Here is a 144,179-nt window from a genome sequence, read left to right as displayed (position 1 = left end):
TCGGTAGCCGGTCTAGAGACAGGTCTGTCTCCTGACCCACACGCAGCCGAGGGGGCTAGTAGTGAGGCGGAGACCCTAATTGATGATGATGAGGCTGATCGCACTTGGCAGCCTCGTCGTCATCAGGCTATTGCTTCCGCATCATCAGGAGAAGAGGGTGCCAGCTTGGCAGCGAGCAAAACAGTCGGTGGGTTGCCCAGGAGGCAGCAGGGTCGCAGCAGTGTCAGTGGAGGCAAACGGCCACGGAGTAGAGCACCAGCTCCACTGCAGCCTACCACCACGGCCAGTAGTGGTGCCGGTGTGCACGGAGGAAGTAGCAGTCAGCCAGTGAGGAGTAGCGGGGGCAAAGTTTCCTACTCGGCGGTGTGGCAATTTTTCGTCAAGCCGCCTGAGGAAGTAAACGTAGCCGTATGTCGACTATGTGGCCAGAAAGTCAAGCGTGGCCAGGGGGCCCATGTTGGGACTACAGCGTTGCGTCAGCATATGCAGCGTCGCCATTCGGTGGCCTGGGAAAACCGTGATAAAGATACGGCGGTTCTGCCTGCCCCAGCCCCCGCTCCATCACCCGCTCCGTTACTTGCTCCGTCACCCGACGTCAATCGCCCTCTATCAGCCAGTCAAGGCTCCAACACCTCTGCTGAGGGGAGTTGTCGCTCGTTGGCATCTTCCGCTCGTTCAGATGCTCCTTCTCCTGCTACTCCTCTTCACGGATTCCGTCAGCAGTCTTTCTTGGAATCCGTTTCCAAGAGACAACAGTTTGCGAGCACGCACCCGACGGTGCAGAAGCTGAACGTCCTCCTGTCCAAGTTGCTGGTGCTGCAGTCCCTCCCTTTCCAAGTGGTGGACTCAGCACCTTTCCGAGAAATGATGGCTTGTGCCGCGCCGCGGTGGAGAGTGCCAAGCCGGCAATTCTTCGCCAAAAAGGCAGTGCCAGCCCTGCATTCACATGTAGAAGAGATGGTGGGCCAGTCTTTGAGCATGTCGGTCTCTGCCAAAGTGCACGGCAGCACCGACGTGTGGAGCTGTAACTACGGTCAGGGACAGTACATGTCATTTACGGCCCACTGGGTGAACGTGGTGCCGGCACAGCCGCACCAGCAACTTGGACAGGTCACGCCGCTTTTGCCTCCACGTTTGCACGTCCTTGGTCCAGCAAAGATGTCCGCCTCTACCACCTCTTCTTCCGCCGTGTCCTCAGCCGCCACCCCCGTGCCAAGTCCCATTACCTGACCGGCATATCACATGTGCAGGGCGCAAGGGTGTCACGCTGTGCTGCACCTGGTATGCCTTGGCGAACGTAGTCACACAGGGGAGGAACTTCTGAGTGTAATGAACAGAGAAATCGACAGATGGCTGTCTCTGCGCAAACTGAAAATCGGAACCATGTTGACCGACAACGGAAAGAACATGGTGTCTGCTCTGCGTCAAGGAAGGTTGTGCCATGCGCCATGCATGGCTCACGTGTTCAATCTGGTTGTCAAGCGGTTCCTAAAATCCACCATCCCACTGCAAGACATCCTTAAAATGTCACGTAAACTTTGCATGCATTTCAGCCATTCCTACACCGCAAAGCACACCCTCCTTGAGCTGCAGTGGCAGAACGGAATTCCACAGCATCGCCTGATCTGCGACGTTGCAACAAGGTGGAATTCAACCCTACATATGTTAGATCGCCTTTACAAACAGCGAAAGGCCATCACCGATTTCCTGATGTTACAAGCGGATAAAGGTACTCCCCTGTGTAACTTAGATGTCAGCCATTGGCAGCTCATGCGTGACACCTGCCGCTTGCTCAGGCCCTTTGAGGAGGCCACGCTATTCGTGAGTCGGCAGGACTATGGGATGAACGACGTCATTCCTCTGTTGCACGTCCTGGAACAAATGCTGTTAACGATGGCTGGTCAGGGTGCGGTAGACGTGGCGCACAGATCTCAACGCCACATGACCCCTGTGGGGGCAGGACAGGAAGAAGAGGAGGAGGTAGAGGAGGACATTGGTGCTCAGGAATTATTGAGTGAAATGGGTGGTTTTTCCACTCAGCGGACAGGAGTGGAGGAGCAGGAGCATCTGGTAGAGGAGGAGGAGGAGGAGACAGAGGACCCAGACGCACCGTGGCAGTATGCTGTGGAGATGGAGGCAGGGAGTCCCTCGCATTCCTTGGCACAAATGGCCCATAGCATGCTCGCTTGCTTGCGTAGCGACAGCCGAATAATAACCATCAGACAGAGGGATGAATTTTGGCTGTCCACCTTGTTGGACCCTCGCTACCGTTCAAAAATGGTGGCCTTTTTCACACCTGCTGAGAGGGAGGCCAAAATAAATTACTATAAAAACCACCTATGTAGTCAGTTGGTCTCTGCCTTTGTGCGCCAACGTCCATCCTCAGACACTGTGGGCCCTGTGCGCTCGCGTTCCGCTGCCATGGCAGCAGGGGAGGGGTGGGGTGGTAGGAGCAGTGGCAGCTCCACCAGCAGCGGCTGCCTCAGTCTGCAGTCGATGATGAGTAGCTTTCTTCACCAGCGCAGTGAGGAAACTACTAACCAGCCGCAGCAGCAGCAGCAGCATCAGGTGGACCTGGAGCAGGACCTCAAACAACAGGCTTGGGCCTACTTGGACAGCACCCTGCCAACCGAGGTAGACAATTCCCTTGACTACTGGGCAACGAAACTTGACCTTTGGCCCCAACTAGCTGAATTTGCCCTTGAAAGGCTGTCATGCCCGGCCAGTAGCGTGGCATCGGAGCGCGTGTTTAGTGCGGCAGGAGGTATTTTAACTCCGCGGAGGACACGACTGTCCACCCAAAGTGTGGAGAGACTCACGTTTGTGAAAATGAATCAGGCGTGGATTAGTCTGGATTTCAAACCACCAGTTCCTGACACAACTGACTAAATCCGCCATGAATCATGCCCCAAACATGTTATTATTTTTAACATAGGCCTCTGTATGGCCTTCAATTTAAGCTGCTTACGCTTCGCCACTCTGCCATGGGCCCCTGTACTGCCTCCTCTTGCTGCTGCCAGGTCCAGAGTGTGTCATGGGTCCCTGTACGGCCTCCCATTGCTGCTGTCTCCATCGCCACACTCTGCCATGTGCCACTTTCAGGTCTCCTCACACTGCTGGTGGGTTCCATTTTGTCATAGGGTGCTGGCAGATTACGGGCCTCCCATTGCTGCTGCCAGGCCCGTAATCTGCCATGGGCCCCCGTACCGACTCCTCATGCTGCTGCCAGGCCCGTAATCTGTCATGGGCCCCTGTACCGCCTCCTCATGCTGCTGCCAGGTCCAGAGTGTGTCATGGGTCCCTGTACGGCCTCCCATTGCTGCTGTCTCCATCGCCACACTCTGCCATGTGCCACTTTCAGGTCTCCTCACACTGCTGGTGGGTTCCATTTTGTCATAGGGTGCTGGCAGATTACGGGCCTCCCATTGCTGCTGCCAGGCCCGTAATCTGCAATGGGCCCCCGTACCGACTCCTCATGCTGCTGCCAGGCCCGTAATCTGTCATGGGCCCCTGTACCGCCTCCTCATGCTGCTGCCAGGTCCAGAGTGTGTCATGGGTATCTGTACGACCTCCCATTGCTGCTGTCTCCATCGCCACACTCTGCCATGTGCCACTTTCAGGTCTCCTCACACTGCTGGTGGGTTCCATTTTGTCATAGGGTGCTGGCAGATTACGGGCCTCCCATTGCTGCTGCCAGGCCCGTAATCTGCCATGGGCCCCCGTACCGACTCCTCATGCTGCTGCCAGGCCCGTAATCTGTCATGGGCCCCTGTACCGCCTCCTCATGCTGCTGCCAGGTCCAGAGTGTGTCATGGGTCCCTGTACGGCCTCCCATTGCTGCTGCCAGGCCCGTAATCTGCCATGGGCCCCCGTACCGACTCTTCATGCTGCTGCCAGGCCCGTAATCTGTCATGGGCCCCTGTACCGCCTCCTCATGCTGCTGCCAGGTCCAGAGTGTGTCATGGGTCCCTGTACAGCCTCCCATTGCTGCTGCCAGGCCCGTAATCTGCCATGGGCCCCCGTACCGACTCCTCATGCTACTGCCAGGCCCGTAATCTGTCATGTGCCCCTGTACCGCCTCCTCATGCTGCTGCCAGGTCCAGAGTGTGTCATGGGTCCCTGTACGGCCTCCCATTGCTGCTGTCTCCATCGCCACACTCTGCCATGTGCCACTTTCAGGTCTCCTCACACTGCTGGTGGGTTCCATTTTGTCATAGGGTGCTGTATGGCCTCCCATTGCTGCTGCCAGGCCCGTAATCTGCCATGGGCCCCCGTACTGACTCCTCATGCTGCTGCCAGGCCCGTAATCTGTCATGGGCCCCTGTACCGCCTCCTCATGCTGCTGCCAGGTCCAGAGTGTGTCATGGGTCCCTGTACGGCCTCCCATTGCTGCTGTCTCTATCGCCACACTCTGCCATGTGCCACTTTCAGGTCTCCTCACACTGCTGGTGGTTTCCATTTTTGTCATAGGGTGCTGTATGGCCTCCCATTGCTGCTGCCAGGCCCGTAATCTGCCATGGGCCCCCGTACCGACTCCTCATGCTACTGCCAGGCCCGTAATCTGTCATGTGCCCCTGTACCGCCTCCTCATGCTGCTGCCAGGTCCAGAGTGTGTCATGGGTCCCTGTACGGCCTCCCATTGCTGCTGTCTCCATCGCCACACTCTGCCATGTGCCACTTTCAGGTCTCCTCACACTGCTGGTGGGTTCCATTTTGTCATAGGGTGCTGTATGGCCTCCCATTGCTGCTGCCAGGCCCGTAATCTGCCATGGGCCCCCGTACTGACTCCTCATGCTGCTGCCAGGCCCGTAATCTGTCATGGGCCCCTGTACCGCCTCCTCATGCTGCTGCCAGGTCCAGAGTGTGTCATGGGTCCCTGTACGGCCTCCCATTGCTGCTGTCTCCATCGCCACACTCTGCCATGTGCCACTTTCAGGTCTCCTCACACTGCTGGTGGGTTCCATTTTGTCATAGGGTGCTGGCAGATTACGGGCCTCCCATTGCTGCTGCCAGGCCGGTAATCTGCCATGGGCCCCCGTACCGACTCCTCATGCTGCTGCCAGGCCCGTAATCTGTCATGGGCCCCTGTACCGCCTCCTCATGCTGCTGCCAGGTCCAGAGTGTGTCATGGGTCCCTGTACGGCCTCCCATTGCTGCTGTCTCCATTGCCACACTCTGCCATGTGCCACTTTCAGGTCTCCTCACACTGCTGGTGGGTTCCATTTTGTCATAGGGTGCTGTATGGCCTCCCATTGCTGCTGCCAGGCCCGTAATCTGCCATGGGCCCCCGTACCAACTCCTCATGCTACTGCCAGGCCCGTAATCTGTCATGGGCTCCTGTACCGCCTCCTCATGCTGCTGCCAGGTCCAGAGTGTGTCATGGGTCCCTGTACGGCCTCCCATTGCTGCTGTCTCCATCGCCACACTCTGCCATGTGCCACTTTCAGGTCTCCTCACACTGCTGGTGGGTTCCATTTTGTCATAGGGTGCTGTATGGCCTCCCATTGCTGCTGCCAGGCCCGTAATCTGCCATGGGCCCCCGTACCGACTCCTCATGCTGCTGCCAGGCCCGTAATCTGTCATGGGCCCCTGTACCGCCTCCTCATGCTGCTGCCAGGTCCAGAGTGTGTCATGGGTCCCTGTACGGCCTCCCATTGCTGCTGTCTCCATCGCCACACTCTGCCATGTGCCACTTTCAGGTCTCCTCACACTGCTGGTGGGTTCCATTTTGTCATAGGGTGCTGGCAGATTACGGGCCTCCCATTGCTGCTGCCACGCCCGTAATCTGCCATGGGCCCCCGTACCGACTCCTCATGCTGCTGCCAGGCCCGTAATCTGTCATGGGCCCCTGTACCGCCTCCTCATGCTGCTGCCAGGTCCAGAGTGTGTCATGGGTCCCTGTACGGCCTCCCATTGCTGCTGCCACGCCCGTAATCTGCCATGGGCCCCCGTACCGACTCCTCATGCTGCTGCCAGGCCCGTAATCTGTCATGGGCCCCTGTACCGCCTCCTCATGCTGCTGCCAGGTCCAGAGTGTGTCATGGGTCCCTGTACGGCCTCCCATTGCTGCTGCCAGGCCCGTAATCTGCCATGGGCCCCTGTACCGACTCCTCATGCTGCTGCCAGGCCCGAAATCTGTCATGCGCCCCTGTACTGCCTCCTCATGCTGCTGCCAGGTCCAGAGTGTGTCATGGGTCCCTGTACGGCCTCCCATTGCTGCTGCCAGGCCCGTAATCTGCCATGGGCCCCTGTACCGACTCCTCATGCTGCTGCCAGGCCCGAAATCTGTCATGCGCCCCTGTACTGCCTCCTCATGCTGCTGCCAGGTCCAGAGTGTGTCATGGGTCCCTGTACGGCCTCCCATTGCTGCTGTCTCCATCGCCACACTCTGCCATGTGCCACTTTCAGGTCTCCTCACACTGCTGGTGGGTTCCATTTTGTCATAGGGTGCTGTATGGCCTCCCATTGCTGCTGCCAGGCCCGTAATCTGCCATGGGCCCCCGTACCGACTCCTCATGCTGCTGCCAGGCCCGTAATCTGTCATGGGCCCCTGTACCGCCTCCTCATGCTGCTGCCAAGTCCAGAGTGTGTCATGGGTCCCTGTACGGCCTCCCATTGCTGCTGTCTCCATCGCCACACTCTGCCATGTGCCACTTTCAGGTCTCCTGACACTGCTGGTGGGTTCCATTTTGTCATAGGGTGCTGTATGGCCTCCCATTGCTGCTGCCTCCACCGCCACACTGTGGCTCCACACTCTGGTTTTGGCCCCGTGACTGCCCAAATGAGTGAAGTGTGCGGTGATTCTAAGATCGACGGCACTCATCTGCATGTCATACTGACTGACAGTATTATTTCTCTTCCCCAGCAGACTCCAAGGGCATTTAAATTAAAGGTACAGTGTTCTGCACTAATATAAAGGCTCTCTGAAGCCTAGAAACACCCTTTTTATAAGTTAAATTCGCAGCGAATATATTCGCCTCGAATCAAATTTATTCCGCGAATTCGCCGAATCAGCCGAATCGAATTTTTGAATACTTCGCTCATCTCTAGCCATAATCATCACAATTATGACAAATCACAGCTTCAACTATCTTGCTTTGCATGTAATGAGTCTATCTCATATATTAGTTTCACCTTTTAAGTTGCATTACTGAAATAAATGAACTTTTGCACGATATTCTAATTTTTCGAGTTTCACCTGTATGCACATAGACTTGTGCATTCCACAGGGAATCATATAATTTATGAATTCTAATTTATTGCACTCTACACTCTAAATCAAACAAACCTACATACAAATATTCACTCTAATAAAAAATTAGCAATCAGTGCCTTCCCAATTCAATCATCACTAGCATTATCTAGCAGATCATAAAATAAATATAATGTGCTTTGTGCTATTCAGAGGTATAGCCAGAGGCGCCCATTTGTCTGTCTCTCAAAAATTAATCAATACACAGTTTTCATAAACCAAATGTATTATTGGACTTAAGAAAGTGTACCATTCTGAATATGACATCAGGTTTCTGGATAATTTTTAACCTATAAAAAGATATTTTATTACAAAACTTTCCATTTTAAAATAAAAGTTAAAAAATGTAAAGGCCTGATCTAGAAAGACATACATGTTCTAATGTCACTTGCTACCATGTTATTAAGTATCAGGTTGGGAATTTGAAGTTAATCTCTTGCACACACTCATTGAATAAGCATATTTGGGCTGAGCTTGCCTTTAAAAAGACAGATTTGTTTTCTAGTGACTGGAGGGAGCTACTAAGAGATAATTATGATAGAAGCAGATAAACTGCTATGGTATGGTTTAAATCTGTATTTCTTTTTAAAAATGCTACAAGTGTACCTATTTAAGCATTTAGAGACAAGCCATAGAAATGTAAAATAGATCCACATCTATCGAAAAAGATTCTAATAAGGGAGATTTTCTGGAATGAATGTTCTGAAACTGAACACTTTAGGAGGAAAATAACAGCAAAAGACACTTTATAGTAAAATGTTGTGCTTGGGTTTAGATACTCTTTGGGGTTGATTTAGTAAAAGCAAATAGACTGTGTGCTTTGCAAGTGCAGTTGCACTCTGCAAGGAGATTTGCTCCAGAGCTTAGTAAATGAGGTGAAGCTTCACTTTGCAAAGAATACCCAATCGCATGCAAGGGCAATAAAAAACCGCATTTTTGCTTACACATGATTGGATGATGGAAGTCAGCAGAACTTCACCGTATTTACTAACCTCTAGAGCATGTTCCCTTGCAGAGTGCAACTGCCCTTGCAAAATGCATAGTCTGTTTACCTACAGGGGAAACTCAAAAAATTAGAATATCGTGCAAAAGTTCATTTATTTAAGTAATGCAACTTAAAAGGTGAAACTAATATATGAGATAGACTCATTACATGCAAAGCAAGATAGTTCAAGCCGTGATTTGTCATAAGTGTGATGATTATGGCTAGAGATGAGCGAATCGAACCTGGCGAAGTGGAATTCGTTTCGAATATTAGGAAAAATTCGATTCGTGCGGAATCCGAATATTAGCAAACTTCGGATGCACGAATCTAATTTTCCCCGATCCGCCGATTTTCATCCCTTCTACAGCCGGCAAAAAGTGTCCCTGCAGAGAGCTCCGCTATTTCTGACAGTTCTCTGACAGTTCCTTCACATTTACAGCGGTTGAAACATTGTATCTATTTGTTTCCATTTAGGATACAGATGTTTTTATTCGGAAACAAATAGATACAATGTTTCAACCGCTGTAAATGTGAAGGAACTGTCAGAGAACTGTCATAAATAGCGGAGCTCTCTGCAGATACACTTTTTGCTGGAATGGAATTCTTCTTCATCCTCATCCTACTTCTTCTTCTTCTTCTTCTTCATCCTCATCCTACTTCTTCTTCTTCTTCATCCTCATCCTTCTTCTTCTTCTTCTTCATCCTCATCCTACTTCTTCTTCTTCTTCATCCTCATTAGAGATGAGCGAAGTATTCAAAAATTCGATTCGACTGATTCGGCGAATTCGTGGAAAAATTTCGATTCGAGTCGAATATATTCGCTGTGAATTTAACTTAAAAAAGGGTGTTTCTAGGCTTCAGAGAGACTTAATATTAGTGCTGAACACTGTACCTTTAATTTAAATGCCCTTGGAGTCTGCTGGGGAAGAGAAATAATACTGTCAGGCAGTATGACATGCAGATGAGTGCCGTCGATCTTAGAATCACCGCACACTTCACTCATTTGGCCAGTCACGGGGCCAAAACCAGAGTGTGGAGCCACAGTGTGGCGGTGGAGGCAGCAGCAATGGGAGGCCATACAGCACCCTATGACAAAAATGGAAACCACCAGCAGTGTGAGGAGACCTGAAAGTGGCACATGGCAGAGTGTGGCGATAGAGACAGCAGCAATGGGAGGCCGTACAGGGACCCATGACACACTCTGGACCTGGCAGCAGCATGAGGAGGCGGTACAGGGGCCCATGGCAGATTACGGGCCTGGCAGCAGCATGAGGAGTCGGTACGGGGGCCCATGGCAGATTACAGGCCTGGCAGCAGCAATGGGAGGCCGTACAGGGACCCATGACACAATCTGGACCTGGCAGCAGCATGGGGAGGCGGTACAGGGGCCCATGACAGATTACGGGCCTGGCAGCAGCATTTGGAGTCGGTACGGGGGCCCATGACACACTCTGGACCTGGCAGCAGCATGAGGAGGCGGTACAGGGGCGCATGACAGATTACGAGCCTGGCAGCAGCAACTTGGACAGGAGGACGTTCAGTTTCTGCACCGTCTGGTGCGTGCTCGCAAACTGTTGTCTCTTGGAAACGGATTCCAAGAAAGACTGCTGACGGAATCCGTGAAGAGGAGTAGCAGGAGAAGGAGCATCTGAACGAGCGGAATATGCCAACAAGCGACAACAGGGGCCCATGACAGATTACGGGCCTGGCAGCAGCATGAGGAGTCGGTACGGGGGCCCATGGCAGATTAGGGGCCTGGCAGCAGCTATGGGAGGCCCGTAATCTGCCAGCACCCTATGACAAAAAATGGAACCCACCAGCAGTGTGAGGAGACCTGAAAGTGGCACATGGCAGAGTGTGGCGATGGAGACAGCAGCAATGGGAGGCCGTACAGGGACCCATGACAGACTCTGGACCTGGCAGCAGCATGAGGAGGCGGTATAGGGGCCCATGGCAGATTAGGGGCCTGGCAGCAGCTATGGGAGGCCCGTAATCTGCCAGCACCCTATGACAAAAAATGGAATACACCAGCAGTGTGAGGAGACCTGAAAGTGGCACATGGCAGAGTGTGGCGATGGAGACAGCAGCAATGGGAGGCCGTACAGGGACCCATGACAGACTCTGGACTTGGCAGCAGCATGAGGAGGCGGTATAGGGGCCCATGGCAGATTAGGGGCCTGGCAGCAGCTATGGGAGGCCCGTAATCTGCCAGCACCCTATGACAAAAAATGGAACACACCAGCAGTGTGAGGAGACCTGAAAGTGGCACATGTTTGGGGCATGATTCATGGCGGATTTAGTCAGTTGTGTCAGGAACTGGTGGTTTGAAATCCAGACTAATCCACGCCTGATTCATTTTCACAAACGTCAGTCTCTCCACACTTTGGGTGGACAGTCGTGTCCTCCGCGGAGTTGCAATACCTCCTGCCGCACTAAACACGCGCTCCGATGCCACGCTACTGGCCGGGCATGACAGCCTTTCAAGGGCAAATTCAGCTAGTTGGGGCCAAAGGTCAAGTTTCGTTACCCAGTAGTCAAGGGGATTGTCTACTTCGGTTGGCAGGGTGCTGTCCAAGTAGGCCTAAGCCTGTTGTTTGAGGTCCTGCTCCAGGTCCACCTGATGCTGCTGCTGCTGCTGCTGCTGCGGCTGGTTAGTAGTTTCCTCACTGCGCTGGTGAAGAAAGCTACTCATCATCGACTGCAGACTGAGGCAGCCGCTGCTGGTGGAGCTGCCACTGCTCCTACCACCCCACCCCTCCCCTGCTGCCATGGCAGCGGAACGCGAGCGCACAGGGCCCACAGTGTCTGACGATGGACGTTGGCGCAGACAGGCAGAGACCAGCTGACTACATAGGTGGTTTTTATAGTACGTTATTTTGGCCTCCCTCTCAGCAGGTGTGAAAAAGGCCACCATTTTGGAACGGTAGCGAGGGTCCAACAAGGTGGACAGCCAAAAGTCATCCCTCTGTCTGATGGTTATTATTCGGCTGTCGCTACGCAAGCAAGCGAGCATGCTATGGGCCATTTGTGCCAAGGAATGCGAGGGACTCCCTGCCTCCATCTCCACAGCATACTGCCACGGTGCGTCTGGGTCCTCTGTCTCCTCCTCCTCCTCTACCAGATGCTCCTGCTCCTCCACTCCTGTCCGCTGAGTGGAAAAACCACCCATTTCACTCAATAATTCCTGAGCACCAATGTCCTCCTCTACCTCCTCCTCTTCTTCCTGTCCTGCCCCCACAGGGGTCATGTGGCGTTGAGATCTGTGCGCCACGTCTACCGCACCCTGACCAGCCATTGTTAACAGCATTTGTTCCAGGACGTGCAACAGAGGAATGACGTCGTTCATCCCATAGTCCTGGCGACTCACGAATAGCGTGGCCTCCTCAAAGGGCCTGAGCAAGCGCAGGTGTCACGCATGAGCTGCCAATGGCTGACATCTAAGTTACACAGGGAGTACCTTTATCCGCTTTTAACATCAGGAAATCGGTGATGGCCTTTCGCTGTTCGTAAAGGCGGTCTAACATATGTAGGGTTGAATTCCACCTTGTTGCAACGTCACAGCATGAGGAGTCGGTACGGGGGCCCATGGCAGATTACGTGCCTGGCAGCAGCAATGGGAGGCCCGTAATCTGCCAGCACCCTATGTCAAAAAATTCTACACACCAGCAGTGTGAGGAGACCTGAAAGTGGCACATGGCAGAGTGTGGCGATGGAGACAGCAGCAATGGGAGGCCGTACAGGGAACCATGAGAGACTCTGGACCTGGCAGCAGCATGAGGAGGCGGTATATAGGGGCCTATGGCAGATTAGGGGCCTGGCAGCAGCTATGGGAGGCCCGTAATCTGCCAGCACCCTATGTCAAAAAATTCTACACACCAGCAGTGTGAGGAGACCTGAAAGTGGCACATGGCATGAGACACTGTGGACCTGGCAGCAGCATGAGGAGGCGGTATATAGGGGCCCATGGCAGATTAGGGGCCTGGCAGCAGCTATGGGAGGCCCGTAATCTGCCAGCACCCTATGTCAAAAAATTCTACACACCAGCAGTGTGAGGAGACCTGAAAGTGGCACATGGCAGAGTGTGGCGATGGAGACAGCAGCAATGGGAGGCCGTACAGGGACCCATGAGAGACTCTGGACCTGGCAGCAGCATGAGGAGGCGGTATATAGGGGCCTATGGCAGATTAGGGGCCTGGCAGCAGCTATAGGAGGCCCATAATCTGCCAGCACCCTATGTCAAAAAATTCAACACACCAGCAGTGTGAGGAGACCTGAAAGTGGCACATGGCATGAGACACTGTGGACCTGGCAGCAGCATGAGGAGGCGGTATATAGGGGCCCATGGCAGATTAGGGGCCTGGCAGCAGCTATGGGAGGCCCGTAATCTGCCAGCACCCTATGTCAAAAAATTCAACACACCAGCAGTGTGTGAGGAGACCTGAAAGTGGCACATGGCATGAGACACTGTGGACCTGGCAGCAGCATGAAGAGGCGGTATATAGGGGCCCATGGCAGATTAGGGGCCTGGCAGCAGCTATGGGAGGCCCGTAATCTGCCAGCACCCTATGTCAAAAAATTCTACACACCAGCAGTGTGTGAGGAGACCTGAAAGTGGCACATGGCAGAGTGTGGCGATGGAGACAGCAGCAATGGGAGGCCGTACAGGGAACCATGAGAGACTCTGGACCTGGCAGCAGCATGAGGAGGCGGTATATAGGGGCCTATGGCAGATTAGGGGCCTGGCAGCAGCTATGGGAGGCCCGTAATCTGCTAGCACCCTATGTCAAAAAATTCTACACACCAGCAGTGTGAGGAGACCTGAAAGTGGCACATGGCAGAGTGTGGCGATGGAGACAGCAGCAATGGGAGGCCGTACAGGGACCCATGAGAGACTCTGGACCTGGCAGCAGCATGAGGAGGCGGTATATAGGGGCCTATGGCAGATTAGGGGCCTGGCAGCAGCTATGGGAGGCCCGTAATCTGCCAGCACCCTATGTCAAAAAATTCTACACACCAGCAGTGTGTGAGGAGACCTGAAAGTGGCACATGGCAGAGTGTGGCGATGGAGACAGCAGCAATGGGAGGCCGTACAGGGAACCATGAGAGACTCTGGACCTGGCAGCAGCATGAGGAGGCGGTATATAGGGGCCTATGGCAGATTAGGGGCCTGGCAGCAGCTATGGGAGGCCCGTAATCTGCCAGCACCCTATGTCAAAAAATTCAACACACCAGCAGTGTGTGAGGAGACCTGAAAGTGGCACATGGCATGAGACACTGTGGACCTGGCAGCAGCATGAGGAGGCGGTATATAGGGGCCCATGGCAGATTAGGGGCCTGGCAGCAGCTATGGGAGGCCCGTAATCTGCCAGCACCCTATGTCAAAAAATTCTACACACCAGCAGTGTGTGAGGAGACCTGAAAGTGGCACATGGCAGAGTGTGGCGATGGAGACAGCAGCAATGGGAGGCCGTACAGGGACCCATGAGAGACTCTGGACCTGGCAGCAGCATGAGGAGGCGGTATATAGGGGCCCATGGCAGATTAGGGGCCTGGCAGCAGCAATGGGAGGCCCGTAATCTGCCAACACCCTATGTCAAAAAATTCTACACACCAGCAGTGTGTGAGGAGACCTGAAAGTGGCACATGGCAGAGTGTGGCGATGGAGACAGCAGCAATGGGAGGCCGTACAGGGACCCATGAGAGACTCTGGACCTGGCAGCAGCATGAGGAGGCGGTATATAGGGGCCTATGGCAGATTAGGGGCCTGGCAGCAGCTATGGGAGGCCCGTAATCTGCCAGCACCCTATGTCAAAAAATTCAACACACCAGCAGTGTGAGGAGACCTGAAAGTGGCACATGGCATGAGACACTGTGGACCTGGCAGCAGCATGAGGAGGCGGTATATAGGGGCCCATGGCAGATTAGGGGCCTGGCAGCAGCTATGGGAGGCCCGTAATCTGCCAGCACCCTATGTCAAAAAATTCTACACACCAGCAGTGTGTGAGGAGACCTGAAAGTGGCACATGGCAGAGTGTGGCGATGGAGACAGCAGCAATGGGAGGCCGTACAGGGACCCATGAGAGACTCTGGACCTGGCAGCAGCATGAGGAGGCGGTATATAGGGGCCCATGGCAGATTAGGGGCCTGGCAGCAGCAATGGGAGGCCCGTAATCTGCCAACACCCTATGTCAAAAAATTCTACACACCAGCAGTGTGTGAGGAGACCTGAAAGTGGCACATGGCAGAGTGTGGCGATGGAGACAGCAGCAATGGGAGGCCGTACAGGGACCCATGAGAGACTCTGGACCTGGCAGCAGCATGAGGAGGCGGTATATAGGGGCCTATGGCAGATTAGGGGCCTGGCAGCAGCTATGGGAGGCCCGTAATCTGCCAGCACCCTATGTCAAAAAATTCTACACACCAGCAGTGTGTGAGGAGACCTCAAAGTGGCACATGTTTGAGGCATGATTCATGGCGGATTTAGTCAGTTGTGTCAGGAACTGGTGGTTTGAAATCCAGACTAATCCACGCCTGATTCATTTTCACAAACGTGAGTCTCTCCACACTTTGGGTGGACAGTCGTGTCCTCCGCGGAGTTACAATACCTCCTGCCGCACTAAACACGCGCTCCGATGCCACGCTACTGGCCGGGCATGACAGCCTTTCAAGGGCAAATTCAGCTAGTTGGGGCCAAAGGTCAAGTTTCGTTGCCCAGTAGTCAAGGGGATTGTCTACCTCGGTTGGCAGGGTGCTGTCCAAGTAGGCCCAAGCCTGTTGTTTGAGGTCCTGCTCCAGGTCCACCTGATGCTGCTGCTGCTGCTGCGGCTGGTTAGTAGTTTCCTCACTGCGCTGGTGAAGAAAGCTACTCATCATCGACTGCAGACTGAGGCAGCCGCTGCTGGTGGAGCTGCCACTGCTCCTACCACCCCACCCCTCCCCTGCTGCCATGGCAGCGGAACGCGAGCGCACAGGGCCCACAGTGTCTGAGGATGGACGTTGGCGCACAAAGGCAGAGACCAACTGACTACATAGGTGGTTTTTATAGTACGTTATTTTGGCCTCCCTCTCAGCAGGTGTGAAAAAGGCCACCATTTTGGAACGGTAGCGAGGGTCCAACAAGGTGGACAGCCAAAAGTCATCCCTCTGTCTGATGGTTATTATTTGGCTGTCGCTACGCAAGCAACCGAGCATGCTATGGGCCATTTGTGCCAAGGAATGCGAGGGACTCCCTGCCTCCATCTCCACAGCATACTGCCACGGTGCGTCTGGGTCCTCTGTCTCCTCCTCCTCCTCCTCCTCTACCAGATGCTCCTGCTCCTCCACTCCTGTCCGCTGAGTGGAAAAACCACCCATTTCACTCAATAATTCCTGAGCACAAATGTCCTCCTCTACCTCCTCCTCTTCTTCCTGTCCTGCCCCCACAGGGGTCATGTGGCGTTGAGATCTGTGCGCCACGTCTACCGCACCCTGACCAGCCATTGTTAACAGCATTTGTTCAAGGACGTGCAACAGAGGAATGACGTCGTTCATCCCATAGTCCTGCCGACTCACGAATAGCGTGGCCTCCTCAAAGGGCCTGAGCAAGCGGCAGGTGTCACGCATGAGCTGCCAATGGCTGACATCGAAGTTACACAGGGGAGTACCTTTATCCGCTTGTAACATCAGGAAATCGGTGATGGCCTTTCGCTGTTCGTAAAGGCGGTCTAACATGTGTAGGGTTGAATTCCACCTTGTTGCAACGTCGCAGATCAGGCGATGCTGTGGAATTCCGTTCTGCCGCTGCAGCTCAAGGAGGGTGTGCTTTGCGGTGTAGGAATGGCTGAAATGCATGCAAAGTTTACGTGACATTTTAAGGATGTCTTGCAGTGGGATGGTGGATTTTAAGAACCGCTTGACAACCAGATTGAACACGTGAGCCATGCATGGCGCATGGCACAACCTTCCTTGACGCAGAGCAGACACCATGTTCTTTCCGTTGTCGGTCAACATGGTTCCGATTTTCAGTTTGCGCGGAGACAGCCATCTGTCGATTTCTCTGTTCATTACACTCAGAAGTTCCTCCCCTGTGTGACTACGTTCGCCAAGGCATACCAGGTGCAGAACAGCGTGACACCGTTGCGCCCTGCACATGTGATATGCCGGTCGGGTAATGGGACTTGGCACGGGGGTGGCGGCTGAGGACACGGCGGAAGAAGAGGTGGTAGAGGCGGACATCTTTGCCGGACCAAGGACGTGCAAACGTGGAGGCAAAAGCGGCGTGACCTGTCCAAGTTGCTGGTGCGGCTGTGACGGCACCACGTTCACCCAGTGGGCCGTAAATGACATGTACTGTCCCTGACCATAGTTACAGCTCCACACGTCGGCGCTGCCGTGCACTTTGGCAGAGAACGACATGCTCAAAGACTGGCCCACCATGTCTTCTACATGTGAATGCAGGGCTGGCACTGCCTTTTTGGCAAAGAAATGACGGCTTGGCACTCTCCACCGCGGCGCGGCACAAGCCATCATTTCTCTGAAAGGTGCTGAGTCCACCACTTGGAAAGGGAGGGACTGCAGCACCAGCAACTTGGACAGGAGGACGTTCAGCTTTTGCACCGTCGGGTGCGTGCTCGCAAACTGTTGTCTCTTGGAAACGGATTCCAAGAAAGACTGCTGACGGAATCCGTGAAGAGGAGTAGCAGGAGAAGGAGCATCTGAACGAGCGGAAGATGCCAACGAGCGACAACTCCCCTCAGCAGAGGTGTTGGAGCCTTGACTGGCTGATGGAGGGCGATTGACGTCGGGTGACGGAGCAAGTAACGGAGCGGGTGATGGAGCGGGGGCTGGGGTGGGCAGAACCGCCGTATCTTTATCACGGTTTTCCCAGGCCACCAAATGGCGACGCTGCATATGCTGCCGCAACGCTGTAGTCCCAACATGGGCCCCCTGGCCAAGCTTGACTTTCTGGCCACATAGTCGACATACGGCTACGTTTACTTCCTCGGGCGGCTTGACGAAAAATTGCCACACCGCCGAGTAGGAAACTTTGCCCCCGATACTCCTCACTGGCTGACTGCTGCTTCCTCCGTGCACACCGGCACCACTACTGGCCGTGGTGGTAGGCTGCAGTGGAGCTGGTGCTCTACTCCATGGCCGTTTGGCTCCACTGACACTGCTGCGACCCTGCTGCTGTCTCCTGGGCAACCCACCGACTGTTTTGCTCGCTGCCAAGCTGCCACCCTCTTCTCCTGATGATGCGGAAGAAATTGCCTGATGACGACGAGGCTGCCAAGTGCGATCAACCTCCTCATCATCAATTAGGGTCTCCGCCTCACTACTAGCCCCCTCGGCTGCGTCTGGGTCAGGAGACAGACCTGTCTCTAGACCGGCTACCGAGCCACTCTCCTCGCCACTACTTCTTCGCCTGGCTGCTGAAAAGGCGGATGTCTCCCCCCGTTCCTGACCGCCCTCTGTTAGCTCTTCCTCACTGTACAGTGGGGCTGAGCCCACAGCATGCGATACTTCGCTTGGTGAGGGAACACCAAAGGACAGGGGCAGGTAGAGGACACGTGATTTCAGTGGGCTTGGTCATGCCAACTAACGGTTGTGTCTGACGTACCCACCAACCGTTGGCTGTAGGTGTCAGAGGTGACCTGGGAAGAGGAAGACGACCGAGCCAACCAATCGACGACGGCAGGGTTGTCGGTGGAGACACGACCGCTGGATGACACCGGGAGCACTGGCCTCTGGCTGCGAATAGTGCTGCCTCGACCCCTTCCTCTGCTGCCACGTCTGCTCGCTCCTAAAACATTGCCTCCTCTGCCACTCCTCTGCATGTTGTCTGACATACTCTTTAATTAAATGATTATGTGTCCCTGAGTAACAATTCTGTGTCCCTGAGTAACAATTCTGTGTCTGTGCGAGTAACAATTCTGTGGCCCTAAGTAACAGTTCTGTGGCCCTCAGTAACAATTCTGTGTCCCTGATTAACGTTTCTGTGGCCCCAAGTAACAGTTCTGTGGCCCTCAGTAACAATTCTGTGTCTGTGCGAGTAACAATTCTGTGTCTGTGCGAGAAACAATTCTGTGGCCCTAAGTAACAGTTCTGTGGCCCTCAGTAACAGTTCTGTTTCCCTGAGTAACAATTCTGTGTCTGTGCGAGTAAGAATTCTGTGTCTGTGCGAGTAACAATTCTGTGGCCCTAAGTAACAGTTCTGTGGCCCTCAGTAACAGTTCTGTGGCCCTGAGTAACAATTCTGTGTCTGTGCGAGTAACAATTCTGTGTCTGTGCGAGTAACAATTCTGTCTGTGCGAGTAACAATTCTGTGGCCCTAAGTAACGGTTCTGTGGCCCTCAGTAACAGCTCTGTGTCCCTGTGTAACAATTCTGTGTCTGTGCGAGTAACAATTCTGTGGCCCTAAGTAACAGTTCTGTGGCCCTCAGTAACAATTCTGTGTCCCTGATTAACGTTTCTGTGGCCCCAAGTAACAGTTCTGTGGCCCTCAGTAACAATTCTGTGTCTGTGCGAGTAACAATTCTGTGTCTGTGCGAGTAACAATTCTGTGGCCCTAAGTAACGGTTCTGTGGCCCTCAGTAACAGTTCTGTGTCCCTGTGTAACAATTCTGTGTCTGTGCGAGTAACAATTCTGTGGCCCTAAGTAACAGTTCTGTGGCCCTCAGTAACAGTTCTGTGTCTGTGCGAGTAACAATTCTGTGTCTGTGCGAGTAACAATTCTGTGGCCCTAAGTAACAGTTCTGTGGCCTTCAGTAACAATTCTGTGTCTGTGCGAGTAACAATTCTGTGTCTGTGCGAGTAACAATTCTGTGGCCCTAAGTAAAGTTTCTGTGGCCCTAAGTAACAATTCTCTGGCACTCAGTAACAATTCTGTCTGTCCCTGAGTAACAATTCTCTGGCACTCAGTAACAATTCTGTCTGTCCCTGAGTAAAAATTCTGTGGCCCTAAGTAAAGTTTCTGGGGCCCTGAGTAACAATTATCTGGCACTCAGTAACAATTCTGTCTGTCCCTGAGTAACAATTCTCTGGCACTCAGTAACAATTCTGTCTGTCCCTGAGTAAAAATTCTCTGGCCCTAAGTAAAGTTTCTGTGGCCCTGAGTAACAATTCTCTGGCACTCCGTAACAATTCTGTCTGTCCCTGAGTAACAATTCTCTGGCACTCAGTAACAATTCTGTCTGTCCCTGAGTAACAATTCTCTGGCACTCCGTAACAATTCTGTCTGTCCCTGAGTAACAATTCTCTGGCACTCAGTAACAATTCTGTCTGTCCCTGAGTAAAAATTCTGTGGCCCTAAGTAAAGTTTCTGTGGCCCTGAGTAACAATTCTCTGGCACTCCGTAACAATTCTGTCTGTCCCTGAGTATGAATTCCGTGGCCCTAACTAGCGTTTCTTTGTCCCTAAGTAACAGTTCTGTGGCCCTGAGTAACAATTCTGTGTCTGTGCGAGTAACAATTCTGTGGCCCTAAGTAACAGTTCTGTGGCCCTCAGTAACAGTTCTGTGTCTGTGCGAGTAACAATTCTGTGTCTGTGCGAGTAACAATTCTGTGGCCCTAAGTAAAGTTTCTGTGGCCCTCAGTAACAGTTCTGTGTCTGTGCGAGTAACAATTCTGTGTCTGTGCGAGTAACAATTCTGTGGCCCTAAGTAAAGTTTCTGTGGCCCTAAGTAACAATTCTCTGGCACTCCGTAACAATTCTGTCTGTCCCTGAGTAACAATTCTCTGGCACTCAGTAACAATTCTGTCTGTCCCTGAGTAAAAATTCTGTGGCCCTAAGTAAAGTTTCTGTGGCCCTGAGTAACAATTCTCTGGCACTCCGTAACAATTCTGTCTGTCCCTGAGTATGAATTCCGTGGCCCTAACTAGCGTTTCTTTGTCCCTAAGTAACAGTTCTGTGGCCCTGAGTAACAATTCTGTGTCTGTGCGAGTAACAATTCTGTGGCCCTAAGTAACAGTTCTGTGGCCCTCAGTAACAGTTCTGTGTCTGTGCGAGTAACAATTCTGTGTCTGTGCGAGTAACAATTCTGTGGCCCTAAGTAACAGTTCTGTGGCCTTCAGTAACAATTCTGTGTCTGTGCGAGTAACAATTCTGTGTCTGTGCGAGTAACAATTCTGTGGCCCTAAGTAAAGTTTCTGTGGCCCTAAGTAACAATTCTCTGGCACTCAGTAACAATTCTGTCTGTCCCTGAGTAACAATTCTCTGGCACTCAGTAACAATTCTGTCTGTCCCTGAGTAAAAATTCTGTGGCCCTAAGTAAAGTTTCTGGGGCCCTGAGTAACAATTCTCTGGCACTCAGTAACAATTCTGTCTGTCCCTGAGTAACAATTCTCTGGCACTCAGTAACAATTCTGTCTGTCCCTGAGTAAAAATTCTGTGGCCCTAAGTAAAGTTTCTGTGGCCCTAAGTAACAATTCTCTGGCACTCAGTAACAATTCTGTCTGTCCCTGAGTAACAATTCTCTGGCACTCAGTAACAATTCTGTCTGTCCCTGAGTAAAAATTCTGTGGCCCTAATTAAAGTTTCTGTGGCCCTAAGTAACAATTCTCTGGCACTCAGTAACAATTCTGTCTGTCCCTGAGTAACAATTCTCTGGCACTCAGTAACAATTCTGTATGTCCCGAGTAACAATTCTGTGGCCCTAATAACGTTTCTGTGGCCCTAAGTAACAATTCTCTGGCACTGAGTAACAATTCTGTCTGTCCCTGATTATGAATTCTGTGGCCCTAACTAGCGTTTCTTTGTCCCTAAATAACGATTCTGTGGCCCTCATTAACAAGTCTGTGTCCCTGAGTAATGGTTCTCTGTCCCTAAGTAACTTTTCTCTGTCCCCAATTATCGTTTCTGTGGCCCTAACTCTGTCCCTGTCCCTAGTACAGAGCGGTCTGCCTCTGTTCAATAACTGCAGGCAAATGAAGAATTCCAAAATGGCCGCTATTTATAGCTCGACCATTACACAGTGCTGGCTGGCTGGCTGCTGATTGGCTGATGCGATCACATGTAGTTGAGGAATGCATTATGGGTCAGCGCGCCTTGTCTGCGCGCTTTCCCAGACATCCCCGCTCCGTCGCCGCACATGTCAGCCGCCATTTTCTGAAAAATTTCGATTCGCGCGTCCGAATTAGGCTATTTTTCGGATTCGGCACGAATCGAAATTTTTCCGATATTCGACTCGAATTCCACTTCGGATACTTCGATTCGCTCATCTCTAATCCTCATCCTACTTCTTCTTCTTCTTCATCCTCATCCTACTTCTTCTTCTTCTTCATCCTCATCCTACTTCTTCTTCTTCTTCTTCTTCTTCTGCTTCTTCATCCTCATCCTACTTCTTCTTCTTCTTCATCCTCATCCTTCTTCTTCTTCTTCTTCTTCTTCATCCTCATCCTACTTCTTCTTCTTCTTCTTCTTCATCCTCATCCTACTTCTTCTTCTTCTTCTTCATCCTCATCCTACTTCTTCTTCTTCTTCTTCTTCTTCATCCTCATCCTACTTCTTCTTCTTCATCCTCATCCTACTTCTTCTTCTTCTTCTTCTTCATCCTCATCCTACTTCTTCTTCTTCTTCTTCTTCTTCTTCCTCATCCTACTTCTTCTTCTTCTTCTTCATCCTCATCCATCCTTCTTCTTCTTCTTCTTCTTCTTCATCCTCATCCATCCTTCTTCTTCTTCTTCTTCTTCTTCATCCTCATCCTACTTCTTCTTCTTCTTCTTCTTCATCCTCATCCTACTTCTTCTTCTTCTTCTTCATCCTCATCCTACTTCTTCTTCTTCTTCTTCATCCTCATCCTACTTCTTCTTCTTCTTCTTCTTCATCCTCATCCTCATCCTACTTCTTCTTCTTCTTCATCCTCATCCTTCTTCTTCTTCTTCTTCTTCTTCTTCATCCTCATCCTACTTCTTCTTCTTCTTCCTCATCCTACTTCTTCTTCTTCTTCTTCTTCTTCATCCTCATCCTACTTCTTCTTCTTCTTCTTCTTCTTCATCCTCATCCTACTTCTTCTTCTACTTCTTCATCCTCATCCTACTTCTTCTTCTTCTTCTTCTTCTTCATCCTCATCCTACTTCTTCTTCTTCTTCTTCTTCCTCATCCTACTTCTTCTTCTTCTTCTTCATCCTCATCCTACTTCTTCTTCTTCTTCATCCTCATCCTACTTCTTCTTCTTCTTCATCCTCATCCTACTTCTTCTGCTTCTTCATCATCCTTATCCTACTTCTTCTTCTTCTTCTTCTTCTTCTTCATCCTCATCCTCATCTTCTTCTTCTTCTTCTTCTTGCCATGGGCCCCTGTACCGCCTCCTCATGCTGCTGCCAGGTCCAGAGTGTGTCATGGGTCCCTGTACGGCCTCCCATTGCTGCTGTCTCCATCGCCACACTCTGCCACGTGCCACTTTCAGGTCTCCTCACACTGCTGGTGGGTTCCATTTTGTCATAGGGTGCTGTATGGCCTCCCATTGCTGCTGCCTCCACCGCCACACTGTGGCTCCACACTCTGGTTTTGGCCCCGTGACTGCCCAAATGAGTGAAGTGTGCGGTGATTCTAAGATCGACGGCACTCATCTGCATGTCATACTGACTGACAGTATTATTTCTCTTCCCCAGCAGACTCCAAGGGCATTTAAATTAAAGGTACAGTGTTCTGCACTAATATAAAGGCTCTCTGAAGCCTAGAAACCCTTTTTATAAGTTAAATTCGCAGCGAATAAATTCGCATCGAATCGAATTTATTCCACAAATTCGGCGAATCAGCCGAATCGAATTTTTGAATAATTCGCTCATCTCTAATTATGGCTTACAGCTCATGAAAACCCCAAATCCACAAACCTCAGAAAATTAGAATATTGTGAAAAGGTGCAATATTCTAGGCTCAAAGTGTCCCACTCTAATCAGCTAATTAAGCCATAATACCAGCAAAGGGTTCCTGAGCCTTTAAATGGTCTCTCAGTCTGGTTCATTAGGAATCACAATCATGGGAAAGACTGCTGACCTGACAGTTGTGCAGAAAACCATCACTGACACCCTCCATAAGGAGGGAAAGCCTCAAAAGGTAATTGCAAAAGAAGTTGGATGTTCCCAAATTGCTGTATCAAAGCCCATTAATAGAAAGTTATGTGGAAGAGAAAAGTGTGGAAGTAAAAAGTGCACAAGCAGCAGGGATGACCACAGCCTGGAGAGGATTGGCCATTCAAAAGTGTTGGGGACTTTCACAAGGAGTGGACTGAGGCTGGAGTCAGTGCATCAAGAGCCATCACACACAGACGGATCCTGGACATGGGCTTCAAATGTCGTATTCCTCTTGTCAAGCCGCTCCTGAACAACAAACAACGTCAGAAGCGTCTTACCTGGGCTAAAGAAAAACAGACCTGGTCTGTTGCTCAGTGATCCAAAGTCCTCTTTTCTGATGAGAGCAACTTTTGCATCTCATTTGGAAACCAAGGGCCCAGAGTATGGAGGAAGAATGGAGAGGTACGCACTGCAAGATGCTTGAAGTCCAGTGTGAAGTTTCCACAGTCTGTGTTGATTTGGGGAGCCATGTCATCTGCTGGTGCTGGTCCACTGTGCTTCATTAAGTCCAGGGTCAATGCAGCCGTCTACCAGGAGATTTTGGAGCACTTCATGCTGCCTTCCGCAGATGAGCTTTATGGGAATGCTGACTTCATTTTCCAGCAGGACTTGGCACCTGGCCACACTGCCAAAAGCACCAAAACCTGGTTCAATGACCGTGGGATTACTGTGCTTGATTGGCCAGCAAACTCGCCTGACCTGAACCCCATAGAGAATCTATGGGGCATTGCCAAGAGAAAGATGAGAGACAAGAGACCAAACAATGCCGAAGAGCTGAAGGCTGCTATTGAAGCATCCTGGTCTTCCATAACATCTCAGCAGTGCCATAGGCTGATAGCTTCCATGCCACGCCGCATTGAGGCAGTAATTGCTGCAAAAGGGGCCCAAACCAAGTACTGAGTACATATGCATGCTTATACTTTTCAGAGGTCCGATATTGTTCTATGTACAATCCTTGTTTTATTGATTGCATGTAATATTCAAATTTTCTGAGATTGTGGATTAGGGGTTTTCATGAGCTGTAAGCCATTATCATCACAATTATGACAAATCACAGCTTGAACTATCTTGCTTTGCATGTAATGAGTCTATCTCATATATTAGTTTCACCTTTTAAGTTGCATTACTGAAATAAATGAACTTTTGCACGATATTCTAATTTTTCGAGTTTCGCCTGTATAGTAAATCAACCCCATTAAGTGAACCTGTTTATTTACTATACATGGGCAAAACACACGTTCACTTTAAGTGCTGAAAGGTGCCTTATTTTTTATCTAAATGAGCCCATATGCTTCATTTACCATTGTAAATTGTCCTGTAACACATATCTTTTGCAAGCCTAGAATACCTTTCTTAAAACTAGTCATTAAGTATTTTTTATTATTTCACCAGCCTGCTATAAAATGTCTTATTCATACAAAGATGACGTTAGTATTTAATAACTGCGACACACAGCTCACCTCTTGTCTGAATAAGCTATTTTTCCCTTCTTGCACTCTTTCAGAATATCTGAGTTAGGATTGTATTGACATTGGATCACTCCTGTTTCCTACAAAGCTAAAGAGCATTCCTCACATTCAGCATTGAGAATTGTAGATGTGCACATTACCTTTCACAGCATGCTATAATATATATGAAAACTTTTCTCTTGCAAAGACAAATCTCTCTTCGTTGATAAATGTAAACAGAAAAGTGTGTTCGGATTTTATTAGTTTTTCTGTCCAAGAAGACTTCAGACAAATGCAGCAGGAGCCAAAGTTCACACTTGTGTCATAAATCAAATTGAAAAACTGGCCTTCAATTTGGCAAGGAAAAATTATTGTAAGCTTTTGAGGGGGATTTTCTCCCATTGCACATCTTCAAGAATGCTACCATTTTAATTAGAAATGTGCAAGTAATGAATTACCAGTGAAGCAAAGTACCCAGGAAGAATTTAAATAAGCTATTTTTACAGTCAACTAAACCAGAACTCTAAAAATAACAATTTAAACTCTATTAGAAGAAATTTTCATTCATTTAACTGCTTATTTTTTTGTCTGCTGTTCATAAATGTTTAATATTTTAAAATTATTTTATTTACATGGAATGTAATAAATATAAAATATAATTTAAAAAGGAAATTTGTATACTTTAGAACACATTGCATAACAAATGAATGGTACTTTTAATGGCTGTTTTGTTATATATTCAAAGAAGTTAAAACAAACAGAAAATATGTTAGAGTCATTCTAGGCAAATATGATGTTTAAAGTTAGATAGAGTGTAACACACAGCCGCATGCCTTAGTCAGGAACTATATCTAGCGAGTGTTTCTTCTGCCCATAGCAGCCCCCCATTCCCCTAAGAGAAGCAGGTCTACTGGAACTGGTTGTCTTACTTTTTGGCCTAATGACACTAAAAAAGGTAACAGGAAAAAGTACCTGTAGTTTTGAGGCAGGTCAGGCAGAGCCCATGGCACTGCTGGTGAGTGTCTGTGCGACAGTCCAAGGTCAAGGGAGGCTGCCAGTAAGTGTGATCCAGCAAATAGTTCTGAAGTCAGGGCTGGTAGTAGACAAGCATAATCCAGAAGATGGTCCTGAGGTCAGTGAGGGTGGCAGATAAGCACAATCCAGTAAACAGTTTGAGGTTAAGCCAGGTACCAAGCCAAAAGGATAGTCAATGATTCGAGCAGGGGTCAGCAACATGAGATCCAAGACAGGTAGACAGGAACTATCAGACATACAGATGGCGACACAGGACTCAGGCACCAGAGAATTGTAGCCAATCAGGGCAGGGAAGCCAGAGCCAGATGTGTGTGACTGCCAGCCAATCAGAATGAGGAGGAAGGCTAGGCAGAAGGAGTGATCCACTGTCTAGCGAAAAGGATGCCCAGCAGGAACCTGCCGCCACTGGGCAATTGGCACAGAGTGAGCACTGCCTTTATTGACTGGAAATGAGGAGGCAGACCAGTGGAAGAAGTGGAAAAAGTGTGGGACTGACTCATGCTCCAAACATAGAGTTAGGAGATGGTTCCATCAGGTACCTGTTTCTTATATCTATAAAAAACAGCACTAAGACCTCTCTGCTGTTTGAGGCTTTGTGCCCACCCACCTTGGAGTTTTGGGTGTTCATTCCACCTTGGGATTTTCTTACTATTCCTGCTGCATTCTCTTTGATATAAAACAAATTAGTCCAACAAGAAGAATGAATCCAGCTGTCATGGTCAGAGGTCAGGAGCAGAGACCAATAGATATAGCAGAAGAGAAGTTCACTCCTACCAGCTGGATAACTACACGAGCAGGTCAACCTGGTGGATGATACGGGCTCACCCAATGTGTGGGGTTTATGCAATAACTGGTCTTCATCAGAGCTCCTGATGATGGAGATGTGGTTTCACTGCATGCTAATGTCAGGTTACAACAAGCTCATCACAAATCTCTATAAGGACGACTAAAACTGATGTGAACACCTCTAGATGGACTAGGCAAATTATTATTATTATACAGTATTTATAAAGCGCCAATAGTTCGCTCAGCGCTGTACATTACAAAGGGGGACAGAACATGTGACAGAACAATACCAATACAATGCAAAACATGAGGGGATTGAGGGCCCTGCTTTTTCGAGCTTACAATCTAGGAAATATGCAGTGGCATATTTACCATGAGGAAAACAAGGTGTTTGCCTAGGGCAGTAATTCTTGGGGGAGCAACACCACCTAAGGACCTGAAGACCTGCTGAGGCTTCGGCATGGTATCCGAAGAGGCTATGCACTGCTGGAAGGTGTAAGTTTCCCACACAAGGAAGGAAGACAGTTGGCTTGGCTCCAGAGAGGTTAAGGTTTTTGCTCTTCTAACTTGCTCTCTCTTTGTGGGAGGCTTCAGGTGCCTAGGGAGCAGTTTTGTTTGGTGGAGAGTGGCGGTGGTGGGGGTCAGGGGGGGGATGTGATGGCGGTGGTGGAGGCGCCCAATTTTAGTGGCAGTGGCGGGGGCTGGAGGGGTTATGATGTTGGTGGAGGGCACCCAATTTTAGTCTTGCCTAGGGCAGCACAAGAGCTAAATACACCACTGGGCAGATGTCACACTGTCATGTGTTTCAAGGGTGACCCCTCTTCTTCAGAGCCTTCAGGTGGTTGCAAGTTGGGATCAAGCAGAAGCATAGATGAGGAACAAGCCAAAGGTCAGTAACAAACAAATGGCAGTGAAGATAAAGACAACTGGAGGTATGCAGGAGCACCTGGAAGCAAGACTTGAGAGAATGCACAATAATCTGGCAAATAGAAAGTGTAGAGACATGGCTTAAACAGGAAGTTCATGAGAGGAGCAAAGAGTTCAAGGCTCACCAGAAACAAGATACAAGGCAAGATTGAATACAATGGATCAGACAAGGATCTGCAAGAATCTCAGGTAGCACAGCAAAAATAGCTACAACCAGTTACTGCAGCAGTCACAGGTTCATATCCAGACCTTGTCAGTCCTCCCTTAATTCCAAGACCACCCCTGACCATCTTAGGGTCATGTTTTTGATGAAAGCTTTGATGGAACTCTTTTGACAGTCTGAGAAAAATTATTCCAAAAAAAAAAATAAGGACTTTCATGAAATGGTAGTGATACATAAACGATAAGGTGAATCTTTATACTGTCAGGAAATTTTAAGCAAAAAGTGATTGGGTTGATTTGAGGAGAAATCTGGAAAGGCCCCACAAACTTTTCAACCACAATAAAAGTAGGAAGTGATCTGTGATGTCTGTTAGAGGCCTTCTTGTAATATTCTTAAGCCTCCTTCAAAGTATTAGTCAATGTTTCCTGAATCTCCTGTAATATAGTTAATCTGTTGGTAACAGCAGGTATTGGAGTTGAGATAGGGAGATCCTATCAAAAAGGCTATTCTGTCTTAGAAACTGCAACCTGAGGGCTTCTATCAGAACCAATTGAGGTACACAGAGACGATGCACTTGAGTCCAAAAGCTTGTACTTGAGGATATTATTCTTTGGAGGATGATTGAGTTATTGTTATACCCCTCTTTGAGGAGACTCAAGAATATCTTGAACTTGTGGCCCCTATGAAGTTCTTTTGAAGCAGGATTGTATCATTCACAGTTGCATTCCTGGAGAAGCCCAGATGACATCCTCAGTAAGACATCAGCCTTACAAATCCTTGACCCAGGTCTTTATGAAATAACAAAACTGAACCTAAAAGAGAATAGGATCCAACAAGTTTTTCTAGCAGATAATCTCTTGCCAGATAAATAAATTCTAAATGTTTATGATCAGTGAGAACAGTTATTAGATGCTTCTCCCCTTCCAGCAAATGTCTCCAGTTTGAAAATGCTTCCTTAATTGCTAGCAACTCCTTATTTCCAATGTCATAATTCTTTTTGGCTGAAGACATTAACCAAGAGAAATAAGCACATAATCCAAAGCATCAACGTTCACAATAAAAGATAGTTTAGGATCAGGATGTACCAATATTGATGCAGAAATGAAAAGAGCCTTTAGTTTACTAAAGGCAGACAGTGCCTCAGGTGACCAAAATAGGACATCCCTTTCTTTGTCAGCTGTGTAATTGGTTCAATTGCCCTGTAGAAATTCTGTATGAATATTCTGTAAACTTGTCAAATCCAGCAAATCATTGTATTTCCTTAAAGTTCCTAGAGGCAGGCCAATCCACCACTGCTTATGTCTGGGGAAATAATGTTTCCCAAGAACTGGATTTGGGTTCATTCAATCTCAAATTTCTCCAGTTTAATGTAAAATTGATACTTTCCTAATCTCTCAACAACAGTGCAAACATGCTTGCAGTGCTCCACCAGGTTTTCAGAAGGTTGGTAAAAAATGGGATTGAAAATAATGACAGCTGCAGGTACGCAGGGAGCAAGATATCAGTTTTAGAAAGCACAATAATCGAGCAAAATGGAAGTGTAGAGACATTGCTTAAATCAGGAAGTTCATGGTGAGGAACAAAGAGTTCAAGGTTCACCAGAAGCAAGATACAAGGCAAGATTGTTCAAGGGATCAGACAGGGTACTGTCCAGCATCTCAGGTGGCAGCGATAAACACAGCACAGCCAGATGTGGATGTCCCAAGTTCAGATTCAGACCCTGACAGTTCTCTCCTACTTCCAAGATGGTCCCTGGACATCTTAGGTTAATGTTTGTCAATCTGAGAGAATACATGATTACCTCAGGATCCCACAAAATGTCCTCTGCTCCAAATCCTTCCCCTTGAGCCAGGTATTGTAATTAGTTCATAAAGGTCCTGGAATCATGAATTTTTTTAACCACACATTCTTCTTCATGCTGTACCTCAACATGTAGAGGAGGTGGCAAGGCAAGATTGTCCAAGGCCTCAGACAGGGAGCTGTGAAGCATTTCAGGTAGCACAAGAGCTACAGCCAGACACTGCAGAGATCCCAGGTTCAGACCCAGACCCTGACACTTGCTCACAATCAGGTGTATCAGGTGTGCATATACAAAAACTAAAATGTAGATTATTTACTAGTGAAGAAGATGTCAGAAAGTTTTAAGTTGGTTTAATTATTTGACATCTGTCAAAAACAGAAATGTCAATAATTTTATGTAATAACCCTTAGTCTGGTGAGCATCCAACACTACTGCTATTGGAACAGCTCTGTAGGTATGTTTGCTGACAGCTCCATGTCAGCACAGCTGGGTAAGGGCTGTAATGATCGCACGATCGCCGCCACCAACATGCGACAATCGCACGACCACGACCAACAATAATACGTCACGTCCGCGGCGTTAGACCCCAGACCTTCTCACCAAACTCGTGACCGAAGGACCGGCCGATCTAAAACCGCAGTGTGACGCGCGTAACAAGGCCACACCCAGCTGCACCCTGCACAGTGATTGTCCAGCTAATGGGCTACAATCGGTGCCTGCAGCCTGAATGCGCTTATTACTGGGTCGGGTTAATTACGCAACTAACCCTCTACTGCCACCACCACTTTTGTCGGAGACTGGGAAACTCCCGTTATCAAATATACACTATAATGATTGAAAAGTTGCCTCTCCAATACGGTCACCACAGGCCGATTGGGCAGAGGATTAAACAAACACAGTAGCGTCTCTTCAAAGGCAGGAATTCATGAATTGCAAGTAAGCGCTTAGAAACAGTTTAACACTTTCAGAAAGAAAGATTTATTACTAAAAGAGTCAAACAGGTGCAATAAAATATTTACAAAGAAAATGTAACTATATATATATATATATATATATATATAGTTACATTTTCTTTGTAAATATTTTATACAAATATACATATAAAGACCCACAACACAGCAAAGAGATAATATGAAGGAAGTTAAAGGATTAAGTTACTTGCCAATACGCCTTGGTTTGTAAGCAGATCCAAGTTGCAGAGCAGAAAGGGTCTTTGATCTCCTCTGTTACGATGTTAAGATCAGGAGATGTGCTATAGCTCAGCCTCAGGCTTGCCAGCCTGTCTTTTTTAAAATCCCCATGCAAGGGGAGAGGGGTGGCTCTGAGATTGGCCAATACCCTATTTTGGGCGGGATCGTCAGATGGACTCTGCATTAAAACGGACATCTTCATAATCCCTGCAGCCGCTGTGCATACCCTGAGTTCCTCCAGAGGAAGTACTCTGCATAACAGTTGCACAAACTAATACTTTGTCTGTTCACTCATGGCATTAACCTGATTAGCTGCCTAATCTTTCCAGGCAAAGCATCCCTCTTCAGAGATTCCAAAGAGGATGATGTGGACGGACATGACTGCATGAATTCTGCTTTGTTCAAGGATAAAGATGACACCTAACAGGTTGTCACACGAGGCTAATACACTCTAAAGGAATGTTTTCACTCTCACTGTGAAAGGGTTATCTGTTCTATCAATGAGCAGTTTCCTAACCAGGGATAAAGAAGTTGACACCTAACAATTTATCACATTCATTGACCATATGGTCAATACATACTAAAGGAGTTGCTTCCACTCACCTTGTGAAGGGGTCATCTATTCTGCCAATCAGCAGTCTCAGAACCTTCTCAGTCAAATCAACCCTTGCCAGATTCATCCAAAGAACATGTGGACAAACATGATTGTATGATTCCTGCTTTGTTTAAGTAGACAGTGATTAAGATGATGGTGACCAAGTTGTCACAATTAATTAATCATGTGGCCAAGCCACTCTAAAGGAATTGCTGAATTCACCTTCTGCAAGGGCCATCTATTCTGGCAATGTCCAGTTTTCCTTCTAGGGGCATTATAACTGGTCTCAGAGCCTTCTCAAGCCAATCAATCCTCAGTCCCTTCGGAACAAGAAGATGAGGACCACCTCTGTCCAGGTTGTTGACTCCTTCTTTTGTAAGGTTGATGAAATTCCTTTAAATAGAAGCAAAACTGTGGAAGTATTCCAAGTGCCTCAAGAGGACGGCTTGACAATTCCCTTATGGTGACTGAATCAAGTGCCTGTTCTACAAGATTGGAACATGTTGTCACAGCAGGATGTCAAGGGTTTTGCATCACCCCTGGTCAGTGTGTCCCTTATAGGATTCACCAGATACAGTGCATGACTTTACCATTAGAAGATGCTGTGGCCTTCAAGGATGTACTCAATAACTGCATTATTCTTGATCCTGGAAGGTGAAGTCTGAATTAATATTGGTCAGTTTGACTTCATGCCTCAAGATAAACATTTGTTGATTTAAAGAAGACTGGAGTTCAAGAGTCAGTTTCCATGCTCACTCCAGAGAGGGTAGCTTCTGCATTTCTAGATGGGAGTCAAAGAAAAAGCCAGTACATAATCCAAGAAGTCAGCAAAGAGCTTCATGTCAAGATGATTTCTGGTATTTTGGGAATTGTGCCAACCATACATGTCTTAAGGGCACTTGGTGGTCCCTCCTTGGACATAGGTAGAGCTTTGATGACGGACACATAGTCACTCAAGGCATGCATTTCAGGTCATATTTGGGAGAAATTTCATCCTTCACATCTCAGATCCAGCAGGTCAGGTAGACTCAGTTTAACTCTCACCCCCTATCAAGTTGAGTTTCTGGACTGGTAGCAGTCAGAGGGCCGACGTCAGAAGATATGGATTACGCCCAGTATGGAAGCGAGCCAAAACTTGTAATGGGAAAAGCAAAATCTTCTTTGATGTCATTCCCATCTGATGACCTAGTGGCTGCTGGTGCAGTAGGACACCAGCAAAGTAGGAGTTAAGAACTGAATTTCAATCTCTCCTAGCCTTCAGTGACCTCATCCAAGGTGAACCTGCCCTGGTGAAGTTACGACTGTGGCCTACATCTCCCTCCTGAAGGAGGATTCTCTGATTCTAGAGTTGGCCAAAGTCAATATCCTGCAGTTATCTGCTGACTATATGCCCAGTTAGGAAAATCTTTAAGCAAACAATTTGTCCAGGACAATCCTGGATGACAATGAATAGCCCAGACTGCCGCAAGTCTTTTGAGAACTAACAAACTTGGTAATCACTTCCAGGGGTAGACCTGTTCATATCCTCAGTCAACATAAAATTGCTTTCTATTCCAGGGTCCAGCATCCACAAGCAATGGGGGTGGAGGTGCTGACTGCAGAGTGGATCTCCAGGATAGCTTATGCCTTTCTGCCTCTCCCTCTGATTCTCAGCTTCCTGCTGAGGCTGTGGCAGGGGAAGGCGATAGTTCTGGTGGTAATCCCAGATTGGTTGAAGGGTCCTTGGTACCCTCTATCCTTCCTAATGAGTGCCAAGGATCCACTCTGGTGGTATCCCATATTGGTTGAAGGGGCCTTGGTACCCTCTGCCCCTCCGAATGACTGCCAAGGAACCACTCCCTCTGCCATTAAGATTAGATTCTCAGAAGTCGCAATCATCAAACACCTGACAGGCTCAGCTCATGGCTTGGGTCTTGAGAGGCAGAGGCTAATAGATCTCAGAAGCTCTGTAAAGGTTGTGAATACTATTATGAAATCAAATATGAACAGCACTAACAGTGCCTATAGTAGAATATGACATAAATTCACACGTTTGCTGCTGATCAAGGTTTTACACTGGGCTCTCCACAAGTCTTTCACATTCTGAAGTTTCTGTAGGCGGGGCTTGATTTAGGTTTATGCGTAAGTACATTATGGGACCACATTTCAGCTATCTCTGCTTTCACCGGCATACAGTGGGCATCTAATGCTCAATTATACTGTCCTTCAAACTGCAACTTGGTTGAAACCTACCTAAGGGATTGTTTGTGAAGTGAGATCTGCCATTGTTGTTGGACTTGCTTGCATCAGATGCCTTCATTCAAAGTGGCCCCTTGTGGTACCTCTCACTGAAAACTGCTTTCCTGGTGGCAATTACATCAACAAGAAGAGTGTCCGTATTAGTGGCCCTGGGTTTTAAATAACCCTGTCTTACGTTCATCCCGCATAGGGTGGTACTCATGTTGATGCTCAAGATCGTGCCTAAGTGGCCTTCATAGTCCATATCACGCAGAAAGTTGTTCTTCCTACATCCCTCTTGGGGAGTACCCAAGAAGTTAGCCCATCAGATGTGGGTCAAGCTTTAAAATTTAACATCAAGGCGACATCTGTCATCAGGAGGTCGGAGCACTTGTTTGTCATTGCAGGTGGAGCATGTAATAATTTTATGGCTTCCAACAAGATTATTGCCTCCTGGTTGGTGAAGCTCATCTCCTTGGCCTACAGGTTGAAAGGGCTGGCTGTACCAGGGGGTATCACTTCTGTGCACCCAAAGGATCTCGACTTTGTGAGCGGCAGCAGGCTGAGTGTGCCCAGACACTATCTGCAAGGCAGTTACATGTAGGTCAATATATACGTTCATGGCTCATTACTGTATAGAAGCAGTCTTAATGACAGTTGAGTTTGGCAGAGGCATCCTGGCTTCTGCTTTTTAGCCAGAATTGAGGAATGTGTAGCATTATTAAGCCCTTCACAACACTGCCCCTAACTACCTCACCAACCTGATTCCCAAGTACCACCCTACCCGTACCCTTCGCTCTTCACAGGACCTCCTTCTATCTTGCTCCCTGGTCTCCTCCTCACACGCACGTCTGCAAGACTTCTCCAGGTCCTCCCCCATCCTCTGGAACTCACTACCCCAATCCATCAGACTGTCACCTTCCCTCCTCACCTTCAGGCGCTCCCTGAAAACCCACCTCTTCAGGGAATCCTACCCCACCCTCACCTAACTGCTGCTCTCCTTCATTCCTCCTACCACTCCATCCCCCACAGCCACTTCCTCCTGTACCACTACCCCCTCCCTCCTAGATTGTAAGCTCGAAAGAGTAATGCCCTATAACCCCTCGTGTGCTGCTTGTAGGTGCTGTAATGTTTCATGTATTGTCCACCCCTCTAATGTACAGCGCTGAGCAAACCCTTTGGCGCTATATAAACGAGATGTAATGTAATGTAATGTAATAATTATCCCTCTACACGTCTTATCCATTAAACTGCATCATCACATTGGATGCATTTGGTCCCATAATTTGGAAAGTGCTGGCAGGTATCAAGACTTCCTGCCAAATGTCTCCAATAACTGTAGTACATAAGTCTGAATTACACCTACACACACACACCTTAATTGACAGAAGTGCGTGTTAAAATGAAATATAGTGAACATTTACTTCACTACAATGAATATCCAAACACTATCAACAAAAAAAATTCAATAATAAAAATGATCAAAGTCAGCCACTATGCTAAGAAAAAACTTCCTTAAAATAAAAATGTACTCTGCTACTAGAACAGCCTGCTTGCCTTTAGTAAATCATCCCCAATTAATCTGTGTCAAATAATCGCATGCTTTAGATTTTTCATACTACTTCCAGGTAGAAATGCTCCCTCTTGTCACATGATTATGTGCTATGCAACTAACCCTTCAAGGTCCAAAGCTACCCATAGACATGATAGAACTGTTGGGATGTATGCACAATTTAACCATCTAAAAATGTCTCCTGTGCCAATATCTCCCATAAACAAGGCACAGTTGGTTAGGGCAATAGAGCAGTGAGGGGGAGCCAAGTGTAGGCAGTCCTTGCACCAGGTTAAACACCAATCAAGCAAGGTTTGCTAACCTTACTTGTTTTGTTCCCAGGAAAACCCACATTCATCTAAATTGTCTGTTTGTACTGCCTCATTGACATTGGTTACTATAGTGAGAGAGAATAGCGCATTAACCACTTGCCCTCAGGAAGATTTTACCACCTTTATGACCGGGCATTTTTCGCTATTCAGCACTGCAATACTTTAACAGGCAATTGTGCGGTCATTCAACGCTATACCCAAATTAAATTTATATATCATTTTCACACAAATAGAGCTTTCTTTTGGTTTTTTTTTATCACCACTAGTTTTTTTTATTTTTTATTATATACATTTAAAAAAACAACTAAATTTGGGGGTAAAAAAAAATATTTTTTACTTTCTGTTATAAAGCATATCCAATAAAAATTTTTAAAACATTTTTATTTCCTCAAAACATATAGGCCAAAATGTATTCTGCTACGTGTCTTTGGTAAAAAAAAAAAACCCCACAATAAGTGTATACTAATTTATTTGTGTGAAAGTTAAAGTATTTACAAACTATGGTAAATATACTGGCATTTGTGCAGCCATGACACTATACTGCTAATGGCAGTGATCAGTGATTTATAGTGGGATTGTGAGGGAGGAGGTACACCAACTGACACTAACATCAATAATGACACTAATACAGTGATCAGTGCTAATATTGTACACTGTCACTGTACTAATGACACTGGCTGGGAAGTCAGCTGATCGCCTTTGTGTAATCACATGTACGGGGAACAGCAATATGGCTGTTTTTCCTCCCTGCAAATCAGGGGGAAAAAATAGCCATATAATAAAGTAAAAGCAGCACATATTATACACACAATTAACCTCTTGATTGCGCCTAGATGTTAACCTTCAATGGATAGATCTATATACCGCTATAGGTGACTGTGATAGTATTTTTATAGCTTTTGATTTCTATTATAGATAAGATAATTGGCCATAACCCTTGGTCCATTGGAATTTGTGACATCCTTACCATAGAATGAGGAATATCTTAGTTCACTTTGTTCATTGGCTTTGCCCCATATACGATCAGCATTTTTCTAGAATATCAGTTTTTAGGTCTTCTGAAAAAGATTTGTACCTAATTTGCACCACATTTTTTTACAATGATTACAGAGGGATATGGAGGGTGATTTGGTGCTCCTCCTTTGCTGTCACTATTATGAGATGGATATTTGACCACCCTTGCCCTTCCGATGGTTTACACCATTGAATTTCAGACTATGCAGTCTCATCTTGGATGTCAGTATTTTATGATTTCTCTGATTAATATTGATTGCTTAATTCCCTTGTAAGTAATACAATGGAAATTATATGATTGTTATTGATAATTCTTTATATGTAAACTATTACTAATCTTAAATATGTTTATCTAGAAATCCTTTTTGTATTTATGGCCTCTGAAGGAGATCAAAAAGTGGAATGATCGAAACGTGTTGGGGTAATTTTAGGGAATGTTGTATTGCTGTAAATGTGAGGGAATATATCCTTGCAATAATTATTAGAGCCAGTGTTTTTTAAAGATAATGTACTTCTTGCTAATACTTTTGTGTAATAAAGTATTTGACTTAGGAGTTCTATTTGAGTATATGTGTGATGATATGTTTGCTGCATTAAAATCCCATAGGGGGTTATTCTTGTCTATATTCATGTTGGGGATGAGCAGCCAGATACTCGATTTTTCACTATGACTAGAGATTAACCCCTTCCCAGCCAGTGTGATTAGTAAAATGACAGTGTACAATATAAAAGTCCCATAGGGGGTTATTTTTGTCTATATTCATGTTGGGGATGAGCAGCCAGATACTCGATGTTTCACTATGACTAGAGATTAACCCCTTCCCAGCCAGTGTGATTAGTAAAATGACAGTGTACAATATAAAAGTCCCATAGGGGGTTATTTTTGTCTATATTCATGTTGGGGATGAGCAGCCAGATACTCGATTTTTCACTATGACTAGATGTTAACCCCTTCCCAGCCAGAGTGATTAGTAAAATGACAGTGCACAATATTAGCACTGCTCCCCCACCCTGCTGAGTGCCATCATAGCTGATTAGCTCCAGAGCCAGCATGTCTTGGGCCTACCTCTGTTCCCTCTGATGACAGCAGCAGGAGCCAATGGCTACCACTGCTGTCCCTGAGCCAATAAGAAAGGAAAGAGCAGAGAGAGCCACTGCTCTTGTACAAATCGCTAAATCACTGGATCGAGATCGGGCTCAGATAAGTATGGGGGGGGGGGGGGGCTGGAGGGGAAGCTGCACTGATCATTGTAAGCACCCCTGTCAGTGACAAATGGTTAATCTTAGCCTTTTATCTGCTACATTTGCAGGGGAGATTGTTCTGTCAAAAAACAGCAAACTACTTGCCAAATCTCCAGATGAAAATAAAAGTAGGAAAGCATGCTAAAAAATGAATGCAGCCATCATATCTAAGAATTTGGTAACCTGCAATATAATAAATGTTTGCTTTTGGGTTTAATACCACTTTAAGATCTGCTTTAAAAGATTTAAGAAAGTACATTGGGAAGATCTATTTCAATTTTCACAAAACTGAAGCATAACATGCCATAACATTTACATGTAAATCAATACAATGTACAGTATGTAGTTGACTTACATAGGACCGTTTTCCTAGCATCACTGGTGTTTTATTTTATAGCTGAATACTTAATATGCAGGTAAATTAAAGCATCACTAAACTCACGTAATTAAAAAGTATCAATAAATGCTGTATTACATGCTGCTCATACTCACTCAGTCACTATGGAATTCATTGTCTGTATTCTGCAAAAAACCTGGTTGATCCTACTTTTCTCTATCTACTCCTTATGTCCATGTCCCCAGTGCAACTAGGAATTTTACAGAGTAGTGTTGGTAGCTACTGGACATGTTTAGTTTCAGTGAGTTTCTATGCTGAGCATTTCCTCCCTATTACATCTGAGCAGCCCATGTGACTATAGAGTCACACTTATGGGTGTATACACAATGGTAATTGACAGCCAACTCCCTCTCTCATCCTCCATGCCCACTAACCAGCTAAACGCAATAAGGGTGGGATATTACATCTTGATTGATGGAGGCTTTATATCTCTGTTATTCACAGGCTGGAGGGGCATGACACAGCCTGTTACTGGCAGAAATCCACCCACACCATATAATTGCCAAAATATAATAAAGATTTGATTTCAAATATATATGTACTACGATTTAAAACAGTTTATTGATATTACTATTTATTTTACTTCGTATCCCAGAGGGTTTTTTTTATTTTGAATGTGTGACCAGCAGCAGAGGTCTAGAAGCTTCTCCTATTTTGTTTTTCTGGAGACAGGCTGGGAAAGAACTGGGTCATGTAACAGTGGTATACAGATTAGGTAAAAGGTACTCAGATTTTTTTTATTTAATTAAAATATTTACAGTGCCATCATCCACATACAGAACTAGAAGGGATAAAGTAAATTAAACAGTACTTGTTTAGTATCACTTTAAGTTAGAATACATTCTATGTAATACAATACATGAAAATTGTCATGCTTACCAAAAGATTTAATTCCTGTGCAGCCATTTTTTTAATATGACACCTCTGCCAGACAGCACAGCCACATCCTGCACTCCATATGACCTGACTGCACTGCATTGATTGATACAGCATGGTCTAGGGCAGGGGCGGACTGACAACTCATGGGGCCCCCGGGCAATAGGGGATCATGGGGCCTCTGTGTCCTTGCCCAAACTCAAAAAAGCCTATGAAAAAGGTACTAGGGGCATCTCATGGGGCCCCCTACTGACCCCAGGCCCTCGGGCAGTGCCCTAGTTTCCAAATGGTCAGTCCGCCCCTGGTCTAGGGTCATCTCCAGTCTGTATATAATCTTAGTGCTGTTAAATGTCCAGCACTGTGCAATACAATACCTGATCATTAAACCGCCACCTAGTCTGAGCCCAGCTGTGCAGGCTTTATGTAAAATAAATTTTGACGTTCAGCTTTATAGTCCACATTTCACATTTATGCATGTCAGAAACAGTAAAAGCTAGCTGTGTGTAAATGTAAATGGAAGTGAACTACATTGGAAAGTCCAGTGACTTTAGTCATTGAAATCTGCTGTATAAAATATCTGAAATGCTAGCAGACATTAACAAGTAATTTAATACAATTGAAGCCACTGTGAAGTTGGAGATAGGAAGATGAACACTGATAGGTAAAGCTGAATAACTTCAACATGATAGATTAGCAGGCGACCACTTTGTGCTGTGATAAATGAGCTACTGACAGAATGCCATAACAGGGATTGTGCGTTCAGTTTAAAAACATTGAAAGACAGAGATTGAAAAAGGCAAAGTAAAAAGGTAAACAGATTAACTCTTCTTGGCTGTCTGTTCTTAAAAAACGAAAAAGATTTCATACAGTTTCAAACTGAATTAATTTGCAATAATCAAGTTATTTTTGTTCCTATGCATTTATAACTACACATTTATTATGTAACAATTTTGAAGAATGATTTATATTTATTATTTTTCTTGTCATACTATGCACAAAGGGATAATAGCCAATACTACTGTGTTATAATCTGCATAGTCATTGCAATCTATTGATTCTCCATATTTATATGGCACCAAGATGTTGCACAGACTGGAGAGGTTTAAATGTATAGAGTTGCAGTGAAGATGGCTGAAGCTATAACTCATTTGGGATTATGCTCAGGGCAAAGGATGAGCCTTACAAATCAGTTTGCTGGCCCAGGCTTTGCAGGCATTCTGGCACATGTGACTACAGACAGTAGTAGCATCCCCTGGTTGGGTTTCGCAGTAGACTGAATAGGTGTCCCATATTTTACAAAAATTAACATTGAGATGTTGACAAAATAGGATCATTTAATGGCAGGGAGCCTCTATTTTGTTTATTTGTGGTGGGGGTTCTCTGGGCTTGATCAGAATAAGTGATTATTTGAGGAATGGTTCTAAAGCTTGTTTAAAAAAATTAAATGTTAAATCTGGATTTTCGTAAAGGAGAGGCAGCAAAGACCCTACTGTGGGCATGTTTAGGAATACCTCTCTTGCAAAATGTGATGTTCAAGGCACACAAAGTAAAAAAAAAATCCTCATCCTTACCTGAAAGGTCAAATTCTCCTTCAGTTGTGCCCCAAATGCTACCCTCCCAGACACTGCAGCTCACAGCGGGAGGGTTTAGGAAGCAGTGGCTGTCAACCAAGAAAGCATTGGGCAGGGCTAGGTGTGGCCAGCTGCAGGGGAGATGAGAGAGTGCTCAACAATACCAGGGAAATCCAGCAGCGGTGATGCCACTCATAAGCTCTCATGTCTCATCCCAATTATGTATCATAGGATGCCAGTTGATTTACAAAGGATGCTTGTGCAAATAGAGCTCAAAAACACAGCTCACAAACACTACAGGTGAGTAGGAGAAAAGAAGAAAAGAATGAGGCAGGTTTCATCAGTGCAGCTATACACTGAATTTGAGTTCTTGATGGAACATCTATTCATCTGTGGCCAGTGTAAGCTTTCCCAGTGTAATTTTTTACATTTCCTTCACACTAAGTGAATTCAGACACACAAGAAATTAATTTGGGCATTGGTATTATCTGCCTAATTTCCTTGATTAATTAGGATCCCTATAGAAGGTTCAACATTTCTGTTGAATCAGCTCGAAATTGAGCTGTGGATGGTCTTGAAACAACCACACGGTTTGACAAAAGTCAATTTAAAAATCAGCTGAACTGGGTGAAAAATTACCAGCCAAAAAGTTACTGCCTCATACCAGATACATTTTTTGTTCTGACATACATGTACCTTGCATGCCTTGGCTGCTTGAATACAACAGCCAGCAATGAAAGCTTGCTATTAACATGGATGGGGGAATAGATTGATTTTCTCCCATTTAGTGTGAGCCAAGTATGGCAGATTTTGAGATTGCTCACACAGAGATAAAGACGTTTCAGTTAATTTTTTATTCTTTGTACAAGCCTTTTCTATGTTTTTTCCTTTTTTTCTTTTGAAGGTTTGGCAAGTTTGATGATTTTGAGGCATCGATTATAAACAGTGTATGTTTCTTAAAGGGATTCACTATTTAAAAGGTCAGAAATTACCTATTTCAAGTTGTTTTTGTTGTAAAAATTTACAAACTACGTGTAAAGATAATTACAGAAATGTTTCAGGAATGTAAATTGATAATACTGTATATGAGGTAAAAGGAAATGTAGTGGACTTTTTACACTGCCAACTTTTTGTTAAGGTATTGTTTATAGCTTGTAGCCCCTCAGCTGTTTTGAATATCTGTAGTATGCAGTCCTCTATTGTAAGTTTGTAATACACTTTCAATCAACACTTACATGCATGGCCCGTTCTGCTTCACATACTGTATGTGCCATATTTTTTTTCCAAAAACTTTTTTATTAAAGTTTTTCATAGTAAAACAAACAAAGTTTACATTATTCACATCAATGACAAGGTCTCCAGGGTGAGATAGAAATAGCATAGCAATAGAAACCAAGAGGCCAAGGTTTCACTACTGTAGAGTTAAAAGCTTAGTATTATGGTTCTAAGCATAATCTTCCTTGCTCTATAGAAAGATCTTCTTTCTAAAGACTCACTTCCTTAACTATGCATGCTTGGGATTCATGTGTCATCATGCCTGCTCAGTTCATACATGGATCAGCTGTTTAGCTTTTGGTAGACTTGCTGTCTGTGCTGTGGCAAGTGCTGATAGTACAACTTGGTGGCATCAGTTACCCATATTAAATCAGGAACATCTTGGCTTGCCATAGATGGGCAGATATCTAACAAAAAATTGATGAGCAGGGACATATCTAGAGTTCTAGATCAGCAAATATCCATTAGTAATAATGAGCATCCCTGACTGCCTGTTCTCTTTGAGTACAGAACATAACCATTAGCATTGCTAAGATCTCTTGCATTTATTAAACTATCCATAGTCAGCCTACTGTATGTGAACAAGGGCTTATGCTGAGCCCCTGCCTTTTATCTGTGCTGGTTTTGTTAGCTGAGCCCTTTTAACTGTTCACCAGCTAATTTTTGAAGACAGCAAAAGGTATGATTGCCTACTCTATCTGCATGCTGCTGCTTTACCTATTGCAGTACTATCTTACCCAGCTTGCTGCATGCAAGTGTAAAACCTGAAGGATTCAAAACAGGGGTTGTATTAGGGGACTAGTGGGAGAAAGGGGAGCGCAGAAAACTGAGAGTAGAGTTCAGGAGAGTTCAAAATCCCTCTTCTCTACAAAAAATTCAGCATCAATATGCACACACACATCCTCCAAGCAAATTCCCCCTGTACGCCAAAAGTCTTCCAACACAAAAATGCAAAAAGTATCTCCTCCCAGTACAAGTCTATCCAGACTCTGCTGAATTCCTCCTTCTCAGCACACTTCTTCTCCTTATATGTCTCCTTCCAGAACCCCTAAATATTCCCCTTCCCCATCACAAGTCTTCACCCCCTCTATCCTCTCCTCCCAGAATCTTCATCCCACCAATCCCCTTCCCAGTACAAGTTTTTAAAGCCAAAATCTTTCTTCCTAGCACACATTTTCCCCCCTCCCCACAAACTCTCTTTTCAGTACAAGTCTTTACCCCCTGCCCAAATCAAGGTCCTTATTGACCCCAGCACAATTCCCCTTCTCTCCCTAAACTGAGTGGACCTCAGATGCAGCAACTTGAGCAAGGGATTCCTCCCATGCTCCTCCTCAACACAGGTATATCCTTGCGCCTTTAAGGAGGGTTGGGTTTAAATATAGATGCTCTCGTAGAGTTGAGTTGGACTGCACTATACAAAGGGGCCTTGATGAGGCAGTGCAGCTGGGGAGTCAGCCTAGAAATACATTTTGTTTTGTTTGCTCTTTGCAAAGCCCTTCAGTATGTACCTAATTCTAAAAGCCAGTTAGAAATTGGGGTGGTTGCCATTTTTGTTCAGACATTCACACATGTACCATTCCCCAGCACTTCAACAGGAAAACTGCCTTCTATTACAAGCATATAAGTTTCATATTCTATCACCTCAGTCCAGAGTACCTGATGCCATGTTTTCCTTTGTAATACAGTCATTTGGCTTTAATAAAAATAAACGTAATCACTCTATACCTCACTAATCTTACATTTATCGATATATCAATTTTGTGTTTCTTCTGCTGCTGCTAGCATCATTCAATGTTCTACACACAATTCTAATCATATATGCCAACTGTTATGATATTTTATCATATTTATTTTATGCATACTAAACATATTTTATGCATACTAAACATATATGTGTCATATAAACCAGAAAACTACACATTTCCAACAATTCCAAAACAATTCCAAGAAGTTTGGGTGCTGAAAACCTTCACATTAATGATACCACCATGTGTACAGTGATACAAAGCGCCACCAGAAAAACTCATACGTAAGTCTTCTTTATTAATTTACAACATTGTACTGCACATTAATACTCCAGTGTTCACCTGTGTCCTTCACCTTCCACACCAAGCACTCACCTTGATTTTTGTCATATAATTGATAGGTCAGGATGTGCCTTCTCCTTTAAAGGGGCTCATTAATTCCTGATGTTGTTTGTCCCACTCCTCCTTGGTTTTATTAAACATGCCCACAAACACCATTGGTCCACTTATCTACAAATGCCACTTTTCCTTTTATACATAAGGCTGTTTATGCACTACTCAATTGGTGCACTCCCTAGTTGTGGTGGCTGTATTAGTTTTCTTTTTTTCTCAGGTTAAACGCATTTTCAACAATTTTTCTGTGGAAACCAATAATCAGAGAGTGATAGCTGGCAGATGATGTTTCGTTTTATCATTGTACATGAGGTGGTATTGAAATAAAACTGAAGGTTTATCAACGCACAGGCAATTTAAAAAAAAAAAACTTGTAATCGTGTTGGAATTTCTGGGAATTTGGAGTCATTTGGCTTTGTTTCCTCCCCGGAATATTGCATTTTTGGATAGAACTCTTCCACTTTTTGATAAGACTTATATGGACTTTTGATGGTTGTACCAGGGTCCCTGTGGTCAGTTCAGAGCTAATAGTAGTGCTGGAAATCTTCTAATTTCAAAGGTAAAGTAAGCTTGATGTCTGTCTCAGTCTCACATGCTGTACCTAGGTTCCATGATTGACCCCTATATTTCTAGTCCTCAAACCTTGTTGATTTGTTTGCTCTTTTGCATAAGGCGATTGTAGTCATGTCAATGCACTTGCAACAACACAGAGTACTGTCCTTGATACTTTTTCATTTACATGGTTACATTTTTCATGACTAGCTTTCCAGTTTAACCACTTCTTCTAAACTCTGAACAGTACTAAGTAAAGTATCATGGGCAGTACTCAGTTGTGTTGTTTTGTAGAAACACTTGTCTACTGCAAAAATTGCTGCCTTGAAGAGACCTGTTTGATACAGGAACACCACCTTGAGTTTTGTTGCTTTGCTCACTTTTGCCATTGTGTGCAATTTGAAGGTTGAACAACCACATCTACTGCTACCCTAATCTTTTTAGTGTGGTTCTACGCATTCAGTTTTATTCCCTCTAAACAGCTGTTTCTGTCCCAGCTAACCATTTTGGATCAAAGTACACATTACTATTAATAATAAATCCTTTGAAGATGTCTGTTGCACCAGATGAAACACACGCAGGGCGAGGCCAGTAGCATATGATGTTGTACATCCGCTTTTGGTTCCTGGTGTGCTGTGTTTTGCCTGTATTACTCGGTAACCTTTGTCAGTATATCTGCTTTTAATAAATCATGTACTTTCAGCATACTACTCTATGGTTCTTTGTTCTTTCTCCTACCCAATATTACTCTGAGGTGCTGCCAGCTCACATACAACATCAAAATAAGGAAAAAAACATGCTTGAATTAAAACAGCATCCAAAGTCATTGAACATAGGACATGCTCATACCACAGCAAATATCAGTGAGAGACAAGCTGAAATCTGTGTAGTTGTCCTCATGCACTTTGCGTTTTTTTATGTTTGTGTAAAAAGTCCTTGACCTCAATGGGGTTGATTTACTAAAACTGGAGAATGTAAAATCTGGCACAGCTGATAGCCAATCAACTTCTAACTTCACTAGTTTAAATTAATATTTCACCTGGAAACAAAACCTGTAATCTGATTGGTTTCTATTTCAATTTTGCACATTCGAGTTTTAGTAAATCAACCCCAATGCGTGTTTCCCCACTGCTTACCTATGTCTCTGGAAAACCATTTTACTTTATTAGAGATGATATTTTTAAGCACTGAAGTGTAAAAATGGCCGTAAGAGTGATCTTTTTTTTGATTTGTTATTTTTATAGAGGCTTCTAGGAGGACTGCATGACTGCTCGTTTGTCATATAATGCCCTGGAATTGTTTTTCCCTGCATAGATTATGACTAAAATTAGAAGATGAACATTACCAACAGGTAATAGAATTGATCAACACTTATGTTAATTTACATTATCTGTAATTAGTCTTTGTTTCTTGGTAAATAACACAAGGGATGCCTCTCTACAAAATTAAATGAATATTATAAACAATTTCCAAGAAGGCATGATGGAAAAACATACTGCATTCTGAGAATACTCCTAACGTATTTACATATGCATTCAGGCATAACTGTAAACTTTAATAACAAAAACAATAAATTGAATGGGTGATATAGGATTCGAAATAAACCTCCACAGATATTTAAAAATGAGAAAAAATAGGATGAGGCTTTGCCATTGAAAAAAAAAAGTGGACTTTTAAGTTACTTAAAGTGGTTCTAAAGGCATCTCTATATTAAAATAAAAAAATGTTATACTTACCTGCTCTGTCCAAAGAGCAGTCCCTTACCTCATCTTTTGGAGTCTCCCACCAGAGCTATTTGCTCCTCCTCTTCTTCGAGTCCCCCAAGCTGTGTGCTGAGAGGGCACCCATGCAGACCTGCACCCGAGCCTGGCTGTGTGTGTCTATAGACATGCACAGCACAGGTTGGCCATGTCCTCCACTCCCTCTTCACAGGCTTTGAGTGATGACAGATTATAAGCTCCTAACGCTCTTGTATTGAACTGTATTGTTGCTGTATTGTCTCCCGTTATATTGTAGAGCGCTGAGCAAATTGTTGGTGCTATATAAATCCTGTACAATAATAATAATGACAGTAGGATCCAATGGCTCCCACTGCTGCCTGTGTGTCCTGCAAGAAGTGGAAAAGAGGAGAGCAAAGCTGCAGATAGGACAGCTCTGGACCAAGAGAGTCCAGGTAAGTGTTTAGGGATAGGGGGAACTGGTATTGGGAGGTTTTTTACCTTAATACATAGAATGCAAAAAAAAACTTTTGTTTTAGAACCCCTTTAGGTTTATATAAATATTTCTGGCATGTCATAGTATATACATAAAAAAGCTCTACCTTTTATCTATAAAAAACAAATTTTAAACATTAGATAGTGACTTTGCCTAGACTGAGAAAATGTCATCCATGTCCTTCAAGCTGGAGGAAACATTTATTCAGTCTCCTTTCCACATCCATTGTGACCAGACTGCAATTTGTAGCAAATCACAAGGTAAGAGACTTCAGCAGGAAATAATTGTCACTTGGCTATACCTAGTCCTGCCCACTGCTCCTCCCACAGTGAGCTGCAGTGTCTAGGAGGGAAGTGAGTGAGACAAAAATGGCTTTGGTTCAGTCACGGAGGTGAAGGCAATATTTTCTGTTTACTTTATGTGGCTTGTGCATCACATATTAACTAGATATTGTACTTGTTTAGATGTCATACATTAGCCTTTAGTTGTATTTTAATATGAAAATAAATAATGCTACATCAACTTTGAGAATAATTCTGTTAAAGTGGTTGTAAACTTCTAACATAAAATCTAAACAAAATATATCCCTCTATTGTGTGTACATGTCTCAGGTCAGAACACTAAGACCTGGTTAACATCTATGCTAGTTTGCAGGCTGTGATTGCGAGGGCACGGCAGCCCATCTATTTGAATAGGTTGCTGTGCCTGCATTCCTGCACCATTCTAAAAATGCAGCTGCTGGGAGACTGCATAGTGCATGGTTTTGATTGCGAGTGGTTGCGGGTGCAGGAAGCACTAGGATTCCAGAACCCGCATACATGTGAACCAGGCCTAAGTGTCATTTCTGTCTGCTGCATTGTTCTTCTGTTATCAGCATAAATCACTTTTGACAAGTTTTTCTGACATCAAAAGAAAAAAAGGTGATGGGGAGAGACCTCCAGCACACAGCCTGTGAATGACAGCCTTAGCTCAATTCCTGCGTGCGGTGTGAAGGGAGTTCCTTTCATCCAATCAGCTCTCACTGACCACTGTAGAGTGTAACTTCAGATCCCCACCCCTTGCTTTCTGGATGATCAGAAAGGCTGTATACATTCTGGACTGTGAATGGATGTAGAGGAAAGATGGCTGCAGATAAACAGGTATAACTTATGTAGTAGGATTTGTTTCATCTCTGTGTATTACCTCTGTGTTTCATCTCTGTGTATCACCTAAGGCCAGTCACTTATGACTGGCCTCAAAAGTGCTTTGCAACCTTGCAAAAGGCTTTGCAACCACTTTAAAGTAAAGTAAATGAGAATAGTTATAGGGGAGATGGCATAGTGCATTATGATGAGTGAATCTTATGAGATTTGTTTTGCTCACAATTCTCATACTTCAGCTGAAGGACTAGAAAAAAGTACTTTTTGTAAGTAGGTATTGGTTATTTTTCTTATTCTTGTAACCTCAATAAATGGAAAAAAAAGAAGTTAATTTATTGGAGCAACTACAGAACAGGGCATCAGTTTGGTGCCAATAAATACTTTTTTTTTTTAAAATAACTGCATTTCTAAATCACACAAGACATTATAAATTAGTTTTGCAATGTTTTATTTGACAAATCATGTGAAATGAAGGTAAATTCTTCCTATTTATTTTCCAGATAGCTGGCACATTTACCGTACTTAGATTAGTAATTATTATCAGGCCAGGAACATTTCTTTTGCTTTTATGTACAAGTTTCAATACACTGGATGTTTCCCAATGGCAAGAAGAATGCTGGACCTTACAATTTTTCATGATCACATATGCACCTGTAGGAAAGAAGTGTTACTGGTGAGCTGTGATTTGCATGAGCTTTGCACATGAACTCAATATCTATTTTTAATTCCCAGCAGCTGATGATCTTTTTCCAAATGCAGTGTACTAAAAGCTGCACTCTAGTATGAAAGAATAGAGGTGTGTTTTTACAAAATGCATTGCTGATTTAAGCCAATTGGCTGCAGGTGCTGAAACATGTTTTTAGGGTGGAACATATAACATGTCCCAAAGGTGACCTTATCTTTTAAAATATCCTGCTTCTTGGAACTTGATAGATTGGCTAGCAGAAAAGTTTATAAAGATCGGTGCTTTGGTTCTTGTGTCCAATGACACAATAAAATGGGAAAAATAAGTGAATAATTTATATAGCATAGTAACGACTCAGAAGGAGTTAACAGGAAGGGCTTCTTCTTTTCCTCGGTGAACACTGCAGTGACTAAAACTTTTCACTTTACATTAATGTATATCTAAACTGAAGACCAAAAAATGTAATGTATTGTGAATTACCAATCCTTAGATTTGGTGTCTGCATTTTTTTACAGAATTTTTATCTTTATTTTAACCTGATTATTCTGCCAGTAACACACTTCATTTCCTGTGGTGACAATGCTCCCTCTGTGTACAGTATCTATGGATTTGCACAAACTATCCCCCTCACCTCCTTTACAAAGGAGGCGGGGGGGTGTTGTGGGTCACAAAAGATAGCTGGGAAGGCGGATCATTATTATTATTAGTCAGGATTTATATAGCACCAACAGTTTGCTCAGCACTTTACAATATAATGGGAGACAATACAGCAACAATTCAGTTCAATACAAGAGGGTTAGGAGGGCCCTGCTCCTTGGAGCTTACAATCTAAGTATTGTTTCTGATGATAATATTGTTTTAGTTGTGTGCACAGGCAGTTGCAAGGACGCTGGATTTATGGCCAGGTCAACAGTGTATTGTATTATCAAAAAATGTACTGAGCCTGAAAAAAAATAAAAACTAATGCAACCATCAAGAATAATGACTGACAAGCTGTATTAGTGGGTTTAGAACTACTTTAATGCCCTTTTGGTTGGCCTATAGAGTGAAGCTATGCATTGTGAGGTTAAGAGGGGACCCCACCCCAAATGATGTCACAAATTATTAGTACAATACAGCACCACTGTACCATTTCAGTTCATGACAAGTTCTTCCATAGGGACTTGTAAGGAGGTGGATGTTAATTGAGTTTTGTGTGTAGAAAATGTTTTCTAGTTGAGGTATGTGGTTAGAATTTAGAGTAACAATGTAGCATTGTTTAGTTTTGTTTCCCTGCTGACGTTGTACTCCCTGGAAGGTAAGGATTCATTCTGCTGGCCAAGTTATCCCTAGCTTTTTGGGGAACCACCCTCTGTTGAGGAAACACAGAAAAAGTGAAGGAACCAGCTCTTGTGATCCACTGCTTTGCACTTCACTACCTTTTGTAGGGCCCAGTAAGGGTTCCAGGAGTATAGACTTAAGCTTTTGACTCAAGGACTCATGTATAGATATGTGCATAGAAAACATCTTTGAACTGTTCAGCTGCTTAAATTTTGGCCTGATCTGAAGGCAGTTTAGGACAACCTTAAAGGGGTGCATACATGTATATGTGTATCCCAAGATCAGGGCTAATTAGAGGGCAATCTGAGTTAGAGAAGATTCAGTACAAATGTCTAATGTGCAGTAAAGCTATTTAGAGGAGACTATATTGCCGTTGGTAATGACTACAATACTAGTGTTAAATGCATAAGCAGCCAGCCGGTCAGGAAATGATGTGACATGGCAGAGGTGCTAAAAGTGTGCTTACGCTCCTTCTATAACAATCGGCACCCTGATACTTGGTCATACTAATGGCATAGATCATCCTAGGGACCTAGCCTAGAAGTCACAGAAGATGGAGTCTTTTAAGTAGAAGAAGGAATGAGCCCTTGGGAGATAATAAGCATGGTGTTATACAAGAGTCAAGCTTCCTAGTATTCAAATATAATATACAGATCAATGTCACTGGGAGTGGGGTGCTGGGTAACTGGGCTTGGGGAAAAAAGAGTTAAGAAATGTATTAAGGCACTGTTATCCATAGTGTACAAGAGTATAGAGAGTATAATGAATTGAAGAACTATGCCTTGAACTACACAGACTTAATTGTGTTCTTTTGGAGAAGCATCACTTTTAAATTGAAGTGCAGCCTTAACGCTAACTTTGCACTGGATGGCAGCTTTAGCCCACCTTTGGGGGGCACTAGCAAGCATTCTGTCCTGGTCCCTACATGAGCGCAGTAAGCCATGTCCACAGATTGAATATCAGTAACTGCACAAGAAGCTTAAAATCTTTTGAAGTCTGTGACTCAGCAGCATAAGCTAACCACAGCGTCTCTATAAGGCTAGAGTTGTCCTGGACTGTGGTCTGGCACAGATTATTGTAAATGGGTAGAGACACAGGCAAAATAATGTGTACAGGAAAGTGTGTTGTGTCTTGTAGCATATTTCATCTTCGTATCCCTGCATGGTTGAAAACAATTAAACTCAAATGTAGTTTACTGACAGCTAGAATTATAATATATGTTGGTAATTTTCTTAGGAGCCAATACAATTGTGCTAGCTGTAATTTCATAAAAATACTAATGAACTTACTCATTTTAGAGTTTTCTACATTGAAATTATGCACAGAGACAATTATAATAAGCTAATTAGATTGTAATTTAGCAATGCAATTAATGTAATTTTATTTAGGTGATGAGTAAAATGTATGCCATTAATAAAGCAAGCTTATCAATGTATTCAAATGTACAAACCTCTGTTCAGGCAAGCAAAAAAGCGTGCCTCATCATCTGTGATAGTGTTGTGCTATAGAAAGATATGCAAATTTACATACAACATATGCTAGCTTACCTGTAACTTGATTAATGATTCCTGATTATTAAGTGAAGACTGGCAAATGGTTGGTTGATGATGCCACCTCATCTACATTCCATAAATAGTTTACATTTATCAAATTACTCATTGGCTTCATTTAACAAAACGGGGGGCATTTAGAAAGTTTCACAGAAAGGCCTGTAGCAGATGAAAAATTCTAATTAGCATGAAATATTGCATACATTTGTTAAAGTCAATTTACTGCCACTATTTACATCATTTTGTATGCTAGAAATTCATTGCTTATTACTTTGCTGGAGGAAATTTTACTGCATTTGAATGAAACATACATAAGTGAGGATTATTATTTCCAAGGTCATCCTACTACCATAGTTTTTGTAATTATGCTCGGCTAACCAAGTCATTTTTATGAATGTTTGAATCAGACAAACAATCTGGGGCTTTCTAGCTATATATGAACTACAAATCCTGCCAGCTTAGTTGCCCATTACAATTGTAAAACAATATCAATTTTAATGTATCTCACAGTATGGCGTACTCCTGGCATGCGCAGTTTGCACGCCTGCAGAGCCGTGCAGCGGCGCGATCTGTCACCGGCCATGTACCTTGGACACAGCCAATGACAGATCTGAGTACCGGCCCCGTTGCCGATACCATGTGACCTGCTGTAACCAATCACAGCAAGTCACTTGACAGTTGTATACAATGGATGGCTTCATTCATCCCATCCATTGTATACTAGTGTGTGTAGCTGTGATTGGTCACAGCGATCACATGCACAAGCTGGGCTAATCACAGCCCAGCTGTGTCATGTGATTAGCTGTGGCCAAATCACAGCTAAGCACAAAAAAAAAAAAAAAACTTGAATGAGTCAATGTCATTCAGGTAAATGCTTGCTTATAGCAAAGTAATTCTTTGCTATAAGCAAATTGTGTTTAAAAAAAAAAAATATATATTATTTTTAATTTTTTATTTATTTATTTATTTATTTTTTACGATTTTTTTTTTTCATATTTCACTATGACCAAAGTAGTACAATGTTATCATAGTCTGCTTATTCCAAACTAGATCATTTTTAAACAAGAAATCTTACACGATGAAAAAGGAATTATTTATAACACTTTTAACACTTTACTATTATTATTATTATTATTATTATAATACAGGATTTTTACAGTGCCAACAGTTTGTTAGGAGGGCCCTGCTCCTGAGAGCGTGTAATCTAATAGGGAAGGATAAGTGGAAGTAAAGGTAATAACCATGAGGGAAAACTGATCGGACAAATAAAACATTCATTTGTAAGCTGAAAGCAGGATAGGTTTCCCTAAAGAGATGAGTTTTCAGGGATCGCCGAAAAAGTGGATAGAGCAGTAGATAGCCAGACAGGTTGGATCACGGAGCTCCAAAGGATGGGAGAGGCTCTGGAGAAGTTCTGGGGAGGAGGGCTTGGGAGGAGCAGGGAGGATGGATTGGGTGATATTTGGAGACAAGATTGGTGATGTAACCCAGGACACAGTTGTAAATTACTTTGTATGTTATTAATATTTTTAATTTTATTTGTTGGGCAATGGGACGCCAGTGAAAGAATTGGCAGAAATGGGTCCCTATGACTAAGTCGGAAGTGAAAAAATGCATCAGTGTGAGGCTGTGTCAAAATTGGAAGTGATGTTAGGAGCCAAAACCAGAAGTGACCTGGGGGCACCATCCGAGAGGTCCGGTGGTGGTGAAAGCACGATATCCACATCTGATGTCAATTAATTGGAATGAACAAGTGTTTTAATATTTACACTTTGTGAGTTTAATTTTAAACATATTGAATAAAACGTAGAGCATTGGTTACAGTGCCGGAATATTTTTATCTTTTGATGGCAATGATACCTGATGGAGAGGAGTAAGGAGGTTTATGAAGTTTACACAGCAATGCTGCAATTGGAAGTCTAACAAGCCAACCATGAGAGTGGAAGGCATGTTGTCTGGTGAGTGCACACCCAGAAGTATCAGGAAGATTGAAGCACTGAAAATGACATTCACATTTTTTGATGGACCTTATTGTTTCACAGTAGTGGATATATTTATATTATGAATCATTTTTAATAATTTTTTAGTTTTGATTCACTGTTTACAACATCACTGTAGAAGGTGTTTTTTGAACTGTTTGTTCACAGCTCTGCTGCATAAGTTGGTTCTTATACAGTATTAAAAAGGGGATAGCCTGCGAAGAGTTAGGCAAATGAGGAGGGAGTTGCAATAGTCAAGGCGAGAGATAACAAGGGAGTAAATAAGTTGCTTAGTGGTTTCAAAGTTTAAAAAGGAAATATATGTTATATGAAGTCTACAAAATGTAGATAGTGACTGGATTTGGATCTGAAAGGACAGGTCAGTCACCCTTGAACACACACAGATATCCCTACTACCATGCCTATTACTGTGGCTTAAACCACAAGAGGTCCCTATGGAAGCCAAACTACATCCCATAATAGGTCCCCCCTTATAATTTTTTTTTTTTCCAAAAAAAACAAAGTTTATTGAAAACAAAATACAAATTATCACACGAAAATGTACAGATGAAGTGCACATAGGACATACAGCAAAGCATATATCATACAAAGGCAAATGAGGTCCAACGCAAAACCAAACAGTGTGGATGAACTAGGCCACGACAGGGTTGTGCCTGTAATATTTAGGTATGCTTGTCAAGTGCTAAAAAGAAAGAGACGTTTGGCCTCCTACCATATTGTCTCGCGGTAAAAATCTGTAGGGGGGAGACAAGCAAATACGATGCCTAAGTAGAAGTCAATACTACAGAATACGATGATGGAATTGTGCGAATGTAGGAGTAATTGTCGTGGGAACCGCTGACGAATTGCGGGAGGTGATGCTGACCACCTACTCAGTGTTCTATTGGAAAAATTGTCCGAAACGTGTGTAAGCATATGAAAAGAAAAGGCGAGAAAAAAGGGAAAGAAAGAGGAAGGGAAAGAAAGAAAGAGAGAAAAAAAAAAAAAAGGGGGGGGGGAATGGAAGCAAATATGGAGGGTATAATAAGAGAGGGGACAACCGTCAAAAATATCTCATCCTCAATACAAACAGTAGCGGGAGTGGGTGGAACCTACGCTTTCATCGGCGTCGAAAGAATGCGCGTGTAACACCGGGGGGAGTATGATAGCACCCTCAGGTCAAATACTACTAAATAACACTATCGAGAAGTCCAAATCAGGTTCAGACGGACTGGTCCATGAGGGATCGATACTCCGGGGGAGTCAGAAAATGGGTCCAACAGGCCCATACGTGAGAGAATTTCGTAGGAGTGTCGAGGGCAGTCGCAACCAGTTCTTCCATGTCCGCCGTTTTACCCACTCGGGTGAGCCAGTCACGTATAGAGGGAGAGCGAGTGGCGCCCCACAGAACCGGAATACAGAGTCTGGCTGCGTTGATCATGTGCATGGCTAATGATTTAAAGTACTGAGCCCTGAAAGGGAAGAATGATGGAGGAGGAATTGAGCAGGAGAGAGAGCTAAGGGTAAGGTAGTTATAGACACTACTAACCTATGGACCTCCTGCCAAAATGGTTGAAGAATCGGGCAAGACCACCAAATGTGAAGAAAGGACCCATCCGGGGTCCCGCATCTCCAGCAGCTGTTGGGGAAGGCGGGGTTAAAATGATGAATTCTTGAGGGAGTTCGGTACCATCTAGAGGCTATTTTGTAGCTGTTTTCTTGTGTCGAGACATTGAGGGAACATTTATGAGAGTATTGGAAGACCAGGTCCCAGTCTGAGTCCGACAGCTCAGCATTAAGATCTCTCTTCCAAGCCCGACATGCGGGGAGGGAGTCATAAGACCGGCTCTCCACTAGAAGTGGGTAGATCTCCGAGATCAGATGTTTCCGCGGTTCAGCCTTCGCGCATGCAGATTCAAATGGGGTAAGAGAGCGATGCCAGTTATGAGGGGGTTTATGAGAGAGCAGATAATGCCTGATCTGGAAACATACCCAGAAAGGGAATTCGCGAATACCCAGGCTTTCTTGCAATTCTCGGAGTGTTTTCACCTTGGCCTTGTGGAGAAAATGTTTCACTAAGATCTGTTTGTGTGGCCAGTGTTTCATTAAAAAGTCTTTATGCATTCCAGGGGGAAAGTCAGGGTTGAGGCGTATGGGGGTCAGGGGGTTGGGTGTGCCAGAAATGGCTGCAGATCTACAAGCCGAACGGAAAATTTTTAACGTAGGTCCCACCAAAGGATGGGTGAGAAGAACTTGTGGCGTGTGTTTCGGCGAAAGCCAAGGAATCGATGCCAGGGGGAAGGGCGAGCAAGCATTCTCTATAGATATCCAGTCTTTAGAGGCAGTGTGAACGTGCCAATCAACTATCCGGGAAAGATGACACGCCCAGTATTAGCGGTAAAGATCAGGGAATCCTATACCCCCTTTAAGTTTAGAGAGGGTTAATTGGGAGTAGGCAATACGCGGACGTTTGTGGCTCCAAAGGAACAGTGAACACAGTCTTTTGCAAGAAGCAAAGAAAGCAAGAGGTAAGTGAATTGGTAATGTTTGGAAGAGATACAGGAGACGGGGAAGTACATTCATTTTAATGATCGCTGCCCTTCCAAACCACGAGAAACAAGGACGGTGCCATTTATTGAGGTCTTCTTGCATAGAGCGAAGAGCGGGAAGAAAGTTTTTCACGTAAAGGTCATCAAGGTTGCTGGTGAGCTGGATACCAAGATAAGTTAGGGAATCCCTTTCCCAGTGAAATGGGAATTGGGCCTCACAAGCAGAGACTAGCTCAGCAGACAAGGTAATGTTAAGGGCGGCAGATTTGGAAAAATTAATTTTAAAATTCGACAAATATCTGAAAAGGGCAAAGTCTTTCAGTAGGTTCGGAAGAGTGATGTGAGGGTCCGCCAGGAACAAAAGAATATCATCCGCATAAGCTGCAAGCTTATATTCCTTGTCTGCCACCGTGATTCCTTTAACGTCAGGGTTTAAACGAATTTTCCGCAACAGGGGCTCAAGGGATAGGACAAACAAAAGTGGGGAGAGGGGGCATCCCTGACGTGTGCCGTTCCGTAAATGAAAGGAGTTTGACAGATGGCCGTTCACCCGGACCCGGGCAGTAGGGGCAGAATAGAGGGCCATTATAAAGTTGAGCATCTTCTCATCCAAACCCAGTGCCACCAAAGACACGTTCAAGTAATCCCAGGCAATCCTGTCAAAGGCCTTTTCTGCATCCAAGGAGAGGAAAAAACCCGGCGTGTTAGACCTGCGAAGCCAGTGATGGAGATTAAGGGCCTTGATAGTGTTGTCCCTTGCTTCTCTACCAGGGATAAAACCTGCTTGGTCCAAATCGACCAGGGAGGGAAGCGAGGGAAGAAGACGATTAGCAATGATCTTTGCGAATAGTTTGACGTCCACGTTCAGCAAGGAAATGGGTCTATAATTGGAGACCTGGGTGTTGTCCTTCCCGTCTTTGGGGATAACTGTAATGTGAGCCTCCAACAGGTGGTTAGGCGGCCCTGAAGGTTGAGCGAGAGTGTTAAAAGCAGCAAGAAATGGAGTACCTAGTATATCTAAAAAAGATTTGTAATAGGCTACTGAAAAACCACCAGGGCCCGGGCTCTTCCCCGGTTTCATCTGTTTTACTGCGGATTGCAGTTCAAGTAGGGTGAGATCATTTTCCATAGCGTGCACCAGATCCTCGGAGAGGGCGGGTGAACCGTAGAGATGGAGAAATTCAGAGATCAAGGTAGTTCTAGATTTGTCCGAATGTATGATGGGACGTTCCGGAGGGAGGTTGTACAAAGATTTATAGTAGCGTTCAAAATGGGCGGCAATATCGGGGTTGGATGTAGCCTCAATGCCATCAGAGCCTCTGATTTTATGAACCGTCATACTAGCCCGTTTCTCCCGAAGAGCTCTTGCTAGAAATTTCCCGCTCTTATTTGCGAACTCGTAATAGAGCTTATGTGTAAGAATGTATCTTTTTCTAACCACTTTACCCAGTTCCGTGAGAAGCTGTGTGCGTGCATGCATGAGTTCCGAAAGGGTTGACGCAGCCAGAGTCCGTTTGTGTACTCCCTCCAAAGAGCGGATCCTATCTGAGAGGAGCTTCAGACGCTCCTGTTTGGCTTTCTTACGTCTCGTCGCAAGGGCTATGAGGCTACCCCATATGACACACTTGTGGGCCTCCCATTGTGTGATGGGTGAGGTGTCTGACGAGCTATTCAAGGAAAAATATTCAGCCATATTAGAGCGGAGCTCTTGAACAATAGCGGCATCCGTAAGAAGGGAAGCATCCAAAAGCTGTAATTGTATATGTATTTGCCTGAGAGCCTTGTAGGGTAGAAAAGAACTTCCCGAGGAGTAGTCTAGCAGAGGGCTCAAAGGGACATTCAGATCGCCTCCAAGTACCAGTAACCCTTCCTGGAAAGCGGCTAGGGCAGAGACGATTGAGCGCATGAAGGAGACCTGTTGAACATTGGGGGCATAGACATTGGAGAATGTGATAGGTCTGTTAGCGAATACTCCCTTTATAAACAGGTATCTACCCTCAGGATCCACCATGGAATCCGTTATATGAAACTGGAGGTGTCTGGCGAACAGTATTGCAACCCCCTTAGACTTAGCCAGGGGGTTGGCGGCCTGGAGGACCGTGGGGAAGTAGAAATTGTAAAGCTTTGGGATGGAGTCTTGGCGAAGATGCGTTTCTTGTAAAAAGACCACATCCGCTTTCTGTTTGTGTAAGTAAGAGAGGAGCATGGAACGCTTTTCGGGTATGTTCAAACCTTTGACATTAAGTGAAAGGAGTTTCAGAGACAGTTGTCCCGTCTGTGAGGTGGAAGAAAGCATGGCTGTTGGAAGGCGGAGTCTGAGTCCGGGGCTTCGGTATGCCGAGGATCCGGGGGATGGGAAAAGGAGGGGGAGGGGAAAAAAAAAAAGGGGGGGTGAAAAAAAAGAATATAGATCGTATACGGCTAGAGGAACAGACCCGCTGTTCCACGTGAGAGAAAGAAAACAGGAAGAGGGGAAAGGGTCGGGGAAAAGGAAGAGGAGCAGAAAGAAAGAAGAGAAGCTCAGAAAAAAGATACGGATAGAAGCCGAAAGAAATGAGTCAGTGGAAGCTCGCCGAGCTCACTTTGTGGGGAACGAGGTTGGCGTGAAACCAGGAAGTGCGCATCCGCCGGCCGGTAGCCCCCTATGAGAAATTATAAAACAAAAGGCAAGAACAAGGGAGCGGGGTTCGAGAGAGGTAAGTGGTATCAGAAGTCCGCAGGGGTGGGGCATATAAAGGTTTGGGTACCGGTCTTCCGTGGGAGATGAAGTGGTATGTGACATGCAGAGGAAGAAGACCTGGGCAAATTTAGTAGGTGTATCACACGTAAAATGTTGCCGAGCGCGGGGTCTAGCTACGTTTAGTATTAAATAAGTGTAAGGCACTTACAGAGTGACCGCATTGGGAAGAGCAGCCTACGCCAAGGTGAGCGCGAGATAGTAAAGGGGCACTGCACTGAACGGAGAATATCGGAAGACCCCTGCACATATTACAGGCAAACCACATCACAAGGCACAAACATAACAAGTCAACAATATCAAAACATGAATGAGCATGACAAAAACAGATAAAACGTCAATAAGCCCCTGTTCAGCCGTTACTAATGAAGCCCCCTAAGATCAAGGCCCGTCATCATCCCACAAATATATGAGTATCAAGGGGACTAAATAAGACATAGAAAACCCTCCTCCCCCTACCCCCCCACACAAAGATAGTAGCTAGCGTCCCCAGGGAAACAAAGGGTACGAGCATCACCTCTCTCGGAATGGCGTAGGAGTGGGGAGGAGGAGGAGGAGGGAAGTGAGCATGGGAGTGATCAAAGGCACGCAGGCCCTCAGGTATGCCATTTTGGCCAAGTAAAAGCCGGGTTGAAGAGAATGACATGGTGCCATTCTGAAATGTCTAGCCAGTAGCGGGGAGAGGTAATGCTCGTCCACACAATCAGATTCCACTGACTATACGAACATTTACACTCCCCGAAAAAAGCAGTTATCCGTCCCCGCATACAATAACCACCTCCCCTTAAACCACCCCACGGTAGAAATTTAGAGACACTAACATATTCATGCAGAAATTATACATTACAAATTGAGCAGGGATCACTTCCAGAGGATTGGGAAGGCCAAGCGTTCCAATGTCCACGGAGAGGATGGGGGGGCGAACAATTCATCACCGAACAGCCCCAAGCGAGCAGCAGGACGTCCGCAAAGATGTGAGGGCGAAGTTCAGAGCTTGCCAGTAAGACGATGTCGGAGGATGTTCATCGCCCAGGATGCCTCCAGATGGTAATAGGAAATAGAAGGCTAGGAGAAGGCACCAATCGATAACCAACTGGAGGCGGAGGACTCGCTGTGGAGTGCGGAGAACTAGGTGACGATTAGTAAGGCAGAGCCCAAAAACTGATCCCCCTTGTATGGGGACGAGACAGCTAGAATGGGGCCAACTCCCAACCCCTAGTAAGGCATGAAGGAACTGTGGAGGCCCACTATTTGCGCATAGGGCAGTGACAGAGTTCCATGAATCACAGGCTGCAATCTTGACGGATAAGTAGTAAAGGTAGTAAAGTAGGAGTCCGACAGGCATTGATCAGAGAGCGCAAGTGCGCAACTGGAACATATGGGGCGGGTGGAAGAAAAAAGGTGTACAGTAACAGTAGAACGTAAATACTCAGCAGGGTATGCATCAAAGTAGCAATGTTGAGGGAAGAACAGGGACCATTAGGTTTCACGTCTTGGCCTCCTGTGTGCTGGAGAGGCCGTCGGACTGAAGGTAGTCGTGGCGTCCCCCATGAGGAGTCTCGGAGGGGTCGATGGGGCCATCCGCCCTCTACGAGAAGACTGACCGCGCCAATCCATAGCACTATCCTCGGCGACCAAATCCTGGGATAGCGGCAATCTCATGGAGCTGAACCAATCAGGCAGGTCAATCAGCGGGATGTCTATGGAGGCACAGAAAGAGGGCAGTTCTTCAGGGGTTCGCAGGTTGTAGGAACGGCCACTAACTTGTACAGAGAGACAGAAGGGGAACCTCCATCTGTACGGAATGTTACGCGATCGGAGCGTTTCCAGAAGAGGGCGTAAAGCGCGCCGTTGGCGCAGGGTGGTGCTAGATAAGTCCTGAAACAGTTGTATTTCTGTCCCCTCATATAAAAGGCGCCCTCTGTCTCTAGCACATCGGAGGACATCTTCTTTAAGCGGGAAACTGACTAGGCAGCAAACGATATCCCTGGGTGGGTCTGCATCTCCCCTCCTGGGGCGGATCGCTCTGTGCACACGTTCGATGTCAATCGGGGTTGCTTGCGGGCGACCAAGGAGGTTATTGAATATGGCCATTGCTGCCTTGGGAATATCGGTATTTTCTACTGATTCTGGGAGACCGCGGATTCTGATGTTACGCCTGCGGCCACGGTTATCTAAATCCTCAATATGCCTGTGGAGCTCTCTGATAGTTGACGTGTGTATCGTTGACTGGTGTTGTAAATCAAGAATTGCGGAACCATTTTGCCTGGATGCGGATTCCACGTGATCCAATCGTGAACCCATGGACCTTAAATCATTATGCAGATCCCCTAATGCTGCAGTGAGTGTGGCTGTCAGGGTGGCCTTAATGTCAGCGGCCACAGCCTGAAGATCCCTCAGGGACAGAGATTGTGAGGCAGAGGGGACATCATGCTGAGGCACTGTGTCTGGAGCTGCCTGCATGTCAGAGCAGGGAGGGTTAATTGTGTCAGCAGCCGTAGAGAGGGGGGGGAGGGGGATGCAGCAGGAGAAGGAGATGGCTGCGGCCCTTCCCTTTGCTGCTGGGAGCGGAAGAGCTCCTTTATGTGTCTCCCCTGCACACCCTGGCCCCGTGGGGAGCGCGATCGGGCACCGGATGAGGTCCGGTCAGTCTTCCCCATGACGTGACAGCTCCCTCTCACCCCGCTCTGTTGTGTGGCGATATAGAGGGATCCGGCCGGCGGGAGCTCCCTCTCTATGCGGCCATCTTCCAGCCGCGGCAGACCACGCCCCCCCCCTCCCTTACAATTTTATTCTCAAACCTTTTTATTAGCCAAGGGAATGGCACAAATTGGGCCTCTGACCTCCTTACGCCTGAACCCTTCCTTCCCACCAGGCATGTCTACCACTTTTTTGCATCAGGGTTGGCCACATAAAGAAGTTCTAGCTATGCACTTTTCCCAAAGAGGAATTTTCCTGACTAGAGAAGCCCCGAATAACTTAATAACATCCTATGAAATTCCACAGTTGACCTATGTTTAAATTTGCCACTTTCTGATCACGCAAGGCTCTGTGTCATCTTGGACACACCCTCTGATGGATTTTCTGTTCTCATAAACACCCTCAGAGACATGTTATCTCTACATTATATTCTTTGATACTTGACAGTTCTGAGGCATTCATGTCCTCAACTTGCAAGGCTTGGTCAAGTGATTTGAATCAGACATTCACGGACAAGGAATGGAAAAGAATGTGCACCCTCATTCACAAGAGTTCTTTGAATGTAGCCACACAAGAAAACGAATACAAACTACTCGCACGCTGGTACCATACACCACACCCACTCTATACATTTACCCTCTTGGCTTCAAATACTGTATGTGCTGGAGATGTTACAAGGAAGTGGGTACAAGGCTCTAGATACGATGGACAAGTCCCACTCTTCTCTCTTTTTGGCAACAGGTTGACGGTATTATTGAGACAGTTACGTCTTATAAGCTGAACTTCACCCCAGCACAATCTTATTGCATTATTCCACTTTACCCAAAAATGTCTATAGTAAATCTTAGCTAATGTTCATAGTCAGTGTGGCCAAGCAATGTGTCCCGTGCCACTGGCTTTCCAGAGATGTTCCCTCGACAAAGGAGTGGTTTCATTGGATTACTATTATGGAGGAGCTAATACACAATACACATGACAGATTTTCTAAATTTACTGCTACATGGGCCTGTTGGCTAGAATTTAAAACAGCAGAATATAAATCTCATATTTGAGGGTGAGGAGTGATTTTGAGCCTCTCCTCCTTTCCTGTATGAGAATGCTTGGAATTTAAGTCTTACTGGTTGGTCTGACAGCATACTTTTTCTGACATCTGGGGTGGAACATGTAACATGTTCTCAAAGGTGAACATATCCTTTAATGGAGATGTTAGGGGGGACAGGAGGGAATATTATGAGCTCACATTTAGAAAGATCGAGTTTAAGGAAGTGGTGTGACATCCACACTGATATGTCAATTAATAAGTTAGTAATGTGAGAAGAGAATGAAGAGGTGAGTTGGGCAGTAGAGACACAGATTTGGGTGTCATCAGCATAGAGCTAGTACTGAAAGCCTTGGGAGTTTATCAAGTAACCAAGGGAGGAGGTATAGATGGAAAATAGGAGGGGTCCAAGAACAGAACCTTGGAGACCCCTACAGAAAGAGAAAGTGAGGAGGAGGAGACAGAGTTGTAGGCAACAATGAAGCAATGTAGTGATAGGTAGTAGGAGAACCAAACGAACAGAGTCTGGAAGGCCAAGAGAGTGGTGTTTTTTGGGGAGGAGAGGATGGTCAATGGTATCAAAGGCCGCAGAATGGTCTATTGGTATGGAGTAGTGGTCATTGGTTTTAGCAGTTAGTAAATCATAGAATCACTGAGTTTTAGTAGGGAATGTAGTGAGCGAAAGCCAGACAGTAAGGGGTCAAGAAGATTGTTGTCAGGGAGGTAGGAGCTCAGATGTTTGTAGACTAAGCATTCTAAAAGTTTAGAGGTAAATGAGAACAAGGAGGTTGGATCTAATTTGTTCAGGCTGGTGGGGCCCAGTGAAGGATTTTTAAGTATGGAGTGATCAGCGCATACTTTAGAAGGGAGGGGAAGGTGCCAGTAGAGAGAACAAATTGAAGATGTGAATGAGGGAGCATAGGATAGAAAAAGAGGGTGATTGTAGTAGTTGTGAATTAATTATTACATTTAAAAGAATTAGTTTTTTATTTTCAAAGGAAGTCCTGCACCCCATAAATTTACAGTTAAATTACAGTCCTCTCAATACTTAACAAATACCCTTTAGATGATAAGAACTGGAGGTCAATTTCTCTACTAAATATAAACTAAAAAATGGGTTTATAAATCTATACCAGTAGCCAGCAGCTTAAACAAATACAGTTTACATATACAGTATGTACAGTACATAGATACTTACAAATAATACAAGGATACAAGAATTTTAATTAACTAATGTACAATGATAAAGTTGTTTACGGTAAAACAAAACTCCAGTCAATAATATTAGGAGACATTATAACCAGTTCCCGACCACGCTATAGCCAAAAGACGGCTACAATACAGTCAGCTTGTTCTGGGAGGGCGTCCATGGACCGCACCCCCCACGTGCCCTCTGGGGCGCTCACTGCACGCGATCTGTGATTGCTGTGTCCTTCAGACACAGCTGATCACATGACCAAGGAATGGTCCATTCGCAGCCTCTTTTACCATGTGACCAGCTGTGTCCAATCACAGATGATCACCGGGTAAGTAGGAAAGGCCAATTATCAACAGTCCTCTCCTCACGCTGACAGAGCAGGAGGAGAGTAGAGCTGGTAATCAGCATTTCGCAGGGGGATATCTACAATGATCATCAGGGCACTGATCATCAGTGTCCTGGCGATCTGTGTAGCCCCATCAGTGCGGCCAATAGTGCCCATCTGTGCTGGCAATCAGTGCCCATCAGTTGAATCAGTACCGCCCATCAGTGCTGCCCATCAGTGCCACTTAACAGTGCCCATTGCCCAATAGTGCCGCTTAACAGTGTCCATCAGTGCTGCCTATCAATGCCCATCAGTGCTGCCTAACAGTGCCCATCAGTGCCGCCTAACAGTGCCCATCAGTGCTGCCCATCAGTGCTGCCTAACAGTACCCATCAGTGCTGCCCATCAGTCCCGCCTAAAAGTGCCCATCAGTGCCGCCTATCAGTGCCCATCAGTGCCCATTAATGCAGACTATCAGTGAAGGAGAAAAATTACTTATTTACAAAACTTTATAACAGAAACTAAGAAAAACTTTTTTTTTCAAAATTTGTGGTCATGTTTAGTTTGTTTAGCCAAAAATAAAAACCCCAGTGGTGATGAAATACCACCAAAGAAATTGTAAATATTTAGTTTGAGTACAGTGTTGCATGACCGCGCAATTATCATTCAAAGTATGAGAGCGCCGAAAGCTGAAAATTGGTCTGGGCAGGAAGGGGTTACAAATGTATTAGCATGATGCCAGTTCAAAATCAGGCACTCATATGGTTTGCATTAAAAAATAAATGTAATAATGTAGTAATGATTGCAGAGCTGCATTATGCTGTGTATTTTATATTGGTCAGTTTCAAGTTATTCTCTGTTATAGGTATATCTAGAAAAACATTCAAAGACTAGTTCACCCTTAGGGTGGCAGTAAATGCAGAAGATGAGTGACACAGTTTGACCAATTATTTGAAAGTTGTTTCATGTCCAAGTTGAAAACAGCTTTATTGGGAGACCAGTGTTAGTGTCATTACCAATTATTGCATTATATGGCGTAATAGAGAGTTCACTCAACTTGTATGAACTGGTTCCACACCACCCTATAACAAAAATACTGCTACAGGGTGGCACGGGTGCGCAAAATCATGTGATTACTTGCTGGCACTCAGTGATCACTGAGTATCTCCGACAGGGTAGAGACCTGTATGTAAACAATACAGTTCTCTCCCCTGTCAGCTCCTGCACACTGCTTTGTATGGCTTTGCATAGCAGAGCCATACAAAGCAGTTTACTTACAGTGAAGCACACACACAGCCAACATAGTTAAACTGATCACTGTATTAGTGTCACTGTGGATGTCAGTGACACCAAGCCAGTTCCCCCCAGTGTCAGAATTCATACCACAGTCCAACTATAAGTCGCTGATCACCAACATTACTAGTAAAAAAGAAGAAAAAAATCCAGTATCTTTACTGCCATTTGTAAACGCTATAACTTTCACGTAAACCAATTAATTTACAAGTATTGGGCTTTTTTTAACAAAGACATGTAGCAGAATACATTTTGACCTAAATTTATGAAGAAATTTTAGGTTTTTTTTACTGGACATGTTAATAAACAAAATGTAAAAAATGTTTTTTTCCTCAAAATGTTTTTTTGTTTATAGCGCAAAAAAATAAAAAACACACAGGTGATCCAATACAAAAAGAAAGCTCTATTAGTGGGAAAAAATAGGACGTAAATGTCATTAGGGTGCAGTGTTTCATGGCCGCACAATTGCCAGTTAAAGTAATGCAGCGCCATATCGCAAAAAATGGCCTGGTCAGGAAGGGGGGTAAATCCTCTGGAGGGCAAATGGTTAAATGGTCACATCTGTGTATATGCAACTCTCTATGACTGTGCCAAATAATCTGTAAGGGGTGCCAAATGCCGGCATCCAGCAGTAAAAATACAAAAGAGAAGTGAGCGCTCTATGATCTGCAGCTGAAACACTCAAGGCAACCAGTATAAAACCTTGTCAGAAACATATATAAATAAGTGCAGCGCTAAAAGTGGTATTAAGATAGTCTGTCCCACATTAAATATTCAAAAAAATTAAATAAAATAAATTGCCCAGGACAAATAAATGAAGGTGACAGTCTGGGCAGATAAATGGTGTGGAATCACAATAATATCCAGTGGCTGTGCTCCAAATAATGTGGTAAAATTACACACTCACCAGATGTGTAATATAAATACGCATTGTATGAATCAGTAGAGGTCTCCTTTATGGATATGGATCTGGTCTGGGACAAGGATAATCCTCCCTCAAGGTGGTGTTGTCAGGGGCACACAGGAAAATAAAAGGATCCAGCTGGCCAGAGGTCCCTTTAATTGGAGCAACCAAATGGCTAACCTCCACACTATAAGAGGTTAGGCCAGCATGATTCTCAATTGTCCCTCGGGTATATGATCATCATTAAATGGGACACTGCAGCACCACACTCCAGACACCGTTCTCCACAGCTTCAGCTCCAAGGAAAGCGCTGAATGATGAGCCAGATAAGACGGGGGTGGCTTCTTGCACAATTCCTGTCCAAGCACCCCTGGAAGTTGAGACAAAGTCTCCAAGAGCAGTGGAGGGACACAAGTGCCAAGATGTAGAAACTGGAGACTGGAACTTGGTAACATACAAGGTTGGTAACGAAGATAAGCAGCAATTATAGTCAGACAAGGATAATCCAAAAACAGCTCAGGTGAAAGTCAGGTCAGTAACAAGGTAAAGCACATGTTCAGGATCAGGAATTGCAGAACAGCAGACTGAAAGACCATTCAGTGATCATCATATGCAGAACTTAAACCTTCCAGAAAGAGCTTCCTGAAGATGCCTGGAAGAGTGAAACATGTTGAGGTAGAACAGGATGGCACATAGGTCACTTCCAGTGGCATGGCATCACTTTCTCCCGATGGAATGCACGCTGTCACAAGGTAGCCTGCAGTTAGGTGAGCACAGACAAACATACATGTGAAAGGGATCAGGAACAGCACTGCAGCAAGGAGGTAAGAACACAAACAAGAAACTGCAGGCTAACTTGTGACAGCGTGCATTCCATCAGGTGGAAGGAAGTGATGCCATGCCACTGGAAGTGATATATGTGCCATTCTGTTTCACCTCAACATGTTTCACCCTTCCATGCATCTTCAGGAAGCTCTTTCTGCAGTCCCGCAGTCTCGCTATAAGTCGCTGATACCATTACTAGTATAAAAATAAAATTTAAAACAATTCTAGTATATACTGTATACCACCAGTTGTAGACGCTATAACTTTCAGGTAAACCAATTCATTTACATGTATTGGGATTTTTTTTTAGTAAAGACATGTTGCAAAATACATTTAGGCCTAAATTTATGACAAAATTAGATTTTTTAAATTTTTTTACTGGACATGTTATATAGCAAAAGTCAAAAATATATATTTTTTTCAAAATTGTCGGTTATTTATAGCGCAAAAAATAAAAAACGCAGAGGCGATCAAATACAACCGAAAGAAAGCTCTATTTGTGGGAAAAAGGACATAAATTTAATTTTGGTGCAGCGTTTCATGACCGCGCAATTGTCAGTTAAAGTAACGCAGCGCTGTATCGCAAAAAATGACCTGGTCAGGAAGGGGGGTAAATCCTCTGAAGGGCAAGAGGTTAAAAACCAGCAACGTCAGTGGCAGCCATCAGAGTATGCCAGCTCTGTGTGTGTAAGAAAGGAAAAAGACAGGGGGAGGCGCTATTACGTGCAGTATTAAAAGACCAATTTAATAAGCAAGCAATGTAAACACTCACAAGAAAGCAATAAAATATTGCTTATAATTGATAATGGTCACCATCAGTTCTTCCTGTCCTAAGGATAAGACAGTGTGGGTCTGGAGCCATGGATGGAGAGAGGGAGAGATCCTAGGACACTGACGGACAATCAGAGGTTCCTGGGCTAGGTTGGAATGCATAGGAGGTGGACATGACATCACAGGGGGAAGGTCCAGTGCCTTGGAGGACAGGCTACACACTCGGAGCACTCTGATCCTTCCAAAGGCACTGTTGTGTCCAGCTACTTATGGGCACAGCAGTGGCTGGGCAGACTACAGGGAACCAAAGGTAAAAAGCACTCTATCTGATACAATTCTCAGCAAGCAGGAGAGTAGGGAAACCAGTGGCCGTGATTGCGCCCTAGACAGCTGCCTAGTTCACCTAGCAGTAGTGTCGGCCCTTCAAATGAGACACTTTAGCTAAATCTGTCTGTGCCAGGGTCTCTATCTTTACCCCAAAAGAGAGTTGGCCTTAATCAGCTCCACTTTCATAAGATATGAACTGTATTTTGAATTTGGTGCATTCATTGTGCCACAATATAACATGGGTGAATTTTAGATCTACCTGAATTTGGTGCACAAGCCACTGTCAGAACCAAAAGTGTTGTAAATGCTTAATGAATTTGGAGCAATACAGTAACAAGAGGGAATAATTCCAGAAAAGTGGCACTTCAGATTTACTTTATGTATTATATTTTAATAATAATACAAACCTATACCACCTATATCTCTCATATTTGGGCTTGGACAGGTTTGACACCAGATACTATGATGGTCTGTGTTTGAGTTGCATTGTCATTATTGTTGTTGCACTTACTGTATATGGTATTAGCTTGAGTGATATATTAGAATTTTTTTGCTCTATTAAGATACAAAATGAATATCTGTTTTCACATTATCTTGTTCTCAGTTCTTTCATTATGCTATATACAACACATTTTATGAAAAAATGTAATTAAAGAGGAACTTCACACAGATTAAAAAAAAAAGTATTGTCAGCAAAGTACCAGCTGAAGTAGGAAATCACTATAAAAAAAAAAGTCAAATATGTAAAGGGGGGGGGGGGGGGTAAAATGGGATTATGCAAAATGTGAGTGAAGGTTCACTGTAAATATTAATAAAATAATGAATGTGTTGCATAATGCTGATTTTCTTTTTTATCTGCCTCCAAATATAGTAGAAAAGTGAACTTCTGAATAAGTTTTATTGTGCGTTAAAAAATAAAGTGGATCTACAAAAAACATGATTTTACATTCATCTTTTTAAACCAAAAGCAGAAGCACAGGACATTTACTTAAATGGAGTCAATTTGTATGCTAATAGCTAATTAATCAGCTCAACAGCCTGAGCCAATATCGGATTGCTAATAGATTAAGGATGTAGTTGTTGCTAACGCAAGTAATTGGTTAATGAGTTTTACTATTTAAATTCATTGGGATTAGGCTTTCAGAAGCACTGACATCAGAGTTCAGATGCTTTTTCAGCCACTTCAGCTTTGGTTTAAATAGCAGTATACCCTAGTGATGCAGATTGAACATTGCCTTACCCTGATTAACATATACAAACCGCTTTTCAGATTTAAAAGGATAATCAAAGTACGCAACTTGCACAGGATAAATGATGCTTTATCAAGGCTATTTAAAAATAATATAGCTAAATATAATTTCACTACATATACATTTATGTACTTCCAAGCGTATTTTACTTTATAGAGAGCAGTAATGTGATAATTTTTCGAATATACGGTCATAGTTTACAAAATGTTACTATTTGGAGTAGAAGTTCCATAATGCAGGGTTCCTGATTCATGAGAAGTCATTCACGGAATACATGAAGTATATCATGAATCTAAGTCAGGGGTAGTCAACTGTCATGCTATAGGGGACTTAAAATGTGGCCCTGGATGTCACCAAAAGGACACACATAATATTCAGTGAATGTAATGCTACAGAAAGTTGACTACAGACATTCTACAAGAGATGGTCAGAGATTGTAGACATATTGAAGGAGATAGTCAAAGACTGCAAACATTCTGTAGGTATTGAGGACATACTTCATATGAATCGAATCTCAGCAGGACCCTGCTGACATCAGGAAGAAAAAAATGGTACATTTCAGTATCCGATAGTGAAAGTTACTTTTGGGATACTGTTTTACATTGATTGCGGGACAAAAATGGGTCAAATATGACTTGTGAACACCACATGGTCTGAATAAAACCTAAAATTGCATATACATTTTTACAAACCAAGCATAAAACAAAGCTTCGTTTTATATCACTATCTAGAAATATAGGATAAATATAGATCTGCAATTTAGGTTCAGCTTACAGTTTATCATATATCAATGTGTATAAGGGGTCAGTAAACTGTCAAGAACAAGACTTGTGTACTGTGTACTCAAACAAAAAACGGTCCAAGGGAAAAAAAAAATCATACAACGTTCCTCAGTAAGAGCTTGGTTTAGATCAAACGAAATATAAATTTTATGTTGTATCCAAGATGAAATGCTGATGAAAGTGTTCTAGAATATTGACCTGATCTCTTGTAACACTTGACCCATGTTTCAAGAGAGGTGTATTACTGAATCCTGATGTATAGACTTGGATTACATTTGTATGCCACTTGAAGCAAAAAGCGTCAAGCATTCCAAGCCTTCATTTGACATAAAATGAAGCAGATCATTTTTCCAGTACAAATCAAAATGAATTAAGATTCAATGATGTACAACAGAAATTCAAACTTTACTACAAATGGTAAATATTTATCAAGGCTATGTATTAAAGTGCCTTATTTCCACCTAATAATGTATATTATTTCAAATGTGGAAATGCTTGCTGCAAAGCAAACATTGATTATAAAAGTGGTATTTTTAACATTTAATTGTAAGAAAGAAAAGAAAAGAAAAGAAAAAAGAAGAAAGCACATTTATAGATATCTATATTTATAGACAGCTACATTTATAGACAACTACAAAGAAGATGTGCAACAATATACCACAGAAAAAAAAAGAAAATGTCAATTTTGGAACTCCAGATTTAATTACTTTATTACAGCCTAGAGCTTTCTGTGCTGTTTTGCTTTTCCATAAAAGGAAATGACCAGCTACTGAGTCAAATAACTGTCTGGAGGACTTGTTCTGCTGACAGTTTCACTTTTGGAAGCAACGTTTTTATACTGAGCCAAAATGCTGGGGACACTAAATTCAGCCCAGACTACATCTGGGTTTCTATGACAAAATACATTTCGGTGCTAGATCATATCTGTAGTTTATAAATTAAGAGTTTCATAGATCTATTCTTCGAAGAGAAACTTCAATTTAACTTTTAAATGCTTAAAGAAAAATGATATAATACACTAAAGTATAAAACTCATATCGTATAATTGCAGCACAAGCAATTTTGAAAAATAAATATATTATTAAAAATTACCTTTACATTTTGTTAACTGTTTACTCTTGTACTTTTTTCACTTGTTGTAATTTTGATTTGCAAAAAATATTTTACACACTCAGCATAAAAAATTGCTTTGCGAATGTCTCAGCATTCGTACAAAAGCAATATCATGCATGTATTTGGCCAATGACGTGACCCAGTAGACCCCGCTTCTTTGTTTGCTTTTACCAGTGGGGACCTAGAGATGTAATTCAGCATGAGGGAAAAAATGGGATTGGACATGTAAGAGGCCATCAGATTTTTTTTTCTTTCAAGGCATTGGAGGATGTCATTCATTATAATTGACATGGCTCTGCATCGCTGGACAATATGACTGATGGCAGATTTACATTGCGGGACGTTTTTTATTAAACCACTTGTAAAAAAACCTGTCTTTGTTGTTGTTTGTTACTGTTTCTCGTGAATGTGCATGAGTACAGTATACTCCATACCCATTCACATGAGTGGTATCTAGAGGCCCAAATATTGTTGAAGGGAGCTTACAGATTTCATTAAACCTCCACCTGCAGACCCCACAACCTTGGCCCACATGGGGACAAAGTGATTTGCCAGGGAGGTCCTCCCTTGCATTTTCACCCTCCCTTTTCCTTTCCTGCTAGGCTACATGCTCGAATAAAGGTCTGGTGTAAATCTATACCAGAACTAAAAGACCCAGTATGGAATTTTTTGGGGGGCACATCCAAAATTTTTCATACTGTCTTGCCTTTTGTTTATATTTACCTGTCGGCTGGGAATCCCCATCTGACAGCTGAATGTGCCTGATGGGGATAAGTCACAAGTTGTTAGGATGCTGGTGAGTCCTGACTTCATAACAACAAGGAGCCTTGAGCAGGAAACTCACATTTAGCAGTAGTAGTATTACTGCTGCTAATTGTTTCCATTCCTCCTGCAGCTTCCAGTTCAGCTCAGCTGAACACCCATTCACTCAGCTGTTCACTGAACCTCCTAAAGATTGGATGATCCTTCAGCTCATAAACATTGTACACAGTGCAAAGATCTCATATTATTTTACCTTCTGGTCTTCTTTTCTTAGTCTATAGCAGTGGTCTCCAAACTGTGACCCTGGTTCTAGATATGGCTATTTGCTTGCCTTTTTCTTGCCCATGGGACATTTATACAAATGGGCACTTTTCTTCTCATTGATATCAACAACGGGGCACTATTCCTCCCAATAAATCTAATGATGGGGCACTGATGCTGGGGCATTTTTTACTCCCACTGCCTACAATCCTGCCCTAAAAGCCTGAAGAATAGCAAACTGGTCATTTGCACTGAAAATTTGGAGACCCGCAGTCTATAGTATTTGGTTACAGTCTCTATTGATCAAATATTTTTTAAATCTTCTGGTCAAATGTTCTTAAGGCTTTTTTTCTCTCTTAGGGTTCAGTGATAGGGAATGTTACATTTATCCTGCAATAGAGAACAGGAACTGACATTTCACACTTATTACAAACATTTTGGGTATTGTTTGTAACTTTCATGTGAATGCTGAAACATTCACAAAGCAAATATAGTGTACATACTGTAGACCCTGTAAGTGCAAAATATTTTTTATTGCAAAAAAACAGTTAATTACACAAAAAATGTGTGCTACATAAGCAGTCTTCATCCTCTCTGAGTCAATACTTTGTAGAAACACCTTTAGCTGTTCAACTTACAGCAGAATGACACTGCATCCAAGCACCACAAACCAAAACCACTATTTAATTAATTTTTAATGTTCAAAGCAAAGTCACCCATCCATCCATGTCTACATGCTTTATTTTGGCATTTCTAGCTATAGTCATTTTTAGTAACAGCAGATGATTCATGCAGCATTTACTTCCTGGAATCCATATGCCCTTATCTCAGGCATCCCAGCAGGAGGCATGTCAACTCCTCCACTGAAGACTCCAGGGATGTATGACATCAGTTGCCTAGGCCTGGAAGTCAGGAAGTAACTGAAGAAATGTAAAAAAAAAGAAGTTTTTTTCTATCTATTTACTAACACTAACATCATAAGGATTAAAAATAGTCAATGATGAGCAAAAGAATGAAGTTATGCTTTAGGGTTGTGAGTCTTTTGTGGTCAGCCTTATCAGTTTTGCACATCAGGATCCTACAATTTGCGACCATCCATTTTGAAAAAAATGCTCTAACTCTGTTAAGTTGGACAAGGCAGTGATGAGGCAAGAACATCTGGTGCACAAGAAGAAGATGCCAAACAGTGTAGCATTGGTGTCTGTGGATGCAAAAGTAACCTCTGTATCGGTGTTAAGGACCGCAGTAATAGCCAACAGCATTAGTGCCAGTCACCGCAATACTAACCCACAGCATTTTTGCCAGGGAACTCTATAACAACCTCATATTGTTGGTCTTTTGGCAGTGCTATTTACTCCTCCTTCAGTGGTAATCATTGACAATGCTGTTAAATCCTCTGAACCTCAGTCCTTCATTGATGGCTAGAGACACTGTTATTTGCCCCTCCTTGGTGGTTAGTTGTGGTTATTTTAAACACCTCCCATTTGTGGTCAGTGGAAGTCCTGTTAGCTGACAAACACATTGATGATCAGTGGCAGTGCTGTTAACCCACACACATATTGATGGTCAATGGGAGTGTTAATTATCTCTATCCCTTGCACAAGCCCTGGGATATTAATTATTGGTGAACAGCAATTTTCAAGTCTTGGCACGTTTTCAAATGGATTTATTTTTTAGCCACAATAGTTTTGTTAGTATGTTTAGAATCATTGTTTTTCTGGAAGGGGATTTTTTCAATCTTATGGTTGCTGAGTAAAACAGTTTTTTTTAAAGGATTCCCACATATTATCTCCTTTTATTTTGCTCACAATTCTGACCAGTTTCCCAGTCCCTGCTAATGAAACAGCATGATGCCCCCATCATCATGCTTTAATTTTTTTTGTGATATCATATACATATATATATTGCTCAGCATAAATAAGTACACCCCAGCAGATTTGTCAGAAAACCTGTACTTTTCCTTCAGAGGCAACATTTTCTATGGGTCACTATACTAGAAAAGCGGGCCATTGATTGCAAACCAGATTTCTTAATTGCACACACAAAAAAAGTATTTTTCCTAACAAATTCATTCAAGGCCATGTTTTAAAAATTAATATACCCCAATGAAAGTCTTAAAGCAGGTGATATAAACATGTAACAAAGATGGAACTGCAACCATCTCACAGAGATGTTCAGACCCTCCACAGAAGTTAACACTTTGACAGGAGCTTCTTCTGATTAGAAGGGTTGAAGAAAATTGCCATGCAAGTTATTTATTTATTTATTTATTTATCGAGTTTATATAGTGCCAAAGGGTTTGCTCAGCGCTGTACAATAGAGGGGGGGACAATACATGAAACAGTACAGTAACATCAAACAGGACACAAGGGGTAAGAGGGCCCTACTCTTTCGAGCTTACAATCTAGGAGGGAGGGGGTAGAGGTACAGGAGGAAAAGGCTGTGGGGGATGGAGTGGTAGGAGGAGGGAAGGGCAGCGGCTGTTAGGTGAGGGTGGGGTAGGCTTCCCTGAAGAGGTGGGTTTTCAGGGAGCGCCTGAAGGTGAGGAGGGAAGGTGACAGTCTGATGGATTGGGGTAGTGAGTTCCAGAGGATGGAGGAGGACCTGGAGAAGTCTTGCAGTCGTGCGTGGGAGGAGGAGACCAGGGAGCAAGATAGAAGGAGGTCCTGTGAAGAGCGAAGGGTACGGGTAGGGTGGTACCTGGGAATCAGGTCGGTGAGGTAGTTAGGGGCAGTGTTGTTCATGGCCTTATAGGTCAGAGTGAGCAGTTTGAATTTAATGCGTTGGGCAATGGGGAGCCAGTGGAGGGAGAGGCAGAGGGGGGTGGCAGTGGTGGAACGGCTGGTGAGGTGGATGAGTCTGGCAGCTGAGTTCAGGATGGTCTGAAGCGGGGAGAGTTTGCACTGGGGTAGGCCGGTGAGGAGGGAGTTGCAGTAGTCAAGGCGTGAGATAATCAGGGAGTGTACGAGTAGTTTAGTGGTGTCTGGGGTAAGGAAGGAGCGTATCCTGGCGATGTTCCGGAGGTGGAGCCTGCATGCATTTGTGAGTGATTTGACATGAGGTTGAAAGGAAAGGTTTGAGTCCAGAATGACGCCAAGGACCTTGGCTTGCTGGGCGGGATTGATGGTGGTGTTGTTGGTAGTGATGGAAAGGATGGGGGGGGGCACGGGAAGGGGGAAAGACGAGAAGCTCGGTTTTGGAGAGGTTGAGCTTGAGGAAATGGAGCGACATCCAGTCAGAGATGTCGTTTAGGAGGTGAGTGATGCGGGCGGAGAATGTGGGGGTGAGGTGAGGGGTGGATAGGTAGATTTGAGTATCATCAGCATAGAGGTGGTAGTTGAAGCCATGGGAGTGTATGAGTTTGCCAAGGGAGGAGGTGTAGATGGAGAAGAGAAGGGGTCCAAGGACAGAGCCCTGGGGGACCCCAACAGAGAGGGGGAGGGAAGAGGAGGTGGCGCCATTGTAGGAAACGCTGAAGGAGTTGGAGTTGGGATAGATAGGACGAGAACCAGGAGAGAGCGGTGTCTCTGATGCCAAGGGAGAGTAGTTTATTAAGGAGGAGGGGGTGGTCGACTGTGTCAAAGGCCGCGGAGAGGTCTAGGAGAAGGAGGACAGAGTAGTCGCCTTTGGCTTTGGCGGTTAGTAGATCGTTGGTGATTTTGAGGAGGGCAGTTTCGGTGGAGTGTAGGGGACGGAAGCCAGACTGTAGTGGGTCAAGGAGGTTGTTGTCAGTTAGGTGGGCGCTTAGGCGATCGTAGACCAAGCGCTCAAGGAGCTTGGACGTGAGTGGCAGCAGGGAAATTGGTCTGAGGTTGTTGAGGTCAGTGGGGTCCAGGGAGGGCTTTTTGAGTATGGGGGTTATGTGCGCATGTTTTAGGGGGGAGGGGAAGACGCCAGTAGAGAGGGAGAGATTGAAGATGTGGGTAAGGGAGCGGATGAGGGAAGAGGGGGGTGACCGGAGGAGTTGAGAGGGGATAGGGTCCAGGGGGCAGGTAGTGAGGCGGGCTTCTGAGAAGACTCTGGTGACTTCCTCAGTGGTAGTAGGGCTGAAGGAGTGCAGTGATGGGGGGGTTACGGTAGGCAGGGCCTTGGGTGTGGTGGGGGGCAGTGCCGTTGCAAGGTCAGAGGAGGGGAGAGATGAGGGGGTGATGGAAGGGGGGAGGCTAGATGGGGAGGTAGATTGCAAGTTGACTATGTCCTTGCGGATTGCGTCAATCTTGTTGTGGAGATGAGTGGCAATCTCGTGGGCGGTAAGTGAGGTACTGAGTGGAGGAGGGGGGGGAGAGAGCAGGGAGTTGAAGGTGGAGAAGAGTCGGCGAGGGCAGGTGGAGAGGGTGTTGATCAGGTCAATGAAGTAGGCCTGCTTGGCGGCGTGGAGGGAGGAGGTGTAGGTGAGGAAGGCAGATTTGTAGAGGGAGAATGCATGAGGGAACCTGGTTTTGCGCCATAGTCTCTCCAGCGCACGACTGCGACGTTTGAGGCACTTAGTATGGTCGTTCTGCCATGGTTGGAGTGGTCTGGGTTTGATGTTGCGTGTGGTTAGGGGTGCCAGAGAGTCTAGGGTGGCTGATAGTGAGTCGTTGTACGCGGTGGTGGCTAGGTCAGGACATGACAGTGGAAAGATGCTGTCGTGCAAGCGGTCGGCAGCCGAGTGGAGGGGGGCCGGGTGCAGGTTGCGGAGGTTGCGGCTGGTGATGGTTTGGCGCACTGGGGGGGGGAGTTAGGGGAAGGGGAGATGGAGAACGTGAGGAGGTGGTGGTCGGAAAAAGGGAAGGGGGTGTTAGTGAAGTGGTTAAGGGTACAGAGGTGGGAGAAGACGAGGTCCAGGGTGTTCCCATTGATGTGGGTGGAGGATTGAGTGGTTAGGTGGAGGAGTTGGGAGGTAGCTGGGGTGTTGTCGTTGATGGGGATGTTGAAGTCCCCGAGGATGATGGTCGGTAGCTCAGAGGAGAGGAAGAAGGGAAGCCAGGCGGCGAAGTCATCCAGGAAGCGGGCTATGGATCCGGGGGGCCTGTAGATCACTGCGATCCTTAAGGGGGTGGGTGAGAAGAGCCGGATGCAGTGAGCCTCGAAGGAGGAGAAGGTTAGAGAGGGGGGGTTAGGGAGGACCTGGAAGGTGCTCAGCGGTGATAGGAGCAGGCCGACACCACCACCTTTGTGACCGCTCAGTCTTGGTGAATGGGACCAGATGAGACCTCCATGGGAGAGTGCCGCAGGGGAGGTAGAGTCGGTGGCCTGTACCCAGGTTTCGGTGATGGCTAGGAGGTTGAGGGAGTGGGAGATAAAGAGGTCATGGATGGCAGTTAGTTTGTTGCAAACCGAACGGGCGTTCAGAAGTGCAACCGAGAGAGGGGGGATGGATGCGGGGAGGAGGTGCACAGGTATGAGGTTGAGGGGGTTGCGGCGGCTGGCGGGAGCAGGGGGGTCCCTGGAGGGGGGGTTCTTGGAGGGGGGGAGAGGTGGTGAGGGGCCAGGGTTCGGGGAGATGTCCCCAGCGGATAGGAGAAGGAGAAGGGTGAGGAGGGTGGCATGGGAATGGGAGGTGCAGGAGCGTGTGGGTCTGGTAGTGGTGGCACGTGGGTCGACCGGGGAGTGGAGTACCAGGAGGAGGTGGTGAGTGCCGTAGTGGGGAGAGGGCAGAAGTGATGGGGCAATGTAGAGCTGTTTTGGGGGGGGTGGGCGGGTAGAGGGAGGTGATTTTTGGGATAGAGGAGAGGAAAACGAGGAGGAGAAGTGCAGGTGGCATGCTGGGGTGAGTGCAGTGCTGTTCGGGTCAGGGGAGGTGAAGGGATACGGGTCAGGGCGAGGTGATGTGGAGAGTCTATATCACCATGGAGGAGTCCACTAGAGTCCTTCTGTAGGGGGAGAGTGGGAGTAAAGTCCAGCAGCTGGCTGGCTGCAATCTGTGGGTGCAGTATGCTGGCGTCCGAGGGGTCTTCAGTGGGTCTGGTGGATCGGCGAGTGGAAGGGACGTAGGGTGCGATGTTAGGGGGTGTTGGTAGGCACGGCGTCTGGTGATGCTGGCGGCTCGGTGAGTGGAGATTCGCTGGGTGGTCCGGGTCCGGGAGATTCGCTGGGCGACATCTCGATTCGCTGGGCGACGTCTCGATTCGCTGGGTGGTCCGGTAGCTGGGTGCTGGGTGTCCAGGGGTGGTAGCTGGGAGCCTGATAGCTGGGTGCTGGGTGTCCAGGGGTGGTAGTTGGGTGCCCGGTAGCTGGGTGCTGGGTGTCCAGGGGGTGTTAGCTGGGAGCTTAGACTTCGAGTTGCCAAGCAAAAGCCAAGAAACGGGAAGGACGGGAGAATCCTCATCAACAATGCATTGCAATATCTGGATAAGTTCACTGCAGTTAGCTAAAGAAGTAGAAAGCAAAATTGGGGTGATTGTTTCCCATTACACAATACGGAGTACACTACAGAGGAATGGCATGCATGGGTACGTCCATGAAGGAAGCCTCTCCTAAAGCCCATGCACAAAGAATTCCACCTAGAATTTGCCAGGGCCCATGCTGAAAAAGAAGAAAACTACTGGGACTCTACTCTGGAGTGATGAGACCAAGGTAAATATTTTTGGAACTGATAGCTTCAAAACTGTATGGCATCGCAAAGGTGAGGAGTACAAAGAAAAATGCATGGTGCCCATAGTAAAACATAGTGGTGGCAGTGTCTTTCTGTGGGGCTGCATGAGTGCTGCTGGTGTTCGGGGAGCTGCATTTCATTGATGGTATCATGAATTCACAGATGTGCTGCTCTATATTGAAAGAGGAATTTTGAAAAAGACAAGTTGAGCATCACTCTCCATCCAGCATCCAGGCTCTAAAAGAAGCCGTTCTTGAAGAACAGAAAATGATCAATGTTACAACATGTCACCAACTTGTTCATTCCATGCCTAGGAGACTTGGTGCTATCCTTACAAATCATGAAGGTCATATAAAATACTAGATGGAGTAGTTTTTGTTGTGGGGTTTATTAATTTTTGCATCAACTAATTTGAGTAAAACTGAAGATTTTGTAATCTAAGTTATATTCGTACCCTAACTTTCATGTAATGAGCTAAACAAATGTTCTATACAACTCAGTTTTGTAAATATTTTGGAAATTGGTCTTGTGTTCATTGAGATGCTGATTAAAATCTTATTTTTCAAAAGGGGTGTACTCATTTATATTGATCACTGTATATATATATATATATATATATATATATATATATATATATATATATACACACACTATATTGCTATATTACCAAAAGTATTGGGCCACCCCTCCAAATCCGTCAAATGATTAGATTCAGGTGTTACAATCACCTCCATGGCCACAGGTGTATAAAATCAAGCACCTAGGTGTGCAAACTGCTTCTACAAACATTTGTAAAAGAATGGATCACTCTCAGCAGCTTTGTGAATTCAAGCGTGGTACCGTGATAGGTTGCCACCTGTGCAATAAGTCCATCCGTGAAATTTCCTTGCTACTAAATATTCCACGGTCAACTGTTAGTGGTATTATAACAAAGTGGAAGCAACTGGGAACAACAGCAACTCAGCCACAAAGTGGTAGGCCACGTAAAATGACAGAGCGGGGTCAGCGCATGCTGAAGCACACAATGCACAGAAGTCGCCAACAGTCACTTCATGAAATGGATTTCCAAAGCCGAGCAGCTGCATCCAAGCCTTACATCACCAAGTGCAATGCAACGTGTTGGATGCAGTGGGGTAAATCACGCCACCACTGGACTCTAGAGAAGTGGAGACATGTTCTCTGGAGTGAGGAATCACGCTTCTCTGTCTGACAATGTCTGGGTTTGGTGGTTGCCAGGAGAACAGTACTGTAACAGAAACCGAATTCCTTGCACCAGAGAACCAGTAAAGACATATGCTCATATTTGTATGCATTGCTCATGTGTTCATATTTATGAGCAAAGAAGCAAAAGATGTGCTGTTCCAGTACATTATGCGCACATTTGTGCGCTCATGCGCACATGCAAATGGGCTCATGCACATTCCAGTTAGCATGCACACTTGGCGCCCAATGGCCTATTTAAACTGGTCTGTCATTATGAGCAGTTGCTGAATGGTCTTCAGCTTGTCCTTGTGTTCCTGTGATCTGATCCGCTGTACGTGCATACTTGTGTATAACCTGGCTTGCCTTTGGACTTTGCTTCAGCTCCTGCTTAAACTCTATTCACCTGATTACTCTGACCTCGGCCTGTTTACTGGACTTGCCTTTACCTACTGTTTCGGTACTGTGTTGCCCGGCTGTTACTGACCTTGGCCTGTCTCCTGGACTTGCTCTGCCTGCTTATTTGGTTCCTCGCTGCCTGGTCACTGCTGACTGCTGTATGCTGCCTGTCTCCTGGTCCTGCCTCATCTTCTGCTCTAATGCCAAGCTGCTCCTGTGCTCTATTCTGAGGACTTCGGCTACCAGCTCAACCCACCTACAGAGTGGACAACACCAGCCATCTACTCTGGCACTTGTGCCACTGTTTGCCCTCACACTCTCTGTCTCCACCTTCAAGAGTGTTGGGCAGGAGGTGCAAGAGAGGCCTCCATAACATTCCAGTCTTCACCAGCATATCAAGAAATTTTAGATGATTTCATGCTCCCAACTTTGTGGGAAAAGTTTGAGGATGGCTCCTTCCTGTTCCAACATGACCACCCCAAACTCGCTCATCCATGTCTTTATGGACCTTGCTTTGTGCACTACTGTGTTGGAGGAACTTGACTGGCCTGCAGAAAGTTCTGACCTAAACCCAATAGAACACTTTTGGGATGAATTAGAGCGGAGACTGCGAGCCAGGCCTTCTTGTCCGACATCAGTGCCTGACCTGACGAATGCGCTTCTGAAAGAATGGTCAAACATCCCCATAGAAACACTCCTAAACATTGTGGACAGCCTTCCCAGAAGAGTTGAAGCTGTTATAGCTTGAAAGGGTGGGCAAACTCAATATTGAACCCTACGGACTAAGACTGGGATGTCATTAAAGTTCATGTGCGTTTAAAGGCAGGCGTCCCAATACTTTTGGCAATGTAGTGTGTGTGTATATATATATATATATATATATATATATACACACACAGTTGTGCTCAAAAGTTTGCACACCCTTGGAGAATTGGTACAGTATTTACCATTTTTAAAGAAAACATGAGTGAGAAGGCAAAACATATATTTTTTTATCTCTTATGGGATTCATATTAAACTGTAGGTCATTATGGAATGGCACAATCATAAAACAAAACATGGCAACAAGTAAACTAATGAAATTACCCATGTTCAAAATTCTGCATACCCTTAGTTCTTAATACTGTGTATTGCCCCCTTTAGCATCAATGACAGCATGCAGTCTTTTGTAATAGTTGTCTATGAGGCCTCATATTCTTGAAGGCGGTACTGCTGCCCATTGGTAAAATTCCTCCAGGTCACACAGTCATTCACTGTCTTGCATGAAACGCATATTTGAGATCTCCCCAGTGTCGCTCAATGATATTAAGAACAGGAGACTGTGATGGCCACTCCAAAACCTTCACTTTATCTGCTGTAACCACTGGAGGGTCAACTTGACCTTGTGCTTAGGGTTATTGTCATACTGGAAAGTCCACGAGTGTCCCATGTGCAGCTTTCATGTAGAAGAATGCAAATTGTCTGACAGTATTTTGATTTTATTAGTATTTTGATAACATGTGCCTTTACAGCTCACACACCCCAAAACATCAGTGAGCCATCGCTATGTTTCACAGTGGGGATGGTATTCTTGTTGCTATAGCCCTTGTTGACTCCTCTCCAAACATAATGCATATAGCTGTGACCATAAAGCTTTATTTTGATCTCTTCACTCAAGATTACAGTGTTCCAGAAGCTATGAGGCATGTTAACCACTTCCAGTCCGGACACTTTTACCCTGTCCAGGCCAATTTTCAGCTTTCAGTGCTATCAACATTTGAAAGACAATTGCGCGGTCATGCAACACTGTACCCATATTAATTTTTTACCATTTTTTTGAGACAGATAAAGCTTTATTTTGGTGGTATTTATTCACCACTGGGATTTTTATTTTTTTTGCTATGTAAATGAAAAGTCCAAAAAGTTTGAAAAAAAGTGTTTTTCTTATGAAATTTTGCAAATAAATAATATTTCATCATAAATCTTGGCCAAAATTTATTCCATTATCTTTTTAGTAAAAAAATAATCCAAATTAGTTTATAACCGAACATTATAATTTTTAAACATTTTTTTTTTATTTTGTTATATTATCATTTATGTTTTTTTATTTTTTTACATACTGTCACCCTACCAGTACACTGTCACCATGGTGACACTGTACTACTTGTGGGGGGGGGGGGGTGATGAAGATTTTTTTTTTTTTTACACTGGTTGCTTTTACACTCATAAAGGCTGTAACAGCAATCATTTCTCCTTCTCTCTAGCTGCATTCTTGCAGCCATTGAGAACTGCTGAGTGAGCTGTGATTGGTCACAGCTTGTCACATGGTACAAGGCTGTTGTGAATAGCCTTCTACCATGTGACCTCTGTGATCATTCACAGATTTCACACGTAGCAAGCAATAATGTCAGAAGTGACATCTTGCTTACTACTCTGCATGTGATCACAGATTGGCCAATCAGTGATCACATGATCGGGACCTCGCACAGAGGTCTCGTCCGACGATCGGTGTTCCACTGTGTCCGGAGGACACAGCGGGCACTGGATTGTGGTGCTGCGCGCTCCCAGGGAGCACGCATAAGCAGGGTGCGAGGATGCCGTTTATAAACAGCCACCCGCACCCTGCACTGCCACCGTCTGGCCGTTTATATACATGGGCTGGACGTGAGGTGGTTAAGGTGTTGTTGAGCTTACTTTAATCTGGCTTTTTTTTGTGGCATTGGAGCAGTAAAAGCTTCTTCCTGGCAGCTTGACCATGCAGCTCATTTTTGTTCAAGTATAGTCGTATCGTGCTCCTTCAAACAACCACACCATTTTTTTCCAGAGCAGCCTGTATTCCTCCTGAGGTTACCTGTAGGTATTTCTTTGTATCCCTAGCAATTCTTCTGGCAGTTGTGGCTGCAATCTTTCTTGGTCTACCTGACCTTAGTTTGGTATCTAGAGATCCCTGAATTTTCCACTTTTTAATAAGTGATTGAACAGTATTGACTGGCATATTCAAGTCTTGGAATATCTTTTTATATCCTTTTCCATCTTTAAAAAGTTCTATTACCTTGTTATGCAGGTCTTTTGACAGCTCTTTTCTGCTTCCCATGGCTCAGAACCTAGCCTTCTCAGTGCATCCATGTGAGATCTAACAAACTTATTGATTATTTATACACAAACACTAATTGCAATTTAGAAAGTCAGAGATGTTGGAAACTAACTTTTAATTCTCATTTTAACCTGTGTGTGTCACCTTGTGTGTCTGGACCAAGACCAAACATTCCAGGGTATGTAAACTTTTGACCAGGGCAATTTGGGTGATTTCTGTTTTCATTATGACTTTAAAAAAGAGCCAAACACCTATGTGATAATATATGGCTTGGCTTCATATGATCAATATCCTTAAATAAAGGACAGTTTTTTTGGCATGATCAGTCATATTTTCAATATCAGTGTCAAAATTTCACAATTTCTGCCAGGGTATGCAAACGTTTGAGCACAACCGTATATATAATAATATATATATCATGCTGTAGTTTTTACTGTGGTGTCTGTATATTGCATTTCAATGAGAAATCAGTTTCCAAGCCTGCTTGGCTAGAGGTATGCTCTAAAATATATGCAGACAAGTTTGCATGCCATAGATAGACTTTGACCCTTTTGCTTTTTCATTTTACGCACATGCTGAAATGTACATTTTACGAGAAAATACACTTAAAACTTTATATGTTTTCTAAAAGCAGAGAACCCAGACTAAAATGATGGTAGTTGCAACTTTTTATGTTGCACAGTATTGTTGACTGTTTATCAAATATATTTTTTCAGTAGTGCACATAGACACTTTAAAATCTCCAACAGTTATATAAAATGATGAGACTGAATTGAGTAAATGGACACCAAAGGTGTCAAGGCTTAAAATTGACTGCAGATGCGAAAAGGCGACACATTATAACAACCTAAAGTTTGACACTTTAAAAAAAGTTACAGCTTCTTAGTTTAGATTTATCCAAAAATAATAACCATATAATTTTTCCCATCACTTTAGCATGAACCATGAGACCTAATATGTATTATTTAATGGCCACTTATTTATTATTTATTTCAGGTACTTATATAGTGCAGTCAAATTACACAGAGCTTTACATATATATTGTACATTCACATCAGTCTCTAACCCTCAAGGGGTGTACAATCTAAGGTCCCTAACTTACATTCATACTAGGGACAATTTATACAGGAGCCAATTCACCTACCAGCATGTGTTTGGAGTGTAGAAGGAAACCAGAGTACCTGGAGGAAACCCACGCAGTCACAGGGAGAACATGCAAACTCTAGGCAGGTGGTGCCGTGGTTGGGATTTGAACCAGTGACCCTAGTACTGCCAGGTGGAAGTGCTAACCATTTAGCCACTTATGTATATGTGCCCTCATGTGTGCGTTTGAGTTTATACGTGTGTGTGTGCATTGTGTGGATAGGGGGTGCTTTAAACTTTATTTATTTGATTTATTACATTTTATTTTTATATTGCTTTTTTCACTTAATTGTATTACTACTGTATAACAAGGGGCCTGACAAGCTTTATATGTGATAATACGTTTTTGGTGACAGGCTCTCTTTCTGGAGATATTGGAGATCTATTGGACCCCTTATGCCTCCTCTGCCCTACATTAAGGCTGATTGATTACATCAGGGGTCCTCAAACGTTTTAAACAGGGGGCCGGTTCACAGACCTTCACACTGTTGGGGGGCTGGACTAGAGTTTGAAAAAAATATGAACAAATTCCTATGCACACCACACATACCTTAATTGTAGTGCCAAAAACAGGAAAATACAATAATACAATATTTAAAATGCACTGTATATTGTAATGCACTGGACACCGCAATGCACTGTACTCTGTAACGCACTGGACACTGCAATGCACTGTACTCTGTAACACACTGGACACTGCAATGCACTGTACTCTGTAACCCACTGGACACCAAAATGCACTGTACACTGTAACACACTGGACACCTCAATGCATTGTGTACTGTAACACACTTGGCTCCGCCATGGACTGTACACTGTAATGCACTGGAAACTGCAATGCGCTGTACACTGTAACTTACTTGGCACCGCCATGCACTGTACACTGTATTGCACTAAAAACCACAATGCACTGTACACTGTAAGCAACTGGACACTGCAATGCACTGTACTCTGATACACTGGACACCTCAATACACTGTACTCTGTAACGTAATGGACAACAAAATACACTGTACACTATAATGCACTGGACAGTGTCCAGTAATAATGCAGTGTCCAGTGTGTCAGTGTACTCTAATGAACTGTACACTGACACACTGGACACTGCAATGCACTGTACACTGACACCACAATGCAGTGTACTCTAACGCACTGTACACTGACACCGCAATGCACTGGACACTGACACCGCAATGCACTGTACCTGGTGTGAGCTGCTCCTCTCCTGTTGCTCCTCTGGCCGCAGCAGGTGAAATCCTGGGCTTCCAGGCTGCCGCTCGCTGGGTCCTCATGGCCAAGGACCCAGTGAGCAACCTAGCTATTTGCTGGCCGGTGTTTTTTTTTTTTCTCTGGCCGGATAAATGTCTTTGGCGGACCCCTGGATTACATGCTGTCAGCTGTTTACCAGGCTACTTTTGCCATGATTTGACCGCTCTAAACCCAGAAGTGCTTAGAGCTTAATGCTTCTGGATTGGTGTATCCCAGTGGAGATTGAGAAATGGGAGTTTTTTGTCTCCCCTCTGCTCACCATTCTAAAAGTGAATTTGGGAGTCCTAGGTAGTCCTGGGACATCTGTGGGAGAGAATTGGATAGTGGATACCCAGAATTCCCAGCATATAGAAGTGATTTGTTGGCATTGACAGATGCTCTAAATGACCTGAAATTTCTCCAGACTGTGCCAAAAGTAGTCCACTCACTACTTTAAAAAATGCACTGCAATATCACATGGTATTACTGTACCACACAGGCAAGTGCACTGCATTTAGGGAGTCCTTCATTTAACATTGACAGCCCCTGCACATTGCAAGTGCAGCGTGCATTGAATGCGGTGAGGGAAAAGTGTATAAAATTATGGTTTTCAGTGTTCTGGGGTGAATCGATCCTAAGGACACAAATTATAATGGTCATATGGTCATGTATGTAAAACATTTCAAACACTTAACATTTAAATTGTATATATCAGATTCTGATTTGAGGGATTCTATAAAGATGGGTATAGCTGCTTTTATATACCAATATATAAAGCTACACACCATTCAAACAGCAGATATGTGTTTGAGAAAAATGTCCTTTTTATATTTTAAAATTTAAAATTTATATAACAAATATGTAAGTAAATACAATGATGTTAGCAAAATGTTAAACAGACTGTTGATGTGCTTCACTAATTGATGGTGTTCTCTGTAAAAAGTTTCTTTGTATGTATCATTTATACAGCAGTGAAATTACACTAGCGCAAAACATTTTAGGATGACCTCTAAGTGTCATTTTGTATTGTAATTCTATATTTTATTAAGTCCCAAAAGTCAAAAATATTATTCAGAAAAAAAAAACATTTTCTCTGCTTTCAATTGTAACTGTTAAAAAGCGAGTAATAGACATGGTCTCTTGGTATTAAAATGTGCCAGTCGGATGAATTTAGCATGTAATCTCCAGGGAAATGCTGCACAAGAATTAAAAATATGACATTATTTGTGGATACAAGTTATTGGGAAAATCATATGGTTTTGTATTGATATATGTCAGTATCCCTGTGTGTATATTTGCAAGCACTACAGCTAATTGAACATTTTAGAAGGTACAGGTGTTTGGTATTAAGGTGAAATAAATGTATCCTCCCACCCTGCAAAATGAACTCTACAATTGCGCTCCTTACTGAATGAAACACATTAAATGTTGGAGAAGCAGGTGGATGTGTCAGTGCGTTGAACATATAGAGAAAATCGTTTGCAATGGCTTTTTGGAGAACTGCTTTCTTTATTTTATTTCAAGTGCACACCATCCATTTTATTTTCATAACACGAGCTGAGCATTTCTTGCAAAAATCAGGCACAATACGGGTATTTGGAGCACTATGCAATTGCATTGAAGAGCCCTTTACTTCAGCCTGGAATGTAAGCCCAATAGACTGCCAACTTTAAAGTGTTACTAAACCCACAACTGTAAAATCAGTCTGTATATGCAGTAAAGTATGCTTGTTATACTCACTGTGGAACCTAAGGGGTTAATCCTCTGCATTGTGTAAAAACACTGTTTGATCCTTTCTTCTCTGCAGCTCCTCTTGTTGAAATGACCACCTGATACAGACTGAATCTGTAGTCACATGCACATGCTCATTTTGGTGTGTATTGCTAGAGAGGTTTTCTTTTTCTTGGGAGAGTGCATGTGATCAGCAGAGGGCCAATCAACACTGTCCAGACAGAGGGTCGGGACTTTGACATCCTCCTAGAGCAGAAAGAAAACTCTTCCTACAAACTTTAACCAGTGCTCTGCTGGACACTGATAGAAGTCACAAGACTGCTCTAACTGCTGATGAGAAAAGGTATTTAGCAGTTTATATTTAGTAAAATAATTGCATTTCCATGTTGTGTGTACTGTGGGAGACCAGATATAGTGAATGCAGGGTGTTTAGTAACACTTTAACATCTCCAGCAGCCTGGGTGGTGTACTGCTGTATGTAAAAACGGGGTGTTCTCCAGAGTCTTGAACTTCTCTGTTTTTTATTCTTTTTATTGGAAAATATGTACAGCTCATCAGAGATTGTCCCCTGTTCACCACAGCAAATACAGCCAGGTCCATAAATATTGGGACATCGACACAATTTTAAAAGTTTTGGCTCTATACACCACCATAATGGATTTGAAATGAAACAAACAAGATGTGCTTTAACTGCAGACTGTCAGCTTTAATTTGAGGGTATTTACATCCAAATCAGGTGAATGGTGTAGGAATTGCAAAAGTTTGCATATGTGCCTCCCACTTGTTAAGGGACCAAAAGTAATGGGACAGAAAAAAAATCATAAATCAAACTTTCACTTTTTAATACTTGGTTGCAAATCCTTTGCAGTCAATTACAGACTGAAGTCTGGAACGCATAGACATCACCAGACGCTGGGTTTCTTCCCTGGTGATGCTCTGCCAGGCCTCTACTGCAAATCTCTTCAGTTCCTGCTTGTTCTTGGGGCATTTTCCCTTCTGAAGTTTTGTCTTCAGCAAGTGAAATGCATGCTCAATCGGATTCAGGTCAAGTGATTGACTTGGCCATTGCATAACATTCCACTTCTTTCCCTTAAAAAACTCTTTGGTTGCTTTTGCAGTATGCTTTGGGTCATTGTCCATCTGCACTGTGAAGCGGCGTCCAATGAGTTCTGAAGCATTTGGCTGAATATGAGCAGATAATATTGCCCGAAACACTTCAGAATTCATCCTGCTGCTTTTGTCAGCAGTCACATCATCAATAAATACAAGAGAACCAGTTCCATTGGCAGCCATACATGCCCACGCCATGACACTACCACCACCATGCTTCACTGATGAGGTGGTATGCTTAGGATCATAAGCAGTTCCTTTCCTTCTCCATACTCTTCTCTTCCCATCACTCTGGTACAAGTTGATCTTGGTCTCATCTGTCCATAGGATGTTGTTCCAGAACTGTGAAGGCTTTTTTAGATGTTGTTTGGCAAACTCTAATCTGGCCTTCCTGTTTTTGAGGCTCACCAATGGTTTCCATCTTGTGGTGAACCCTCTGTATTCACTCTGGTGAAGTCTTCTCTTGATTGTTGACTTTGACACCCATACACCTATCTCCTGGAGAGTGTTCTTGATCTGGCCAACTGTTGTGAAGGGTGTTTTCTTCACCAGGGAAAGAATTCTTCGGTCATCCACCACAGTTTTTTTCCGTGGTCTTTTGGTGTTGCTGAGCACACTGGTGCGTTCCTTCTTTTTAAGAATGTTCCAAACAGTTGTTTTGGCCACGCCTAATGTTTTTGCTATCTCTGTGATGGGTTTGTTTTGTTTTTTCAGCCTAATGATGACTTGCTTCACTGATAGGGACAGCTCTTTGGATCTCATCTTGAGAGTTGACAGCAACAGATTCCAAATGCAAATAGCACACTTGAAATGAACTCTGGACCTTTTATCTGCTCATTGTAATTGGGATAATGAGGGAATAACACACATCTGGCCATGCAACAGCTGAGAAGCCAATTGTCCCATTACTTTTGGTCCCTTAACAAGTGGGAGGCACATATGCAAACTGTTGTAATTCCTACACTGTTCACTTGATTTGGATGTAAATACCCTCAAATTAAAGCTGACAGTCTGCAGTTAAAGCACATCTTGTTCGTTTCATTTCAAATCCATTGTGGTGGTGTATAGAGCCAAAAATATTAGAATTGTGTCCATGTCCCAATATTTATGAACCTGACTGTAGATCTAGGCTTCTGCAGAACCTGTACTACATCCAAATCTTGGTTAAATCATAGAGGAAAATCATTGACCTTGCCTAATTAGAAACTGGCTACAGGGCAAAGGACACACATTCTTTTAGGGTTGTTGCCAAAGAATGCGACTACAGCATTTAACCACCTCCCTATTGCTATATTGTACAAAAATGGCAGGGATGTGGACATGTATTTCTGAACTGCAGTTTATAAATAGCAATGCTGAAAACACCTTTGAGTGGCCAGTTTTCCAGCTGAATGTCTGGTATTGAGTCATCATAATGGTTCAAGCACACATGATCATTGTGATGGCCACTTAAAGTGATATCATGTGTAAACAATGTAGTACTATTCAGCCAGCCTTCTCCTTTAATCTCAGATCATGTCAGAGCATGAAAGAGAGAGCTACACCCATCGGCCACATTATTAGGTACACCTTGCTAGTGCCAAGAAAATATCCCCCACACCATTACACCACCAGCCTGGACCATTGAAACAAGACAGGATGGATCCATGATTTCATGTTTAAGCCAAATTCTGACCTTACCATCTGAATGTTTCAGCAACTAGTCTGCCCATTCTCCTCTGACATCAACAAGGTACTTTCATCACGCACAACTGCTGCTCACTGGATATGTTCTCTCTTTCTGACCATTCTCTGTAAACCCTAGAGATGGTTGTGTGTGAAAATCCAAGGAGATCAGCAGTTTTTGAAATACTCAGACCAGCCCGTCTGGCACCAGCAGCCATACCATGTTCAAAGTAACTTAAATCCCCTTTCTTCCCCATTCTGATGCTCAGTTTGAACGTCAGCAAGTTGTCTTCACCACATCTATATGCCTAAATGCATTGAGTTACTGCCACGTGATTGACTGATTAGCAATTTGTGTTACCAAGCAATTGAACAGGTGTACCCAACCACTTGAAGACCATCCTATAGCAGTTTTACTGCTACAGGGTGGACCTCCAGTGCAAAATTATGTATATATATGTGATTTTGCACTTCTGCCTCATTTGGGCTTGCACGCACTGCCAGCGGATCACTTCTGCTGTGAACTGTCACAGCAGAAGCCAATCTGAGATTTCCAGCGAACAGATGTTAACCAGCAGCCACAGATCATCAGGCAGGGAGGAACAACAGAACTCTGTCTATGTTTACATAAGAAGAGCTCTGTTCTGGGGGGGGGGGGGGGGGTTGGGGAGTGATCATCATGTGTACCTGCAGAGCTGGGAACATGATCCATCAATTCCCCTTGTACCAGCACCACCTAGTGTACACCAAGCACACAGCTAGGCCCTAGATGTTAATCCCCTTCCCAAATAGTGTCATTTATATAGTGATCAGTGTGTATTTTTAGCACTGATCACTGTATTACTGTCACTGGTTACCACAAAGTGTCAGTTAGTGTAAAAATGTCCACCACAATATCTCAGTCCACTAACAATAAGCTGCTAATGGCTGCCATTACTAGTATTTAAAAAAAATAAAACATTTCTGTATATGTCCCACATAGTTTGTAGATGGTATAACTTTTGCGCAAACAAACCAATATACCCTTATTGGGAAAATATGTAGCAGAAGACATTTTGGCCTGCATTTATGAAGACATTTTTTTTTTATTTATTTAATGGATATTTTTTACAGTAGAAAATGAAAATATTAGGTTTTGTTTATAACGCAAAAATTAAACTCCACAGAGGTTTATCAATTACCACCAAAAGAAAGCTCTATTTGTGGGAAAAAAAATACATAAATTTCATTTGGAGGCAGTGGTGAATGATCACGCAATTGTCAGTTAAAGTAATGCAGCTCTATATTGCAAAAAATGGCCTGGTCAAGAAGGGGGGTAAATCTTCTGAAGCTGAAGTGGCTAATAAAGTGGCCTGTGAGTGTATATTGATGATCTAGTTCCATCCTGTGCTGATACATTGTATCACTATGCCAATTAAGCAGCTGTACAACATATGCCAGAAGAATACAATATTAACCAGCCATCAGTGTCAAGTTGCCCAGATTTTACCAGGAAGACAAGCAGGTATCATAATTGGGCTACCCTGACCAGTTATCAGGGTTAAATCTATTTATCATCAGATTTAACCCTGTGCTAACTTGCCCATACCTTACAACATGTAAAGACTTACCTTGTTGAGCCAGCTTCCCAGAGCTCCTCCTCTGCTCTGTCCCCTGCTGTTCTGGTCAATATCTGGGGCAGCCCCATCACCTATTGTTCTGTTGCCCAGCCAATGTGGTCGCACCATAGACCCCCTCTCCTTGCTGTCATAGGCTGGGGTGCCCTGTATTCTGGCAATGGCCCTTACCTAGCTTCTTAGTGTCCTGTTACCAGGCAGCACTTGTAGGTTTCTTCTCCCTACTTGCCTCCCATTGGCTTGCATTATGTCATCGCCTGATTTAAACCTCATGTCTTTCTAGCTTCTCTTGGCTGTATTGGATCTGCTTGCTCTGAATACTACCCTTGCCTTTTTTATTAACCACATATTTATCTTCTGCTTGGAAAGACACCTGCCTGTTATCAACCACCTTTTTTGCCTGCTACCTGGACTGCTTGTATATTGGCCATGTCTCTGCCTGCCACCTGGATGGACCACTTGCCCATTTTCTGACCATGTCTCTACTTGCTGCCTGGAATGACCACATCACCTCCCTCTGATCACACTCCTTCAGAGGCACCAGTCTCCATCAGTTTCTGCAGACACCTGTATCTCACCTGTGCCACACCTGCACTCTGCCTTACCTTTGTTCTGACTCTGGTGCTATCTGGCTGGAGAACAGATCACCTGGGAGTAATCAAGTACTAGTAGGCCTGCTTGCCTTAAGAGAACAGGGGCTTATATAGATGAAGCTACACTAGACAGCAGTATTCTGTAACTGCTTCTACAGAATGCTAAAATCTATACCAGACCCTCATTTAGGATAAGGGACTGGTATCGATGAAGGGAATCACCAGCAACTTTGTTTACAAACAGAAGTAAGAATCCAGGGAATGTCATTTTCCAAAAATGTAAACAATATTTTTTTCTTTGTAAATGCCAGTTTTGTTGTAGCAGGTTGTATACATACCAATGCACCATTTCACAGGCAGATTTAGGGCCTAAAACAAGCTCACAGCAGTAGCAGCATTCCCTTTCGGAATACTTGAAATCCACCTTGGGTAGTGACAGCTGGAGGTGAGTATGTAGCTGTTTATGTTGGTTTCCTTAACCGCCTCCCGCTCACCATATAAGGAAATGACAGGCACAAGGTGGTTCTCTCGTTCTGGGAGGGCATCATATGACGTCCTTCCACTCTAGCCGCGTGTGCATGCCCCCCGGAGCGCACTGGATTACCGATCAATGGAAAGAGCCGTAGACGTTGGCTCTGTCATGTGATCAGCTGTGTGCCAGTCAGTGCTGCCTATCAGTGCTGGTAATCATTGCCACCTATCAGTACGCATCAGTGCCACCTATCAGTGCCTGTCAGTGCTGCTTATCAGTGCCACCTAACAGTGCCATTTAGTGCCACCTATCAGTGCCAGTCAGTGCCGCCTATCAGTGCCAGTCAGTGCCGCCTATCAGTGCCGCCTATCAGTGCCATATATGAGTGCTGCCTTTCAGTGCCCATCAGTGATGCCTGTCAATGCCCATCAGTGCCACCTACCAGTGCCTCCTCATCAGTGCTCATCAGTGCCGCCTATCAGTGCCCATCACTGCAGCCTCATTAGCACACATCAGTGAATGAGAAAAATCACTTATTTACAAAATTTTATAACAGAAACTAAGAAAAAACATTTTTTTAATCAAAATATTCAGTTGTTTTTGGTTTGTTTAGAAAAAAAAAAAAAGTGATTAAATACCACCAAAAGAAATCTCTATCTGTCTCAAAAAAATTATAAAAATTTCATATGGGTACAGTGTTGCATGACCGCGCAATTTTCATTCAAAGTGCGAATGAAAGCTGAAAATTGGCCTGGGCAGGAAGGGGGTATAAGTGCCTTGTAGGCAAGTGGTTAAAAATGGGTCTTGGTACAGATCCTCCCATTATGCTTAAAAATATCCAAATCTAGGAAATGCAAATCTTTATGGGATACACAGAATGTATCGGCATTGGAGGAAAGAGATTTTGAAGAATGAGACCAGGTAGATCTATGAGTTTAGTTCTCTACAACCAACTGGCTTGAACATTCATGTTAAATTGCTTAATCTCCAATTATTGAGTCCTCTCTTTGCCTCATTCTGGGATTGACATTTGTAAAGCTGGATCTAATTAATGGATATTTTTAGGAGTGCGAATCTTTCTTATTTTTGTTAGTTTTATTAATATTATTTTTAATAACATTTTTTATTTATGGTTTCTTTTTCACCCCAGGAGTAAATTTGGTGCATATTTTCCAGTGTACTCCTAGAAAAAAAACAGTGTGCTGTCAAATTTCTAGTATTGCTGTCAAATTTCCAATATTGCTGCAACAATGTTGTTTTCCCTATCGACAATGGAGGTAGCAAAGCTAGAGGCACACATCTATATGGAGAAAGGTTGTTTGTGTTATGGCCACTAAGGAATTGATGATATGTATATGGAACAATTAAAATGCATTTGGTTGGAAGGGGTTAAGTTCAATGTATTTTTGGGATAGATATTGCAGTAATCTGATCGCTCCTGATGACATCTATATAGAGAAAACAGGGCTTGAGTTCTGTGACTTCAGCACATTGACAGGACGCCATTCACAAAGCAGGAAGTGTACTGGTGTTGTCAGGTGACCAATACTCGTGCAGCTAATGCTAATGCTCATGCAACTCATGCTGCTTGACTATGCTTCTCCTGATCTTCGTGTATGACTCTAGCTTGGTTACTGACTATGTCCTTATTTCCATTTATGCTGACCCTGGCTTGCAATCTGACTACGTCTTTGATCCCAGTGGGTACCTGCATCTACCTCTAACTGTGTGTCATCACAGCCTCTGTGCCAATCTTCCAAGGTCCAGTTCCCGGGTGCTATCCTTGGTTCCTTTCTGGTGTACCTGCACTGCTGCTGACTGTCATCCAGAGGCTACTATTACCTGCTACCTGATTACTGGCACCCTTGCTTCTTTGTAGCCTTTTCATCACTTCGGCCTCCAACCAAGGTACAGTATGTGACAGGTGTTCTCAATTTTTGTCTTACCTGTCAGATCCTTAATGCTGGGCTGAACACTCTGGATTAGAACTAATGATGTATTGTTTTAATGCATCTTTATTGATTTACACAGCATTTTTTGTTCTGATTTTTTTCTTTTGGTTGAGTGTATTAAGGTCTGAATTAGTTATTTTTTATATATTTAATTTTAAGTAGCACTGTATGTTTTAAATCATGTTTGTTTTAATCAGATACTCTATTTCTACTGTATTTATATAGCAGCATGGGTAGGCTTTTCCTACATGAGCTTGCTGTTATGACTTTTAAGCCCCAAGCATGCCTATTTCATTAAAAATCATTTTCAGGTGCCTTATTGAAGAATCTTTGGCCACACTTCCAAACAGCTGTCAGAAGGGCAGCACAGTGGCTAAATGGTTAGCACTTCCGCCTGGCAGTGCTAGGGTCGCTGGTTAAAATCCGCTGGTACAGCATCACCTGCCTGGAGTTTGCATGTTCTCCCTGTACCTGTGTGGGTTTCCTCCAGGTACTCTGGTTTCCTCCCACTCTCCAAAGACATGCTGGTAGGTTAATTGGCTCCTGTCTAAATTGGCCCTAATATGTGTATGAATGGATGTGAGTTAGGGACCTTAGATTATATGCTCCTTGAGGGTTACAGACTGATGTGAATGTACAATATATATGTAAAAAGCACTACATAAATTGACGGTGCTATATAAGTACCTAAAATAAATAAATAAAAGGCCCTAAACTACACATGCTGGTGCATTCAATATGGCATGTTATAACAACAAATAGTGAACAATTGCATATCTATTGCCACTGCATTTCTAAAAAAATCTACAGCTATGGTTAAATGTAGGATTTACCTCTTACATAAAAATGTTTGTTTGCCTTAATTGATGTGTCATTATAGACTTTAGAACCATTTTCATTTCACTCCACACCCTGGCTCAATATTGAAACTAGGATACAAAACGATTCTGAAGCACATCATTAAAAAATATCAATAAATGCTGTATTACATGCTGTTCATGCTCACCCAGTCACTATGAGATTTGTTTTCTGTATTCTGCAAAATACCTGGTTGATCCTGCTGTTTTCCATCTCCCCCTTCTGTCCAGGTCCCCAATGCAGCTAGCAATTTTGCAGAGCAGTGTTGGCAGCTCTGCACATGCTCAGTGTTCAGTAGGTTTCTATGCTGAGCATTTCTCCTGATCACATTTGAGCAGCCCATGTGACTATACAGTCACATGTGGGCGTATACACAGTGGCAAATGACAGCCAACTCCCTCCCTTCTTCTTTATGCCCACTAACCAGCTAAACACAATTGGGGTGGAATATTACAACTTATTACAGCTTCACCTCATTGTTATTCTAAGACACAGGTTGGAGGGGCATGACACAGCCTGTGATTGACAGAAATCTACCATATTATTTCCAGATTTGATTTCAAATATACAGTATATTTGTATGATGATTTAAAATGGCTTAATGGTATTATTTGTTTTACTCTGTATTCAAAAGGATTTTTTTATTTTTTATTTTGAACATGTGATGACCAGCAGCAGAGCACTAGAAGCTCCTCCTATCTATGATTCCATGCAAACAGGTTGTGAAAGAGCTGGGTCATGTGACAACTGTATAATGATTAGGGAAAAGGTACATAAACTTTTTTTAATTAAAATAAATACAGTGCCAGCATCCACATACAGAAAGGGAAGGGATAAAGTAAATTAAACAGTGGTGTGTGTTTAGTATCACTTCATCTGTTTCAATTCCACCAAAGAAGTCAACAATGATTATATATTAAAGCGGAACTCAACCCTCCTATCCTTTACAGTCAAGGAAGTTGCCATCTTAGCCTCTATTTGCTCTGCAATTGCAATAGTGCTGCACATGTGATCAGTTATAAAACTATCCATTGATTGATGGGCAATTTAGTTGAGAGAGCAAATAACTGTGACATTTTTCATTCTCTGCATGTGTTGAATGTAACAGTTTTAGAAAAAAAAAATTAAATCAATGAGTTTAATTTCCACTTTAACCTGCACTTAATTGCAAATCTTTGTCCCTTTAAAATTTGAAAACACATCACTGAAACATCACAGACCTGGAGAATTTTAATCAGTCATGACTGCTCACAATGTATAATATATACCATGCAGATCTTAAATTGCCAGTTACTTAAATGTCAGTGGGTCCATTTCAGGCGAACAAAATGAAAATGCATTAAAAAGGAAAACGCTTAAGCTTAATATCATAACTTTTTTGCTACTATAGCCAATAAATATGCAGACAGAGGGACAATAAATATATTCCAGTGGATGGACAGGCAGCCAAGAGACAGATTGCATAACTGTCTTGCATGCATACAGACAAAATAACATGACATACACTGGAGCAGCTGTCTGGTGTGTCATGTATCAAATCAGCCCTCAGCTATTTGATGCCATGTGCACACCGTTTCTGGCGAGGGCTCTCAAAATGATCTGGTATTTTGCTTCAGGGATATTTTTTTAAATCACAAGATTAAATTCAACTCTAATTTTTCTACTTGCTCTATTTGTGTTGGGATTTATGTTATTTATCATGATTTTCTATGTAGCAACATCTGTATTTATCTAACTGATTTTACAGTAATGGAATTAATGGTTCAGGAGCATCTTTCCCCTTAAATTAAGTGGAAAAAGGAGAATAAAAGTGGCAATAGATCAGAAGTTAAGGCTTTTGAAATACCTTGGGACTCTTTGTCAGGAACTTCCATTGCAGCTAGCCAATATATCAAGGGATATATCAAGGGATCTATTTATAAAAAAATATGCTTTTAATGTCTCAACATTCATGCAAGCATAACAAATAATACCCATAATGTTTGTTTGTTGTAATGTGACAGCTTCTTCCTGGTTGTTAGGGAGTCAGCACCCTCCGGCATCCGAACAACTAGTGACTCATACGGTGACAACTGACAAGTGAATGTAAACAAATGGTTGAGGTAGTGTAAAAAACAAACAAACAAATAAACACCAGGAGTCCCTCTCAAAATTCATACCAAGCTCTTTAGGTCTAGTATAGATTTTATGGTCATGTTCATATTTTGTCCATGAAGTCACCCAGAGACCAAGCCCCTTTACTTGTACTGCAGCATGGACTGGGAAATAACATTTGGTGGGAGTCATGTGGCAAGTTTGCTCTTTTTTTTCATTTGGGCATTGTGACTGAAGTGGATCTGCATCACTGGATGACACAATTGATGATGAATTTACATTGTGGGAAATTAATGGGATTGTCAAAACGCATGTTGTTTTTATGTTTGGTAGCCTCGTCATTCATCCTGTTTTGCTTATGGAAATGTCCTAGCCTGCCCATTCTTATGGGGTCTGTATTAATAGGGGCTTCCTGCAGATTATAGCTCTTCCTGTAATCATGAATGAGCTTTGAGCACATACAGTTGTATTCAAAATAATAGCAGTGTGTTGAAAAAAGGGAATAAAGCTCAAAATCCTTCTAATAATTTTTATTTCCATACACACAAATGCATTGGGAACACTACACATTCTATTCCAAATCAAAACATGAAGAAAAATATATAAATTTGTGCCTATAAAAAAATTGAAGAAAAGTGAATATGAGACTGTTCAAAAAATAGCAGTGTTTGTATTCTTCTTTACAAACTCAAACATTCACTATATAAACTGAAAAATGTTTGAAGATTTTGCTTTCCTTTGAATCACTTAATTAATATTTGGTTGTATAAGCACTGTTTCTGAGAACTGCTGTACATCTGTGTTGCATGGCGTCAACCAACTTCTGGCCCCTGTGAACAGGTATTCCAACCCAGGATGATTGGACTACATTCCCCAGTTCTTCTCTATTTCTTGGTTTTGCCTCAGAAACTGCATTTTTGATGTCATCCCACAAGTTTTCTATTGGATTAAGATCCGGGGATTGGGCTGGCCACTCTGTAACGTCAATCTTGTTGGTCTGGAACCAAGATGTTGCACGTTTACTGGTGTGTTTGGGGTCGTTGTCTTGTTGGAACACCCATTTCAAGGGTATTTCCTCTTCAGCATAAGGCAGCATGACCTCTTTAAGTATTCTGATGTATTCAAACTGATCCATGATCCCTGGTATGCGATAAATAGGCCCAACACCGTAGTATGAGAAACATCCCCATATCATGATGCTTGAGCAACCATGCTTCACTGTCTTCACAGTGTACTGTGGCTTGAATTCAGTGTTTGGGGGTCGTCTGACAAACTGTCTCCGGCCACTAGACCCAAAAAGAACAATTTTACTTTCATCAGTCCACAAAATGTTGCGCCATTTCTCTTTAGGCCAGTCAATATGCTCTTTGGCAAATTGTAACTGTCAGGAATGGACTCAGCACTGGTGGTGGGACTCACCTGCCGTGTGGGCTGCAGTACCAGAGCTGACCAGTGGGTGCTCTCAGCAGCCAGAATCTCACTTCCGCAATCAGCAAAACCTGGGGCTGATTGCAGAACGGTGTATTTAAGGCATGACCAGGCCTGTGATCTGGGCCTTGGTGTATGTTTTCCCATGAGCCCCTGTATCCTGTTCCTAGTTCCTGTGAGAAGATACCTTGTTGCCGACCCTGCCTGATCCTGATTCCTGTTGACCGTCTCCTGTTCTGACTACTGGCTCATCCCTGACCATCTTTCTGCCTGATCCTCTGTACTGCGCTGCCCGTGAGTTACTGAACCCGGCTTGTGACCCTGACAATTCTCTGCCTGCTCCTTTGGTACCTTGCTGCCTGCACGTTGCTGACCCGGCTCGTCTGACCACGCTAACTACTCTGCCATCCATCCATCCTGCACGGATCCAGCCGTCCCTGCTCACACCTTCTGCCTCTTCTCATCAGGCTTCCTACCTGCACATACCTCTGGCGGATCCCTCTACCACTAGCAGGTGTACTCAGGGGCCGCGACCTGGTTCCTGTCTGCTCCAAGTCCATCCCCACCATCAGGGGCCTTGGTGAATAAGCAGACTGGGACTTAGACTCCGCGCCCTGGGGAATCCTGTCCTGAGGACCGCTAGAGGTACCACCAAAGGGTCATTACAGAACCCTACGGCCGGCCTGACCGTTCCACCTCTCCAGCCCTGACTACGCCTGTGTTCTTGCACCTACTAAGATTAGTAGAAGGTTAGTTTGATCACTGTGCCTTTATATACATATATATATATGGGTGGCTAATAATAAACTGTATTATACTGTACCTGAGACCTGCGTTTCCCTGTGTCAGTCCACACCTTTCTGGTCATTCCTAGATTCCTGACAGTAACCTCTTCAGCACATGTGTTTTTTTCAACAGTGGGACTTTGCGGGGGCTTCTTGCAGATAGCTTGGCTTCACATAGGCATCTTCTAATTGTAACAGTACTCACAGGTAACTTTAGACCTTCTTTGATCTTCCTGGAGCTGATTGTTGGCTGAGTCCTTGCCATTTTGGCTATTCTTTTATCCATTTGAATGGTAGTTTTTTTGCTTTCTTCCACGTCTTTCAGGTTTTGGTTGCCATTTTAAAGCATTTGCCATCATTTTAGCTGAGCAGCCTATCATTTTATGCACTTCTTTATATGTTTTCCTCTCTCCAATCAACTTTTTAATCAAGGTACACTGTTCTTCTGAACAATGTCTGGAACGACCCATTTTCCTCAGAATTTCAGAGAGAAATGCACTGTAACCAGCATGTACAACATTTGCTGCCTTCCTTCCTTAAATAAGGGCAATAATTGCAATCTGTTTTTCAAAGAATGAATAACCTCACTAATAAAACTCCACACTGCTATTATTGTGAACAAGCCCCTTTCAATTAGTGATTCAATTACACAGATTCAGCAGCATGCATGTCATGACTGTTGGGTCTGTTGGATTTCTATTACTCTACTACACCTGCTAGTAAATTATTTGCCATGTAGAAATATTATTTCTACCAAAAACAGTGATTGATCAGGTTAATGATGTCTGACTGCTATTATTTTGAACACAACTGTGTGTACAGGTCAAAAGGGATCCAGTGAGCAAGGCTGTGTAGTGCCCAGCAAGCCTTAAAATGAGACCAGATGTCCCACAAAGCTACAGTTGTCTAAATCAAACCTACAAAAATTAGGCATATTCGCTACAGAAGACACAATATGTCACCTGTATTTACCCTTCCTGGTATCACTAATGTGACACCAGGATCCCCCCCCCCCCAAAAAAAAACTGGTAACCCTGGGTATGGGGACAAGTAACAATCCCCTCTACTTTCCCACAATTATGAGCTCATTATGTGACCATTAAAACACCAGGCCTCAGTACTATCACATGGAGAATGCTTATCGCTTTGTAAGTTTCACCCTGTGGGAGGATCAGCGCAATGGGGTAAAATGGGGAAGTAAAAAGACATGTTCAGCTCATTATGTGACCATTAAACACCAGACCTCAGTGCTATCACATGGAGAATACTTATCCCTTTGTAAGTTTCACCCTGTGAGAGGATCAGGACATGTAACATGTTACAAATGCTCCAGCCCCCATACACCCTGATTCCCCATTGTGACAGCGAGCAGGGGATTTTCTCCCTGTTCGATGTCAAAATCTAAAAAAAATGTTTTTCATCTGCTTTCTGGGTGAAATAGCTTCTTCTTCCTGTTTTTCATTGTTCTTCCTGTTCTTTTTGTGTTGTGTGGTGTATCGTGCTCTGCAAAGATGAGTGATGATGAGATGGCGTGTTTTGTGGCAGTCGCCACTGTTACGGCATATCTGCTTCGTGAACGGGAGAGGAAGAGTAGGGCATGCAGATACTGGATCCACCCCATAACTGCCAATTGAGAAAAGAGTACACAAGGATTTCTATAAAAAGGTTATAATGTCCACTAACCCTCCCTTTTTTTCTGACAGTTTTGACAAGTTACTGGGTGTGCTCAGTAGTCGTTTGCAGTGAATAGACACATACTTCCGTAATAGTATACCTCCTGTTGAATGACTAATCATCACACTAAAGTAATTTGTAGTATTTTTTATAAAACAATTTTTTAGAACTGGTACATGAAGAAACAAATATGCTTATTTTTTTAATATGCATAAAATAAAAACCAAATACTCTTGTTAAGAGTAATATGAAACTTAATTTTGTAACAAATATTAAATATTCTTGAAAGAGAAACATTTCTTTTTTTTGTCAACATACACATATAGAATAAAATGTATTTTTTTTTAAATTTAAATAATAACAAATAACATAAGGCAAAACAAAAGGCTCCACATTGCCAAAACTCTTGTTACACTCCATTAGTACCAGCATTGATACAGGAGTATGATTTCCAGTCCTGTCGTGGGAAAGCACACATACAACAAGAATTAGTTCTTCCACAGAATTTAAACATATTTTGGAGATAATGGCCATGAAGTCAGCAAGGTCAGACCTCCAAAAATGCAAAGTACCCAAAAAAAAGACCAAAAAAAAAAAAAAAAAAAAGAAATAGAGTTAACGTAGCTCTAAAAAAAATAAATAAATACATAAAATAGAGGTGATGGTAGGTGTGTGGGGCATAATGATATGGTTATAATATGACCAGGTAGAGGAAGAGGGATTTTGAGAAATTAGAAGAATGTGATGTTGGCAGAGGAGGGGGGGTTGGGCAGGATGTTGTGTTAGCAGATGATGGGGGGGAAGGTGGCAGAATGTGGTATGGACAGATGAGGGGGTTCTAAAGAATGTGGTGTTGGTAAGGGGTGTGGGGAGATTTGCATAGGGGCCATAAGGTGGTGGAGGTTCAGAGGACCTATATGCCATGGTTGACAGGACAAAAGTGGCAATATGTCGTATAGTACCTGCCAACATGTCTGCTTGGAGCTCTGATGGTACCTTTTCCATAATGCCTTTCAGACACTTTGTAGAAGAGTGCACATGAGACCTGTTGGTGTTCATGCATTCCAACATAGTGGCCATTAGGTCCATCATATGGTTAAATTACGGGTCAGGAGTCCTCCTTCTCATTGCACGTGTGTTTACTCTTGGAGGTACACAACAACAAACGGGTGGTGTGGACTCCTCTTCTACCACAGGTGTATGCAGCTGCTCAGCCATGGATACCCATTCCATGAAGCTCTCTATGCATTGTTGTTGTGCTAATCTTAAGGCCACATGAAGTTTGGAGGTCTTTATTGACTCTGCAGACAGTTGGTGACTTCTGGGCACTGTGCACTTCAGCATGAGCTGACCCCGCTCTGTTATTTTATGTGGCCTACCACTTCACAGCTTAGTGCCTTTGCTTCCCAGTTGCTTCCGCTTTGTTATAATACCACTAAGAGTTGACTGTGGAAGATTTAGTAGCAATGAAATTTCACAGATGGACTTATTGCACTGGTGGCAACCTGTTATGGTACCACGCTTGAATTCACTGAGCTCCTGAGAGCGATGCATTCTTTCACAGGTTTGCAGAAGCAGTCTGCATACCTAGGTGCTGGATGTTATACTGTGGCCATGGGGATGATTGAAACATCTGAATCCAATGATCCAATATTTTTAGCAATATAGTGTATATATAATGTGCATGTGTGTGTATATATATATATTGTGACAGTAGGCAGGTAAAGTCACCTGGCTGCGTTCAGGACGGCATATATATCTGTCCGAGATTTAGGCTCTATGTGGATTTGTTCCACTAGGGAGTACTTGTGAGCCTTCAGCAGTGAGGTAATGAGCCCAGCTGAAGGTAGTGGGCTCATTAGAGCCTCTATAAAACTTCCCAGCCTGCTTAGGGAGTTGCTCCATTCTGGAACCAGATCTGTGCCTGAGTAGACTGGGGAGCACCATACTTGTCTGTGAGGTGAGACAAAGGCCTGTGTGGCTAGCCTCCAACTGATAGGGACTGGGTGTAGCATAAGGCTGTACCTAGTGGATAGCTAGGGAAGCTATTGTATAGTAAGTGGCCAAGCTGGCAAGGATTTAATTTCATATTTCTTTTTTGTTTGAAGTTTTTCTTGTAAATAGTGTAAATAAACCGCACCTTTTTGTTTTTCACCTACACTGCTGTTTTGCTGTGCCTGTTTTTTTTTGTGCTGTGAACTCACCCAGGGGGTCACACACACCCGCTGCTGAGCAAACCCTGTTACAATATATATATATATATATATATATATATATATATATATATATATATATATATATACAGTATATTACAGATATGGCAATTGATTGCCATAATTGTTTATTAAGCATTTTAGCATGGTTCTTCATATTCTTTATGTCGGTCATTCAATATTGATTTTTAAGAGATATGGATGCTTTTTCACGGTTTGCTCTACTTATGTATTACTTTTTTTTTCATTAGGAAAATGTTTTACATTATTTATTAATACAATAGTTTTTAAAACTCGCTACTTTTAGATCTATCCACTGATATTTCTTACATTGGTTTGTTTTTTTGAAGATGAAGTTGTAGGCCCTGAAAATGCTTTGGCTTTACATACTGATTGTTAGATTAGTAAAGCTATACTGGACTATTTTCTCGACTTGTGGTGTTCTCATCCTTTACACATTCTTTGAATTTCCCTTGTGTGTTTAACTGTAACTGTGAAATGTAATAAGTATAGGTACCATACTGTAGGTAACTGTAAACTATAGTTGGGAACTCTAACCAAGCAGTGTCTTGGGGCATCAGAAATTTTCCCAGCTCTTCGAAATCATAATTCAAAATAATGGTATTGACAGTGATCCATGCCTAACACTACCTAATTTCAGATGTCCCCGGAAGCTATTACTTGACTTAGTATCACTTTTTTAGATCTAGCATCTTCCAGCCACAGACAAAAGGAAAACCATTACTCCTGTCATGGGACCTTGCTTGCTACTTGCTCGAGATTTTCCTAATTAGTCTAGATCTGTGAAACAGACTTGTCATTTCTTTTCTGTGAATATACTAGTTGAAAGAAAATTATCACTCTTGTAGAAGAAACAAAAATTGTGACAGCAATTTGCGTGTGTTGTGGTCCCAAAGCAGCAACTGTTTACAATTTAGTTTTGTTTAGCAACTGATTGAAAATATGTTTATTCTTAAAGAAAGTATAACTACTTCTGGTAATGTGTTAAACCACCATCAACTGTATGCTAGCAATGGTCTATGTACTGTAGGACACAGAGGTTGCATGCTATTTCTGGGGCCTCGAAGCTGAAGCTATACTGATATACATTGAGCAATGCAACAGAACTTGTATGTGACCCTAAAATGAGACTACAGGGTTAATTTACTAAAACTGTAAAGTGCAAAATCTGGTGCAGCTCCAATCAGCTTCCAGTTTTTTTTTTTTTTTTTTCAAAGCGTAATTGAACAAGATGAAGTTAGAAGCTGATTGGCTACCATGCACAGCTGCACCAGATTTTGCACTCTACAGGAGGATGTACTGTACATTTCTTCTAGAATGGGTATTGGCAGTAGCATCTTTCACCCAGATTTCCTCCTTCTTCATGGCTTCTGCAAATCAGAAATGTACATCTCTTAATTTCACCTGGAAAACTTGTTAGGTTGCAATATTTTAGACAATTAAAACTTACATTTTTTTTTACATATTTAAAAGATTTCCAAGGTTTCCAACTACAGTAAAAATTTCCGTTCCTTAACAGAGGAATTAAAACTATATGCAGAGAGCAGATAATAGACGTATTTATTTTCTTACACTACATGAATAGAAGCAGATAAGACCCAAAGTGATGAGTATCATAAACTGTGCAGCAAACAGTTGAAATCATTTAATTCAGTCTTTAAAACGTCCTGAAATGGTGAGATAATGTGGAAAGCATAAATATAAAATGAGATCAACCACATATTTCAGTTGGAAGCAATGGAGATACTATTTAGGATATATTTTATATAAATTAAAGCAAAAAGTACATTTAGCATTGTAAAATTACTTGTGCACCATCGTTTAATGGAAAACTCTAGAAAGTAGATTATGCACCTATACATCTATTCTCATTGCTATGAGCGATGCTATACGCATGCGCATATTTATGCGCCAGGCGCTACACTGGAATTCCTTGACAGGTACAATCTATTGCCCTGAAAATATAATATTTATCATTTTATTAATTTATATTTCACCTATGGTTTTTCAATTTCAGTGCAAAATCAAATTAAATTTGAGATAGAATGATTGAATTATTACATGTATGTTCAGGATAGGGGTTAAGTTTAGTGCTTCAGTTTGAGTTAGGTTTATGAGTTAGATTCAGGTTAAAGGCTAGGTTTATGGATTTGGCTTTTTATTAAGGTTAAGTTTATATTGCTTTATTAATGCAGTTCACAATAATATACAGAAGATAAATGCAAAGTAAAGCTATGAAATAAACAAAAGTAAATCCAGATGGTGCAGTTGGAGCACATCAAAAGAACAAAGTTTAACTGGTTTGAGGAGACCATCTGACATTGTGTCAATACAAAAGAAATAAAATAACAATGAAAATATACATAGTTACATTATGTTGACCTTATCCAGTGCCTAGTTTCAGCATGAATAGATTGAAAGATCCAATATAGAAAAACAATATAGTATAGTACAAATAAAACCACTATTTATGTTTCTATACAGTGCAGAGACGATGTGTTATCCATTGCTGCCAGGATTGGAGAAGTCAAGATAAGAATTTTTTTTAAATGCAAAAATGTGTTCAAATGAACATTGCAAATTAACCTCAGCAATGACTGCCGCTGGTCCTGGCAGGGTAGAAGAATTCTACTTATGTGCTATGCAGGATTCAGCCGCAAGAAGAAATTACGTTTAAGTTTAATGGCTTTACTGTGGTTAAAAGCCATCAAGTCATTATTATTTTTAGTGCAATAAAAAATGTTTTTGGTGGTGTGAGGATAGGTACTGTATATTGGCCACTTCATAAAAAAAAACGTAGTTCTGATGCTTATATTACACTCTAAAAAATAATGTTTTGGCTCAACAAAAAAAATTAACGCAACAGTTTGCATCAAGCTTTTTAAGTTATGACAATGTCTGGTGAAATTAAGTTGAAGCAACAAACTACATTGCATTGAGGTAATTAGCTTTTCTGAATGCATTTTTATTTACCGCCAACTTAATTACTGGCATTATAAACACATGTTTTTAAGTTGAGTACTTAAACATATTAAGTTAATTCAAATAGTTTTTCCAGTTTTTATAAGAAACCTTCAAGTCACGTGTACCTAATTGCTACAATTATGAACAAGTTTTTTAAAGTTAAAAAGCAGTTAAAAATCAAGTTGATCCAAATTGATTTTCTGTATTAGTTTTTAGCTTTGTTTTTTTTATACTAGCTTTCAAAAATGAATTAATCAGTTTAGGCTTACACTAGAATGTGTTGCAGAAACCCCGCAATCTGTGTGCATTTCGCGCACCACATTCAAATCGCACTACCCTTGCAGTCTGCAGTGGATGTCATTGTTGCAAACACAGTGCATTTGCCGGCACCAGATTGCATAGTACAAAACAAAACATGCAATCTGGTTGCACTGTGGTTCAAAAATTGGTGCATGCATGTCTTTGGTGCGATGTGGTGTGATTTGAGCTCATTCAAAATGAATGGGCTCAAATTGCATTACACTGAACCACATGTGAATTGCACAGGAATGTGTTGCAGTTCCTTTGTGATTCACATGCACTTCATTGTGTGAACCAAGGCTCAACAATCCAATTGTTAAACAATTGACATTTTTTGCACACCAAAATCAAATCCTTAAAGTTGTACTGATGAATGAGTAAGCACTTTGCATTAAGATTTTTTTAATATTGTCTGTCTGGTGCAGAAACTGTTTCTCTACAAGACCTTTGCTATATTGTGCAACAAATTGTGGCAATATAGTGAAGCTATTGGAGGATATTGAAAGTTGAAATTTTGTGAGCTTTCTTACAATTTGCTATATTCTTTCCGCATTACCCTGCGACAACCATTTTGTGAACTGAAATAAAAGTGAAAAATGTCATCTGAGTATGACTGTGCTATGGAACACATATGTTCTTCAGAGAATACTGTACTTGAGACCCATTACTTTAGCACTGGCTTTCAGTCCATCAAGTTCAAGGAACAGTTTTTGAAACAACTGAGACTTGATTTGTGTTAAGTGAATGGGGGTGGAGACTTGCAATGCAGCTCTCAATGTAGAGCAAAATTAAGTTACCAAGTCAAATTTATTAAGGTACCTTAACTTAAATTTCATTGTACAACAATGAATGCAGAAATGTAACTGTACATGACACACAATATTAAGTTGATGTAATTTCCATTATTATCATTTCAACACAACTCATGAAAGTAGGTTTTTAAATGAAAAAGTTTATTTAAACCAATAAATTAGGATTTTTATCTTGGAAATACACATTTAATTAAGTGGTGGTAACAGGTCGCTTGAGTTATTTTTTAGAGTGTACCAGGATTGAAACCTGAAACTGGCTTTTAAAAACCATACCAATTTTGGCAAGTCAAAACTGAACACAACAGACGAGAACCTTTCAGAGTTTTTTTTTTCCAGGGTTACATAACATTAGAGTGAGGAGAAAGTCACTGGACTTTCTGGCTTTAGCAACGCTCCACTATTTACTGGAAAACATTCACAGGTCACTTGATTGATTTCCTTCAGTTTTTCTCCTTAATTAAATTCCTTGGAATATTATTCATAGTTCCCTTCTCACCCAGGAGGTATAATATATACATAGGGAAGAGCTGAGCTGAGATCAGATTTATTCCACAAGATAAATAGAATCCCTTGAAAATCATCCCTCATCTATATTAAGTATGTAAAATGTTCCTCCTCTCATTACCAAGAACATGATTTACTCTCTACCTAAAACTTGGTTGCGGCAGCAGTTTTTATTCCAGATATCTACAGATTGTAGAACACACAAAGAGATAAAAAAAATCCACCAATCTTTATAGTTGGTTCTTATTATGACTTAAAGGGGAATCTTTATAAATCAATGAATCCTAAATTCACCAAACATTTACTGCAGGTAAATCTTCCAGGTCCATGTGTTTTAAATGACAGTGATGGATTTGCCCCTAGTGAATATTTTGTGAAAGCAACATTTACTGGTTTATAAATATATGTATATACTTATTTATAAATAAATATATATATTTATAAATAAATATATATACTGGTTTATATATATATTATAAATATGAAAATAAGGTTTTTCAGCTGCACACCTTTGTAATGTGTAAAAAATACTGCAAGATCCCTTTTTGAAAAAGCTATCCTGTGAGGTCCCAAAACATTGACGTGCGAGGCCTGTAGCTTTATGTGAATAAAGGACAAGATTATCACTACACCAAGGTGTTCTGGGAAGGATTCTTATTTTCCTATGGCTGTATGATTATGCCATCCAACAATTTACTTCAGCACCCTTCATGAACTGTGGGTGAGCCTGTAAGGCACAGGTGTCAAACACAAGGCTCGCAGGCCAAATCTGGCCCTCCAGGCCATTTCATGTGGCCCTTGCTCCTCTCCTGAAGGTACCCCTTTGTCTCCACCCCCACCTTGTCTCAGCAGTCGGTAGCAGAGAGGAGAATAGAACCAAATCCTGCACCTCTCAGTTCAGCTGCAGCACCACCTCATCTCTGCCTCCCCTGGTCTCAGTATTCAGCAGAGTCTGGTAACTGACTCCACTCCTCTGGTTCTCCTCCAGATCCTGCACTTTCTGCTTTCTAGCTCTGCCCCCAAAGGGGGTGTACGGTGATGTTAGGGAGGGTGTCAGATTCTTGACATCTGATGTAATGGGGGGTGGGGTGCTCTGGATATCTAGTCTTACAGATACAACCAGCTCTTTGAGGGCAACCATAATGCTGATACGGCCCACGATGAAATGGAGTTTGACACCAATGCTGTAAGGTGTCCAATGGATACAATACAACTTCTATACTTTATAAATATGTATCTAAACCTAAGAACAAAAATGTTATATATTGCAGCTTAGCAGTCTTACCAGTTCTTAAATATAGTGACTGCATTAGTTTTCTTTTCAGGCTGATTTAACATTTTTCAAGAATCTTCCTGCTTGGCCTGCCTGATCCTCAAGTGGCAACACACAGGGGATGAATTTACTACAGGCCATTAGACTGTGTACTCTGCAAGTGCTATTTTCCTAATTTTCCTTGCATGTGATTGGGTGTAGAGTGAAGCCTCATTTACTAACCTCTGGAACAACTGCATTTTCAGTCTATTTGGCTTTAGTAAATCAACCCTACACTCACTGTAAGGTATATATAGGAGGGCAGTGTCATCACCCGAGGCTACTCAATGCTAATTAAGACTGCAGAACCCCTCTTCTTATTTCCATTACACAAAGGAGGTGTTCTGTAGATCATAGGGGGATCATGTAGGGGATCATGGGGCCCCTGTGTCCTTGCCCAAACTCAAAAAACCTCTGAAAAAGGTACCAGGGGCATCTCATGGGGCTCCCTACTGACCCTGGTCAGTCTGCCCCTGCTGTAGATCATTCAGATAACCTGGGCAGGGCTCAAACCATTTCATGGGATTTAAGTGCAGAACAGGCACTGTGTTGGCAGCTCAGTGCAGAATCAGATGCCGTCTAGAATGATCTGTCATCGCTGCAAGGAAAGGAAAGAAAGCAGCAGGAATTTAAAATAGCCCCCCGCTTTCTCTCCTCTCCTACCACTGACACTCCGCATTGGGATGCCTGCAGGGAGGTTTCCTGCACCACTCCTGTGTGAACTTGGGCTATGACAAGCCTGCGTTCACACTGAAGCAGTGGGGAAACCACATGAATCACTTTCCTGTTCAAATTGCATGCTCATTTTTGCAGTGCAATTTGCGTCCATTAATCTCCCTGGCGGTATTCCCGAGTGTAGCTCGGTGTAAAGTTTCAGCACCACAAGCGGTAACCCTGAGCTACACTCGGGAATACCCTGCAGCACTGCTCTGGGATCTCTTCTTCACTTACCTTGTCCTGCGCTCCCACGATGTCCCTCCTACAGTGTCCCCAGCAATGTCCTCCGGTGGATGCCGGCTTCTGTCTTCTGGGTTCCGTTCCCTGTGACGTCGGGACGTATGGGGACGGAACTGGCGGGAAATTTTATAGTTGTAAAAGTGACATTCACTAAATTCACTAAAATCACATAGTAAAACATTACTGTATCAAACCATTTCACATTCATTTTGTCCCGAGTGCTTTGTCCTTTGTCCTGCCTGCATTTTTACTGTTCTTTCTGCCTGGAAACTGAGAAATGTCCATGGCGTCCAAAAAGTGTCCCTTTAGGTCAAAAGCAGTTTTAGATCAGCTAGAGAACAGCGATAGTAAATTAGAACTACTAATTTACAGATACTAATAACAGCATTGAGTGATAATGATTTGTGGGGAAATTTGTCATCAGACACTGAAAATGATTTTGCGTCTTTGCTCAGTGATGTGCGAACTTGGCGCTCTATTTCAAATTTCAGTGTTTTTTGTTTGATTATATTTAATTAAATTTATTATTATATTATTATTTTTATGATTATTTAATAAATTATAATTCATGATTTTATGTTTCAAATTTTAACATACCCGGGATGTTTACTAGACTCTTGTTCGGACAGATTTCAGTGAGTTATTCCTAAAAATTACAGGCCTACAATTAAAAAAAAAATATTTCCATGCAAAAAAAATGAGCACAGAAATATGGACATAATCAGACCGCTAGGGAGGCTACTGCAAATTGCACCACAAAGTATCGGTTAAGGTATTGGGAGTATTTTCATGAGTACGAGTACTCATGAAAATGCTCAATGTCGGCGCCTATACCAGTATTGGTATTGGTGCATCCCTAATCATTTGTACGCCAATACACACACAAAATCGCAATATAGTACATTTAAATATATTATAATTTTGTATAATTAAATAATACCTCTAGCATTTTTACACAGAACATTTTCCTCTTAAAGCAAGAACAAGTCCTTCCTAAACAAATTGAAAGAGTTTTCTTTATGTATCTTACTTGTCATGTGTGAGTCAGCTCTGTTGTCTTGTGAATGCTGCAGGGAATCCATCATCACTTCTGAACATCTCTTGCTCCACAAGTGAGGGGTGGGTACATGGCTCATCTAACTGCACAAAAATGGGAACAAGCGAAATAAAAATTAAACCTCCTGTTAAAAGGTTTTCTTTTTCCAGTGGGAATAGATTAGAACGTCAAGGTGATTTCATTGCTGTCTGTATTTCCATTGGGGATGATTTCCATAACCATCTGTACTGGTGTTAGTGATCCTCTAAATGGGATTTGCCACTATGGACACATACATATATAGCAGCCTGCAATATTTTAATTTCCTGGGATTCTGCTCATACGCTGTTGTAATTAAATTTGTAGAACACCTTAAAAGTTTTTTTGCCACAGATGTTAAAACAGAACTCCAGAAATGAACAGCCAAGTGAATAGCTGAACTGTACTGTATATCTAAACCATTTTACCTTTCCAATGAATCCTATTACTGTTTAGCCCAGCAATGGGCAAACTACGGCCCGCGGGCCGTATACGGCCCGGCGGACCTTTTAATCCGGCCCGCGGAGCTAGGCTCCCGCTAGGCTCCTCTCACAGTCCGCCCTGAAGACCGGTGCAGCATGAAAATCTGTCTCCTGTGAGGATCTGTCCCCCTCGACGTATCTGCGCATGTGCCGGAGATCGCCGATCGGCTGCTAATGCCTGAAACTGGCACATGCGCAGATACGTCGAGGGGGACCGATCCTCATAGGAGACAGATTTTCATGCTACACCGGAACGAAGCGGGACCACGGCGAGAGGAACGCGCGGAGCAAAGGTAAGTGAATTGACACAGGGGGGACTTGGGAAATTAATATGGGGGATGAATTACTATAGGGGGGATGAATTACTATAGGGGGGATGAATTACTATGCTTACTATGGGGGAATATTACTATACTTACTATGGGGGAATATTACTATACTTACTATGGATGACACATACACATCATCTACTCTTGGTCCGGCCCCCGGGTCCAATATATGAACCCATTGCGGCCCTCAAGTCAAAAAGTTTGCCCACCCCTGGTTTATCCAATTAGCTGGTTTACATGCCTTTGCCACACCTTTTGGCAGGTGACACCAGTTTTGCATATAAAGTAGAGAATAAGAAAACATACTCAGATTCTGTGCCACCATATTCTTTATTGTTTATTCATTTAGAATTACTCTGGTAAATCAATTCATTGCAAAAAAAATTAACTGGAAGATCTGTGGTTAATGAGTTTGGTTTCTGTTTGAATTTAATATATTTTAAAACTACACATTGTAATTTGTCCGAAGATTGTAAAATTCAATAACCATTAGACACTAGGTATTTGCTTTTCTTTAAACATCCACTTTCATTTTATAATAGAACAGTGCCCATTTGCCTGTTTTGAAGTGTCCATAACAACATAGATACAGAGGTAATGATCCATAGGCTGTTATTTCATGTATTTTACATACTTGTATCTGGTCTGGGCTTATGAGGCAGAAAATGTGAAATTGTCACTTGCATTCAAAGGAGCATATATCATAAAGGTATTGTGCACCTATTGTGTTAAATGGAACACTGCTTATCCTATTCTGCTATACTCATTTTGCTAAAGAAAACTAAAATGGTTAATTTAAATGATCAATTAAAAAGCCCAGCTCTAGGAAACCTCCATTACACTCCATAACGCTTGCTTTCTAAGAAAAGCATTTTATTTTTTATTCAAAACATTTTTCACCTACCATGCTGCTTTATGTAGACAACATCCTTTTCAGACCCTGTGATGTAATTGCTGGGTCTGATTGGCTCCCTTCCTTGCAAGTACTGCTGGATGGGGCCAGCCAAACTACAAGAGATATGGTGTGGAGAAGGTGTATGGGCAAGCACCTACGCTGTCCCAACCACTGCATCTTGTTGCATTACTGCTTATAGGATTACTACCAGTTTGTCACTGACAGCCTGACTGATGTGACCTACAACATTGGTGGGATGATCAACACAGCAGGGAGTCCTTATGTCCAGGCAACTAAAAAAAAAGCTGGATGATGCTTGGTTTTGCCTGGAAGCCTGAGAGTTACCCAGTGGCCACAGAATGAACAAAACTCTAGGAAGACTGCTATGTGGAAGACACAAAGTGGTAAGTAGACTACTATCTTAAAATGGTAATGGTATTTCATCTCATATGACATATTAAAGGGGAAGTCTGAAGTTGAGCTTTTATTTTTAATTTTGTAAATTGAAAAGTTGTATCTGATTTTTTTACTATTGGTAAACAATCTTTATTTTACAAATAAACATTTAATATGTGAAAAAGGATTCCCGAAGTGCTGGGGTCATCAAAGGAGACATCAGAGCTGTAATTGCTTGCTTTGTCTAAATAAAATATCAGACAGAGGCATTCCATAAAGAAAGGGTCACTTTGAAGAGTCATTCACTAATAGTATAGAATAAATTTCAGCTTTGAATTATGAAGGTCTGAAAGTCTTTTTATAGCCAATGGTTAGGAAACACATGAAAAGGAAGACAGAGCTTGGCATATTGAATAGACAACATAATATTTGTTGAAATATTTAAAATTCATCTGACTTTCACTTGACCTCCAGAAGGTTTTACCCATTTCATGACCAGAGCATTTTTTTGCTATTCAGCACTGTATAATATATACAGTATAAAGTAAAAAATATTTTCTACTTTCTGTTATAAAATATAAAAAAACCCCCAAAAAGTCTAATTTCTTCATAGATTTAGGTCAAATGTGTTACGGTCTAGCCTGCAGATTTCTGTTTGACATTTTTACCTCCTTGCTGCAGTGTTCTGCTAGATCTGTGACTCTATTTCACATTTTCTTCTGGCTTCTCTGTTCACCTATGAGTGTCACCTACTCTGAGATTTTATATCCTTTTCTTTTCTATCACTTCCTGGGTCACCTCCCAGTCTACTTCCCTACTGTATATATACACATGCTTAATGCAGGCTTCACTGCCTGAGCAACTTCAAAGTTGTATGAGTTCCTGTTCCCATTCTATTACATGTATTGTGTGCCTGGCTTCCTGTGTACCGATCCCCACTGTCTACCATTTGTGCTTGCTTCCACCTGCCCTGACTTTGGCTTGTTTCCTGATTTCCTTCTGTTTCCTCTTGTACTCTTGCACGCTAGTGGTCTCTGCATCCTCAGCTGAGAGTACTTGAGGGCCGTGACCTGGTCCTATCTTGCTGCAAGTCCATCCCCACCATCTGGGGCCCTGGTGAAGAAGCAGGCTGGAGCTAAGACTCTGTGCCTTGAGGAACCCCAAGTTGGCGATCTACAAGGGCTCACTTCCACTGAAACCTGACAGTTTTCTCAGACGTTGCGTTCCTCAGACACCGCAGCCTCTTCTGGAACAACTGCAATGTTTGGCACAGAGAGCTGATGTCCAGCAGGTCTATCAAGAGTGGACCATGCAATGTCTACTGGAACTTTCCTCCTAGTTGGATCAACTTCAGGCTGTGTCCACTTCCTCTCTCTCTGTTCCTAGCCCTCCTCCAGTTCTTGCTGCTTCAGCTCCTGCTTTTCCTCCTGTCTTGGACTGTCCTTTGGAACTCCAGCTGCCTCCAACATGCTTTTCTGGTGATCCAAAAGCTTGTTGGGGCTTTATAAACCAGTGCTCAATTCATTTTGAGCTAGTGGTCTACCATTTTCCTACTGATCGTTCCAAGGTGGCATACATGATATCACTTCTTTACTTTTACCCTCCTTTGGAAGAAGGTGGTCTTGACCAGAACCTGAATTCCATCACTTTCCCTCAGTTTGTCTTACCTGTCTTCATTCATTCGGCTCTGAACTCCGGTATCTGCATATGTGGACACTGGAGCAGCTGGAAACGTCATGAAGCAGTCCCTAGCTGTTGAATTGGGGATTCCTCTTGTTCCCAGTATCTGCAGTTGATGGCTCTACCTTGGCCTTAGGTTCCAAACTACTCTCATAATTATGCATGTTGGTGTTTTTAATTGTGAGGAATTTTCCTTCCTGAACCTTCCTAAGTATTCAAGTCCCATCATTCTTGGACTGCCATGGTTGCAAAAACATTCACCCTATCTAGTTTGAAACTCTGGTCAGGTGTTGTCATGAGGTCGCAATGTCATAAGACTTGTCTCCCTAAGGTGCTCCCACCTCTCTCTGTACCTGTGGCTGAGGTTACCCCTGCTCCGATGTTCCCTCAGCATTTTCAGGCCTTCCAAGGTTACATAGTTAGTCTGGCTGAAAAAAGACAAAAGTCCATCCAGTTCAACCATTAAAAAAAAAAAAAAGTTATAATCCTATACCCACAGTTGATCCAGAGGAAGGCAAAAAAAACACAGCAAAGCATGATTCAGTTTGCTCCTGCAGGGAAAAAAATTCCTTCCTGATCCCCCATTCCCTGGATCAACTTTACCTATAAATGTTAGTATCCAGTTATATTTTGTGTATCTAAGAAAGAATCCAGGCCTTTTTTGAAGCAATTCACTGAGCTGGCCAGAACCAACTCTTGAGGGAGTCTATTCCACATTTTCACCGCTCTCACTGTGAAGAAACCTTTCCGTGTTTGGAGATTAAATTTCTTTTCCTCCAGACATAAAGAGTGCCCCCTTGTGCTCTGTGATGACCTCAGGGTGAATAACTCTACACCGAGTTCATATATGAACCACTGATGTATTTAGGGCAGCACAGTGGCTAAATGGGTAGCACTTCCACCTGGCAGTACTAGGGTCATTGGTTCAAATCCCAGCCACGGCACCACCCGCCTGGAGTTTGCATGTTCTCCCCGTGCCTACGTGGGTTTCTTCCGGGTACTCCGGTTTCCTCCCACACTCCAAAGACATGCTGGTAGGTTAATTGAATCCTGTCTAAATTGGCCCTAGTATGTGTTGTATGAATGTGAGTTAGGGACCTTAGATTGTACACCCCTTGAGGGTTAGGGACTGATGTGAATGTACAATATATATGTAAAGCGCTGCGTAAATTGATGGCACTATATAAGTACCTGAAATAAATAAATTATTACATGGTGATCATATCCTCCCTTAATTTCCTCTTCTCATGAGAGAATACATTCAGTTACTCTAATATTTCCTCATAGCTGAGCTCCTTCATGCCTCTTATCAGTTTGGCTGCCCTTATCTGTACTTTCTCTAGTTCCCCAATGTTCTTTTTGTGAATTGGTGTCCAAAACTGAACTGCATATTCCAGATGAGGTATTACTAATGATTTGTACAGGAGTAAAAGGTAAAGGTGTTTGTTGTAAAAAAAAAAAAAAAAAGCTGTTTCCCTACTTCTACTACAGTCCTCCTTCCAGTGCTGTCCACGTCTACTTTCCTATCCTCTTTCTGCCTAAGACATCAGTCCCTTTACTTACTGTACAGCTCAAAGCTCCTACTATGCTACCATCTAGATGGATGGAGACCCCGACTTCTGTGACCTCTATACCATCTGAGGTCTCAGCTTCAAGTCCCATGTCTGCTGAGACCCCAGTGCTCTTACTCCCTTTAGCTGCTTTGGACCCAGCCATGGTTTCTACATTAGTAGCTTCAGTGCCAACCCCTGGTTTCTGTTCAGCACAGCCTGTCATATCCACTGTACAAATCAAAGCCTTAACTCCTATTCCCTTACCTTTTCTAACAGCCTCCACCCATTCCTGTATCCTCTTTGCCAGTCTCCTCACCAACCAGACTCTTCATCTTGGTTTCTGGTGTCTACTCCAGCCCAAGCGTCTAACTTATCTTCTCCCATTCTCGCTCTTTCAGTGGCAGATGTTTCCAAGAACTTACATCTTTCAGCTTCTCTGCTCTCTTTATTTATGTGAGCAGTTTTTTATAGAAAGTAAAGCATTTTTAATCACCTAAGCTCCGGACGATTGTACCCCCTTCATGACCAGGGCATTTTTGCTATTGGGCACTACACTACTTTAACTGGCAATTATGCGGTCATGCAACACTGTAAACAAATGAAATGTATATCTTTTTTCTCACAAATAGAGGTTTCTTTTGGTAATATTTGATCACCACTGTTTTTTTTTTGTTATTACAAAAATTTTAAAAAGACAGAACATTTTGAAAAAAAACCTATATTTTCTGCTCTCTGTTATAATACATATCCAATAAAAAGTAAAAAATCTAATTTCTTCATGAATTTAGGACAAAATGTATTCTGCTGCATTTCATTGGTAAAGAAATCCCAATAAGTGTATATTAATTGGTCAGTGTGAAAGTTATAGCGTCCACAAACTATGGTATACTGTATATACTGGAATTTACGCAGCTATGATCTTATACTGGCAAAGGTGGTGATCAGTGACTAATAGTGGGACTGTGATAGTGCGGTGGGGAATCTGACACTAGCTGATGCTGGCTGGGAGGGACGCTAACTGACCAACTGACACTGACATCAAAAGTGACACTAATGCAGTGCTCAGTGCGAATACTGTACGCATACAGTCATTGTACTAATGACACTGGCTGGGAATGGGTTAACATCTAGGGGCAATCAAAGGGTTAACTGTATGCCTAACAATGTGTAATGTGTGTAAGATGTTCTGATTTTAACCAGTTTCCACCTGGCCTATAGTAAAATGATGACTGAGCAGGACTTTCGTCGATCTGGGTGGACGTCATGGGGTTTATTTACTAAAGCTGGAGAGTCCAAAATCAGACTCCCTTCTGCATAGAAACCAATCAGCTTCTAACCTCAGCTTGTTCAATGAAGCTTTGGCAATGAAACCTGGAAGCTGATTGGTTTCTATGCAGAAGGGAGTCTGATATTGGACTCTCCAGCTTTAGTAAATAAACCCCCATATGTCTGTGTACCAGCCCGTTGCAGTACCATGTGACTGAGATGAAGATTTTTGTGAAAAATGTGGAAATACTGAAGTGAAAGCACTACTGGAAGGAACAGAGGACCCAGAGCCAAGGGTGTTGTGAAGTTTTATCAGACTCATTTTGATACATGTGGATCAGAATATCCGGTAAGAGTCTTCAATCTTCAGGGGAAGTGGATGGCAGGTGAGTACTAAGCTTTGAAAGTTAACATATTCATGAGGCACTAGACAGTTGCATTTTTAACCGCCTCACGCCCACCATATAAGGAAATGACGGGTGGGCGGCAGTTCTGGGAGGAAGTCATATGGCGTCCTCCCACTCTAACTGCATATGCGCACACCCAGGAGGGAGGGGGGAGCGTGTGGTGATTGGTGATCTGCTTGTCCTAGTACACCGCACACTATCGATCAGAGTAAAGAGCCGATGACAAAAGCTCTGTCATGTGATCAGCTGTGTCCAATCACAGCTGATCACATGTAAATAGGAAATGCCAGTTATTGGCAGTCCTCTCCTCACTCTGACAGGAGGTGAGGAGAGGAGAGCCGGTAGTCGGCATTCCTCAGAGGGCACATCTACACTGATCATCAGGGCACTGATCATCAGTGCCCTGATGATCAGTGTAGCCCCATCAGTGTCACCTGTCAGTGCCCATAAATGCCACTTGTAATTGCCCATCAATGCCAAATACCAGTGCCCATCAGTGCACATCAATGCCACCTATCAGTGCCTACCAATGCACATCAATGCCACATATCAGTGCCCATCAGAGCTGCCTTTCAGTGCCAACTATCAGTGCCCATCAGTGCTGTCTAAGAGTTCTAATTAGTGCTGCCTATCATTGCCAGTCAGTGCCGCCTATCAGTGCTATATATGAATGCTGCCTTTCAGTGTCCATCTGTGATGCCTGTCAATACCCACAAGCGATGCCTGTCAATGTCCATCAGTGCCACCTATCAGTGTCTCCTCATCAGTGCAGCCTATCAGTGCCCATCACTGCGGCCTCATTAGCGCACATCAGTGAAGGAGAAAAATTACTTATTTACAAAATTTTGTAACAAAAACTAAGAAAAAACCTTTTTTTTTCAAAACTTTCAGTCTTATTTAGTTTGTTTAGCAAAAAAAGAAAAACAGTGGTGATTAAATACCACCAAAAGAAAGCTCTATCTGTTTAAAAAATATATAAAAATTTCATTTGGGTACAGTGTTGCACGACAGCGCAAATGTCATTCAAGGTGCGATAGCGCCGACAGCTGATAATTGGTATGGGCTGGAAGGGGGTTACAGTGCCAGGTAGGCAAGTGGTTAATGTACGTGAATGTGCCTGTACCTGTCACCAGCTCGCAGTATACTTACTGCGAATGGCTGGCAGATGGTTAGAAAACATATGTTTTTATTATTTTAGTCCTCACCATAATAGATAAAGAAAATGTAAACAAAATCATTATACATCTTTGGGTGTCACACCCACGTCTTCTGCCTACAGATATCTATTGTAAACACATTTAAAGCAGTGGAATATACAGCAAATCACTCATTTATGTATATGATTGTGTTGGCAGCATATTCTTTTCAACCAGCATGGTCATCCATTTCTCAGTACATGCCAGAAAAGATCCCAGATGCAAGCTATTTGTACATCTGTCAATCCAGCAGAAAACATTATGGAACCATGCAAAATCTTGATAGCCTCTGGATCCTCTCCAAGTGCCCCACAGGTTTCTCAGCATTCTCAGTTATGGCGGAAGAGCCAAATGGAACCAAAATACTTTCTATTAAAATACCACGAAGTAAAGCAAGAAACAATGAACATGACTATTCTTTTATGAAAACAGCTATAGTTCTACAGCAATGAATATAGACCAACAAACCGAACCATGTAGGTTGCTTCCATGTGACCCTAATCACATAGGCATTGGCTTTGTGACATAATTCCTTATTTGCAGAAGATTTTTTTTAACTAATTCCTCTAAAAGTCCCAAAAACCTTCCTGATTTAGGACCACACTTGTCGTCCCCCCCGCTCCACAAAGGTGGTAATCCTTAATGGGAAGCAGGGGACCAATCTTTAAAGCGGAACTTCTCCTTTTGGGTGGAACTCCGCTTTAAAGTGGTTGTAAAGGCTGAAGATTTTTTACCTACGTATATGTATTCTATGCATGAAGGTGAAAAACCTTCTGTGTGCAGCAGCTCCTCCAGCCCCCTCAGTACTTACCTGAGCCTCACCGTGATCCAGCGATGTGAATGACAGCCTCGGCTGTCTAGGGTTTCTGCCTCCTCATTGGCTGAGACAGCAAGCAGGAGCCATTGGATCCCACTGCTGTCAATTACAGCCAGTCAGCCAATGAGGAGAAAGAGGGGAGGGGCAAAGTTGTGGCTCCATGTGTGAATGGATACATGGAGCAGCAGGTGCCCCCATAGCAAGCTGCTTACTGTGGGGTCACCTGACAGGAGGGAGGGGCCAGGAGTAGACATGCGCAAAATGAAAAAATGTGTTTTGTTTGTTTTGACTCGTTATCTGACTAATTTAGTTTTGTTTGATTAGTTAAATTCGTTTAATTCATTTTTCAGAATTTGTTTTCGTTTATTAGAATTTGAAAATTCAAACAGATTTGAAAATAATTCTAATGGATTCAAAAACAATTCTAACAGTTTTGAAAATAATTAAAATGGATTTGATGATAATTCTAACGTTAAAATCCATAATCCACAATCCATATGTGTTTTTTATGCGCTATATAGAGTTGCTGACCATATTGGCAATTTCTATTTCAGCAAAATTTTCACAGTGCCTTTGTTGATCACTACTCATGTTACCATAGGACAGCTCAAAATGTTTTGTGAAGCATTTTAGTATTTTCTAATCTATTCTATTATTTTATATTCTAATGTATTCTGTTTGAATTCAAATTCATTCTATTCAAAATTTGAATTTCGGAAGGCAGTTATATCATTTTTATTTTAGTCTGTTCTATTGTTTTTCTATACTATTCTATTCTTTCATTCTCCATTCTAATCGTTTCTATTCCTTTCTATTCTAATATTTTCTATTCTAATTGATTCTAATATATTCCTTTATTTTCTGTTCTATTTTACTCTGTTTTACTCTATTAGTTTCTATTCTATTCTTTGATTTTCTATTCTAATCTTTTCTATTCTTTTCTTTGATTTTCTTTTCTAATCTTTTCTATTCTATTCTAATAGATTCTATTATTTTCTATTCCTTTATGTTCTATTCTAATTTGTTCTGTTTTACATTATTATTTTCTACTGTATTCTGTTCTATTCTTTTATTTTCCATTCTGTTCTTTTTTCCTGTATTCTTTAATTTTCTTTTCTTTTATGTCCTTTTTCTTTTCTTTTCTATTTTTTTCTACTCTTTTCTAGTTATTTTATTTTCGGTTTTATATTTAATTCTACTCTTGTTTTCAAATTCAAATTGGTTTCCAAATTTGTTTTTGAATTTATTTTCAAATGTGTTTTCAAATTCGAATCGATTTGAATTTCAGCCAAATTTAGTTTCATTATTTCAGATTTGTTTACATTTGTTACTATTGTAATGTACAATTCAAAAACATCCGAAGCTCTGAATAAAGGAAAATTTGTTAGAATTTTGATTCAGAATGAAACAAACTGCACATGCCTAGCCAAGAGAGCCTGCGGGGGACCCAAGAAGAGGAGGATCTAGGTTGCTCTCTGCAAAACTCCTGCACACATAGGATGTTTGTTATTTTCCCCAAAAAATAAAAATTAACCTTTAGAATCACTTTAAGTTATAGATCCATTTATTCCAGCATGCATGCTACTGCATCAGGCTTGCGAATACATATCAATTTAAGATACAGAAACCAAGACTTTTGCAGAGTAAGATTTGCATATTGACAAGACAAAATAACCTGGTAATTTATAGTGTAGGGAGCAAAAGGGTGAATAATATACATTGCAAAGATTTTAACAAACTTTGATTCAGATTCCTACCTTTTGTTATTTTGAAGAAATAGCTGTTTGTTTGTCTGTGTCCATGTGCAGAGTGAATCTGTGTGGGAGTGGTTTTATAATGATCATTCATCTGCTATACCTACAGGGGTCTGATGAGGATGTTGACAAGGTCTGTATCCCTTTAAACGTGATTACCCTTTGGGAGTATCTCACCAAAAATTAAATTTTTATTGCAGGGGATGCCAAACATCTGACTTGCATATTAGTGCAGACTTCTGGGAAAATCAGTAAGCCAATCACACAAGCAGGAGATTACATTTCCAGGGGGTATTCTGTACACCATCTGTGTTAATTTTTAATAACATTCATCTACAATATGACTTAATTTCTGCCCTGTGTGATGGACTTAAACTTTGCTGTGGATTTAACCCTTGCATTGCCACTTTGCTACCTACCTGCTGTGTGCCAGGATTACTGCCTTGTGTGCTGGACTTAACTCTTGCTGTGCCTGGATTACTACCCCTTGACACAGATTGTCCTGATTTCCAGTCTGTGCCAGTACAGCCCTTCTGAACCTATCCTTGCCCAACTCTCTGTCAGCCCACTCTCTCAATAAAGAACCTTGTGACCCCTCCTACTCTCTGCGTATGTTCTGTTCCACCCACACCTCTGTCACAGTTTCACAGAGCTCTGTACAATGTTGCATAGAAAAAAAAAACAGGACACTACAACTGCAGCTTCTGTGAGCACAAGAATGTTCGATGAGTAAGGGATTTTCTCTATACAGAAGGTCCAATATTTGGTATTTCAGAGAAACTTAAACTGATTTTAAACATTATGTTTTTCTTAAAGTGTTGCTAAACCCAGGACTCTGCATTCACTATATCTGGTCTCCTACAGGACATGCAATTATTTTAGTAAATACGAGCTGCTAAATACCTTTTCCTATCAGCAGTTAGAACAGTCTTGTGACTTCAGCAGAGCACAGGTTAAAGCTTGTAGTTTTCTTTCTGCTCTAGGAGGAAGTGAAACCCCCTGACCCTCTGTCTGGACAGTGCTGATCAGGGTCGGACTGACAACTCATGGGGCCCCCTGGGCAATAGGGGATCATGGTGCCCCTGTGTCCTTGCCCAAATTTAAAAAAGCCTATGAAAAAGGTACCAGGGGCATCTCATGGGGCCCCCTACTGACCCCAGGCCCTCGGGCAGTGCCCGAGTTTCCAAATGGTCAGTCCGCCCCTGGTGCTGAACACATGCACTTTCCACCCTTTAGGGTTCAGTCCCAAGGGCGCTTTACAGTGGGCCCCATGCAGTTCCATGTTTTTCTGGCACGGGGTGAACATGCAGCTGTGTCCTAACATTATATATGGTAATTATATATGGGTAGGTGTGGGTGCAGCTCCCAGAATGCACCCTGTATGCATTCAGGGACCTGCACCTTCACTCACCAGCATGTCATATTAGAACACTGTGGCTGTGTCCATGCAGCCACATTTCCCAACAAAAATGAAAGGGACACTGGCATGCGGATGTACGTAACACCTGTGTCCCAATAAAAATGAAAGAGACACTGGCATGGGGATATACGTAACACCTGTGTCCCAGTAAAAATTAAATGGACACTGGCTTGGGGATGTACGTAACACCTGTGTCCCAATAAAAATGAAAGAGACACTAGCATGGGGATGTACATAACACCTGTGTCCCAGTAAAAATTAAATGGACACTGGCATGCGGATGTACGTAACACCTGTGTCCCAGTAAAAATGAAAGGGACACTGGCATGGGGATGTACGTAACACCTGTGTCCCAATAAAAATGAAAGGGACACTGGCTTGGGGATGTACGTAACACCTGTGTCCCAATAAAAATGAAAGGGACACTGGCTTGGGGATGTACGTAACACCTGTGTCCCAATAAAAATGAAAGGGACACTGGCTTGGGGATGTACGTAACACCTGTGTCCCAATAAAAATGAAAGGGACACTGGCTTGGGGATGTACGTAATACCTGTGTCAGGAAAACACGGACCTGCATGGAGCCCGCAGTAACGCAGTGAGTCGGTGCTTAATTATTTATCAGAGAGACACACTAAAGCTTAAGGGCCAGTTCACACTACATGCATTTCAGTTGCTTTTTTTCTGCATCCAAAATGCACAGAAAGTAGGTTATATGGTTGTCAAAGTCATAGATCACATCAGTGCTTGCTGTTCCAGTGTGTTCTGGTTGCAGGAAAAAAAAGTAGAACAGGCTGCATTTTTCCTGCACAGAACTGTACAGGAACATGGTAAAACGCATAAAAAACACACTGGAATGCACATACCCCTATTTAAATTGAAGAAAAAGAAGGGAAAAATGAACTGGAACGCATCAAAAACGCACTGGAATGCACATACCCCTATTTAAATTGAAGAAAAAGAGGGGAAAAATGAACTGGAACGCATCAAAAACGCACTGGAATGCGTCAAAAACGCATCAAAAACAAACCAGAACGCTCCAAAAATGCATACAAAACGCTCATGCAGAAATGTATCTGGACTGTGTTTCTATAGTGTGAACCAACCCTTAAAGCACTTGTATATCCATAAATTTTGTGTCAAGGTTTTAAAAGAGTAGAGAAGGGTTGGAATCCATGTCATGTTTTAACTTCATCTGTGTCCCTGCTGAGAAGAATATCACTTTATATGTGGCCATAGTCACTAAGACAAAAAATTGAATAAGGTCAACGTTTTAGAGTTGTCACCAGAACAAGAGGCACAAAGAAATCTTTTGATGGGGGGGGCATATGTTCCTCTGAATTTCTCTCACTTTGGAAGAGGTGATTGTAGTCTTATTAGTGCATTTGCAGCAGAAACAATTGAGTACTGTCCGTGATACTTTTTTTATTTGCACTAACAAACAATTTTGAGGACAAGCTTTCGGGGAGTGTCCCCTTCTTCAGGTCAAAGCAGTACTGATCACAAATGTATAGCAGAATGTAAGAAAAGATGTAGGGGATGGAAAAAAAAAAAAAGAGAAAAACAGAGATAAGACACAGCAAAAGCAAAGTCTGGGGGGGGGGAGGCTGGGGGGAAGACAGCACTCAGAGAGGCAGTCATTGAGGAATCCCATGTCCAAATTCAGGCCATTATCTCTTGTGTCAAATAGAATTATCATTCTTATTTCAAAAGTTTTTCTTTCCTGAATGGATTTGAAATTTCCTTTAAGAACTAAAATATTGAGGTCTCCCAAGGTGTGGTCTGGTTGTGCAAAATGGTGTCCCACAGGTGTGCAAAAGTCATCTTCTTTATGTTCCTTGATGGTATGTCTGTGCAAATTCATCCTTGTTTGCAACTTCTGTCCTGTTTTGCCAACATAAGATCCTTTCTGCACTGTATAAGGTACACAACATTACTGGAGGTGCAGCTGTATGATCAGGAGATATTGAAGATCCCTTTTGAGTGTCTGACACTTTTTGATGGATTGATTTGGTTGCACAGTTTGCAGCGTTTTTTATTGCAGGGTTTGCTTCCATTATTTGTGACATCATAATCAGAAGGAAGTTTCCTACTGATTAGTTTCCTACTGATAAGCACACAGGGTTTTTAACTCTTCTCGTCTAAAAACCAAAACTAAAATGAAAAGTCGGTATTAGATTACAGGTCATCTTTAAATTTTATTCAGTGTTCTTATTTCTGAAAAGCCTGTACATGAAATCGAATGCTGAATGTCCAGTAGTGATCATTTTAGTTTTCTTTAACTTGTTAGGCACTTTTTACTTACGTAATTTCAGGGTTATGAATGTAGTCATGAAATATTAGGGATTTGTCTGTACATATACTTTTCCTGTTTTTTTTTTGAGTCGTCTCTGTGCATATTCTTTTTTGCCTTTTATAAACTGCTCATCCTAGCAGCAATATGGAATGTAATTATATTAATCAAATAGCTAAGTGCTTCAAAAGTTTTTTCTCCTAGCAACTGCTAGTTCAAGACAAGTACTATTTCATGGCAGATATTTGCAAATACATTACTGTCTTCTAAATGCATTTAGGAAAAAAATGACATTAAAAGCACTGAGTTCTTTTCACATTTTAATAGTACTTGGCAGGAACTGCAACATTCATACATTTTAGGCCTCATGAACTCAGCTCTTCTGAATACCTTTCTCCTTGCCTTGGAACTGTGGCCAGGCGACTTACAGGGATGAATAATGGGAATTTTCTTATGTACCAGCCCCTCCCTATAAAAGACAGGGTTCCTAGCAGTCTTTTGTCACTGTGTGTTGGAGACTTGGAATAGATAGACAGAAGGGTTGATTTATTAAATAGTGCAAAATCTGGTGCACGGCAGCTAATCAGCTTCTAACTTCAGCTTATTCAATTAACCCCCCTGGCGGTATTCCCGAGTGTAGCTCGGGGTTCATTTTCAGTACCAAAAGTGGTAACCCCGAGATATACTCGGGACTACCCTGCAGCGTTGCTCCGGGATCCCTTCTGCACTTACCTTGTTCTTCGCTCCTGCGATGTCCCCCCTGCAGCTTCCCTGGCCATCTCCTCCAGCTGATGCTGGCATCAGTCTTTCGGGTTCTGTTCTCTGCGAGCGTCGGGATGTACGGGACGTACAGGGGACGGAACCGGAGGGAAATTAAAAAATTTTAAGTGACATTCACTCAATACACTAAAATCACATAGTATAACATTACTGTATCAAACCATTTCACATACATTTTGTCCCTAGTGCTTTGCCCTGTGCCCTGCCTGCATTTTTGCAGACTTGAGTGATAATGATTTGTGGGGAAATTCGTCATCAGACACTGAAAACGATTTTGCGACTTTGCTCAGCGATGTGTGAACTTGGCGCTCTATTTCAAATTTCAGTGTTTTTTTTATGATTACATTATTGAATTACATTTATTATTATATTATAAATTTTTATGATTATTTATTATATTATAATTTATGATTTTGTGTTTCAAATTTTATCATACCCGGGATGTTTACTAGACTATTGCTCGGGCAGGTTTCAGTGAGTTATTCCTAAGAATTACAGGCCTACAATAAAGAAAAAACATATTTCCATTTTAAAAAAATGTACCGCTTTGAGCACAGAAATACTGACATAATCAGACTGCTAGGGAGGTTAAACTTTGAACAAAAAAGAGAAAAAAATCCTGGAAGCTGATTGGTTATTATGCAGAGATGCACCAGATTTTGCACTCTCCAGTTTTAGTAAATTAACCCCAGATTATTTGTTGGAGATAGTTACATTATAAAGGCTAAACACTGTTATACACTGTGCTGTATTATGCTTCATTACAGCAAATTGCTGTGCGATGAGCTACATAGTGTGTACTTGTGTTCTGTGGGAGAAATGTTAAACCTCTAAATTTTAATATATACTTATATAACTCACAACCATTTTGTAAGTTTTGCATCCTATGCTAATATATGTAAATCCTCCTGCACTTCTATGTCTCCTAGGATGAGTAAAAGGAACAGCCACTCACATCCAATCCTCACCTTAAGATAGAACATATAAATCTAATATATAAATGATGTAGCGCTGTAATGACTCATGAGTATGGTTATAAACATATCACACTACTGACATCCAAAAGATTGCAATTGTGACATATATAAGTGATGTGTGCAATATAGAATAGACTTATAAATATCCAAGTGATCATAAACAAGTGATCATATCATCATTGTCACACAGTGGTTCCCTATGCAGGGTTATGCATCATCAAATAGGTGACTTATATAAACAATGGTGATAAAAAGTTCACTACATTCGGTGTCAAGTTGTGTCTCAAAAATGCACACAATGCAATGATCACACAATGTGCTCCTGTGCCAGTGCAGGTAGTGAGAAGTGCTCCTATATGGCGGGCGTGCCCGCTCACCTTCCCCCTGTGACCCACAGGGGCCAAATAAGCCTCTTGGATCACCCTGGATCCTACACGATTTCTCCAGGCCAGAAATGACTCCACCACCTTCTATACACTTTCCTCCTCCTTCCTCTATTCCCTTTAGTCAGGCAATGGTATGGATGCTCATAAGTTCTGATATTTGTGAATCATATAATACAAAAACAGAGAGCGTCCATAGTGTACCACTGTATCAAATACTTTTAATGATAACAACCAAGTACAAACTCACATTTCAGCTGCAATACAAGTGCTTGTGTCACCTCACATAGGTGTACTGAACTTTCTGGTATGTAAAGATGGCTCCGGACCGGAAGTGCGTCATACGTCACCATGCCTCTTTAAGTGTTACGCCACGCCCCTCGTAGCTTCATCAGGATAGCATCATGGTGATTTCCCTGGCATTTATAGAGAGGTCCGGGTAATGATTGGTCTATTGCTTAACCTAATTACCGTGGCCATTTTGTTGAAGTCCCGGTAACCAGGGACACTTTACCACCGCCATTTTCTTGTTGTTCCTATTTACATTATCTATTGTGCCATGCGACCTTTTCCTTATGGTTTTCTGAGCAACAAAGAAACTAGTATACAGTGGCCATTTTTCTGTAGTTCAGATTCTCATCTATTAACTTCATATACTGGGCAGCACAGTGGCTAAATGGTTAGCACTTCCACCTGGCAGTACTAGGGTCGCCAGTTCAAATCCCAACCACGGCACCACCTGCCTGGAGTTTGCATTTTCTCTCTGTGCCTGCGTGGGTTTCCTCCAGGTACTCCAGTTTCCTCCCACACTCCAAAGACACGCTGGTAGGTTAATTGGCTCCTGTCTAAATTGTCCCTAGTATGTGTATGTATGAATGTGAGTTGGGGACCTTAGATTGTACACCCCTTGAGGGTTAGGGACTGATGTGAATGTACAATATATATATGTAAAGCGCTGCATAAATTGCCAGCACTATATAAGTACCTGTAATAAATAAATAATAATAAATAAATATATAGCCTCCGAGTGAATTAGTCATCATAAAAGGTCCATAATAAATTATTTAGGTTTTTACCACTGTATTATGAGTAGTCATAAATAAGTATTTAATATGAAAATTTCATAAAATGTCATTTAATGGACTAAAAACACCAACTTTATTAACTTGATTAAAATGGATGATAAAAATATTAATAATAAAAGTAATTTAATTCATATACCGATAAGGTAAAAAAATATGAGGAAAAACCGAAACAAACCCGAATGACCAGATAATATAGTACACTCATGTAAAGTGCTAACAGAAAATTCATATATATAGTTTAAAATGAATAAAAATACCACATAATTAAAAATCACTAATAAAACAGTTAAGATCAAATTCTATGTTTAACCCCTTCGGGGCTTGGGTTTGCATAGTATAGATCCATTTTGATTCCATTTTAGTTAGTGTGCGGACTTTATGGCTCCCTTGCCAGTGTTTCTTGTATCTTTCTCTGCCCCAAAATTGTAACTCTGACGGGTTCTGTTTATGATGGGTTGCGACACAGAAGAGAAGACACAGAAGACACTTTGGAGAAGACTTTATTGATATTTTGGATATGCTCCTTTAGTCACTTCCATAGTAGTCTTTTAGTGCGTCCGATATACTGGTATCCACATTTGCATTGCAAGCCATACACAACCCCTTCAGTTCTGCATGTTATAAAATCTTTGATTTTGAATTCCTCCCCACTAGTTCTGGATCTGAAGGTAAACCTTTTCTTGTTGTGTCCCCTAGTGGCTTGGCATGCATAACAGTTTCTGCATGGATAGAAACCTTCTGCATCTAAAAACGTGATCTATTTCTAGTGGGTGGGTCCACTACATTTTTTACGAGTTTATCTCTCAAAATGGGTGCCTTCCTATAAACGAATTTGGGTTGTTGTGATATAATTTTTTCTAATGCCGGATCCGTTTTTAAAATTGGCCAATGCCTCCTAAAAACTCTTTCTATTTTTTTATAGTGACAATTAAAATCCATAATAATTACTGGTTCTTCCATAAATTTCTGATGTTTCTCTTTGTCTTTCAGGAGTATCTCCCTGTCCATAGCTGACACTTCCCTATTATTTTCTTTAATATATTTCTCTTCATATCCTTTAACCATAAATCTTTCTTCCATTATTTTTACCTGCTTCTGGTAGTCTTCTTTATGTGTACAATTGCGCCTGAGTCTAATGAACTGACCCTTGGGTATGTTCAGAAGCCAAGGGGGATAATGACAGCTGTCCAGGGGTATATACCCATTCCCGTCAACTCCCTTAAAATAGTTGCGTGTGCTCATAGTAGATTCTTTTATTAAAATTTCTACATCCAAAAATTGAATACATTCTTTACTCTGCTGTACTCTGGCTCCAAGAAAATGTAATATTCTTATTGTTACTATTTAGTATGTTCAAGAATTCCAATAAATCAGGCTAATTTCCTTCCCATATCATAAAGACGTCATCTATATACCTTTTTATAGACCTTAATTTGAGCAGGAAGGTGTTGGTATATGGTTTCTTCTTCCCATTGCGCCATAAACAGATTAGCCACACTGGGGGCAAATCTTGCCTCCATGGCTACTCCCTTAATCTGTTTGTAGTATTTTTTATCGTGCCAAAAATAATTGTGCGTTAAACAATAGTCCAAAGATTCCAAAAAAAATTTCCGTCGTTTCCATGTCAGCTGACTAAATTCTCTCAAGCCTTAGCCAACTGCTGATAGGGCATCCTCGTAATTGATAATGGTGTATAAAGATGAAACATCTCCACTTACTAGGATCATATCCTGTCCATGTCTCCCTTCATCCAATAATTGGATCAGATGTTTAGCATCACGTAGGTACGCTTTTGTCTTTTTAACTAATGGTTGCAAGTGGATATCTAAATACTGCCCCATTCTTGCCATTATGGATTGGATCCCACTAATTATAGGTCTTCATGGTGGGTTGGACACATCCTTATGAATTTTAGGCACTGTATATATTATGGGTAATCTACATGTTTCGGGAATTAGATATTTGGCTTCTTTTTTATTAAGGATATTTGATTCTACTCCTTTCTTTACTATTTTTTCTAAATCTTCTTTATATTTGAAGGTAGGATTCTTACTTAATGTTAGATATGTAGTAGGATCAGCTAACTGGTTTTGTAATTCTCCCAGATAATAGTCCTTTGTGAGAATCACATTACCCCTGCCCTTGTCAGCCGGCCTGATAACAATGTCATCTCGTTTGGATAGTTTTTTCAGTCCTATTTGCAAACCCAGATTCTTCCTCTCTTTCGGTAAGTGCAGTATTTCCAGGTCAGCATTGACCAATTTTTTAAATACCTCGATCTGGTTATTGTTAGTGATCTGAGGATTAAATAACGATTTGTTTCTGAGCGTAGTATGTGTATTGTAACTGCAAGATGCATTAGAGATAGAGTTTTTGCCCCTGGAAGGTTCATAAAATATTTTTTAATGTTTAATTGCCTTATGAACTTTTTTGTGTCGATGTAGATGCGGAACTTGTTAGCTGGTTTTGGTGGGGCGAATTTTAGGCCTTTATCCAGTACTAATAATTCCTCCTTACTCAAACTCTGGTTACTCAGGTTAAAAAATCCTTCCCCTAGTACTCTATTTTTCTTTTGTTTTTTGAGCCCTGCTGTACATCCCCTCCTCTTCCTGGACTCATCCTTCTGTTTGGTCTCGGGCTTCTTTCCGTTTGGCCTCTCCCTAAAAAATCCCTTTGATTGTAATCATCACAAATGGGATCATATCTATTATATTGAGCTATTGGGCTTCTTCTATCTTCCCTAGGGGGATACCATCTATCTTGATCATGTCTAGGACTTTGATAATGGTGACCATAATCCCCTCTACTCTGGTTCGCATGGAAATTTCCCCCACGGTGGTTATTCCAACCTTCTTGGTGGTTACCTTGTGGTTTGTATGGGGGTCTGCCATATCCTCTTCTTCGTGGTTTACAATTATTTTTCCCCTTGTTACCAGATTTCCATCTCTGTTTTGGAGTACGGTACTTGGGTGTATATTGGTTAGTGCCCCTATCCGGGATTCTAGGAGGTTCTGTGTATGATACTACTCGGTCTCTATTATTAGGTCTTTCAACCTATTTGCTAGTACTTTTGCATATAATTTAGTATCTGTATTTAATAAGGAAATCGGTCTATAGCTTGAACAGTGAGTATCATCTTTACCTTCCTTTCGTATGAGGACTACATGGGCCTGCAAGGATTCCCTCCTTATTTCCATCTCTCCAACCAAAGCATTCATATATATCCTTAATTTAGGTAGTAAAATTTCTTCGTATTTTTTATAATATCTCACTGTATACCCATCAGGGCCGGGACTTTTCCCAGCTGCAGTACTTTTTAATGCTAATTGAATTTCTGCCTGAGTTATTGTTGTTTCTAAGGATTTTAATTGTTCTTCACTTAGTTTCAGTAATCCCACTTTTTTTATATATGTCTGTCTTCTTTCTGCAATTCTTACTTCATCTACATTACCATGGGACTTGATATTGTATAACTTCTTATAATATTCTTTAAACACTTTGACTATATCTTTAGTTGAATACACTAATTCTTCTTTATTATCTCCTATTTTCTCTATATAATTCCTAGATTTCTTTTTTCTCAGAGCCCTCTTTAAATATTTCCCTGGTTTATCTCCCCATCTATATCTCTCACTTATCATTTTATTAAACACTCTACTTTTATCTTCTTCCAGAAAATTATTTAACTCTTTGCTTTTATTTATTATCTTCTGCATAATCTCTTTTGTTACTCGATTCTTATGTATTTGCTCCAAATCACATAACTCACTCAAAAGTGTATTTATTTTTATTCTTCTTTCCTTCTTCTTTGCTCCTATTGCTATCAAAATTCCTCTGATATAAGCCTTATGAGCTTCCCAAACCATAGCTACCGACACTTCCCCTGAATCCTTTTCCTCAAAGAATTGCTCTATTTCCTTCTTAACCTTCTGCTCTGTCTCTTGATCCTGGAGAAATGTCTCATTTAACCTCCATACTCTTCCTCCACTCTGCTCATTTCCCCATAGTAATTGCATTGTAACAGGAGCATGATCAGAATTCGACATGGCTTCTATATTTACTTTGACGAACGACTCGATAAGTCTATGGTCCAACAGTATATAATCTAATCTTGAGTACATCTCATCTGCAGGAGAGTAAAACGTATAGTCTCTATCCTTCAAATGCTTAATTCTCCATATATCTACAAGTTGACATTGATGTAAAATTTTTTTCAAATTTTTCAAGAACCGACTTTCTTCTCTCTGCACAGGAGAGGCCACATCCAACTGTGGATTCATACAAAAATTTAAGTCTCCTGCCACAATCAGATTACCTATTTTAAAATCCATTTATTTTCTCAAAATATTTTTTAGAAATACCTCCGGTTTCTTATTTGGGCAATAAATATTAGCTAATATACATTCTATTTCCTGAAGTTTTCCTTTCAAAAACAAAAATCTCCCCTCCGGGTCTACCAATCTCTCCTCCAATTTAAACCTTATATCTTTTGAAAATCCTGTTGCTACATCCTTTGCAAGTTTGATTGGGGAGTTTGCATAAAACCACTCTGGATAGTATCTAGATTGTAATTTCACATTTGTATCCTGTACTAAATGTGTCTCTTGTAGTAACACCACTGAGGAGAATCTATGCTGAAGTTCTCTAAAAATCCTAAATTTCTTCCCATGACAATTTAAACCTCTTACACTATACGTCACAAAATTAATCTCTTCCGTTCTTCTCTTTTTCTCACCTCCTATCATCTCTCTTTCTCCCTTCCTCTTTCTCTCCCTCTTCCTTCTCCAGAATTTCTCAAACACTATACCTCCCACTATCTCGCAAAATCGAAGGCTGCCAACTATCCTTCTATACCCTACTCCCACCCCTCCCTCTTCCCATCCTCTCCCCCCTTCCCCTCCCTTCTTAGGCCAATATTTTTCCTATGAATCTTTTGTGGTCCTAATCCCACTCTTGATTCCATTTTAGGGTGAAACTCTGATCATGCACACCTTTTCCCATTTACCCCCCCTCCATCGTCTAGCCAGAGAGAAAGAAGAAAAAAAAAAGAGAAGAGAAGGGAAGAGGAGAGGGAGGGAACAAAGAGGAGAGAGAGAGAGAAGAGAAAAAAAAACATCTCCTCTCTCTCTTCCCCTCCCCCACACTCCCCGCCACCTCTCACTCTCCCCATTCCACCTCTTCCACTCCCCCACCCATGAATGTCCACATTCCGCAGCTCAAGTCTCTCACAGAAGTCTCTCTATTCTTCAGGAAACTTTAATCTTGCAGATCGACCATTTTTCCACCTGATTAAACATGCTGGTAACCCCCAGCTATATTGAACGTTCTGCTTTTTCATTCTGACAATTTCTCTATCGTTTCCCTCAGATCCTCTCCTTGGGAGATCTCTGGTAAACCCCATATCCTTAAATTGCATCTTTTGTTCCTGTGTTCCTAAACTTCCAATTTATGAAGCAGAATTCTATGTTCTCTTTTCATATCTACCATTTTATTTTCTAAAGTCTTTATCTCTTGGGCTTGTTTATTTGTTTTTCCATCCATTTCCTCCACTCTAGAAAAACATGGCCCAGATCTTTCTGTAACTTTTTTCCAATCCTTTAAACATTTCTGCTATCTCTGATTTAGTCGGTAAATGTGAGTCTTGATTTTCCAAATTCTCCAGAACATTTATTCTCGCAATATCTACTTCCAAATATTGGCAAATATTAGACATTCCCAGGGATAGTCTGGGGCTCTCCCCACCGCTGTTCTCGATCACACTCTTTTCCTTTAATCCACTTTGCCTCTCAGGGGTTTGTTTATCCTGTCTGGGGATATATTTCTTGATTGAGCTTGCTATGGGGTCTTTTGGCCCCCCTCCTTTAGTTGCTTTATTTTTCATTTTAATATATTTCTGTCAAGCTCAATATTCCATTCCACCTTTAAATCTTCCCCTTCTTCAATCCGCCTATCTCCCTCGTTGGCCCACTTTAGGAGCTAGCGACCTTATTAGATCTTCTCCCTTTTGTTTTTCCTTTCATCTATTTGGATACTTTTAGATTGAAGACTCACTATAAACTTTTATGATGACTCTTATATACACCCCTCGCTCCTTTTATACATCCATATTTAACTTAATTTTTCAATCAGTTTAACGCATAGCATATTTTACAGTCCATATACTTCTCTTCTGCCACTCTTACTCAAGCATTTTACTCTCATTTCTCCATTTCTGGGGGGAGTGGCCACAGGCGATCTCATCCAGGGGGTTGCAAAAAGAGGGATCCTCTATGTCAGCAGGACTTTCCGGGTGATGTATCCCCATAGACACCCTCTCTGCTCCAACTCTCATCAGTTCCAGCAATAGGTCAAGCTAGGGGGGGTTGAGGAAGACAGGGGGGAGAGGTGTGTTCAGGACTGCATGTCCTCTCTCATGCCGGCCGGCATCTCTCTCTCCTCTGGGCTTCCCTGCATTAGGTCACATGACCACCCAGCATTCTCTGGATCTCGCTCTCCCCGCCTCCGGCTCTAGCTCTTACCAGCCCGCCTCCGTCCACCTCCCAGCAGACCGAGAGCTGGCTGGGAGCCAGATCCTCCCGTTGGGGCACATCTGGACACCAGCCCCTTCCTCCTTCGGGTAACTCCCCGGCAAGACGATGGAGGAGCCTGGGTATGGGAGTTCCTACTGAGATCTCCCATTCGTCGCCATGCTCAGGCTCCTCCCCAACACCACAAAGCTTCTGATTCACTCCTTGGTCATCTCTCACCTTAGCTACTGCAAATCCCTCCTCATTGGTTTACCTTTACATAGGCTATCCCCTCTTCAGTTTATAATGAATGCTGCTACCAGACTCATCTACCTTACTAGCCATTCAGTGTCTGCTACTATTCTCTGCTAATCCCTCCACTAACTTCTGCTCACCCAATGAATTAAAATCCAAAATTCTAACAACTTACAAAGGCATCTACAACTTGACCCCCAGCTACATCAGTAACCTAGTCTCTGAATACCAACCAAATTGTTTTCTTCATAACTTCCAAGATCTTCTGCTCTTCAGCTCCCTTGACAACCTCCTCTCATGCCCGCCTCCAGGACTTCTCCCTAGGCTCACCCATCCTATGGCAATCCCTACCTCAGTCTGTCCAACTATCTCCTACTCTGTCCACTTTCAGATGATCCCTAAAAACCCTTCTTTTCAGAGAGGCCTATCCTGCCCCCCAGCTAACAACTGTACTTTGATTTGTTTCATCAGCTCACCCCCCACAGTTATTACTGTTATATCTCTTTACCCTCCCTCGTAGATTGTAATCTCTAATGAGCAGGGTCTTCTGATTCCTCCTGTATTGAAAATGTATTGTAATTGTACTGTTTGCCCTCATGTTGTAAAGCGCTGCACAAACTGTTAGCGTTATAAAAATAATAATAATCTTGATGTTTTGTTCTTGGGATTAGATACACATTGTGCCCTTGCAAAACAAAATCATATAGATTATCTACAATAAATTATTATACTTTTAAATGATCTGAAACAAATTAAATTAATCCTGTGGAAATCACTAAGATGTACAACATCTTTTTGCTTAAAAGATTGTTGAAAACGCATTAGATTTGAAAAGATTTTAAAGGACTTCTTTAGGGTTGCCATTCCACACCTATAACACCTCGCACAGATCCAGTGGCATAACTTGGGGGTAGCAGCAAGGTTGTGGGTGCTCTAGGACTATAGCCCCCACCTGCCCTGCAAATTACTATGCAGGGGTTCATTCAACGCCTTAGACAGTGTAGAAATAAAGAAAAAAAATCAAAGCACCCCATCCCACCGTGCTCACAAGCAAAGGTGAACACACGTCTTAGTCCCGCGGCTGTATGTAAATGGTGATTGCACACATGAGGTATTGAGGTGAACATCAGAGCAGAGCAATAATTCTAGCACCAGATGAACTAGAACTCATGTTTAACTCTAAACTGATAACCTGTAAAGGCTTTTAAAGCATCACCCATGGAGATGTTTAAATACCATAGTTTGGCACCATTCCATGAGCGTGAGTAATTTTAAAGTGTGACAAGTTAGGAATCTATTTAGTCAATGTAACACTATCCTTTATATTTTACCAAAAATTGGGTATTCTATTGTGTGTGTGCATTAAAATTCATTAACATGTGTTTTTGCCAAAAATATTGATTTAGAAAAACTGTTGCTCTGTGTGACAGATAACATTGCTAAACCCACCATTTTATTCTCTATGGCCTCTGCAAAAAAAAAAAGAAATAAAAAAAATACAGATTTTTACATTATGTAAACAAAATGTGTCAGAAAAGGCCTGGTCTTATATAGGAGGTTTTATTTTGACATTGGTCTGGTAACCACTGTTTTAAAACACAGGGAAGCAGTTTTTTAAGGGTTTACAAAACTGTTAAAAATAAATAAAACTTAAGTAAATAATAATCCTTTATTTTTCACATGCTCCTGTCTTCTTTTTTCCAGTCATGTACATACTATTCTATACTATACATCTTCAGTTGCCTTCGGTTTGCTAACTTAGCAACAGTTGACAAATTCTTATAAACTCATTTGATGACATAATGGCCTCAGAAATTACAGCCATTGATTTCCCTAAAAATTGAGTCAACTCTTCATAAAGGGTTCTTATTTGTCTTGTTGATATTTAATTGCAGCAGTCTCCAACATCAGTTGACCTGGGCACCACTACATTTCTTTCTTTGTGTGGCAGGTCCTAGGTTGCAGTTACTGTTGTGCTTGTACTTTTACTTTATTTCCTTTATTTCCCCTTCTCCTCCCTATCCCTGGTACATTAGGGGCATTTTGCATCAATAGAGGGGAAGGAGAGTAGTCAAACTGCTTTAGTTACATCATGCCATAGTTCCCCGTGCCTCTAGTAAACTCTGGAAAGTCAACTGCCTCTAACTGATGTCTACTATCCTTGCAATGATAATTACTAAAATTTCTGTTTGTCTTTATTTTTGGGCATTGTTCTTTGATAGCAGCCTTCAGTAATGTCACTCCTGCATAAGAGGCCAAAGTAATAGCCGAGAGATACTGTGTAGCAGCACATTAAATGTCTTTCTTTTTTGCTTTGAGCAGCAAACACTTTTAATGACACTGCTTGCTTGAATTTTGATTATCCTTTTGTTTTAATTTTTAAGAAAGCCTTTGGTGTGTGATAAATCACTATTTTAAGTTAAAACCTCAAGACAAATTTAGCAATGTGAGTTGTATATGGATATTACTTGTTCCATGAAATAGCAGGTGATGTTGTTTGAAAGTGATATAAAGTTTCAGCCATTGAGAAGTTAAGTAATTTACCGACTTGCATGTTACCATGAACCAACAGAAATCAACTGTATATTACATTTGCATAAACACACTTTAGACCACCCCCCTTTTAATCTAAGGTACATTACATAATCCAAACTAATGCAATCTCTAAACAAGTGTACATTATATTTACCATATATGCACTGTGCTGTATATGATGTACGCCAAGCTTCTAATAAAAACAGTATTGTGTTAGTTGTATAACTAGGATGCTTTTAGGAATTAAAGTATTACTAAACCCAGGAGCCTGCAATCACTATATCTGGTCTCCCACAGTACACAGAACATGGAAATGAAATTATTTTAGTAAATATAAACTGCTAAATACCTTTTCTCTTCAGCAGTTAGAGCAGTCTTGTGACTTCAGCTCAGCACTCGTTAAAGCTTGCAGGAGGAGTTTTCTTTCTGCCCTAGGAGGATGTAAAACCCTTGACCTCTGTCTTGATTGGCCCTGTGCTGATCACATGCACTGTCCCAGGAAAAAAATCACTTATCAGAGAGAACATTTGAACAAGAGGAGGGGTAGAGAAGTCAGGTTCATATAGCCTCCTTTTTGCACAATGCAGAGGATTAACCCCTTAGGTTCCACAGTCAGTATAACAAGCATGCTTTACTGCATATACAGACTGATTTTACTGTTGTGGGTTTAGTAACACTTTAAGCATTATGTCCTGTTCAATGAATGAGTACACTTTTGCAAGTGAACAGGCGAAATGTGCTTTGGATCTTTTAACTTTGAGCTTCAATAACAAAACTCTGCATGGGCAGAGTCTATTTATGTTATCTCTTTGGCTTACACTCTGGAACTTTCCTATTACCCTTCCAACCTCTGTTATCCATTGAAGGATTGTCAAATAAAAGGTAGTACAGCACTAAGAACAATCTAAAAAGAAAAAATCCAAAACGTGCAATATGTAAATGAATAGTATAAATGCACATCAATAAGGGGGGCGTTATCATTTTAAAAAACTCGCACACCAGTTATAGGTGTGTCTTGGACTTACTAATGCATAAATAATGTATAGAGTCAAGTAGTAATATACATAATAAACAGTTAGGTATAAATGCATAATAATCTTGAAATGTCCTTAAAAAAAGTAAATTCAGATCTCCAGATAACTCAGTTAAGTCCCAGTGTGCATATAATCCTCAGGTGCATGTGCCAATAAATGTATAAAATGTGCACTCACCAGATGCGCTAATAAAAAGCGCGTTGTATCAAGTATTGTTGATCAGCCATGGGTCCCTTCTAAGGGTAGTCCGGGATGTAGCCTGGGGGTTGATGGCCTTCCTCTAGAGCAGTGTTTCTCAACTCCAGTCCTCATGGACCCCCAACAGGTCATGTTTTCAGGATTTCCCTCAGATGAAACAGCTGTGGTAATTACTAAGGCAGTGAAACTGATCAAATCACCTGTGCAAAATAATGGAAATCCTGAAAACATGACCTGTTGGGGGTCCATGAGGACTGGAGTTGAGAAACACTGCTCTAGAGACAGGATTGGAGAAGCCAGTAAAGGTAGTTCGGCCTCTTCCAGGCGCTGGGACATTCGCTGGGGATCGCTAGGGGATTAAGGTGCTCAGTGCAGAGCAAAAGAATAGGGATAATTCCATAGTGTAGTATTTTTCAATGGTACTTTAATGGTAATAAGGAATAATGTTAGTTGTTCTCCTCCTCGAATATCTTCACTCTTCTATCAGTTCTCACTCAGTCTTGCTTGCACATCACTTTAACTGAGCTTCTTCACTAAGGTGTCCTTTTATGAAACTGAGATCAGTGGCGATCCTAAGGATCATTGCTGATCTCAGATCATTAGTGGTTTAGGAAACAGAGATAATCAGCAGAGAACATGTTCTCTGCTGATCATCTCAGCACACAGAGAATCTGTCAGAAACGGCTAGTGTATTAACTACATGCCGCCCAGCCACTGTACATATACGGCGGCAGGGCGGCACTCGCAAGCAAAACCGCGTTTTAAAACGTGTGTTTTGTAAACAAATAGGGGGCGTGCGCGAGGCGCACCGCCGCCCTATCTGTCTCGCGGATCACCGCCGCAGATGTCAGTCGCCGGGTCACAGCCACTCCTTAGCGGCTGTTTCCCGGCGATCGACGGCAAACAGTGACAGACAGCACAGCTGCAGTAGCTGTGCTGTCTGTCACTTCCCTGTCAGCTCGAGGATGAGCTGATCAAGAAAGAACAGTTTCTCTTTCTCGATCAGCCTTGTCCCACCCAGTACACACCCCCGCCCCCTAGTAAAACACTCCCGTCACTCCTATAACTCTTCCCTGCAAAATAAAGTTAACCCCTTCCTTCCCATTGCCATTAGTACAGTGTCAGTGTTTTATTTTTTGCACTGATCACTGTATTAGTGTTTTTGGGGATGTCAGTGACCCCAAGTCAATACCCCCCAATGTCAGAATGTCCGCCGCAGTCCCGCCATAAGTCGCTGGTCGCTGCCATAAGTCCCTGATCGTCGCCATAATTCGCTGATCGCCGCCATTATTAGTATAAAAAAAAACCTAAAAATCCCAGTATCTTTCCCGCCATTTGTAAATGCTATAACTTTCACGTAAACCAATTAATTTACACGTATTGGGTTTTTTATTTAGCAAAGACATGTCACAGAATGCATTTTGGCAGAAATTTATGACTAAATTTGATTTTTGCATTTTTTCTTTTACTGGACATGTTTTATAGCAAAAAGTCCAAAATATAGTTTTTTTTTCCTCAAAATTGTCAGCCTTTTTTTTTTATAGCACAAAAAATAAAAACCGCACAGGCGATCAAATACCACCGAAAGAAAGCTCAATTTGTGGGGGAAAAAAAGATGTAAATTTCATTTATGTACCATATTGCATGACCGCGCAATTGTCCATTAAACTAGCACAGCGCTGTATAGCAGAAAAATGGCGTAAATTGCAGTATTTATACCATAGTTTGTAGACGCTATAACTTCCACACAAAGCAATCAATATACACTTATTGGGATTTTTTTTACCAAAAACATGTAGCAGAATACATTTTGGCCTAAATTTATAACTAACTTTGAGTTTACTATATATTTTTTATAGCTGAAAGTAAAAAATATTGTTTTTCTTCAAAATTTTTGGCCTTTTTTTGTTTATAGCGTGAAAAATAAAAAGTGCACAGGTGATCAAATACCACCAAAAGAAAGCTCTATTTGTGTGAAAAAAAGGACATCAATTTTGTTTGGGTGCAGCATTGCATGACCGCGCAATTATCAGTTGAATTAGTGCAGCGCCGAGTAGCAAAAAGAGGCCTGGTCATTAAGGGGGGTAAATCCTCTGGAGCTCAAGTGGTTAAGGAGCGATGTCAGCCCTTCACTAGTTATCTGTGTGAAAATTCTCCCTCCAGATTCTCCAGCCCAGAGGTGGAGAATCGGGGAGCCGCAAATGAAGCAGCAGTAATTTACTTCTACTTAGTAAACTGTGTTTGACTGATATCTTAATGCAATCTCAAGAGACTACAGTAACAGCAGCAGTTTTCTAGAGTCCAAATCGTTTGTAGATCACTTCTCTCCTTGTTAGGAGAAGCAATCTACACGGCTTCATGAACAGGCATTCAGAGGAGAACTGTCTCCTCTGAGAATGCCAGAGAACTGAACAGTGGTCTTTACTGCTGCATGATAAAAAGACACCTATATCCTCAAGCTTACTTATCACTTGTCTTTCCTATTCATCTCTTTAACTCTTATACAATTGCTGACTCACAGGTGCAATCTTTGCCACCCCGGAAGTATGTTTCAGCAATCTGATGCAGAACAACACAAATTCCACTCCTAAGATAAGTAGTAATGTTGTCAATTGCTTATGAGGTGCGTGTGGCTGTGGTCATTGCTGGTGGCTTAAAAAGCCAGTCAGAGGGGTGGAAAATTATCAGCAATGTTGACTCTACACATTGTGTGGATGTGCTGTCTGTTCCATGGAAAGGTGCAAGCTCTTTGGCAATGTCCATGCAAGGTTTATTGATGTTTATGGCTATAAAGAGAGGTCTTAGTTACTTTGTACCTGTACTTTTTAAGTTACAGTGTACAACCTACAGAGCATGGGAGTAGGCTATTTGTGACTGGTGTGGCTGGTTGGTATCTTCTTGTAGAAATTACCACACCTATTGTACATAGTGACCACACACAAACTTGCAGGATGACTTCCAGTGGACCACTTAGCTGCTCTTTGGTATCCTGCTTAACCTGAAACCCTTGACAGTTTAATCAAAATCCCTGACAAGAGACAATTCTTTCCAGGAAACAAACTTTGAACACTTAGAGCACCTAAAACAAATATAATACTGGGCATACAGTAAATATAGTTCTAAATATAAAATTAATGATAGATTCTGTCTCAAGTTTTGATCAGCGCGCTCTAAAGAGGTAACTTATTGGACAGGATTATTCTGTTAGTATCAGTAAGTGGTGCAATTTCCCTTTCCACTTGAATATTATATCATCTACAGTTCAGTGCAGTTCTACAATAGGTGATTTGTGCAAATTAAATTTGAATGATTGCCTAGTTTCATTTAGTTATCGATTGAGGACATCATGTATTATAAAACAGAGTAATTCATAACCAACTATTTTAAAGACTAAAGATTTTAGACCAGCCCATAGATAAAATCTTCAAACTTAGTTTGTTCACTGCTGACAGAAGTAGTATAGTATAGCTTAATTTATAATTATTACCATTACAACAGCTTTATATTTTTTATCGGTAATGCTATATTTACCTTTCAGCCCTAATGCTGATTATCTAGGCTGGTATATTTATATATATCACTGAAAGTCATTAACATTACATGAGCTGCTGCAGTTTCCATTCTCTGGGTGCTATTTCATACACTATTTTCTACATGCAGCATACATATTTTTAATCACACTGGGGTCAGAGATGACTTTTTTACAACATTAAACATTAATATGAAAATGAATAAACCAGAACAGTAGGCATGGCACTCTTCCAGTCAGATGCTCTTGTAAACTGTTCCTGTGCTGACATCCCCTGCAAACATACCCAAAGGGGTCATAAATCAATGTTTTCTGCTTAATAATTGATTATCTCTGAGGGGAAAGACAGACGCACCTGCAGAATTCACAACCAACTAAAAAGCCTTATCAAGGAAGTTATGGAGTTTTATGTAGAGCTCGGAATGTTCACACAAGCAGAAAAGATAGCATTTGGAATGCAATTTTTTTCCCTATTCAATTCAGTTGAATTATAATGTTATCAATTCAACTAT

Source organism: Staurois parvus, unplaced genomic scaffold, assembly GCF_062004578.1.
Source record: "Staurois parvus isolate SC_StPar_1 unplaced genomic scaffold, SC_StPar_1.0 ptg000080l, whole genome shotgun sequence".
Taxonomy (NCBI): domain Eukaryota; kingdom Metazoa; phylum Chordata; class Amphibia; order Anura; family Ranidae; genus Staurois; species Staurois parvus.
Note: the sequence above shows the minus strand (reverse complement) of the source record.